At 41.8% G+C, this 133,238-nt stretch overlaps 1 protein-coding gene across 6 annotated transcripts; it reads right to left on the bottom strand.

Moving 5' to 3' along the window:
• Positions 1-24,327: 24,327 nt before the first annotated feature.
• On the bottom strand, positions 24,328-121,363 carry Ikzf1 (IKAROS family zinc finger 1). 6 transcript variants are annotated; one of them, XM_076836922.2, is made up of 9 exons: positions 121,327-121,363; positions 106,784-106,837; positions 99,981-100,100; positions 60,291-60,350; positions 52,568-52,828; positions 46,714-46,881; positions 42,228-42,353; positions 37,114-37,248; positions 24,328-27,792 (listed from the first exon to the last, which is right to left on the bottom strand). In XM_076836922.2, exons 2-9 carry the CDS (start codon positions 106,821-106,823, stop codon positions 27,083-27,085), a joined length of 1,620 nt encoding a protein of 539 aa, XP_076693037.1. In that variant the 5' UTR covers positions 106,824-106,837; positions 121,327-121,363; the 3' UTR covers positions 24,328-27,082. The 6 variants fall into 6 exon arrangements, with proteins under 6 accessions (XP_076693037.1, XP_076693033.1, XP_076693045.1 ...); XM_076836918.2 differs by lacking the exon at positions 121,327-121,363 and adding an exon at positions 120,504-120,727; XM_076836930.2 differs by lacking the exons at positions 37,114-37,248; positions 121,327-121,363 and adding an exon at positions 120,504-120,727.
• Between the last annotated feature and the right edge of the window lie 11,875 nt (positions 121,364-133,238).

The raw sequence follows: 133,238 nt of genomic DNA, 5'->3' as shown, positions 1-133,238 counted from the left end.
ATATATAATCAAAGGTTTAAAATTATAAAAATCATTTTTGTGGTTCATAGCCATTACACAAATTGAATATTATTCTATTCTGTTAATTATGTTTTGCATTTTCCTTGTAAACTTTGTAACTGTTGACTATTAGTGTTTTTGTTTCTGTTTTGGGGTACCGGGGATTGAACTCAGGGACATTTAAGCACAGAGTTACATCCTCAGCCCCATTTTGTATTTTATTTAGAGACAAGTTCTCACTGAGTTGCTTAACACCTCGCTTTGCAGAGCAAATATTTAGACATTCCTTCTAACAAAGGTAGAACTTGAGACCCTCCTGCCTCAGCCTCCAGAGCTGCTGGGATTATAGGTGTGTACCACCATGCATGGCTGCCTGTTAGTGTTTTGATAAACTTGATCTTATTTTCACTGATATGATTGTGAGTTACTGTCTTCATGGTTTTCAGAGACTGGCTGAAATACTAATTGCCTTTGTGCTAATTATATACAAAAAAAAGTAAGCTTCTTTATTGTTGTCTTAGCATGATCCCTGCCCTGTGTATGCCCTGTCCGGTCACCTACCACTGTGGACCTCTGAACTGTTCTGATGCTCAATACCCTAAACTGTCCATGCCCCATCTGATAGAGAACAAGGACTTTGGCCTACTTCCCCCAACTTCACTCTCTTTCAGCAGGAAGCAGTTTGGAGATGTCATTGCCTATTTTTTTCTGTAGAAATGGAATGTAGAAATTGACAGGAGGGAAATGTAAGAGTGGTCCACTTTATGCTTTGAATATAGCCCTTGCCCTTCTGCCACCATGTCTTATTTTTAAAATGGACACACTTCTTTCTCTTCCTCTCTCCCTGTTCCTCCCTTATCTCTCCTCCTTCTTAATCTCTGGGGAAACAGGATTATCTTTCTTTCTCATCTGAGGCAGATGGGAAAGTGTGTACTTAAAGTATACAATCACCATAGGAACAAAGTAACCCAGACTTTGGAGATGGTACCAGAAGATCTCAGAAATGACTGTCTCCCAAATTAACAAGTGAATTACAACTTCAATAGAGAATATGTGGAATGTAGTCTTTGAGTCATCTCTCTCTCTCTCTCTCTCTCTCTCTCTCTATATATATATATATATATATATATATATATATATATATACACACACACACACACACACACACACACACACACATACACACACACACACACACACACACACACAAACACACATGCCAGGCAAGTGCACTTCCACTGAGCCATAGCCCCAGCCCCTGAATCACCTCTTTAAAAGCCCCCGTTGCTGCTGAAGAGCAAAATCACAGCCTGTGGGATAGGAGTTTCCTGTGTTTCTCCCTTGCTAGAAAAGCAATAAGAGTTATTTTTCCTTAAAAAAAATAATGACAACAAACAAACAAATAAACAGTGCAGAGGGGGTTCAGAAGATGGTAGAGCAGGTTGAACATGTCCCACCTCCTCTGCAGTTCAGAATTGAAATAGCTACTTAGATTGGTAATAGGGAGTTCACTGAATTTCAACACTGGACTTTCAGAGACTTGGAAAGATTCTGAGACTCTTATTATTGGAATAGTGAGGAAGAGCTAATCAGGTTTGAATCTACAGCCAGGAGCAGGGCAGGGCAGAGATGAGGGGTCACATAAAGGTAGAGAAAGAGATGTATGACATAATTGTTGCAAAAACAGTGCAGAAGGGAAAGTCAGTGTGAATTTAGTTGGACCTGAAGCTGCATACTAAGCAGTTGCATAGTAAGTACTCAGCTTTTCTCAATTTATAAGGAGAGAACTATGGCAGAGAGCCATCTTGATGGGCTCCCTAAGTTTTATTCCCTAAGCATGCACCTTAGAGAAATAATCCCCTGCATCTTCATCTCTCCTAGAGATCAGCAGCAATTAGTACCATGGAAAAGTGAAATAGTAGCAGGCTATCTGAATAATTTATACAGTGAGATTGCAGTAATCCTAAATCCTGTGAAATCAGCCAGCCAGCAGAAGGAAGGGAACAAGGTCCACTCTGCTATCCAGGAGCACAAGCACTTCTCCCTGCACACCAATGATTCTAGAGAATATGTAAAGCACCCTGCCCATGTCCAAGTGGGCTTATTTGGCTGAGCAGGGGATGTCCTGGCCCCAGAGCTTCCATAATTTGAGTAGGTCCACAGGTTTTCTACCAGTCTGGAATTTTCAGAGCTACCTAGGTCCCACCAGAAGAGTGTAAGGTCTTCGTGATCAATTCTGGTCCATGGTGCCTCTCTCTGAGCACCAAGAAACTCTGAAGTGCACACAAAACTGCCACCTGCACGGGTGAAGACCCGGCATACCTAAAGTCAATGAAACCTGCTATCTGTCCTGCAGACAAAGGGTCCCACCCACTCCAGAGAGGGTTGGGTCTGCTGGGCAGGGGAATTTCCCTGCACCAGCCACTTGGTGAAAACATCCCCCACCGCCCCACTCCCCCACCCCCCACCCTAGCCCCAGGTACCTAGTCCATCTGTGGAGTCTCCAGAGCCACAGAAGAGAAGGACATGGAGAAGCCTTTGTGATTAACTCAGGCCCATAGTATTCCTTGCCTGCACCAAGGAGGGATCTGGCGACTGGACTGGAAGCAACACAGTCCCTAGGGGGAACACAGACCTACATCAGAATACCGAGAGCTGCCTGAGTTTGTGCCAGATCAGGAATAGTACTAGTGAAGACTGGGTGTGTAACTACAGTGGCTGGACTCTTCACAGCTTTTTGAAGCAAGAGCCTGATCTAAATTTGGAAAAAAACAAAAACACAACCCTCACCCTAATGCTGAACGGAGCAGTTTCATTGCTGCCCCCACACCCAGAGCCAGTCATGGAGGTCATGCAATCGAGGCTCAGACATTGGCCATGCTTCTGGTGACTGGTGATTTCAAAACTACAAGTACCTGAAAGAAGTCTCTATGTGTTAAACACCTTGGCAGAGAAAAAGTTGAGTCTTTTTCATATGTGTTTTTGATTTGACCTATGTTGGTATGTTTGGTTTCCTAATATTACTTGTTATTTCAAACTTTTATATGATTTTAAATATTTTTAATTTATTAATTGAATTTTTCTTTTTTCTTTTCTCTCATATGTATTACCTCCCTTTATGTTTTCCTTTTTATTTTCTATCCCTCTTCCCTCTCATCTTTGTTAATTTTTTTAAATTTGTTTTAATTAGTTACACATGACAGTATAATGCATTTATGCACTTTGATGTATCATACAGAGATGGGATATAACTTCTCATTTTTCTGAGGGCACATGTTGTAGAATCACATTGATCATGCAGTCACATATATACATAAGTAATAATGTCTGTTTTGTTCTATTATCCTTCTTATCCCCACATCCCCTCCTTTCCCCTCCCTTTACTTTCCTCTATCTAATCTAAGGTAACTCTTTTCTTCTCTAGTGCCCACCCACATTGTGAATTAGCATCCACATATTAGAGAAAAAACTTGGCCTTTGTTTTTTTGGGATTGGCTTATTCCACTTAGCATGATATTTTCTGACTCCAACCATTTATTGGCAAATGCCATAATTTCATTCTTCTTTAAAACTTAGTAATATTTCATTGTATATATATGCCACATTTTCTTTATTCATTTATCTATTGAAGAACATCTAGGTTATATCCATAGTTTAGCTATTGTGAATTGAGCTGCTATAAATATTGACGTGGCTGCATTACTGTAGTATGCTGATTTTAAGTCCTTTGGGTATAAACCGAGGTGTGGGATAGCCGAGTCAAATGGTGGTTCCATTCCAAGTTTTCTGAGGAATCTTCATACTGTTTTCCATAGTGGTTGTACCAATTCATAGTTCCACCTGCAATATAAGAGTGTATCTTTCCCCCCACATCCTCCTCAACATTTATTGTTGTCTCTATTCTTGATGATTCTGACTGGAATGAGATGAAATCTTAGTGTAGTTTTGATTTTCATTTCTCTAATTGCTAGAGATGTTGAACACTTTTTCATATATTTGTTGATTGATTGTATATTCTCTTTTGAGAAGTTTCTGTTCAGTTCCTTGGCCCATTTATTGATTGGGTTATTTGATTTTTTGGTGTTACGTTTTTCTGAGTTATTTATATGTCCTGGAGATTAATGCTTTATTGGAGGTGCATGTGGTAAAGATTTTTCCCCAATCTGTAGGCTCTCTCCTTACATTATTGATTGTTTCCTTTTCTGAGAAAAAGCTTTTCCTTTAAATCTATCCCATTTATTGATTCTTGATTTTACTTGTTGTGCTTTAGGGATGTTGTTAAGGAAGTCAGATCCTAGGCTGACCTGGTGAAGATTTGGGCCTACTTTTTCTTCTATTAGGCACAGTGTCTCTGTTCTAGTGCCTAAGTCTTTGATCCACTTTGAGTTGATTTTTGTGCAGGGTAAGAGGTAGAGGTTTAATTTCATTCACTTTTTTCTATTTCTCTCTTCTTCTCCTTCCATTTTTCCTCTATTTTCCATACAGGTTAATTTTACTTTCTCTATTATCTGATATTTTAGTCTATTCTATATAATCACTTTCCCTTTTTCTCTTTGGTTAGTGGAAGGTAAAGATAATTTTTCAATAAATTTTTATTGTATGTGGATATATGGTTTGATTTAAAGCTATAGCTCTTACTGATGCTTATTCACTCCTCTCAAAGTGGAGCTAGTGATTGAACATAGCACTTTGAACATGTTGAATGAATCTTTGAGACTAAGATGAATCCCTAGATCAGGGCATATTATAAAGAGACAGTAGCTTTCTAAAAAGACTCTCACATAACAGTGCTGGAGAGATCTACTGTAACAGGAGAACAAATTTCAACATACAACAAGAATAACATGACAAAACAAGGCAATGAGATGAGTTCAAATGTTCAAAACTCTCCGCCAATTAAATCCAGAGATACTAAAGTAGAAGAAATGCTGGACAAACAATTCAAAGAGTAGATTGTTCAAATGACCAGGGAATTAAAAGAAAATCTAAGCAATGAGCTGAGGATATGAAAGAGCATTTCAATAAAGAGAGAAATTCTGAAAATGAATCAGAAATCTTGGAAATGAAAAACTCAATCAAATAAAAACCTAGTGGAGAGTCTCACCAGCAGACTAGATCAAGCAGAAGGAAAAATATTAGGGCTAGAAGATAAGGTGCAGAAACTAATGCTCTGACAGTAATAAAGAAAATACCTAGAATCAGATGAAGATGGAAATAACAGTCTCTGGAATGCAGAAGGCAGTGGTAAAGGGGAGTTATAGAGAAGTGCCTACATTAAAAACCAGAGCAATTTCAAATAAATAACCTCCTCCTGCATCTTAACGTCTTAGAAAAACAAAAACAAACCTATCCTAAATCTAGTAGAAGTAAACAATGAAGACCTGAAATTAACAAAATAGAAAGTAAAAGAATAATATAAATAGACCAATTACAAGCAATGAGATTGATACAGTTCCAACAAAGGCTTCCAACAAAAATAAAAAGCCCAGAACTTGTTAGATCAATAGGTGAATTCTACCAGATCTTTAAACAGAGCTGATGTTAATACTCCTCAAATAATTCCATGAAATTGAAAAGTAAGGAATTCCTTCATACTCATTCTATGATGCCTTTATCCCCCTGATTCCAAAGACCCAAATATACTCCAAGAAAAGAAAAGTTCAGGCCAATACCATTGATGCAAAAATCTTTAATAAATTATTACAATCATCACCTGCCCCCCACCTTGGAACCTCTTTCCCCATGATGATGCAAAAGAGGTGATATTTGCTTTCAATTCTCCCTCTAATGCAGAGTCCTAGGTTTCTCTTGAAAGATGCCAAAACACAGCTAACACAGAGCTATAGTGTTAAGCAAGAATTTTCTGAAAATTTAGGAATAAATAGAAGTTAAAATACTTACAATGGAAAGCCTTAAATAATTTAGGAAATATTACTGTTTCTAGAATTCACTGACCACAAACTCCATAGAGGGCTCCCTTGGGCTACCCTTCTCCAATTGTTGCTTGCCTCCTTGGTGCAGAAGGGCCCTTTAGCCTTGTCTTTCACCCAAAACCCAGATCCAATAGCTTCAAGCCCCCCAAGAGCCCTTCACAAAGTTCTTCCTTTCTAGTTCTGGGGCAGTTGAAGAACAAATGGTCATTCCCTGTATGGATGTGAGCTGTTCCCCCAAAGCTCCTATTAATGAAAGAATGTTCAGAGGTAAAATGATTGATTTATGAAATATGTAATTAATTGGTCCATACAAATTTGAATGACTGACAGGATGGTAACTGTAGGCAGGTGGGTGTGTGCTGGAGGAAGTGCGTCACTGGGAGTATACTCTGGAAGGATTGCTATTCCAGTAGCCTGTCTCTCCCTCCCCAAACCCTGTCTCTCTTTCTCCTTCTCTTTCCTTCTCTCTCTCTCTGGTTTCTAATTTGTTCCTTTTAGATATTATGACAGTAGAGTGTATGCATACATGTATACGTACACGTATAGATACACATATACACACTTGTATACATAATGTATACATGTATATGTATCCATGCACACATGCATGCACACATGCACAATGCATACACACACATGCATACACACGCAGATACACACCCACATATATACACATGCATACACACATGTATACATGCATACACACATATATACATGCATACACACTTGTATACATGAACTTATTCTAATTAGGATCCCATCTTACAGTTTTTATTTGAAGTCACAGAAAGGAAAAATTCCACTGTATGCTGAATTTTCCTAAATGAGGGAATTTATAAGACTGGGGACATTTTCCAGGGAACTTAGAACTGTGTGTGTGTGTGTGTGTGTGTGTGTGTGTGTGTGTGTGCCCATATCTCATTTTCATCATGAGTTTTAATTTATATTATCCTTTATGCTGATTTTTAAAATTTTTAATATTTTCTTATAAAGGAGAGATATCAACTATTTTTCCAGTGTCCTTTTCTTCTCTCCCTGCTTATAACAGTAACTAAGTCTATAGGTTCTTCCTTGGGAAGGTGTTTAAGACAGGTTCCCTTGGCCTAATAAAGAGACTAGGGTGTGGGAAAAGAGGAGAGCTGAGGAAAATACAGAGGAGGGAAGTTGTCGTTCAGATAAAAGCAGTCCTTCTCTGGACTGGGGAAGGAGAGAGAAAAGGGGAAAGGCGGGGAGAAGAGAGAGATCCTTTGTGGTAGCTTTTTGGCAGTGTCATAGAACAGTGGAAAGATTTCAGAGTCCTGGTGCCCACCATACAACAGAAGGGGTGACGTCATCTCTGCAATGACTCCCTCACTCACCCTAACCTTAGAGCAAAAGAGCCAGCAAGGCCTGAGTGACCCAAGAGGAAGAAATCAGGGTGGACAGAAGGAGATGATGTTGGTGCCTCTCGGATTCATGCTATGGCGTGAGGCCTCAAGATAACTCAGACTGACTTTTCTGAGTAGACCTGGAGATAAAAATCAAAATGATTCATTTGATAAAGGGAAAAAATACAGAAAGAAATGTGCTTTCTTTATGCTCCTAATATTTAAAATCATCTCAAAGGATTTCTGAGCTGAAGTGATTAGTACATTGATTAGGCCAATAAAATTAAACATAAAAGCATACCCTAGATTTTCTCTGACCAGCACATCAATACCTGTAAGTTCATATCAGATATATAACCCAGGGCTTCACAATTGTATCATAACTTCTGAATATTCTCCTGAGATGTGGTGTCTTCTGTTTTCCTCTGCGATAACAGAATACCACACACAGGAATTTATAAAGAAAAGAAATTTTCTTCTGAAGGTTCTGAAGCCTGGGAAGTCCAAGATCAAAGGGCCACATCTGCTAAGGACTTCCCACAGTGGAAGACACACATGGCAAGGGATCCTGGGCAAAAGAGTGGACAAGGATCAGCAAGAGAGCCAAGGAGCTGGCAGATTTTATCACCAGCCATCTCCCCAGAATTCATCCATTCTTGAGGACAGAGCCTTCATGACCTAATACACTCTTAAAGATTTCACCTCCTAGTACCATCACAATGATGATTACATTGCAACATGAGTTTTGGAGGGAACATTCCAACTATAGCAGGGGGTGTTATGTAAATCATCTCTGAAGGTCTTCAAGGAATTCAGCAAGATTCTCAGAAAAGCCCTCAAAAATATGTTGCAGTTCCAAAACAACTGCAACCCAGATATCTTAATTTTTAAAATGGCAGCACAATTTGCATTAGCCAAACTAGCCTAGGTGTCCATCAATGGATGAATGGATAAAGGAATTGTGGTCTATATACACAATGGAGTTTTATTCAGCCATAAATAAAAATGAAAATATGGCATTTGCAGCCAAGTGGATAAGAACTCGAGAACATCATGTTAAGTGAAATAAGTCAAAAGGGTAAGTTAAAGGTCAGATCTTTTCTCTAATATGTGGAAGCTAGAGAAGAAAAAGAAAAACAAAGATGGGTGTGGATCTTTTAAAAATCAAAGGGAGCTGGGCATGGTGGCACACACCTGTAATCCCAGTGGCTTGGTAGGCTGAGACAGAAGAATCAATCACAAGTTCAAAGCCAGCCTCAGCAAAAAGCAAGGTGCTAAGCAACTCAGTTAGACTCTGTCTCTAAATAAAATACAAAGAATAGGGTTGGATGTGGCTCAGTGGTCAAGTTCCCCTGAGATAAATCCCTGGTACCCCTCCCCAACAAAAAAAATCAAAGGGAGCTAGGTAGAAGAAAGGGACCAAGGATTGAGAGGTGGGGAGAGAGGGGGAAAGTACTGGAGAATGATATTGGTCAAATTATATTGTTGCATGTACAAATATGCAACAGCAAATCCCATCATTATTTACAACTATAGTGTACCAATAAAATGAAAAAAAAATTTAAAAAGCAAGAAAAGATATAAGTGGAAAAATGTAGTTTTATTGTGATGGAATATAATAAACTGCACAATTTGATACTTTAATAAATGTACACACAGTTTAAATCAGGACCACTATCAAAATAAAGTACACATCATGACTCCAGAAGTGTCTTTGCATCCTTTTGTAATTCCCCCTTCCAAACTGTTGCTCCCCACCGCAACCCCCAAATTCAGACAACAACTTGCTACTCTTTTGACTTAGACATTAGTTTGCATTTATTATAATTTTATATAAATGGAATCTCACAATATTTGCTCCTCTAACTTATTCCATGGGAGGTAAGTATTCTGCAGTTCATTCACGTTGTTGCATGTATCAATTGTTTATTCCTTTTCCTTGGGGAATAGTATTTTCCATGGTGTGAATATGCCACAATTTTTCATCCATTCACATTGATCGATGTTAGAATCCTTTGGCTATTACCAATAAAATTGGTCTAAATGCTTCTGGGTGATTTGTATCAATTTAATTGCCTATTGAAAATTACAAGAAAGCCATCAAGAGGGAAATGAAGGCTTCTCACAGAACAACGCCTGTTTCATGAAGATATTATAGGAAATGGGTACAGTAGATGGGTTAGTACCATGTGCTCCAAGTGCATGCCTCCCTTCCCCACAACTCTGTCAGTCAGAAAGCTGAGACTCTCACTTCTAGCTTAATTTTGATAATTAGGTCACCGGTTCTAAATAATGTCAAGGTGTGGAAGAAAATGGGAGGCTAAGGAATGGGAGCTACCTTTCCCCAAGGGCCTTCCATGGGCCAGCACTATGATTTCCTATGTCACTGCATTCCATCTTCACAGCCACCTTCGAGACAGTGATTATTATCGTGCCAGTTTCACAGACAAATCAACAAAGTACTGCAGACAGTGAACAATGTGCTCTGGCTCACCTATGCTAACATTTGCAGACTTGGAATCTGAGTCCATATCTGTCATCATCTGGGGCTCATGTCATCCATACTCCACGGGGAGGCCTCTCCTGGGATGGTCAGTGGAGGTGACCAGCAGCAGCAGCAAGATGGGGGACCAGCTGTTGAAAAGTCTTTGTTCTGAGCTAGGCTATTATTGCAGGCAGGCTCTTTCTACCCTTCCTTCAGGCATGGGTGAGGTGCAACGGAGGTCAGGGTGAGTCCAGGCGAGTTGGACATGAGCATCTGGCAAGGTTTAGAAGTATTCTGATCTTGATGTTAACAGGGTTTATACAGGAATTGATTTTATAAGGAACACTAGTTGAATAACTGATTTTAAGGGAACTTTCAAAATCAAGCCACAAACAAGGAGACAGATAAAACTCATTCATCTGGGTGACAACTGGTAGTGTCCTAGGTACATTCCCTGCTGCCCCTGGGCTCAGCTTCTCCTTCTCCCCATGGGGAGATGAGCTTTGCTCCAGCTGTGGCATGGCATCTCCTGGGAACCTTTGGCTGTCAGCTACTCTGTTCCCTCCAGTCTTGCATCCCTTCACCACTAGGTGGAGAGCGTCTCTCAGGTTTCCCCAGGGCTCTGTGAACCACTACAGTGGTTGTGTCCCTCCTGGTATTTTGAGTATCGATGCCATTCTGAGGAATTCCAGCTCATGTTAGAATTATTCATTGGCTTGCTAAAAAGTTGAAATTTTATGTTTCTTTCATTCTTGTCTGTTTTAATATAGTGCACTTAGATTTTTAAAACATTTATACTTATTTAATTATACTTAATTCATTTTAATTAACTTATTTAATTTACTAGACTTAAAAATGCTCTGGCCTATATGAATTACTTGGGAGATTTCCAGAAGACTTTCTTTACAGATTTTTTTTTTAAGAGAGAGTGAGAGAGGAGAGAGAGAGAGAGAGAGAGAGAGAGAGAGAGAGAATTTTTTAATATTTATTTTTTAGTTATCGGCGGACACAACATCTTTGTTTGTACGTGGTGCTGAGAATCGAACGCGGGCCGCACGCATGCCAGGCGAGCGCGCTACCACTTGAGCCACATCCCCAGCCCCCAGATTTTTTTTTTTTATAACGGTGAAAAGTGCTTAGAATTCCTTTTAAGTGAATTGTTTTCTCCTGGATCAACAGAGGTAATGAGATGGTAGAGATTCAGGAGGGAGGTAGAGGCTAGCTCTTGTTCCTGATGTGCTTTTAAGAGTTCTGTTACCTGTATTCATAAGTCCTCAGCACAGATAAGACTGTGCTCATAATGGTGCTCAACAGTGAATTGATTGCCATGTTAGGCATTTTGCAAGTACTTCCTTCACGTCTTTGATCTCATTGATAGTAGGAAAGACCCTATTCCTCTAAGAATAAGAGGAAGAAGATGAAGCTATTACTAACTATTCAGGTCCTCTCTTGCTCCCCAACTTGCAAGATATCCAAGCACAGGTTAAGGTTAGGAAACACACTTGACTTCATGTGTCCTTGAGTGTAGGACTGGTCTGACTTTCTCAACTCCTGAATTCTGCAGCTGGGGCCCAGAGAAGCATTACCATTTCAGGTGGCTATATTGCCTTATATGGTGATGGCCAAGCTATGAGATCTCCAGCCCCCAGAAGGAACCTTCTAGAGCTGGGTCCTGCCCATCCCTAGGGTCCAATGGAGGTCAACTTTTGACACTGAAAGTATCCAATGATTTCAGCCAATCTGACTTGCGCAGGTGCATTGGTGTTTGTCTTCAAGTGGAGATGCACGGACAACTTAAACTACTGGGACAGAGGGAAGTTGGAAATGTAAATGCCTTCCAGAGCCCCAGAATTCACAGTGTGTGAATGTGTGGAAATAGTGGCTTTCACAAGGAACATTTCTTTAACTGCAAAGGAAATTAGGCAAGCAGTTTATTTAGGAGAAGCAGAAGCAAGAGGAAAGTGATTTGCCTTTTTTTCCTCTTTTCTCCCGAGAGGAGGATGATCCTGCAAGAATCAACCGGCAGGGTGTAGGGACTCCTTCCCTATTTGCTGGAAATCCCTCCCTCCTGATACTGCTCATCACAGTTTCTGTTTTGCAGGTTGCTAACTGTCGGGAGGCAGCTGCAGGTCACAGGATCCCACCAGGGCTCAGACCAACAGGGAGGTGGGGTCGAGTCTGAGCCATCCCAGGGGTACCTTGGCATGGAGGGAAGAGAGTTGGTACATCAGCAAGCACCTTGAGAGGGACCAGTGTGAACACTTTTTGTAAAGCACATGTCCTCAGGCAAATGCCATTTCCCTTTCAGGCAAAGTGAAGGGCCTGGTCACAGAGGGGGAAGTGAAACTTGCTGTAAACTTTGAGTACTGAAGACAGCCTTCAGGATTCAGCACCCCACAACAGGGCTTCACTGGGAAACATTTTGGGAAGGCATGGTTTACTTGGGGGAAAAACTCTTCTTTGTCAATCACCAGCCCCCATGCTAGAAATTGGGGAGATATGAGGATCAAGGCAGGCACCCATCAGGGTCCCCTCAGCACTTACCCTACAGAGCTTGCTACAATGATGGTGCTGTTCCATATCTGTGTGGTCAAATATGGCAGCCAGAGCCACAGTCACATCCAGTTTATGGAGCCTTTGGAGTGTTTACAACTGAGGAATGGAACTTCGTATTTTATTTAACTTTAATTTTAATAACTACATGTAGTTATGCCCAAGGCATAGCATTGTTCTACACAGATCCACCATTTGGGGAAGGAAATAACGGCACTGTATTTTAGATGCTGGCATCTCAATGTTACAAGTATAGAAGTAATGCTCCATTTTTTTTTTCCAAGCAAACAATCAAGACATAGGATTACTGTTTGCTTCTGTCAGGCATCCCTTTTCAATTACTCCCTATTTAATCTCTCCATGTATTAATCGCGGCCCAAATGGGATGTGTGTGTATCAGTAACGTGACCAAGAAATTCTTAGGATGAGAAAAATTTCCTCTTTTTTGGTTGTTCAATGTAATCCTGCTGTAGACGAGTCCCAGTTCACATTATTAGGAGTATGAGCTGCTCACTGAGCTCTTGAGGATGGTGAAAGGCACGAGCTCTCACTAGCTCGGGGACCTTACCTGAGGTCCCTGACAAGCTCAGTCTCTTTCTTCTCCCTGAAGGGTGAGAATAATTATTAACTCTTTTTGTTACAGCTTAGTTGTCAGGACTCCCCAGTGGTGTTGCTTTTTTTCTCTGTGTCTGGCCCCCAGAGATATTCATTCAGTAATTGGGGGGTCATTGTCTACTAAGAGGAGCTTCATTCAACTACACAAAGGGAGAGCTAGTTGTTCCCTGGGTCCAGAGGCCTTTGTAAGGAAGGCCCAGCAGTGAGAAATACTTTCCTTTGCAGTCAGTGTTGGAAAAGCTGGAGGAGGCTGACAGCTTCATTCAGGTCAACAGTTTCTTACTATCTTGGATATTAGGGCAGAATTAAAGCCTCACATTCATTACGACTTGGTCTGCAGCCATCATTTGTATTCAGGAGTATTTAGATCCATAGAAAAACTGATTTTAGGATGCAAAGTAAGAGGATTACAATCATTGCACAAATATTTAATAGCAAACCTACTATGTGCTAAGTTAGGTGTTATTCCTTATGGGTGCCAGGCAGAAAATTGGAAGGTTTTCAGCCACTTGTAGCTCTAAAAAGTTAAAGATATTTTTATATTTATTTGACACATAGTTATTGTACATATTAATGGGGGTGCAGCTTGTCATTTCAAAACATGTATACACCAGGTAATGATAAGATCACAGTAATTGGCATAGCCAACATCTGGACATTTGTTATCTCTTTCTGCTGACAATGTTCAAAAACACTCCCTACTAGCTCTTCTGAAATAGTCAACTTCACTTGCAGCTTTACAAATGGGCTTTTTACAATGTAGAGATCGCCATGAACAGGAGAGAATGAATTTTTTTTGAAAGGTTGAATAAGGATTTTGTGTAATATAAAGCAAGTTCTGTTGAGGAAATCCTTTTTGGATTTCTGAACCTCACTTCATCCAGGAAGATGGATTCTTGGCATCTCATGCTGTGTGTCTGTTTGGTACTTGGCTAAGACTTTGAAAATAATCATGACATACTGACAAATGCAGTTGAACCTTTTTTCTGTGCTTTTATTCCGCCCAAAATATCATTTCCACTACATCTGATTTTCCATCTGATGTAGCCTTTCTCAGCACTTTTCCACCTCTGTCATCAAAGAGCCTTGTTAAATTTTTTCACACACCACAGAGATACATTGTCACATTTCTTCACAGGTTGTCTAGTACCTTGTCAAACTTCTTTATCATATTTCTCTTTCCCTAAACCATCTTGTCCTCCACCCACTCTCCGCCCAGCAACTTCCTCACACACAGTATTGTAAGCAGATTTTACTCTACCCAGGTGAAACATGGGGAGATTCTTCCCCATGATTTGAAACTATTGACTCTACGCTGAAAAGCCTGAACACTATCAAGCATACACATTAATAATGACTAAAAGCATCAAGTTACAAGGAAATATATTTGGAAAGAAGGCAATTTATTAGCTTAAATGGTACATTTTCTTTTCTAATTTAAAAATGACATATTATATGTATATATTATTAATATCTTCTATCACCTCAACATTGGTATATTATACTTATTATGCTTTTGAAAATTGTATCATCCTAGTTGTCAAGTATGTGGATGTGTGGCTTTGGGAAAATTTCTTGTCCTGAGTTTAAGGATTCCATATTTGTAAATGGGTCCACTAAAACCTTGTGGAAATGTCTTCCTGCACAGTGCCTGGTGCTCCATAAAACTACTCAGCAAATGCTATTTCTCTTTCTTTTCTTATTTAATTCTGTAGTCATATCTAATGATATTTTTATCTAAGGCCTGAATTAGAAAACGTCTCTGGAAATAGTATGCTGGTATCAAACCAGATTCTTAGGACCTAACTCTGTTCTGAATTTTTCAGGCCCTAGGTCAGGTCCTCAGTTTTAATGTCAAGTCTAGACATGGGCTGAGGAAGTAAATGGCTCTGCCTCTTTGTTCCCTACCATGAGAATAAGCCTTGGTGCCTACTCGATGCCCCTAACCTCAGTTCTTGAAATGTTCTATATGTGGCACTGTGGGTAGCAGACAACGGGGCCCTGACTCTAAGCCAGTTTCACCCCCAGGAAAATACTGAGTTCTGGAAGTTAGGAGAGAGCTCACCGATGATGATCTTCCTGAAAGCCAGGGAACCAATGAGCCCACAGAGGGGACAGGTTCCCAGGCCACCTGGCCTCACTCCAACAATGGTCAAGTCCCCCTGTGAGCAAAGCCAGTGTTTTCACTCATCATCTAGGGCTTGGCACTACAAGAAGAGAATGACCATGTTCAGGATGTTAGTGTCCTGAAGACCAAGCCAGGCCAGGGTGGAGCCAGGGACAGGCTGATGCAGATCTGCCAGGGTTTGCTCATGGCTTTTCCTCTAGGACCCTGCTCCCTAAAGTGATATGCATGTGGAAGATAATAAAAAAGGATAATAAGGACTTTTGGAGCTAAATACATTTGTGGGAAACCGGATTAAATAAATCATATTCCATTCTTCTTGGGGGGGTTTCAAATGCTAAGAGATTTTGAATCTCCAGGAGGAGGCGAGAGTGTGTGGCTTTCTCTGAGCCACTTTGCACCATTCCCCTTTTTAAAATTATGCATAATATGCTTTAGGAAATATGGTTTAAGATGATCTCTGTGACATTGACCAAGGCCCTCTGTTTCCCTGGCCTTAGTTTCACTACCTGAAATTAGTGATCACACCCATTTCCACCCTTCCTCCAGAGGGTAATGGTGTCTATAACAACCCAGTAGCTATAGGGTAGAACAGGACTCATCCTTGGCCTCTTTCCTCAGCACCCTGCTTGGCTGTGATGCTGAGAGGGCTTTCTCCAGCTGAGTGGTGTATTCCTCCTCTGATCTCCCTCAGCACCACTGAGACTAACAGACTCACAAAGCACGCTCCTCTCGCTACCTCCAACACCCCAGCCTAACCCTACCCTCTGGCCTTCCTTCAACACAATAGTCCACATCCAAACCTCTGGGCCTATATCAATGCTGCCCAAAGTTTTCTTCTCTCTTCCCCCTCCCCCCAAATAACTTCAGTTCAACTACATCCTTCCTGATTTTCTACCTCCTGGGTCCATCCATTTCTGATCCAGAGCATAGGAGTAGGTTCATCCAGCTCTACTTGAAAATCTATCAGTTTGACTTTATGTATTTTGAAGCTCTGTGGTTAGGCACATGCATGTTAATGATTGTTATGTTTTCTTGGAGTATCAACCCCCTTATTCATTATACAATGCCTGTCTTTACTCTTGATAACCTTTTTTGCTCTGAAGTCTGTTCTGAAATTAATAATATACCTAGTCCTGCTTTTCTTTTACCAATGTTAGCATGCAACTTCTTCATATCATAACTTTTAATCTATATGTCTTTATATTTAAAGTGACAGTCAATCTATGGTAGGTCTTGTTTTTGGATCCACTCTGACAGTCTCTATCTTGTAATTGGTGTGTTTAGACCACTGACATTTAAAGTGATTATTGGTGCCATTAGATTAATATCTGTTACATCTATCAACGTTTCCTATTCTATTTGTTGCTCTTTTTCTTTATGTCTCCAATTCTTTTTGTTTTCTCTGGTTTTAATTGAGTATTTTGTATGATCACATTATCAGATTCTGCCATCTGGTTTTCAGAATTCCATTGAGATGTATTTGATCCTGTGAATCCTGATAGTACTCAGGATTCCACCTGTGGAGTATCAAGGAGCCTGGACTTAGTTCCAGACACTCTCACCCAACACTAGCTATTGGCTCATCTATGGCTCCTCCAGAGCATTGAATTGATGTTCTCCAACATCTCCATTCCCAACCTCCAGACCTAGAGTGGCAAATGCTGGCCTGATCAGTTCTGATGGGATGGAACTGAGCCACATTTTTAGGGTAGCAATATACAAACCTACATTGATAGGAGTAAAAATATGCCTAAATGAAAAATGAAAAGAGCCCAGAAGCATTCTTAAAGGACACTCCCTCTTCCCTACATTGACTGCTGCAGTAGTTGAGGTTTTCCCATGCCTTTGGAGGGGGAGTGCCTCACTGCTCCTTTGGTCACTTCTGTAGCCTCACCCCAAATCCACTGCCAGTCCCCAGGATGAGACCCTAGATGAGGACTTTGATACCCAGACAAGAACAGGACCCTCTGCAGAGAGCCCTAAGGATCACAGGCCATTGTTTCCAGCCCCTTTTCTCCAGAGAAGGGTTAATGCTGTCCCTGCAGCAAGTGGAAAGTCAGGGGAGGACTGCAGAAGGAAAAGTCATGGTCCTGGGTCCAGATCATCATCTGGGCAAGAGAAGCCATCAGGGAGCCAGGGAGCAGGGACAGAGGCCCCCCTGCCATCCACACAACGTTGTTTTGGAGGTTCTTGTATTCCTGAAACCAGTGTTCTCCCTCTCTGAGCTCACAGTCTAATGCAGGAGGCCAGCTCTTTACATAAACATGAGAAGAGCTCTAACACAGACTTACATAAAAGGCCTCTAGGAACACAGAAACCTGGCTTTCAGAAAACTCCCCAAACTAAGTGCCGTGAGTCCTTTATTACAAAAGGGTTTGGCAGCCAGCAGTGCTTAGAAGGACTCTCCAGGGCAAGCAGCACCCTGCAGTGTGAGCCTACTCAGGTATCAGGTATAATGTGAAGGTAGGAAGGAGCTGGAGAGATCATGTGGGGTCACATCTGCCATTCTGAAGCAAGTGGATTTGACCTGTAGACAAGCCCCCACACGTCTCAGGATCCCTGAGATCGCCAGGCCTCTCTGAACTCACATGAGAGTCAGTTTATTTTTGTATTGATAAATGGGTAATTCAGAGATGTCCTAATTAAATTATAGACCAGAGAATGGAGGGAGGTCATTTTAGCTCTGCTTCAAGTGAAAACAAAAAAGCAAAAAAAAAAAAAAAAAAAAAAAAGACTCCACTTCCTTTCCTATATGTGGAAGATTCCCCAGCAAGACCACATTGCATTCTGCTTCTGGAACTAACCACAGAGAAACATAACCTGCCATCCCAGGGCTTTGCCTGTGTCCTGTCCCTCTCTTTTACAGCTAATGTAGGTTCTGTGTAAACCATCTAGGTGTCTTCTCCCCAAAATCTCATTACAAAACACCCCAGTTCTTTAGGTCCAGTGGACAGTTTTTCAGCGGCCACCTGGCTGTGCTGATGGTGGCTTAGGAAATTTGTCCTAGAACTGGTCCTTTATCTTTTGGCTAGCATCAGTAATGGCTCAATAATTGCTTTATTTTCCAGAGAAACGTTAAGTCTCTAAAGTTTGATCTAAGAGCACCAAATGATACCAACACATAACTGTTTTCCTGTGAGGTAGTATAGAACCAATACTTAAAAAGGAAATTGTGAGGTAGGGAGTGGGTGTAGGCAAAGGGGATCCACAGAAGGCTTAAGGAAAGGCGGTACCCACTGTGGGTGGAGATGAGGGCCATGCCCAGAGGGGAGGAGGGCCCTGAAAGGGGAATCAAATTGAGGGGCCTTGAAACCACACACCCTCCTTGCACTGAGACTGGGCCCGCCCTCTGCCCGCAGAAAGCTGCAGGGATATTGGCAATGAGGAAGCTCAGGCAGGTGCAGGGGAAGCAGCAGAGTGAGATGGGCAATGGTGAGGATGTTGGCAGAGGCATACGGCGCCCAGGCCATCAGGGAACCTGGGATCCTGCATGTCCACCCAGGGAGAGAGAAGTCCTGGGGTGTTTTCCACTTGGCATGAACACATTGCAGGAGGGACCCTCGTGAGAGTGTGATCAGATCCCCTGTAGGCACTGGGGTGTGGCAGAGAGGAGAGAGAAGAGTCCTAGGCTGACTCATGAGGGGAGAGGAAAAAAAAAACCTTTGGACAATTCACATACTCAACGTCACATCTAGTTGGTTTGAGAAAACATGGGAAAGAAGAAGTGAAATTTGTGAACTGTACTGAGATCCATGCAGTTCGCTTCAGGGGACAGTTTTGGTACCAATTTATCCCTATTATGCAAATTTCCTCCCCCAGTGGAGGGTTCCCGGTTGTGCCTGGGGACCATAGTGGGCACATCTGCTTCCCCTTGTACCGATTCACCAAGTCTCCAGGGCCCCATCTGCTGGGCCTCAGGCCAGGCGCTTGCTACTGAGGAGGGGGGCGGGCTGGCAAGAGGTGGCTGCCACTTAAAGACCTGACTGACTCACTCTTGAGCTGGAAGGTGATGTGTCCTGCCATGAGCAGCCCTCACTACAGACATGGGAAAACAGAGATCAAGGGATATCCACCTTGAGGTGGACCATTCTTGGTCTCCTCAAAATGTGGAAAAAACCCCCAAATAAACAGGGAGCTTCTCAGTGAGGCTCTACCTTCCTGCTTAGGAAAATCTAGCCAAGAACTTGGCACTTCTAAAGCACCAGGCCCCAGTGGGGCTCCAAGGCTGTGGTATTGAGTCCTTTGCTATGTAAGTATCTCTCTCAGGTCTGGAGCCCCCCTCCACCAACAGGGCTCTTCTTACCACTCATCACCTGTCATAGTACTTGGAGTATCCTAGATGCCTGACCAAGGGCCTTTCTCAGCCACCTTCCATATTTGATCTGCTCTACTGGACTTGCATGGGAGCATCTCTTTTTGAATAAAGAAAACCCAAGATGCTATACTCCACTCATGTTCTTTCTTGAACAATCATTTTCCATTTCCTTTCTCAATTCCTTCTGTTTGTCTTCTCTTCCACATTCTCCATACAGCTTTCCCATTCCCAGAGAGCAGTCTCACATCCTGCTCACAGCTTCCATTACATTCAAGCATGTGCTGATTCCTCACAAATGCCCTAGCCATGTGCTGGAGTTACCCACAATTGTTTAGATTAAACAAGACTCAGCTCTTCAAATCCTCTCCCCATTTTCTCTTTTCTTCTAGATAGGATCTGAGACTGGGGGCCAACTCTGTATCTTTCCTTCAAAGCACACTAGATTTAATTAACACAAGTAGATGATGATGCAACAAATATTTATTTAGCACTTATAAGTTTCCAGAGAGTCTTATTAACACTGAGACCATGGCAGTAAATTAAAACAAAAAAACAAAGAACCAATCCTGCTTTTGTATATTGCATCCCAGAGATAGAAAGTCAAGTCTTCTTGTCTCAGCTTTGCTCTCCTTAGGCCTCTCTTCCCCACTCTCAGCTCCCTCTTCTCTGGTTAACCCTTCTCTTTTCTATGAATCACCTGCTCATTTCCCTGTTCAACCTTATCTCCTATTTTTTCTCCTTGAATATCTTTTCCAAGCCAAGTAGACCTATTACTATCAGACTTTTGAACCTGATACACAATGGATTTCCCCCCATGTTCATTCTATCTTAGAAACCCCTTCTTCCTACCCTTCCCCTTTGGATGCTAAAAAATCTGCCATTCTAGAAAGCTTGGGTCACATCAGAGTTTTTCCTGGGAGCTTCTCTAAGTGAGAAACCTTTCACTGATCCTTGCAAGCACTTTACCACTTTAAAACACTTTTGATTGCACCTTGTTTCAAATTATCTTCATGCAGGGTCACTTCTCATGGTAGTCACTGGAGGGCAGGCTCTGGAGCCAGACTCCTGAGGTCAAACACTGGCCCTGGCACTTTCAAGCTGTATGACCCCCAGGAGGTTGCTCAGCTTTTCCAGGTTTGGAAGTCCTCATCCCTAGAATGGGAGGTAACATTGGATCTTATCTGACAGGTGAATGTGGGGCACCTTGGGAACAAGGGGCTACTTGTAGCACAGAGCACCTGTGAGGCCCATGACCCATGTTGCAGGTGGATCTCCTCTAACCCCAGCTTGCAGCTTGGGCACTGAGGAGTTCTTTCTATCCAGAGATGCCAGGAGTGTGATCAAGAAGAAATCAATTGACTTTATTTTCAATTTTCCACTCTTCCCATTTTCAACTCAAATTCTCAACAAATTAATAAATTATCTCATGTCTTCATTGTTAACATTAGGAGCCAGGTTCAAGATGCACTGGGGATAGAGGGAATTCAGTCAAGTCAAATGTCAAATGGGGTCACTGAGGGTGGGGCAGGGGTGCAGCCGGCGTCACCTCATTGAAGGAATCGCTACTCTTGTCTGGGTCTTGAACTTATTAATCGTAAAATATATTCACCCTTGACTAGGTATCTCCTTAATCTTCTTGTGCTTTGTTTAGCTTCTGTTTCCAGTGTTCTAAAATTCCCCCCCTCTGCTTGGCTCACATTTCTCTTTCTGCTTCCCTACCATTTCATTTCTAGTTCAAATCCACCTTTCCGTCCATCATCCTATAGACTGGCCTTTCCCACAGGCTTGGCTTTCTCCTATGCTCTGTGGGGTTGGAGGGGAGCAGAGCTCTGCAGACCCAGCCCCACTTCCCTGCTCTGTGAATCAGGATCTGTGCCTGCTCAGCCATGCACCCTGGAGACTCCTCTGTATCCTACTTCTCTAGGCGAGTCTCAGGGTTAACAACCCTCACCTAGGGCAAGGCTGAGAAATTGACATGCGACTTTGTGGATGCATGTGGTGAGGACTGGGCCAAGGGAAGACTGCTTCGGAGGCAGGTTTTTATGTGTGTGTTTCTACCCTTTCCTTGTGGCTCAAACCCACATATCCCATGAGAAGTGGATCACCAAGATGGACTGGGAGCCAGCTGCAGAGGGTCCTGAACCAGGGCTTGGGATCACTTCTGCTCTGCCTTCTTGCTTTGGGACTTGGCTCCCAGGTGAGTCCTGCTCTTTCACTGTGCAATGGGAACAGGAGGAAGGTTCTAGAAACTATATATTGAACAGCCACTTAGGTGATTCTGGGCTTCATCTTAGAACCAAACCTTTGGGAGACTGTGGGAAGTTTGGATGCCCAGACAAGTCTAGAGCTGGCGAGGGAAGCCTATCACAGGACGGGGTTGGCTCAGGGCTGGTTCACAGTGGGAGAAGCCAAAGACAGTCTGGGCTGCTGAGGGCAGCACTATTCTCAGGGACAAAGGGAACCCTTTTCTGCCTACTTAGAGGTAAGGAGCAGTGGATGACTTGGGTAAAGACAACTAAAACAGATGCTGTGTGGCAACAGTGCTATACTAGCCCCAACTCTGCATGGGAGCGGTGCTAGCTGGTTGCTGCACTGGGCTTTGGTGCAGAGAAAGGGCCCTAAGTTTCCAGAATGATGGAGGAATGTGGAGTTCCTGCTTTGGTCATCTGAGAACTTCCCCTGAGTCTTTCACCAATTGCTCAATTCTCTGAATGTCTCTTTTGCTCCTTGCTCGGTGCTGGAGTTGAGAGGCTATAACAGAAAGACATGACCTTTGGAAAACAGCCAAAGGAACTACTTCGTGAGAATCTGAGTGCATTTGATGAGAACATATGAAGGATTCACCAAGGGGTCACAAAACCTCATGATGTTTTATTTTGATAGAAACTATGATAGATTCATTGGAAATGGGATCAGGGATCTTTGGCTTCCAGCCTCCAAGCCTAGTCTTTTAACTCCCAATCCTTAATTCCCACATTCACAATTAAAATACAGCTTGATGTTTAGATTGACACTACGCCTCAGAAGTGAAGTGAGCAGCTGTTTCCAGTTTTCTCTTCAGGCCAGAAGTAGGTAAATGAATGTAAATGGTCTACAGCATCAAAAGGTCACGCTGAGACTAATTCTCAGGACTACTTAAAATCAAAGATAGCGAAATGCAATTAATGAAGTATATCATTCTTTTTTTTAAGAGTTTTGGACCTTCTCCGTCGTGTCTTCACTGTGATGGTCTCCAGGCTGAGCTAGTCAGTGGCTCCTTTTGCAGGAGGCTTTCAATGCACATTAAAAAAATTTTTTTATTTGTTTTTTAAAAATTTAATTTCAATGCACATTCATTAAGCTTCCATGGAAACTGGGCTGCAAAGCTATATTCTATAGTTTTACAAATAGATCCACAGACAAGGTTCTCACTCTGTCAAACCCCCATCCTTTTGAATTACTTCTCCCCCTTTGTTTGATTCCAGGCTATTTAAAACAAATTTTTTTATAGTTGTAGATGGACAACATGCCTTTATTTTATTCATTTATTTATTTTATGTGGTGCTGAGGATCGAACCCAGTGCCTCACATATGCTAGGCAAGCAGAGCTCTGCCACTGAGCTACAGCCCCAGCCCAAGACCTGGCTATTTTTAAATAATGTAGATTTTCTTTTGACCTGTGACCACTGAGAATATACAAGGTGTAACATGAAGTAAATTTCTAAGTGGTGTCTAACCATGTTTATTTGTATTTGTGTGAACTACAAGCTTTTTCTGTGAGGAAACCTGAAAAGGCTGAAAATGACGCTGCCTTGTTTATGAAAGTCCTCCTTGGGTGCTGTTTTCAGGGCTTGATGTGATATCCAAATATTTTATTTATTTATTTCCTTTGAGTTTTACATTCCTTGGCTCTATGTCCTGCCCTGTAAACTTAATCACCTCCCCTTATTTTCTGGATCTGAACTCAGGTGATGCTTGGCTGTTCATCTGAAAGGGACAAAGGCTTGTGACCATAGTTCTACAGCAGAGCAAGGGCAAAGCTCATGACGTGGGCCCAGCCTAGGCATGGGAAAGCAGCTTTGCAGGTACTTACCCGCAGGGTACAGCCTCTGAGCTCACTCTGTCCTCTGAGCTCCCACCACTGTGGGCACATGCCACTCACGGCTGTACGGTGGTGTGCTATGGGGAGCACAGAAGTAGTGCTTGCTGTCCTCTACCTCTACCCACTCTCAAGACTGACTTGGTTTTCCTAAGCCCTGAAGTTACAGATGGGAAATCAGTGTGCAGAGCTGAATGGCTGTACCTGCTAGAAGATTCTACTTGTACTGCAACTGTCTCAAGCTTGTCTCTTCTTCTTCAAATCCTGTGATCTAACCGGGAAGGAGTCTAGAGAAGATTTCTACTTTGTTGGGCCTTTGCATATACTAGTGAGGACTTCACAGGATAGGGCAGACAGAGTATTTGTTGCATTTATTTGTTCTATCACTACAGAAAAAGCATTTCAAAATGTGTACAAAAGGATACTCTGTCCCTCCAGGGGTACATCCCTTGATCACAGCTAAACAGAGATAATTTAACATCATCATGGAGGCAGATTGGAAAGATGGCTGCGTTTTTTTCTCATTTAGAGTCCTGTGCATGTGTACCTGCCCGAAGGGAGGAGAAGAACTAAAGCTGTATTGGATACAAAGGATTTGACCTCAACAATCACCACACAGAATATTATAAAAAAAGTGTATTAGAAAGTATTAGAACAATATTGCATATTAATATCTGGTTACACTTGTTCACAGTGAGTGCTCCTGCACCAAAAGCATCTGTACTTTTTTTTTCTGATACCTGTACAGTTTAATTTTGGTTCATTTTAAAGTAAGAAACATTGAAATGGATACGCAATGAGGGAGATCTGGGTTTTAAATAGGGTTGACCCTTCATTATTGCTGGAATGGAAGAACTGAAGAATGAAGAAATACATTTGCATCATGATGTGTCTGTGTAAGTCTAGTTCAACTCGATTTTGTTTTGGCAAGAAGGGGATGTTATGAGAATCACACTGCAGTCCAAACAAAACAAAAGAAGATAAAAGCACAAAATAGAAAATAAAAAACCCATAAAACAAACCCACATCTCCATAACAGGTAGCTCTCTTTCTCAGTGAAGATTCTAAGATTTATTTATTATGACTGATTCTAAATTTGAAATGGAACATGCTGGTTTCTGAAGCAATTGGTGCTGGGAAATGCCCTTTGGTGATAATGCAATGATAATGCAATGGTATTTAGTGACTCTTTCACTAGGACAAGGACACACTCTAAAGTACAAATTACAGAGGGAACCTGGGATAGGGAGCGTAGTCCAGGCACTCCACAGGAAGCAGGGATGACAGGCAGGAGAAGGGAATGAGAACCAGCGCTAGCTGTCATCCACAGCTCAAGCTGCTACTGGTGGACCCTCCTACCTCTGGTATTTATTTGAAACACAATGGGAGAGCATGGAATGTAGGCACACTTCAGTACACAGCCGTACTTGAGACACACACTCATGCCATCATACAACAGAACAAACCACAGAAGAAAAAGTGTGAGGTCATGCAAAATCCTACTTTTACCAGCTAGAAGAAAAACTTCAGCAACTTTTGGTACAGAATATGGCCACCTTTCAAACATAATTTAATTACTCGTTGACATAATATGAAACCTTACTTTAAATACAATAGTTTCAAAAAATGCTGTTACAATATAAAACCACAACAAAAGGTGTGCAAATAGACATTTATATTGGCTATAAAAGGCAGTGAGAGGAAGGGGCAAAGCATTTTAGAAAAGAACTCCCGTGACCACTATTTACAGTTCTGGCTTAAGCCTTGCTTGAGTGCCATTAGAAAAAAAAAAAAAAACTCCCTTCAACCAATTGAATTTCTGGGATGCATCAAAATGGAGAGGGTAGGTGAAATCTGCCAGCAAACTGGAAAGCTAAGAAGGTTCTCAGCTTGAGTATATGAATTTGGATAAGGCGTGTCTGTCTCTGTAACTGCATATTGACCAAAGCCATCCATAGCCCTGGTTCTTCCATCTCTTCCTTCACTCAATGCATTGGTGTAGCAGAGACTAAATTATTACAATTACAATTTTGTTTATTTCCAGTTTCAAAATGCTATACTGTTCTGGAAGCAAAGAAATCCAAGACTGTAGAATGACATCTTTCTGAACTCTGTCCTTTCAATGAAACTCAAGTGCACATGAGGAAGTATATTTGTGAACACTGAAAGGGAATAACTCACGTATAGAATTTATAATCATTCTAAAGGAGCACAAGTCCAACTTGAGACTGCTGACTGGGAAAAGTCTTCAAAGTGCTTTTTATCTTTGGAAAGCTGCCCAGACCTTCGACTGGTTTAGAATTCATTTAGATCAGTGGTTCCCAATTAGAGGTGATTTTTTTCCCCCAGTGGAACATTTGGAAATGTCTGGAGGCATTTGTCAATGTCAGCTGTGGGTGCTGCAGGCATCTACTGGGCAGTGACCAGGGATGCTGCTAAATATTCTACAGTGTCCAGGACCAGTGCTTATCCAGCCTAAAATGTCAGTGGGGCTAAGCACTAAGAATCCCTAGATTAGACCAAATGTCGAGTTACTAACATACAATTTCCTCTCGGTTTCTACAAGTTTATGTGGACGTTGGACAGTTCTGGTGAAGACAAGTACTGTAAACATTTAAAACTGTATGCTATTTTTTTTTTTTTTTTTTTTGGCTGAGGTGGTAGAGAGTAATGACTTTAATGGTATGATTAATCTTGAGGAAGACCACAGAAATGAGTGTGGAAACTTGAAGAAAGCTTTGGTTTCTGGGAAGTTAAAAAAGAATTAAGGTCCAAATTTTAGGACAAGTATTTAAAAATGTAGTGATAGGGTTTGGGGCCATTACAAGTATGAAAAATGGCAAAGCAGAGGTTAGGGATCCCCAGATTTGCCCACAGGGACACTGAGCTCATCCCACCTGGCGCCAAGCCTCAAGAGATTCATCTGGGCAACATTTCCAACCTCAGAAGGTGAGAAGCAGTCTAAGGGCTCTTCAATCCTTCCCCTCTCCCTTTGCCTAGGGAAGCCCTCTGTACCACACCCTTTCCTGATTTATTTTCCTATGTAGAATATGACAATATTAACTTTTACAAAGTGCAGTCTTTCTGCTCTGGATGCTGGTGGCCCACGTCTTTGGTCTCACCATGGGTTGCTGGTCCTGCTGCTCACCGTTCAGTTTGCTGGGATGGCCACACCTCTCCGGTTCTACCCACTCTTCTGGGGACTTGGATTATACCTGGGTGCATGAACCCCGATGCTTAGCACAGGGACTGCCATGCTCCTTCCCATGCACTGGCTTGTTTTATTGAACTCTTTCTGAAAATCCAGACTAACTGGAGAAGGGGGGGGGATGCTAGGAAGCCACAGGTGAGGGAATTTTAGCTAGCAGTCTACAGGAACGTCTAGGAAGAGAACAGTTCTCAATGCTCCTGATGCAGTCCTGCCTCTAGCAATAAAAATCTCGTTTTCAAAAGCAAATCAGATCCCAATCAATCAAAAAAAAAAAAAAAAAAAAAGCCACCTAAAAATCCATACCCCAAATTACAGGGTCCGTGAGGCCCATGCTGCCAGCAGGAAGGTGGGTGAGGGAGGCAGTCCTTGTGCTTTCTGGGTGGGGTGGGCTGCAGCTTTAGCTCATGTGGAAACGGTGCTCCCCCCTCGTGATGTGGGAGGAGAACTCGTACCTGTCCTGGCTGTGGTAGCCGCACATGTTGCACTCGAAGGGGTCGCGAAAGCCGTGGCAGCCCATGTGGATGGTGTACATGACGTGATCCAGGAAGAGCACCCGGCAGTGTTCGCACTTGTACACCTTCACCTGCTCGCCGCTGGTGCTGACCACGCGGAAGGCATCCTGCGAGTTCTCGGAGGCCGCCCGCAACACCTCGTAGGCCCGCTGCTCCTCCTTGAGGGCCAGCCCGTTGCGGGCATGAGGGTTGATGTGGTTGGTCAGGTAGATGAGGCCGCCGCGCTGCTCCTCTGTGTTGCTCTCGGTGTCCGTCGAGTCTTGGCAGCTGTTGCTCGGGGAGGCCTCCCGCTCCGAGGAGGCCGACTTGGCCTTGGACAGCAGCAGCAAGTTCTCCACGGCACTGTCCTGAGCCGAGTGGTTAGACCTCGGGGGGCCCTCCGAGGGGGGCTTGTGCAGCTGGTACATGGGGCTGATGACGGGGACCACCTCAGAGCCCCCCGGAGGTGTCTGCACCAAGGGGCGCAGGGACTCGGCCCCCAGGTAGTTGATGGCGTTGTTGATGGCCTGGTCCATCACGTGGGACGTCATCATCTCGTTCTCCTTCTCGTAGCTGGTACTGCTGTCGTAGGGCATTTCTGACAGGCACTTTTCCCCTGTGGAAAGCAGGTGACAGTGAGCGAAAGCTACACCTGGAGTGTTGGAGGGGTGGACTACCTGCTCGGCCTGGCAGAACACACCATGACCAGAGGAGGGGAGGCTGAGTGAAGCATCTGACGTTGGACATCTCCCTCGGGGTCCTACCATAGTAGGCACTTAAAAAAAATCTGGCTGGATAAATCCATAAATGAATAAAGGACCCAAAGATTATCTGTGTCAATTTAAACTGCACATTTCAATAGACTAAACTAATACTTGTCTCTTTCATTAAACCTAAAATTAAACATTATGTTTAATTTAAAAATCAATCTTTTAAATGATGCGTCTTTAGTAGAGAATTCTAAGTAATTTATAATAACTTTATCATAAATGTGTTCAAAATACATAATAATTATGATTTATTCATCATATGCAATGATTATTTAAAATAGTATTATGCATATTAAATTCATAAGTTTAATAATCTAGAATAAAATGTAATCAAATATACAGCGATTGAATATTATTTATAATAAAGTCATACATGTCTTATAAATAACGCAAAGGAAAGTGGGCTCCAACCTGTGATGAGTAGAAAGGATACTTAAAGACTAATCATTCTGGGGCTGGGGTTGTAGCTCAGTGGTAGAGAGCTTGCCTCGCATGTGGAAGGCACATAAAAATAAAATAAAGATATTGTGTCCATCTACAACTATTAAAAAAAGACTAATCATTCTCTGCATCCTTCTTTCACAGGCAGCAGCAGTGAAACACTGTGCAGCAGAAACATGTGGTAGAAAGCAGGAGGTGAACTGAGGAAGTTGCAGGGGAGAATAGCATGTCTTTCATTTATTCTTTAAATATGTACCGAGCCCTCCTGATGTACAGGGAACCACTGCTGAGAACTCAGTGGTTATTGGGCCTTGATCTCTAGGAACTTATGATGTCATATCATTAGTTTGTAGGAGTAGATGAACTCTGCTATAGCTCTTGATCTTGAATGTCCCCAAAGGCCCATGTGTTAAAGGGTTAGTCCCCAGTATAGCATTATTGAAAGGTGGGTGCACCTTTAAGAGGTGGAGCCTAGCCTGGTCAGTGGTGCAAGCCTGTAATTCCAGTGGTTTGGATCTCCAGTTCAAAGCCAGCCTCAACAAAAGCAAGGCCTTAGGCAAGTCAATGAGACCCTGTATCTAAATAAAATAATAGGTCTGGGGTCGAGTACCCTTGAGTGCAATCCCTGGCGCTCCCCATCCCCCCACCACACAAAAAAGAGGTGGAGCCTAGTAGGAGAATCACAGACCACTGGGGTGGGTGAAAGGAATAGAGGGATCCAAGCCCTCTCCTCTCCTTTTACTTCCTGATCATGAGGTGAGTGGATTTTCTCTGCTAAGCGCTCCTATCTTGAACCTCTCCATAGACCCAAAGCAGAGGGGCCAATCAGTCTTGAAACAGAACCTCCAAAAACTGTGGGTCAAAATAAACCTTCTTTCTTTATAACTTGATTATCTCAAGAAATTTCATTATAATGATGGGGAACTGACTAAAGCAAGTTCACTTCCCCTGGTAATTGTGAAATCTGAGACTAGATTAAGCTTTATGTAATAAGCTTTGGAGTGTACAGTCTAATAATGAGATAAAATTAAAGACACACCTTTTCAATATATTGTTTTTTAAGTCCAGTACGAAATCATGGCTTAATTAGCCAATTCATTGATTAAAGCAACACTTTTGCACTTATTGCCAGGACCACTGACTTGGGTTACATCCAGTGATGGTAAATGAGTAAGTCAGATCACCTGAGGCCACCTATGGCAATGTCTGAGCTCTTTTCATTTTATTCTTCATTCTGTCTCCTTCCTTTCTTCAACGCATCTGAGTGCCCAGTAAGGATGAAAGGTGAGGAAGTGAAAATATTGCCTGTCCTCAGCAGTATACAGAGAGCAAGTGGCATACACATTAAAGCATGATGGTCCAAATAATTCATCCCTAAAGGAAGGCTTGTCATGGAAGTATAACTCATGACTCTTTTCCTTTTGTTTGGTACCAGGGATTGAACCTAGGGGCGTTTAACCACCGAGCCACATCCCCAGGCCTTTTTTTACTTTATTAGAGACAGGGTCTCGCTGAGTTGCTTAGGGCCTCACTAATTTGCTGAGGTTGGGTTTGAACGTGCAACCCTCCTGCTTCAGCTTCCTGAATTGCTGGGATTATAGCCATGCACCACGGTGTCTGACTCACTCAGAATTCTTATCTCATAAGAGGCAGCCAGCTGAGTGAGCTTTTGTGTCTTGGCACTGGGACAGCCAGAGGGAAGGGAGGAAAGAAGGGGCCTGGAGCTTTGATGAAACCCAGTGAAGGTCTGGGGGCCAGAGTCCTGGGTGCAGGCGTGGTATCAGAGTGGTAGGCAGGAGGGACAGGGTCTGCTAGATAAAGTAGAGACCATCCAAAGTAAAACAGAAGCCATTGAAGGGTTTGAAGGAAGAAGGAGACTTTCCAGTCACTATGGAGAGAACAGACTTCATAGATACAAGTGAGGTGGTGACCAGGACTCTCCTCAGCATCTGGGTTATGGGTGATGGTAGCTATTAAGGGTGGTGGCAGAGTAGGATCCCAATATGCCCCCCATTTTACCTGTAGTTCTCACCTTCACCTGAGCTACTACTTACTAGCTTGTAAATTTACAAATAGTTCTTTAAACAGTCTGTGACCATTAAGAAGTGACCAGGAATATAAGCCCTATCATACTAAGAAGTCTCCTTGGGTTGCATTCCTTATTCTTAATGGACATGCATCATGTAACAACTTGGTTTCATTTGTTACTCTCTATTGGTGGTCAGAAGTGGCACATGCCCTGATAACATACAATGTGATCCTACAGAAAGAAAACTTGATGTGGCCAGTGATACTCCCTCAGAAACTGGATAAAATGAAATTTTTTCGCAGTTAATGGTAGGGACCAAAGAAGTGGTATTTCCCTTCATCCAAGGTTAGACATAATTGTATAGCAGTCCTGAAACCGTGCACATTTCTTATTTTTTGTGTTGAGGTTCTATATGCCTTGTTCCACTAACTCCAGAATAGAATGAACTTACTCTGGTGTGTACCCAAGTCTATCCTCCTATCAAATATTGGCAAAGAGAGGAGGGGAGTGGGCTTGGTACTCAATTCTGCTAAATGTAAGTGTGTAGCCACAACAAAATTGGTGCTTTCTCACAGAAACATCTTGTTTCTCCCCAAAGTCGTGGTTCTCTGGTTACCTAAGTAATCATTGAAGTCTGTTGTTTTAAAGACTTGGTATCAACAACAAATGGGTATAGGAAAAAAACAAATCTATATTCCAGGTATCATGGCATATTGAAGTTACCCATGGAATTACTCTTCCTTAATATCCAACACAAGGAGAAAAATAAAAACCAGTGAAATTTACCAACAACCATCAGCTAAATAAAAACACATCCTGATGAGATATCTCTCTTTCTCTCCAAGGAAAGAAAAAAAAAATTCTTGCATGAGATAGAGGAAAAGCTCAGCTTCTTGGCTTCTTATCTCATTTCTGAAATGCTTAGATATCAATCAAACCACATGTTCAGCATTTTCCCTAATATCCTCATATTTACACAGAAACGATTCAAATAAGCATCTGTTTCCTCTTCTGATCAAGAACTGTTGAACCCTCTGTTAGCAAGAACCAGATGACACTGGAGAAGTAAAACAGATAGGCTGGTTCCCTTGGGCAGAAGGAAGACATTAATGATTTAGGCTGCTGGAGAAGATGGCCCAAAACCCCCAAAGTGTCCCCTGTGGAGACAGGAAGCACTATAGTGCTGCTGGTTTAGGGAATTTAACCAGATCTCAAAACAAGAGAGAGTGAGCCAAGGGAACATCTTCTAACAAAGGCAGCACTTTGCCTCACCTGAACTCCCCCAACCCCATCCTTGGCATTTTTTCAGGATTTAAAAATGTCGATAGCTCTCAAAGGAAAAAAAAAGTCTCAGATACAATGGGAAGAACGTTGAAACATCAATCAAGTTATATCAGACCAAGTAGAATAAGCGAGATGAAAAGGAATGTCAGGGTTACTATGAAAATATTTTCTAGCAATACAAGGGAAGAAAGAAAGTAAAACAAATCAAGTCCATCCTAGGGAACAAAAACCTAATTCAAGGAGATGAAATACCTCATAATTGCTTCATGACATGAAGTCAATGTTTAAAAATTGAGTTTTAACATTCAAAATGAACAGAATAAAAGGAAAAAGGGAAAGAATGGAAGGAAAAAGGGAAAAGAATGAATGGACTTCAGATTGGGACAGTGAAGTCCAAATCAGTATTATTATCCATTTAGTGGATGAATAAGAAACAGCAAGGTAATAAAACAAAATGTGCTAAAAATTGAATTATTGACTTAAAGGGAAAACACAAGGTAATAACAGTGAATAAATATTAAAGACAAAGAAATAAAAATAAAACTTAAGGATATGCTAACAGATATGGAAGACAAATTATTCAATATAAGGATAACTGGATCCCTAACTAGAGATCATAACAAATAAATATAAAAGATACATAAAAGTGTATTGCTAAGAAATAAAGAGAGAAAGAGGGAAACTTCAAATTAAAATGGTAGAAAATTTTTACTTGGATGCAAAACACCAGAATGCATCCCAGTTACGGCATGTGACTTTAGTAAAGAAAGAGCTCTCAAGACATTTAGGGAAAAATGAAAATTGCTATAAAGAAAAAAAAAAAGGACACTGGACTTAAGAGATCTCCATAGCAATATTCAACAAGTAATGTCAACATGGCATGGTCTAGAATTCTCAGAGAAAAGAGGAAGAGTTCCCCAAGTAAAAAAGGAAGCGCCACCAAGGTCCGTCAGGATGCTCTCCTGGTACAGGGCTGACAGGCGGACATTCTCATTCACAGTGATGGAGGGAACGGATTAGCTGTGGAACCTTTCCCAAAAGGTTGGTTGAATGTCAAGTCCACTCCATGAAGAGATTAACTGAAATAAAGTGAAAAAGTGGCAAAAGGACTGGGCCTGATTCTTGAATCTGTTTAAATATACAGATGGTAATAAATAGCTAAACTACTGTGTCAGTAATGATAATAAGAGCAGAACGTAAATATTTTGAGGTTGGACAATGTAAAAACAATAATATAACTGTGAACATTGGAAAGTGGAATAATACCCTTATTTCTCAGACAGAGAGAGCCCAAGTGCAGGACACACACACACACACACACACACACACACACACACAGAGAACTGGGGACTGAGCCTCATCTCCTGCCCTTTTCTATTTTTTTAATTTTGAGATGGGATCTTGCTAAGTTGCCCAGGCTGGTCTCAAACTTCTGATCCTCCTGCCTCAGCCTCCCAAGTTGCTGGAATTAGAGGTGTACACCCCTCTGCCCAGCCATAATAAATATTTAATCTTAGAGTAATCCTTTAAAAAAATGATATTCCCATCTGACTATTTAGTTGAAGATCAGCCAGTCCTCCAGTTTTATCTGGGTTCTTTATCATCTCTTAAATTTAAAATGTGTTTAACATGATAGAGTCTTTATGAAGGTATTTATTTCACATCTATCTTGATCCACCTATTCATCACCTTATTGACTCACATATAGGAGAGAGAAAAATATTTAATATTGGTAATTTATGGATGTTGGGTTTTGTGGTGATTTAAAGACATTAATCTTTGCATCATTTTTTTTTTACTGAAACCATGTATCATTTTAATAATACAACAGGGTGTCTTCTTCTTGTAAAAAAGAAAATATGCCAAGATAATTTATAAAGGTTAGCAGGAATATTGATCATCATTATTTTCCTCTTTGTGATTTTTGCATTTTAAAAACGTTCCCATCCCAATCACCATACAGACTTAAGAGAAAAAAAAAAAAAGAATGAGCACCACTATTTAATATAAACTCCTTTCCTCACTGGATTCACTGATCCTATTGACCATTTCAGATGATCTTAGAGGGTGGGATCTTTGATGGATAGAATAGTGAGGAATGTTGCTAGCAAAACAAATCCTTCTTCATACTCTGCCAAGATTTGATTTAAAATTTTTAGTCATAGCTCCTGTATCAATAATTTCAACTTTACCATTCTGAGCATTATTCAACATGAAGATAATACCATCTTAACTTTTTCAATGTGCTTTCTAGTGTTGAAAGCACTGCCACATGTAGTACCCCTGATGATCCTCAAAAAACTGCTCTGGGGAGGGGGAAGGGATGCAGACCCACCCCATTTCAGAGATGGTGACACCAAATTTAAGACTGCTCAAGACCAGCTTCCGGTCACCTGACGGGCACAGCTGGACCTGCACCCTGGAGCAACTGGACCAGAGCTCTTGCAACTGCACCATTGCTGGACCAGCAGGTAATAAATAGCTGGACTCCTACCCTCCTTCTCAGTTTACCTGAAGGATAAACAGCATTCTAGAGTTAAAGAAAGGGTCTTTGAGATCCATCTCCCTTTTCATTTTAGAGATGGAGAATCTGTGACCAGTCAGGAATAATTGATGGCAATGCGCGAGAAGCACAGTTTCAGACTTGAACTGCCAATCACCAAGTCCCAGGGAAACAGGAGAAGCCAGAGAAGCTGTGAGGCCTTCCTTCCAGACTCTGCTTCTGCTACCCTGGTCCAGCTGTTCCCATGATGCTTCTTCCTCCTGTGTTAACCTTTCCCCTGAAGCCTTCACTCTCATCTGAGCTTTGCTCCCTTAGAGTGCTTCCCCCCCCCCTTCTTCTTTTTGGTCTCATTTTGTTTTATCCTTTGAATAGAGAGGCATGTGAATAAGGACAACATCCACACTGGTCTCACTGGGGTGACTACGTTAGAATTTCTCAGATGTTCCAATTGATCTGATGTCTCCAAAAGCTAAAGCAGTTGTGCACTTATTAGATCACATGGCATTCTCCAGGTCCCTAAATTGAAAGAGGAAGTCATATCCTACTTCCCAGGGTCAGTAACTCTTCACAACCCTTGGACACACTTGCTGCTTCCTCTCTGCCCATCTTCCGGGTTGCTCCATCAAACCCTTGCTCACTGCCTACGTCAGGAGCCTCCCAGTGGTGCTTCCTGCCCAGGGAAGGAGCCGGGGACCCTGCACTTGGTGCTACAGAAATCTCATTCACTCTAACAGTTTAACCTCCTTCAGCCCAGCACCCTGCTCCTACTCTGCTCAAGAAATGAAGAATCTCCCTTGCTCTCACAGTCATACAGCTCACAATTACATCACCCCACAAGGTGTCTCCAGGTAGTATCTTTACTCATTTACTTATTTTTAAACTGAATATTTTCCTGCCCTGTTCTCTCAACCACCAATTTATGACAAACCTCTATTTAATCAACAGATCAAAATGGAATCCTAAGCAGGGTGTGGTGATGCACGCCTGTAATCTCAGCACCTTGGTAGGCTGAGGCAGGAGGATCTTGAATTCAAAGCCAGCCTCAGCAACAGCGAGGCACTAAGCAACTCGCTGAGACTCTATTTTAAATAAAAATACAAAATAGGGGATGTTGCTCAGGGTTGAGTTCAATCCCCAATACTCCTCCCAAATAAAATGGAACCCTATTTGAAGCTGCAAGAAGGAGGCTGATGCCCAAGAATTCGACCTCCCCTCCATCCTTTTCCCCTTCTTGCAGTGCCCTCTGGGGCCCCAGGCTTCATCAACTACTCTTCTAGCTCCATCCCCTCTCCCAGCAACAGTCTCTCGTGGGCCACTCACTGAACAAGGTCCTTGAAAACTAGCACATAAAACTAGAATTCCCTCTCATTCTAGCACCTGGATTTATCTTTTCTGCAAATGGTATACTACTCTACTCTAGACAGTGAAACCCACTGTTTCCTTCACCAAATCCCTGCCCTGACCCTCCGTTTCTCTTTCACCAAACCTCCCTCCTGTCTCTGTTGATGCCATCACTCCCTCACTTTCCTTTTTCCAATCCATTTCTGGTCCTTGCTGTCTCTCCTTCTCAAGCTCCTACTAAAAACACGTCTGTGCTTTTCCTGCCTTCTGAAAGAGGGCACATCTCTCACATTGGCATGCAAAGGCCGTTCATCACGTGGCCAGAGCCTGCTGGGACAACTTTACTTTCATTGCTTCCTGGGTACCTGAACTAAGGCAGAAACACGCCTGCTCCTCCATCATGACCCACGAACCCTACTCCTTCCCCCTCCACCACTGCCATTTCCTTATCTTTATCTGTCTGTCTAGAACCCTGCCCGGCTCTTCCAAATTCTATAACGTGCTGAAATCCTACTCCTCTCTCTCACATCCCTCTCAGCTTCATGAAGCTTCTACTGGTCATCTTTCCTGGACATGACTCTTTCCAGGATAATAGTTGAGAGGATTTCTAAACCTTCTCACATCCTTGGGGTCATGCTATGTGCACTATAACTCTGTGAGTCACATAAAAATAGAACCAAGGGGCTGGGGTTGTGGCTCAGTGGTAGAGCACTTGCCTAGCATGTGTGAGGCACTGGATTCGATACTTGGCACTGCACATAAACAAATGAATTAAATAAACGTTCACCAACATCTAAAAAAAATATTAAAAAAAAAAAAAGAACCAAGGCTTGGGGAGGCTGAGTCATTTTCTGAGGCCACAGGGTTAATGAGTGGCCCTGTACTGACCGTAGGCTGGTCTCTGATCCTAATGAATGCTACTGGGGCACCTGCCTCCATGTCCTCCTTGCCCTTCCAGCATCCAGCCTGGATGACAGGTATGGATGTATCTTTCTATCGTCTACACTAGGCAATAGCTTCTCAAGGAAGAGGAGCCTCACTCTGCATATTTCTTCCTCTTAAGGAATGAATGCTCAAAATAATAGTCCTAGCTGTATCTCCCTTTCACTAGGCACCTCTCAGGGGCCAGTTGCTGTGCGATTCCTCTTATTAACTCTCATGGTCCCCCCGCCAAGGGGAGCGCTATGGGCTTCTTGTGAAAAGTGAGAATCTGAAGCTCAAAGAGGGTGTTCAGGCATGAAGGGGTCTCACTGTGTGATGGGCCTCCAGGCTCTTGATCCTGGGCATACTAACCTGGCCACCCTCAGAGAGACAGTGACCCCAGGCAGATCACACCAAGGGCCCCAGATGCTTGCAAAATCACATCTGAGAAAAACTGGTGGGAGAGGGGGGTCAATATAAAGAAACTTATTGGAAAAAAATTCTAAGACATATTAAGCTGAACACTTTTTGCTTTTCAAAAACTAAGATTTTTTTCCCTTTCTTCTACCCTCAACTAATTTTCTCTTGAGTCTACAATACCCACATAGTTATTTTTTTTTAAGAGAGAGCAAAGATTTTAACTCTTACCAAGGAATTTTTGAGGCATAGAGCTCTTACGTCTGGCGACGTTACTTGCTAGTCTGTCCAGCACGAGGGATCTCTCTGATCCTATCTTGCACAGGTCTTCTGCCATCTCACTGTGATTAGTTTCTTCTTTAATGACTAAAGTCAAAGACAGTTAGAGAGGCCAGTTTAGAAAGGCTTAGATTTAAAGGAGTCTGTCGTGTCCAGTGTTACATCTGACATTTGTTAAGTGCCTGAGAGAGCCAGGACGTTCCTAATTATGATTATGACTAATCTTCCCAGTAACCCTGCCAGACAGACAGAGACTGGGTTATAACAATGTCAAAGACCAGCCACCTGCTCATGCTCCTTCCTATGACCACACTTCATCCCCAAGACCAAAAGAATAAGTACCACCACCATCACCCTGGGCTGGGCCTAGATTAGGTAACTGTGTCCCTCTGAAGAGTCCTTCTAACCTTTCAAAATACAAATCCACAACCTCAATCCATCCTAACAATAGCCCTCTGAGAATCAAAGAACTTTCAGATCTAGAAAAGACTTAGGACTCTGACTCCACTGACTGGCACAGAGAACTAAGATGCAGGAACATGGCCATTTGGGATCCTTTGGCACATCTTGGCAAGGTGAGGGCAGAACCCAGACCGCCTTATCCCTGAACACAGAGCAGACTCTTGGTAGTCAAATAACATCTGCATACTTTGAAGACAGAGATCCTGAAGGCAAATGCAAATTAAGGCTTTTTCTAGTCCATCTCTCTTTTTCTATATTACCTCTTTTCATAATTGAAGATACAGCTTTGCATCCTGCATAATAGCATCTATTGACTTCTAGTTTTTATGGCTGGAATTTTTGAAATATAACTCTTTCCTGTCCCTGAAATTTATCCCAATGTTTAAGGAAAATATAAACTGCCCACCTTCCACGTATCTAATCAATTCCCCAACACCCATTCTGCTTTATGCTCCTTCTCAGGTACTTTGTGTTGATTATCACAAGGTCTTTAGGTGTATTCATTTCTAATATTGATTTACCTGTATATTCTTCAAAGAGGTCTACACATTATAGCCACATTTTCATATAATGCTAGACTTGCCAATTCTCTCATTGATTTTTTTCCAGATTCATATGTGGTTACCTAATTCCAACAAGATTTACAAAGCAATTTTATATTAAAACCATGCCTTTATTTGGGAGGATGTCCATGGATTGTGTCCACACTGCTGTCCCTCTGCAATCTTCCACACTCTTTCTTGCCTTGTTGTGGTTTGGTCACTTTCTTTGCTACAAGGATTCTCAAGTATTTTATGTCTTTATTGGTATTATGAACACTACTTCAAAAACCCATGTTTTGGATGATATTGCTGATGTATTTATTTCATTTTCTAACAGTGGAAATCTGTGAATCAAATAAGTCAGGGTGTATAGCCCACACCCCAATTTACAGGAAGGATATACATAAATCCATAAAATCCAATGCTACCCATTTTATACTTCACCTATCTAATTAACATGCTCATTTAAATGATCCTCCTCTGTAAAACAGGCCCAGTGACCAGTCTGCAATGCCCTCACATCTCACATGGGATTTCTCCCCACCGTACCACAGGCTTTGACCCCCAGAGCTGACCGTAGTAAGGGAAACGTGAACCTAAAGCTCTAGAATCTCTAGCTACATCATCCTTACTTACTCCTCAATTTGTGTTCTTGATGTTCAAGAAACACTTATTTTTTTCCATAAAGATATTAGGAAATTGCAACAGGTGACCAAAAGCCTTTTACTAAGGAAAATTATAGTCAGAAAAATAAATCTTACTTTACATTCTTTAAACTAGGCATTGTATTTACTTAATGGACCCAGCTGAAAAGGGGCTGGGGAGCCAAGAGATTACTCAACAGTCCCTCTGAGCACTGATGAGGGCTGGTCTCTGAGGGATGTGGGGGACAAGAGAGGGGAGAAGCCAAAGAAGGTGCAGGTTCAACTGGCCCTGGCACAACCCAGCTGACATGACCAAGACCCAGGAACTCCCCTGCCCTCCCAGTCCTGCATGTAGTCTAGCATTTAACTTTCATGAAAGTTCTTTTGATGGATCCTCTCAATGCTGAAAGTTCCTTAAACTAGCACTTACTGTATGCCTGCAAGGGATAGGTGTCAACAATGGTAAAAATAAAGCTATCTTTGGCTGCCCAAAGGCACACTGTTAAAGGCTTAGTCCCCAGGGTGACACTGGTGGGAGGTATTAGAACTTTTGAGAGGTAGGGTTTTAAGTGAGCCTTAGGTCACTGGGGACATGCCCTCAAAGGGCACTGTGGGGCTCCAGACCCTTACTTCCCTGCTCCCTTGGCTCATGGTGATGTCATGATTTGCTACTTTGCCATAGGTCCCAAGCATGAGGCCAACCAATGACTAACTAAAAGACACAAAAATGCAAGACCCAAACTTTTGTCTTTGTACATTTATTACTTCTGACACTTTATTTGACATATCAAGATATTAGGAAATTGCAACAGGTGTCAGAAAGCTCATATACACACATACTGGCTAAAGGTATTTAAATCTTGCTGCACATCTTTAACAAAAGGCAGGAAAACCTCAATGTCATTAAATGCTAGCACAGCTATCTCTGTCTGTGGCCACATTGAGATCAGATGACTGCATCTTTCTAGAGGAGCCTTCACACCTACTGAGAATAGGGACATGAGGACATTACTGTATTGTTCCCCATTTACCTGACCACCAATGGGAACAGATTAACATTTTAGGCTAAAACTGATTCTCACCACATGAAAACATAAAATAACTCTCACTGGCACACCAGCTTAATGACAAAGACATCAATGGAGAATCAAGTTGGAGGTGTCCATCCATCAGAGACTTCAACTTCTCTGTTGAGATAAGTCTGGTATGGACATTAAGGCTGCTTGTTCTCATGTCTACATGTTCTCCTGTGCTTTTCTTGGGACACTGCTTTGAGGATGACCAGACAGGCACTATCGCTCACATTTAAAAGATGAGGCCTGGTGATGTGGTTTGGAATGTTTCCCAAAGGCTCATGTGTGGAAAGCTTGGTCCCCAGGTGAAACTATTGGGAGATGGTGGAAACTTTAAAAGTTAGGGCCTAGTTGGAGATAGCAGGTCACTAGGGATGGTGGGATATGCCTTTGAAGCCTGTATCTTGTCCCTAACTTCTTCCTCTATCTTCTAGTTCCCTGGTTGCTGTGAGGTGGGCAGCTCTGCTCTGTCCTGGGCTCTCTGCCATGATGTTCTGTCCTATCATGGGCCCAAAGCAATAGGGGAAAAATGACCATGGACTGAAACCTATGAAACAGCAAGCCAAAATAAATCTTTCCTCCTTTCAGCTGATTTTCTTAAGTGTTTTGTCACAGCAACGGAAAGTTGACTAACATATCCGGATTGCATTAAGAAACAGATTCAGCAATGAAACTCAATCCTGGGTCTCGTGAAATGACTGTTGTTTCTCTCCTGAAAAAAATAGCTCACAGGCTGCTATAGGTGACAGCTTGTTTCTTTAGCAATGAAAAGGGTGGAGGAAAGAGACAACACTATGCACTGGGTCTGTTTATTGCACTGGTTTTGTCTTAGATCTATGTCTACATCAGATTATTTCATTCAACAGAGCTTGGTATTGCAGTTAATAAATCCTCAGTAAATATTTGTTGAGTGTATAAAATGGCTTACTAAACATTAGTGTATAAATTACATCATTAGGACCACTTGTTTCCAGAACCCATTGATTAATATTTTTTACAGAAAAATAAAGTATCTGAGTATTCACATTTTTTTAAAAAAATTATATTCTCTTCCCCCATTCTTCTATCTTAGGGCTGGCCAAAAATATTGATAATTGTTAAATTACCATTAAATTATTATTATTTTTCCATTCACTGTCTCATTTTCCACTCACTCTCAATGCCTCTCCAACCTTGACCTTAGATTTTGAAGAAAGGTAAATGATAATGTCATAGAATTTTTCCATTTCACAGGTGAAAAGACTGAGACCCAGAGAAATCGTGGGCCTCAGGTCCACAGCAGCTCAATAAGAGGGACCACACTAGACCACACTATCTCTTGCCATGTGATAAGCTGATGCCAAGACTAATCTGAATAAGGACTTATGACCATTCTTTTCTCCTGCTCTCATCTGCCATTAATAATCTGAGTGTACTCTGATGAATTTTCCTTTATAAACTAATTGTCATAACATTGAGTGAGGCTTAGAAAATTTGTAACCATTAATTTGATTTCTACCCTATAATCTAATGATTACTAAATGAGTAAATCAGCCTCCTTCAGTACTTTCCTTACATCTTTCACTTTGCATTATCTAAAGACTTGAATCAAGTGCTATGTCGTTATGCAAGATACATAACACAGTTCAGGAGACTAATTCAACTTCCTCTACTTCCTTGATAGCCTCAATACTACCGACTGTCAGGGTCTTCCAATAAGCTTTGCCTTCACATTCCTGGCAGGTGTGGATACTCTGCCCTTGATCCGAACCTATGATGGAAATCATAGGTTGGAAGTGATATGATGGAAATCACAGTCTGGAAGTCCATATTTGATCAACTTAATAAAAAATAGATTTTAAACCAGATTTCATATCTTGTTCCAATTATTAAGTACAAAGAAACAATTATTACTCTCTAGACTTTTCTGTGCTTTCGTTTTTTTGCTGTGCTGAGGATCGACCCTAGGATCTCATGCATGCTAGGCAAGCACTTTATTATAGATCTATAGCCCCTGCCCACGACTCCAGATTTGAAAAAAAGAAGTCAAAACCACAAAAAAACAAAAACAAAAAAACCATAGCACCAATCAACACCTAAAAAACCAAAAATTTTCATGAGCCACTACTGTTTTAGGTGTTTCTACAGATTTGAACAGGGAGGGTGTTTTAAGACAAGCTCTATCTGGTCAGACCTGAGAAGTGGAGAAGAAGAACATGCTCCTAGTGAAATTGCAATGTTATTGGTCAAAAAGTTCCCTCTCAGCCATGGTGGGGAGCAGGCCCACAGCTCTGCTCCTAGGGCCGCACATGCACAGTGCTGGGAGGGAGAGAGATCACGTCCAGCCTCGGAGCTTCAGCGCTTACCTGGGTACAGCGTGCCTGGAAGGCCCATGCTTTCCAAGTAGTTGTGGCAGCGCTCTTTATGTTCCTCTAAAGAGCTTCGCTGTTTATAGCTTCGGCCACAATATCCACATTTGTGAGGCTTACCAACTGCAGAAAACACAATTGAGTTCAAGACCCCAATTAAATGCTGGCCTTCTGTGTCTTGGCAATGCATGCAATACAATTCTTACCAAAAAAAAAAGTAAAAAAAAAAAATCTACTCTTGAGAGCTAAAAGCATTATGGACTCAGTCAAAAATTACTGAACTTAAAAATGTTAATGTGCAGGGAAGTACTTGACTGTACCAAGAACTCATGTGACTCATGTTTCTTCTTAATTTGTCTATTGTATTCACTATCAAATTCTCTCCTCCACGAATCGCTGACACCTGTCTTTTAACTGGAAAAAAATCAAACCACTGGAATGTTATAATGTGGATGCCAAATAACTGGACAAAAAAAAAAATGAGGAAGGCTGGGTAATCTATGATTCACCCCCCAGACAAAGGCTTCCTGTCCCATTCTATGATGTAGGCCAGGTCTGGTGCAACATAGGGGCTACATCTAATGTGACTAGGGTGAATTTAATTCAGGAGGCTAAACTGGATAAATTTATGCTTCAATGAAATGATCATTATATTTCTAGATTGCATTTTATTACATAATGCAATATATTTTAACTTGCATTATCTATACAAAATATTTCATATAAGGATACACACAACACCTACTATATTTTACATGAACTGAGTTTACTGTTTTCTCACCATAGAGCATTAGGATAATGTAGGTTTGAGATCAGCCCTGTTTGATATATTCAGGATTATGGAAATGTTTTCTACATGGCTGTCAAAACATGGTAGCCATAGCCCATGTGGCTATTGAAGGTCTGAATTCTGGCTTGTGACACAGATGATAGAAGTTTAAATTTTGTTTAATTTTATATTGCTAAAATTAGAAGACTACTTATGGTTAATAGCTAGTATGTTGGGCAGTGATGTTATGAAATGAGTTTAGCCCTTCTTGGATTTTAGTGAGTGGCGTTCTGGGAAAAGAAGACTAGCAATGAAACTATATCATGCCTATTTAAAGACTTTTATAGAAACCATTTTTAAAGACAAAATAGCCAATATTTATTTAATCCTTAAGGAATATCAATTTCTACCCTAACACCAGGATAGGATCTTCTTTCTTGCGCTGTTTGATTTAACATATTTCAAAGTATTCAGGAATATTTGTTTGATAACTGGTTTAACCAATGTATATGTTAATTCAATCTTTTTCCTGGGTAAAACGATGCTATGATTAAAGAAGAGAAATATGAAAACCAAAATTTGACTTGGGGAACATTCAGTAGAGATAACAGGGATCTTTCTTTATCTATAGAAAGTGATGTGTCCCCCAACATTAGGAAATAATGATGAAATATGGAATGTTGCCTAAAAGGCAATTTTATTGAGTACTATCTTAGAAATTAATAGAATACAGATAATAAATCCATGTTCTTTCCTGGAAAATCTATACCATTGGTGAATTACATTATCAAAATTTCCTCCTGTATAAATGGCATGGTGTCTAGGTATCCATTTTTCTGAGTATATGAGTGATTTTTACACTGGAATATAAAAAATCATCACTGTAAGCAACTGAAATATATCAAAGAAAGTCTTTTAATAAAGCTTGCAACTTTCAAAGAAGGAGTGAAGAAGGGGACCGCACCCCTATCCCTCCTGATCCCCCAAACTTCTCTTCATATGAGCATGAGACGAATTCTACAGCTCTAAAAATTCTGTAACTAACATGTTGGCATCTGGAACTTCTGGTTACCACTGGTTGCTAGGGATAACTGTGTGGATGATTCTGGCTTTTAATAGAATGAGGGGCATAGACATTCTACAAGAGAATACAATGTGGCTACTTTTGAGTTTGAAAGGTAAAGTTTGTTCTGTGAAATCTTTTTGAAGAATCTAAAATCACTGCTTTTTTTTTTTTCCTTTCAAGAACTCTGTGCCAAAGTCACTTTCAGACAGTAGAATCACCAGTGTCACTGAATCTAGGACAGTTTTCTCCATTAACTCTTGATGGAATCATAACATAATTAAACGATCGAAAGCCTGCCACCTGTTATACATAATTACTCAGAGACTTCCTGAATGAAATAAGCAGGCATGGAGCCAGAATAACATACAATACTGCACTAGATTTTCCTCATTTCACAGGAGAGAAAAGAGAGAGTTATCATCTGAAGTTCTAAGGTCTGATATATGCGGGAGATATTTGTATTGCAAATGAGAGTGATCCCAAGATGCTGAGGATATGATTGGTATCATCCTCAGAATGAGTCTGTGGTTTCCACCAACTTGGGAAGGTGTGCCTCCTATAAACCTGAGGGCACTACTGCTGTCAACTGTGTCTGTGCCTGTATGACCCCTTGCAAATGATAGACGTGAAGTTGCTTTCTGCTAGGTCACAGCATGCAGTACTGTGGGATGTGCAGATGAACCCTACAGGGGCCTTATTTGTCAGTTTGTCCCTGGCACCATCTCACCTGCAGGAGGGTCCACACATGATCATCACATGTAAACACTTGTAAGTGCTCACTGCCATGGAGTCAGGTCCCTGTCTCAGGAGAGCCTTCTGTTCTCCCCATTCCCCTGCAACAAACTACTCCCCAGACTGAGAATGTTCTCTTCCAGGTGAGGAGGTAGCAGCCCTATTGGCACCCCCTCCTGACCAGCCCACTTTGTTAAGGAGAGCGACTCCTCTGCTAGAAACTGCTCCTTTCTTGGCAGGTTTCAAGAAGCTTACCCAAATCGTCATGATTTTCTGATTACAAGCTTTTTTGGGAACCTCCAGCATGCTCATTACCAGGAAGGAGGTGGGAACAGAGAGGAGATGGCTCCCAGCCTGGGATTCCTCACCTTTTTCTCCAGCTGACTCAGTGAATGCCCTTCCCACAGGGACTACTCACCAGAAGGACCAAGCTCTTGCCAATACTTGATAAAATGTGTAAACACTTTATTCTAGGATCACTGCAGAATCACACTCATTTAGAACTCCCCTAAAGAAATTCAGAAATGGGCCTTGGGCAGGTATTCAAGCCCTCCCCCTACTGGAATTCTCTCCCTCCTACCCAAACCTACTGTCCACCCTCTGCCTTCTGTTCCACTGGGCCCTCGTATGCTCTGCCATGTCCCCTGTGAGACATGGGTGTTTTACTTGTGTGTACCTGCGACCCCTTGGAGACTGAGCATCCTGAGGGGCTCAGTAAATGTGAGACAGAGATGGACAGAGGAGAGGTATCTAAAACCTGCACCATGAAATACACTTGACACATTTGGGAAGAGTTGGCCTTAACCCTGTAAGTCTTTTGCAAAGAACACATGTCCCCACCTTCTTTGAGGGAGGATCCTCCTTATCCTGCTACTTGGGACAGCAGGGAAAAGCTGTTCTAAGGCATTCCCCCATAGCACCTGCTCAGAGTGCTGCTGCACACGGCCTAAGAAGTGGTTGGTTGGGGCCAGACACTCCCAAAGGGAGGGACCATCAACCTCCAGTTCACAAAGTCTGTCTCACATATCCCTACTGGACAGTGTGGAAGAAACCCATGCATGTCATGTGGAGACACACTGTGGGCAAGCAACATACAACCTTTCTTTCTCTGATCTTTAAGAGGATAGAGCTACTGGATAACGAAACACACAGGAAGATTTCTCAGGAGGCAGATCTAACCTAACTAAAGACTTCCTGTGTGATATAGGTTAGGAGTATTTGGACAACTGCTAATCATGATTGACCTGAGACTCCCAATAATTTGGAATATACTTAAAAACAAATACTGCTATCTAAAATCTGGTGAAAGTCCCAAACTGCCCTCTCCTGGCTGAGGCCCTGACTGGTCACTGACATGAAGAATCACTCTTGGATTTGGGCGGGCATGTCCTTGGTTGGTGGGGTTATGTCCTAAGCCACTTTGATATGTCACCTCTGCAAAGAAAACTGTCCCTAGTGCTATTAAAAATACTCCATGTAAGACAGAAAAAAGTGTATTTGGAAACATCTAGGGCATGCAGTGCACCTGGTGAAGATACAGCTGGAAACATTCTTTGTAAAAATCTTACTTACCTGAAAAAATGGAATAAGGAGGCCTCTTCTGAAACATGCTACCTGAGGTGACATTTCCTGGGGTGTGCGTGTGTGTGTGTGTGTGTGTGTGTGTGTGTGTGCATGCATTTATGATTTTCGCTGCCCATTTCCTCTGCTTCAGTGGAAAGTGAGGTACTGAGGCCCATGCTGAAATCATGGCAGCCAGTAGCCATGGAGGACTGTGTACAGGGCCAGGCGGGAAGGCAGCCAGCTAGGACAACTCCCAAGTAAACGATGCATGACCTAGAGCCCCACACCACTGCAGTGGAGGCTCTCCTTGCCTGGGGTACCAGACATTCCTGGCCTGCGCCCAGGGGACCTACCGGAATGCGTCCTCAGGTGACCGGTGAGGGCATCCCTCCGGCGGCAGGCGTAGTTACAGAGGTGGCACTTGAAGGGCTTCTCCCCGGAGTGCAGCTTGATGTGCCGCAGCAGGTTGCCTTTCTGGGTGAAGGAGGCCCCACACTGGTTGCACTGGAAAGGCCGTTCCCCTGGGATGAGGAGAGGAGAGCCGGTGATTACAAAACTCAGTGTGGGGACAAGAGGACGACGATAGCAGCGAGAAAGTTGTTTCCCACGGGGAGCTCGGTGACTTCCACCGGCTGCAGGTTTGATAGAACATGAGGCTTTCAGACTAAACCTGCCAGCTCCTTAACGCTTCACTGGCTGGGTCAATTTGATCTGAAAATCTAATTTTTTTTCCCTAAATCAGAATGGCACATCACAATGCAAATTCAAACTCATTTAAATAAAGTGACTGCAACATTTTGTGATGAAGAGCCACTCTTCCTGATCAGCAGTTTTGGAATAAACCAATATCCAATTTTGCGTGTTGTGGCATTTGGTGGGGTTTTTTAATGTGGCTTTTTTCAAAGGGTCTTTAAAATATGCCACTGAAGCAGCAAAATAAAAAGGAAACTCATTAAAAATGCATTTCAGGATCACAAGTTCATTTCAGCGTTACATTCTTATATTTAAATGAAAGGCACTTCATTATAACAGTTATAATAACTTCTTTTCATTTACATTTTCCCTGTATTTTCCCTTTCAATTTCTCCTCCATTACCTGTCTGTCCCTAAGCAGGCAAATCAGGAGAGAGACAGACAGAGAAAGTGAGGGTGAGAGAGGAAGAGAGAGAGAAAAAAAAAGAGAGAGAAAGATTGAATAAAATGAGAAGTTAAGAAACAGTGAAGCAAGGACCCATTTTTCAAAGAAAAGTCCCAGATCCCCCTATGGCAGGGCATGAAGGTCAGAGTTTGTTGAGATTCCTTGTATTTTTCTTTCTTTACAACTTCTCAAGCCTTTTAAGCACTTATTTGTCTACATCCATAGATGACAAATCATATTTCAACTACAGACAATCTGAGAGATGCCATGTCGCTGTCACTGAGGGATTCTTCCAGGGTGGTACCACTGCATTTGTGACTAAGCACCTGAAACTTCTGCTTCGACTCAGGATCTGATGAAGGGAATGAACAGGTCTTGGCAAGAATGAAACAGGCTGTTGTCTTACTGGGGAGTCACAGATCTTGGAATCTAACTTGATGAACATTGCATCTGATTCCCACTGAAAGGAGTGATACATGTGTCTTGTTTAAGTAAGAAAATATTAACGTTCTTTTGAAAAATAGTTGAAAAAAAATAAATGCTTCATTTATAAGAAGGGAACTATGTGACCACAATTCCTGGTACTGAGATAACCACAAAAATGTATGTCCCAGGTAAAAAGTTTTTCACAGGAATAAAGAATGTGTTAAAATGTCTTTTCAATCGTGTTCCCAAATGATTGATCTGACTGTGATGAAGGAGACAGCACTTATCAAAAACAATTAAGTAAAGCATATCTGGTACTATTAAAATCCACACCAGATTAAATTTTAAAGTCTATATTGGCACTTGAATTTCCTGATGATCATCGCTCTTTTTCATTGTGCAGGAAAGATGTGCTACTATAAAAAGTTGAAACTAATTTGCAGTGCTATTCAACTATAGGTCAGTTGGAGGGACATGGCTCTCACTAGAATACATTCAATATTTCTCCCAAATTCCTGTCCCATTTGGACTTGGCAGAGCAGAGAGAAAGGGTTTCAAGTCAAGCAAGTTGGAAGGTAATAATAAAACGAACTCACTAACTACCTTCTTCCCTGAGTTCCAAGCCCACCCATGTAGCTGATATTGGAGGGGGATGTTGAAATAGCTGGGAGCCAGGTAGCCCTGCAGAGCCTCCCATGAAGAGGTCAGTTAATTATTGATTAGATATACTTCTAGGCCTTCATTGTACCTGTTCATGAATATGTGTGTTTAACTCCAAGTGGATAAAAAGAGAAAGAAGACTGACTACTGTGTGCAGAGAGATCCAGACCTGGTGAATCAGAATGTGCCTCCAACCACAGGGTATTCTTAATTGGAGGGGGGCACCCTCAGGCTGGATGGGAAAGACAGTGGGGAAAGTCCATGTCACAAAAATGTTCAGGGTGAGGATGTGGGGACAGATGCTCCTGGTGACATAAGTATGTTTGTGATATGACCCGAAGTGCCTAACATAGGAAGGACCCTTGCTGTGCTGGGGAAGTGGGGAAGTGTCAGGTCTCCCCAAGGTCTGAGCTACTACAGGGAAGAGCTACACTACACAGGTAGAGCCACTGCTCAGATGATTACAGGCACATCTCCCTTCTGCAGGGAAGCAAGGCAGTGTTTCTTGCAGAGTCAGACTTGTCTTCTGATTTGAGTCCACAGCCTTCGTGGGTCCTGCTGTGGCCAGCTCCACTGGAAATCTATTTGCTTCTGACTGCTTGTGTGGGTGCACGTGTAGCCCAGGGCCAGGGCAAGGGGTCTTGAAGATAGCGTTCCTCAAAGTGAACAGAGTGTTCCACTAAAGGAATCTTGCTCTTGGAGGTTTAAACCTAAGAGGGCACATCCGTGAAGCGGGGCTATATAACAGGGCCCAGGTTCTGTATTCTCCTTCTCTTGCCAGTGGCAGCTGCCTGCCCTTGGCACGTCAGCAGCTTGTTCCTGCATCTAAGTAAGATTAAGTTTCTCCAAACTTGCGTTTATATTTATTTAACTTGGATGAGGACTTTGATGATTGCAAACTCCAAGTTTAGTTTTTTATCCCAGAGACTTCTACACATTTTCCATTGTAGGGGCCCCTCTGTAAGAATTTTGGAGACCCTTTTAATAATTTAATTGGGTAAAAGAGCAAGTCTTTATGGATATATACCTCAAGAGATTTCTGAGGGTCTATCCAAAGAAGATGAATTGAAAAATGTTTGTATCCCAAGAAGGGACCTGGGCCTGTTCCTGTTGCCCCTGCACTAAGGAGCAGTATTGTGGTCAGGGATCATAGTGCATATGCTTTTTGACGTGACAGATTGGGACAGAGTCTATGCATGGCAATCTCCTTTTTTTTTTTTTTTAAATATGTTTGCTCTTTATCATTTATAATAATAAAGCTACACATGTGTGTGGAGGGTCTCCCCTCTGCATTTCCTGTTTCTTTCCTACCACTGTCCATCTGATTCTTACACCCTGAGATGCGGGCGGAGAAGGCATTGCTGTTACTCCTGAATCACAGATGTGAAATGGAGCAGCAAATAGAGGAACTGACGCCCAGCACCAATGACAATGGCACCAGTGCGACTGCACCAAAAGGGTGACACAGGCAGAGGCAAACGCCCTGTCCTGGAGATTGCTCTAAAATCCCCTGCTTATTAGGGGAGAGACTAGGAAACCCAGGAACCCCACTGACTGGGTCAGGGAGAGGGGGATGAACATGACACGGGGTCAGGATGCAAGTCCTAGCTTTCCATATGGGTCATGAATCTTAACTAAGCTCTCAAGTGAACAGATGTCTGAATGGCCTTGCTTACTGACTGCTCCTCAATGGCACGTCCCTGCCCCGTGTCTCCTAGGGGTTTGCTAGAAATGCCCACTGTTGCCTTCTCCCTGGAACTGAATCAGAGTCTGCATTTTCACAAGATCAGAGTAATTCATTGGCCCTTTCAAGTCTGCTGCTCTATAACTCCCCTGAATATAGGGAATGCAGACAGCATGCCTTTTCAGATGTATTCCACCCAGATCCCAGGAAAATGAAAACCTTTGTAGCCTGTGTAGTTGTTCAAACCTAGTTTAGCCAGACTAGGTAAACACTGATAGCTACCTATGACCATCTGTATTTATGCAAGTGGAAATGTACTGTGAAGAAAATCTCACTGTTTCAGGGGTTTCTTCTTATTGTTTGTTTAATAAAGTGTCAGGTAGGAACTGTAAAGTTTATGGTTATGTCCCTCTTTCTGGAAGTGATGTGCTCTGTAAGTGAAGGGCTCAGCACAAATTGGGGTGTATGTGACACTTAGTTATTATTTGTGGGGAGAAAGCAGCAAAGAGCAAGTGCCACTCTGCATATCAGTACTTGGCAGGTTTATTCATTAAATGTAATTATGCTTTTTATCAAAGGCTGCAGCCATTATAGTTTGGCAATTTAGTATGCCCGAATTTGATTCACTTATCAAATATTTATTTAAGAGAATTTTCACTATTCGATTGGGCTTTACATGAATTAGCAGAAAAGTAATTCATTTTTGAGGTTGATTCCTCATCAGGAATGTATCACCACAGGTCCTAGAATGCACTGTTAAGTGTCTGTCACAGGGTAGCCTCCTTCATGTTAATTTCCACCTCATTATAAAATGGGGATGGCAGGATTCCTCTCATGCAAGCTTTTCTTAGGGTTGGATGTGATGGGTCTATTTCACTGGGTTATTTGAAGATTAATGGCCCATTCAGAAAAGCAAATTTTGTTTAATTTTAGAAACTAAATTTTTATTAAATATGAATGTCTATTGGAAATCAACTTATCTGTGTTACAAATGGAATACTACATTTTGGAGACCACCTTGATTCACATATAAAAATTATAATCCCACAAATATCTGTACTTCCTGACTTGTTTTTCTCAGTACATTTTCTGAATCCCTGCTTACTTTTTTTGATTTTTATTTGGTTCCATGCAACGAGCACACCAGGCTATAATTTTCAAGTTCTCTTCCTCACTTTCTTGAGATATACAATCTGCTGTTTCCATAGCAGCTTTTCTCCTCCTGGATTATAGTGGTAGATGCTATTTTCTGATGACCTAAGGATGCCAGTTCACAGGCAGCAAGAGCTCAGGGTATCTACATTTTATGGCCAAACTTTCTGAGACTACTACAGCTGGTGAATGTAATGTGCTTTACCCACCTTTAAGGAGGCTTCCTAAGGAAAGAAGAATTTCTGTTCATTTCCAAAGAAACCTCATGCAAGATAAGTACCATTAACATTTTACTTCTAAGAGTCCATTACTGTCAGTGGTGGTGGTGTTACAGTTCTGTTCCTAAGTATGTGGCTGTTCAATAGACAGGAATCACTAAGACATGAGTGGACAGGGCCATCATGGCCAGCTGAGACTCATGCCCCCATGACAGGGCATCTTGTGACCCTGGGTACAGTTCTCAGATGCTGGATTCCCTGTGTTTTTTCATTTTTGAATACAGAATATTACATTATTTTCTACTTCCAAAGTCTCCAGGAAAACTTTCAGTATGACAGGTTTGGCATGAAATTCTTTACCAGTTGGAGATGAAAGCAAGTGGCGATATCACAGTCCTATTCAATGTCTCAGCCGTTACAGGGTGACCCATATGAAAACTGATTCAAACTCTTTCTGATAAACTACATTTTGGCACTAGTCCATCATTAACTGATTTTTCTGAACAAGTTCTATTACTTAGAGTGTAATGAAAACACATGGTTTCTAAGTGGAAAAACTGAAGACTCTGTTTTGGTTCATTCAGATCTTTCTGACTTGCTCTTAAGCATGGATCACTTAACATGGTAACCTAACAGTGTAGCTGAGACTAGCATGTATAATACGAGGCCCTTGATAGACTTCACATGTATATGCTGTTGACTTTTCCCTTCTTATTTAGAGGGTCAGTGGCATATGTTGAGAAATCATTTTAAATATTGTTCCATGATGATGCTATGGCATCAGTACAAGTTGGAGCCAATTACTTGCAACTGCTGTGCTGCCAGTCAATTTGCAATACGCTCAAAACACTCCACAAAGGATATTTTGCTCTTCACCACCCCATGGGACCTTCTCAGGCCACTAAAGGAAAAATTATGCCAGGCCTTACCAGTGTGGCTTCTTTTGTGAACCATGAGCACATTGGGCCCGATGCAAATGATCCCACAGATATCACACTTTAGTTTTCCGTTAGGAAGTCGAATGCCTCCAACTCCCGACAAAGCCGAGCTGCCTTGGTCCCTGTGAGAGCCATTCATTTTCTCTCCCGAGGCATCAAGCATTCGTAAATCCTCCGCACATTCTTCCCCATTCATTTCACAGGCACGCCCATTCTCTTCATCACTCTGAGTCTCTACTTTAACATTACTGGCTGAAAGAAACAATACAGGAAGCCACTCAGTGTCACTGAAAAAAACAAAACAAAACAACACAACACAGCAAAAAGACAATCAAACGGACGCAGAGAACAACTGGACAGAGTTCTTAGCATGTACCAAGTCGCAACTTTCCTTATGTTCAATCCACAGAGGGCTTGGATGGCAGCCCCTAGGATGCACCCAGGGCAGAGGGATATGGGAAGGACCTGCAGATCCCCTTCAGAGATCTAAATAGAGAGAACCTAAAAATGCATGAAAAACTACTTATAAAGTTTGCTCTTTAGGATTCAGCCCTTACTCTAAGCAGGTTAAGATCATCGGATCCACAATCTTGTGGACTCTCAGGAGGAATCTGGGGCTGAATTCTATGGACGCTTTGGCAGACAAGCACTTAGCATCCAGAAGGTGAATATGCAGTCACATGATCCAACTCCTTAGAATAAGTGAACTTGCTGGGAGAGTCCCTAAGAGGTGATTTATCAAGCCTGAAGAACTTTTCTTACACATAATGTTACCTTTCCTTGTTTCATGTAAATATTCATAATTTGGGGGAAAAACTCATGCTTGGAGTTATGACCCCAGATCCTTTCAAGTTTCTGAAAGATCATTTTGTTTCTCTGGTTCATGAGCATTCAACTCCCTTTTCATCTTACAGTGATGTAAATCCATCTGGAGTCCTAAAGTAGAGGTGGTCTCTTACAAATCTGTGTGTAAGAGATCAGGAAGAGTTATCCAAAGGCAAATATTTTTTGTGGGGCAATGAACTTCTGGAGTGAATGAATACCACAGCTACCACTAACTCTGCCTGACTATTTCGGTCACACAGGGGTAATTCTATCATTTGCATATTTTTCTTCCAAAAGAAAATATGAGACACTATTAGCATTCTTCTAAGACACTGATAGCACACTGATGGGTCCAGCACTGTAACAAAGAGAAACTGCAGTTACCCTGAAAGCCACCATGTTTCTCACAGTTTGCACAGACTCCTCAGAGTGGGTAAGTACATTTTGCTAAGTAAAACCATCAACGAGGCAGATGACAAGTATGATTACGTAATTTTGGACTGAGGTTTCCCATCAACAGTCATCAGAGTTGGGTCTTTGGAGATGTAGCCTCAGCATAAAATGCTACAAGGGCAGATGCCTGGGTCCCCCCAGACCTGCTAATTCAGAGACTTGGGTGGGCTCTGAAATCTGTGTTTTGATGAACCTTCCAGGGGACTCTAAGGTACACTCAAGACTGAGAACAACTGCTTTTAATAATCAACCTAGTTCATACCCCTCCATCTTTGGTCACCAAATTCCTTTTGATGTGGAGACTTAAGAGTCTGGACACTGAAAGCCAAAGACCTCGTCTGGGATCAAAGCTCCTCTGTTAAAAGCTCAGAGATCTTAGGCAAGTCATGTAATTTCTCCATGCCTTGATTTCTTCACCCATTGAAAATGGGAACTATCACAGCAATGAAGGGTAGCTGGAAGGATTAATTGAGCTAACTGCTGAGAGGTAGCTCAGGATGTGGACTGGAATATGGAAAGTAGAAGCATGCTCCCCTCAAAGAGCAAGGTCCACCTAACCCCAATAAAATTTACAGAACTTACCTGGCACTAGGCCCACAGTGTTTTTAGGTGCACTTGAGTATTTAACCCTGAGAAGAACTCCACAAGGGAGCTACTGTCATTATCCTATTTTAAAGTTGAAGAAGCTAAGGCACAGAAAGGTTGAACTTGCTAAGGTCACACAGCTAGTAAGTGGCAGAGCTGGGAGCTAACTGCAAGGGTATCTGGCTCTGGTGCCTACCTTTCTAACTACTCGACTGCCAAGGTTTCCTCATGAGCTCTTTGGAGAAAAGACCTACAGACAAGTTAGGGAGTGAAAGGAATGAACTAGAATAGGGGCCCTAGCAGCAGATTTGGAAGCCCCAGAAGTGATGATGTTCTCCTGCCCCTTACTATCAAACCTGGCATTGTGTAAGACCATCCTGAGATGGGCTTCTTCAAATGCTATTTCTTACAGAGGTCTAGAGATCAGAGACTTAGAGCACCTTGCATCTCAGCGGCCTCTTACTAACCCTTGTGCCAAAGACAAAAGACCAAATCCTACTAATGTGGTCACAAAGGGAGATGAAGCAGGCAAGTGCGGCCCGTCTGCCATCCAGGCAAAGATGTTTCCTGACTGCTGAGTTGTCCAGAATCAGTATTCTCCAGTATATGCTGGTATCTTTGGGGGCAGAAGCTAATTCACTAGACCCTTATCATTCAACACTGTCAGCATTAGTCTTGCCATGGTTTAAGTGTCCCCTAGAGTCCTATAGCTAAAAAGGCTTGGTTCCCAGGGTAATGGTGTTGGGAGATGGACCCTGCAAGAGGTGGTGGCAAGCACCACCCCTAGGTAATGGAGGCATGCCATAAGGGACTGTGAGGTTCCTGTCACTCACCACATCTTGGCTCATGATGTCAAGGTCTGCTCCAATGTCTACTCCCTGCTATTGCCATCTGGCACCCTCACCAGACAGTGTTCATGGACTAGAATCTCCAGAACCATGAGCTAAATAAAACTTTTGACTTCAGAAGTTAATTGTCTCTGGTATTTCATTTTAGTAATGCAAAGTTGACTAATACAGTCACTTCAAGAGGAAGAAAGACCTGAGCTAGCACACCTGCTCTGTCTTCCCATGCTGTAATACAACCATAATTCCCACACCAGATGCCAAGCAAATACTGGAGGTGTGCTCTTTAACTCCCCAGGCTTCAGAATTATGGGCCACACGAACCTTTATTTTTTTTATATATATATGTAATCTTGTTATAGCAACAGATAATGGACTGAGTCAAATGTGCATGAGAAAGACGATAAAGCTGTAAAGATCTATGTGATCCTTAAAATCTAGGATTATTTTTAATTATCTACGTTGTGGGCTTTTAAAAGTGAAACTGGAGCACTCTGGAGCCCAGTGGACCAAATGACAGTTAGTGTGACAAGTTCTTCCACCTTGAGAACTAAGACACAGGGCTATAGCAAAGCATGTGAGCTAGAAGCTCCCGTGGATGGAAAAGAAGAAGTGTGGGGGTTTTCTCATCCCCTATAGAAGAACATGGTGGTGGGATGATCCACTTAAGACGTTCCCCACTTGGCTTTATTTCATTAATTTTAGAGACAACGAGTTACAGAAAATTTCCTCTGGCTTTCCCAAGGGCCCATGTGCACATGTAGCACCTGAGCACCTTCCAGAAGTGACCCTTTTTGCATCAAAAAGAATGGTGAGCACCCGTGTAAGTCTCTGGGTGGTCTATGGCATGTGTCACTGAAGTTGTGTGGGCACTTTCTGCAGAGGAACAGGACAGCAGGAAAGTATCGGCAGTGACCCCTCTGGGTTTCTGGAAGCAGGAACGAAAGTTCTGCCATAGCAGGCTGCTTGCATAAGGAGGGAAAGCTAAATGTCAGGAAGGAAGCAGATGAAGAAGCGTGGGGGATAGCATACAATGGATATTGCCGTGAATACCACAGACATCCTCAATGCCTGGAGACTTGATATCAACCACTAATTTTGCTTAGGGCTCATTGAAGGCAGGACTGTCATTGCTAGGCTACACGACAGTGTAACAGACAGCTATAACAGAAGCCAAAGAGAGAGAGAGAGAGAGACTCAAAGGCATGAGAGTCTATCACAAATTATCCTGAGATCAATATGGATACCCAGATGGATTTGTGTGCAAATATATTTGTATATAAAGAGATCCCTTACACAGATCTTGTACAAACAGCAGTAAGAATTTTCAGCAATGAGAACAGGTATCTCTGAGAAGAGAATGAAAGCTGCTGAGATTTTCTTAGTCTCTGAGAAAAAGACAATATCCCAAGATCCTTGTGGGCAAGGCTAACAAATGCTAAGTAATGGAGATGTGGCAGAGGGCTTCCCGGCAGCAGACCGAACATAGTTTTACACAGGAGCTCGAGGGTAGCTGCCAGGAGTTCTAGAACAAAGGGTACCACAGCGGTGAGGACAAATTCTAGGCTACACTATGACTGAAAAAGTCCAAGAGGAAGGGGATGAGCGGGGCCAGGGGAATCTGTGAGAAGTGACCAGGTGACACTCAGCACAGGGCATGCCAGATCCAAGCAGTGTGGGGGTTTTCTCTAAACAGGTGGGGAAGGCCCTCACATCACTGTGTACAAATGTAAACAGCGCACTTGTCATGTAGAGGACATCAAGAGATTTCTGTTCACTCAAAGAGGCGTCCATGAAAGTGGGGGTCTCCATGTAGAACTGCTCAGGGTGGTACTGTTTTAAAGTACCACTCTCTCTGAATATAGGGAATATACTTATAAATATTTTGTAAACCCCAACACTACTCCACACTTAAGACATCAATTGAGCTGATTAAATATAGATCATGAAATAGGGACTTGTGCGTTGCTTTCCCTGAATGCTCTGGCTCAAGCCAGCTTGAGCTCTTCCATTGACTGAGGGATAATGGATACGGGTCCAATTTTATTATTCAACAAACATGGCTCATATTAAGAGTGTTTGCAAGCTCTTAGTCAAAAGCTATGTTGACCTCTCACATGCTATTTAAAATTAGGACAAATTAAAATCCTATTGCCATGTATTTTAGAGGTCTTCTATGCTATTGGTAACCCCATAGTTGTAAGAGAGGCTCCAAGCTCTGAACATGACATGGCCCTTAGCAGATAGCAAGTTGCATTGAGGAATCCGGAGACTCCAAGGAACTCTGAGGTCAACAGAAGCCAAGAGGCCTGGATTGGCTGCCAAGCATTATGTTCACTTGTGAATAATTAAACATTTTTAATGCATAGGCATAACGTACGCTGGCAGCCCCACCTCACAAAGAGGTTGTATTTCCTCTTCATTTTCCTTTCCTTTTTAGAACATGTCTTTATATTTACTGGAAAAGTGTATTTTTGGTATCAAGAATGCATTTTGACATTGAAAAAGTATCCTGAAAGCGTCACTACAATATAATCAGTTCAAGACAGTAAGCTTGAAATGCTCAATATTTTAAATAAAAAAATGGGAGATACAAATATCCTAGATACACTAGTGATTAGTAAGTAAAAATCAAATTGAATAAAAATATTTAAGATTTACCTTGAAATTATCTATGGTAACTGACTGAAATTTGAGATGAAGAATATACGCATTACCCAAAAAGATTTATGAAATTTAAAATATTTTAAAGGCTAATAGAATCAATTTATTATAACTTATCATTATTTAAAATGTAAAGTTTTTATCTTGCCAAGATGCATTATTTGAACTACTCTTCTTGATATTTTAAGCCTCTAAATAGAATAAAGTCAGAGAGAAAGACTGCCGAAAAAAGAGAGAACATTGGAAAAGAGTATAAAAAGAATGAGTTTCAAGGATATATATATATATATACACACACACACACACACACATATGTGTGTGTGTGTGTGTGTGTGTGTGTGTGTGTGTGTGTGTGTGTCTTACTCAAGTATCTAAGGACACAAATTGGAATAAAGATAGTGGAGGAGGTCAAAGAGATAGTATTTTAATTTCTTCAAGAAAGAAGGAATTAGGTGTTGAAGGACATGGGAGACAATTCTTCATCATGACCACAAGGTGGTGATATTGACCTAGAACAGTTTGGTTGCTGTAGGGTGGGGGCATCATCAAAGTTAACCAGCCAATGGTGCAAAGGAGGATATTTACAATTTGGAAATGTTAGGGGGAGAAGTGAGTTCATATAAATATGTTATGAACACATTTTTATAAATATGTAGACAGAAAGTATCATAAAAGCTCTGGGAATCATATGTATTCACATGCAGCAATTTTTGCATCCTGAAGGTTGCCAAAAGATCTGCTTGAATGTTACAATATTCTGGGGACTACCCCTTTCTCAAGACTTAATGGAAACATGTTACAATGTGGGTTTTTTTTTTTTTTAATTAAGAGATAGAGTCTCACTGAGTTGCTTAGGATCTTGCTAAGCTGCTGAGGCTGTTTTCCCGATTTTCCTGTCTCAGACTGCAGAACAGCTGGGATTACGGTGTGCGCCACTGTGCCCAGAATTATCTTATGCATGTGCTGTTTCAAACATTTTAACAATATTGTTCATCTCATATTAATATGACTTCCCTATCCTGACACCTTAATTTCCAATGTTTATATATGCACATACAGATATTCACATAAATAAACAGTTATATAGGAATACACATATATCTCACAGAAATAAATATGAAGCTACTATTCTGAAATTGAATCAAAGGGCTATCAGTTGAGAAAGACTTCTATAAACTTTTAAACCTTGTAAAAGTCATTAATCTAGTATAAAAGTCATTAATCTAGTATGTGAGCAAAAGTATCCTTGGATTGATAATGGTGTATCCTTTGGGTACCAAACAGATTTGTTAACTAGGGTGTCAGAAACCTTTCTTTAACTATTACTGACACCTCTTTTATATGAGACTATTTTTATAACTGTTACAGTATCAATGAGCTGGGCCTGGGGTGTAGCTCAGTGGCATAGTGCTTGCCCAGGACACTCAAGTCCCTGGGTTCAATCCTAAGCACTGAAAAATAAATCAAAAAACAAAACTCCAAACAATATTTACAAGCACAACCTGTTTTCTGATATTGTTATGTAATATTTAGTAACGGGGGATCCAAAGACTGAAGTCCTAAGGGAGTGACCAACTTGTAATACTTTCATATTCAGATCTCTGTGCATGTTTTTTTTTTTTTTTAAAAAAAACTACATTCTCTATTCTTTAAAGTACTCCTGTAAGGCATTGCCCAAATGTATTTTATCATTTATCAGAAAAGAAAAATGAAATTAACATCTGCTTCTGGTTTAACAGCTCTGACCAGAGAATGTCCCACCGCACCATGTGGAAACCCTGTGCTTGTTTACACCACGAGGCACCCTGGAGAATGGCCGGGGAGCCTATGATTTCTTCTCTCAGTTCTGAAATTAATACTCCAGAGCAAGAGGAAGACGGTATGTTTCTTTCTCCTGTCCTCCAAAATTGTAAAAATTATCTTGAAAACGTTTGATGGTGAAAGAAAAAGTATGGCCATTTTTTTTCACTGCACTTGATAAAAAGGAGATAATTAAAAAATAAACCAAAAAACTGTTCAACAGCATCAACGAACAACAGTTCCATCAGTACTACTCTTACCCTCTCTTTGCTTTTGCTCACTAGCATGCTCAACCAGCACATCTCTCAACTATCTAAACCCCACTGAGGCATTTCATTGTTTAAGAGATGAAATGTCCCGGATGGTAGATGTTTCATGGACAGGTCGGTCAACATTTAACAGATAAGTTAAATAAGATAACATTTTTTTCAAGTGCAAAGGAAAATGTGGATGATAGAACATGCAATTCACAGTACTGACATGATGGAAACTGAGTATGAAATGAGCATGTTTCCATTTCTAGAAGCAAAACATATACTTACGAGAGAAAGATTTGGGAATTATTGCATGAAAATCCCTAAAGCCATCAGCCCCATATGTAACTGCAATAAAAAACAAGGCAAAAAGAAGCTGGATTGTAATACCATTAGAGATACAGTGAGAGTCAAAGACAGCATTATTTTTTAAAAGCATCCTATTGCTCAAAATGACTGGGTACCTAATAATCTAGCAACAATTTTGGCTCTCTAGCAACAGAAAAGCATTGCTCAGACATTATTTCCTAAGAATTTGAATTCAGAGCATTACACCACAAAGGATAGTTGGAGCAAGCTCCAAGGACTTCAACATCTTAGAGGCAGTAACCCCAAACATTTCAGAACTGTGAGAAACCTTTCATTAGTGTTGGTCTAAGATCTCAGCCTCATCATAGTATCTTAAGTGAGGCCACGTACCTCTACAAAAGCAGTATGCTTTTTTTTATGGATGGAGCATATTGCAAATGTTCTTTATTCAGCTTTCTCTTAGAAATATAGAAAATGAAAAATTTTCCATGCAACACATTGGGTGGGGAAAAATTGTTTTCCCCTACTTCCAGAATGAGCTACCAATTTCTGTTGGTATTCCTTAGCAGCTGCTTTCATAAACAGTATCACCACCTCAAATGTTCAGGTTCTAACTGTTCCACAAGGCTTGATTCCAGGGACTTATTTCCTAAGACTTGGTAGATTCTGCAAATGGGCATGCAGGTGTGTGCACACATGTACAACCACACATGCACACACGTTTTTCTCTCCAAGAGTCATATTCCAGTGACTACAAGAGTTATGTGCACAATGCAGCTGCTAAATTAATCCTGTTGAATGAACTGCTGAATCAGTGGAGAGGATTCTGAAGCGACCTTAGGAAACAGACCTATTTATCAAACTCCACTGTATTCCAAACTTACCTGACCACAGACCTTTCCTTTTCCCCCATGAAAAACTTTGTAAAATATGGAGATCATGGGCAAATGCAGTTGGAGAGACACTTTCAAACCTGCTTCTCGGAGTGACTGGCTTAATTATTTCCTAATAAACCCTTGCTCATCATCCATTAATTTTGTTCCTGATAGCATAAATCCTATGGATGCGATGTGATTGATGTCTTCAAATAGAAAATAATATAATACCAATTTTATTATAACCTTTGCTGTTCTTGTCATCTTCACTGAGCTCCAAATGTTTATATAAACTCTTCAACTTCAGTTAGTCTGTGTCTGGGGAGCAGGGACATCTGCCATCTTAAATAATGGGAGAAAAGGCAAATGTGTTTTAAAGGGCATTATGTTTTAAGACAGGGATATTACAATAGGCAAAATGGTATAAAATTCTGATTAAATGACAGAACACAGAGATGCTTCTGGTAGTGATGATAGTGCAGATATGGTGCTTAAATATGACTTGATTTGGAAAGCTAACTTCCTAACCTAGCTCTCTGGCCACACAGCCACACCATAGCCACCTGCTGTATATTCACTGATAGTCATGGCAGTGGGGAGGTATTATACATGGTCACTGGTAAACTGAGAAGTAAGGGAGCAAAGAGATTAGAAGTGCATACAGTCTGTCCCGCACTGGCCTCACCATTAGAAATATAGACTTGTGCAGTGTTGGGTAAGCTATCCGTAAGCCTGGAAATACGCAATCTTGTCAGAATGCTTTCTATTGTGTGCATTACCATTTACTATAAAGACTATGACAGTGCATTACTAGACATTAAATGCTAATCACTTTCCAAAGCAATCAGATCTTTGCCTAGTGTAATTCAAATTAGCCTCATTTTTTGTCTTAAATATTTAATTCCTTAAAAATGACAAAAAGTTGAAAACTAAAAATGTAACTGTCAAGTTGTTCTACTTCTGCCCAATAAAGGTGAATTGAGAAGAATGCACTCTTGCTCATGCACCATTCACGTTCATGCATACAACCTTCTGTGTTCAGAAAAAGAAGTATGTGTTATTCTGTTTGGACAGGTAATGATATAAACAGCAAAACTCTAAGCTAACTCCAGTGTCTTGTGGTGGCCAATCAATCAGAGCTTTTCAAAAGTCAGTGCTTATAAAGCACTTTCCATAAACAACCTTGAATTGAACCTTAAGGCACCTTTGCGCCATAAGGGGATAGGCACCATCACTGTTTTGCTGGCAAGGAAATATGAGGTCAAAGTAAATTTCTGGAATTTTCCATCTTGGTGGTTAACATGTAAACATGCAAATCGAAGACCCTATCTAGTTAGTATCTGACAATCAGCATTCAGAACACATTTTCCCGTTCAATCTTTCCTTTGCTGGCACAGGCTTTTTGGAAGCCAGGTCTGTGGTGCTTGAGAGGCACTGGAAAGTATGTAGGTTACTGCAGTTGTGTAAACGTGAATACATACAGGTGTGCACACATGCTCATGTAGTTATACTCATCTGTACACGGGCACACAGGAGTAACAATGCACTTATCAACAGTCTCTCAAACAATGAAGGACTGCCAACCAATGATGTGAAGGGTGTGGCCAATATGACCTGCTCCACCCCTTGGGTGGACCTCAAAACGAAGCCTACATTCCTTACTGTCCATACAGGTAGGGGCCAGAACAAAGACTGAGAGTGCCTCATGCTCCATGAGCTGGCTGTAGTACCTGGCAATATTCCCACACTGCTGCTGGCAAGCTGGGAAACAGGCCATAAGAACCTCATCGCTCCTTTGAAGAGCTGTGCAGGTGCAGCGCTGCTCTGCTCCTACATCTAAGGCTTATCATACAGTTCAACCTTTTGCTCCTCTTAGAAGCAGTCATGGGGGGTGGGATCCTGGAAGTCATTTGGCGATTCACTCTCAGCCTGTTCCTCATTTCTTTAGTAATTTCTGCCCCGAATTTAAAGCCATAGTTTTATGAAAAGGCACAGATAACAAAATGCATTGAAGTCTTTTCCCAAGTTTTCTAAACTTCATGAAATACATTTTTCTTATCAAGAATTAAATTTAACTCATTTGGTGGGAATTTCTGTTTCCAAACGTGTTGTGAAATTTTTCATATAGAATGCTAGGAGCACCTTGGATTCTGAGTCCTATTCAGATTGCCAAATTGACGAACATTGCAGGGGGAAAAAAAAAGGCGGGGAGGGGGGCATGCCCACAAGAACACATTTCAGTTTGCATCTACTGTGTATACATTATAAACTTCTGCTGTTTCACCTGGGGGAGAGGCAAAACCTACTTGAGATTTTTGAAATCTTTCAAGTCTAAGGACAGTGACAGTTTTCTAGTGAAGGTAAATTATTTCGGTTTGTTTTTAGGAGAATTTAAAAATATGCTGTAGCTTGATGTTTATGGGTATGCCTTAAGTCATATTAATCTGTTAGTTACAATCAAGTCATTACTCTTTTTTTTAAACATTTATTTTTTAGAATACCTTTATTTTATTTGTTTATTTTTATGTGGTGCTGAGGATTGAACCCAGGGCCTCGCATGTACTAGAGGAGCGCTCTACTGCTGAGCCACAATCCCAGCCCCAAGTCATTACTCTTATGAACTTGCCTACATATAGTTTGCAATGACCTATAGGCTAGAGGCACAGCCTAACCCAGTGGCTCAGCTACCAAGAGAATCACAGGATTGGGGCAGCAAAGGAAAGGCAAGAGGAGGATCAGGTCCCCCACAGAAGACCTGGGCATGTTAATGCTTGAGTACTGGTCATATCCTGAGTAGAGGCCAAAGGCAGAGGCTATTAAAATTGTTCCATACCTAGACATCTCACAAATGGATGGGGTTTCTCCTGGGAAGTGAATGCTACATAGCTGGCATTCGCTATTGCTTGTTCAAGGAAGGTATTGCCATTTCAGTCTTTTCAGTCTTATGGAAGAGGCAGCTTACCTACAAACAACTCCAATGTCATAGCTTTTGAGACAAAGCTGTGGAGTATTGATGTGAGGTCTCACATCTATAATGACTGACCTTTCAGCCGCCCTTTCCACTACTCACCTAACTACAGGGCAGGAATGACTTTAACTACTGTCTCTTCTCCCTTTCCCTATCTACCAGCTCCTTCTGATCAGACTTAAAGGGTGTTCTGTCTGGGGGTCCTCTGCAGCCCTGTGTTCTGCATGTCCCCAACGAAGTACCTTTGAGCCAGAAGCATTCAAAAGTGTGAAACAGAAGGCAAGAAAATCTATGCCCAGGGGCTCTGATGGCAGAATCCACCTGGGTTTCATCTTGCTTACTGCTCTTTCATCCCTCCAGGCTCCAGAATGGCAACACCCCACTTTAAATGCATCCTCTTCCCGGACTCAGCTTCCTTCCTATGTCCTCACATGTGCTAGTGTGGTTGATCTGGATTCCATCCATTCTTACACATGTGGGTTTCACCTCTACCCTCACCTCCCGTAGCCATATTATCTCAGTTCTTCGCAGATGTCTCCCTTACTGTTCTCCAATCCCATCCCATCTCACATATCCACAAAGTCACTGGCATTGCTTACCCAAGGCTGCAGTCCATATCATCTCCTGTGTGTATTTCCTGCCCACCATTCAGTATTTGGCTGGTACATGTGTGCGTCATAGGGCCCTTGCTTTCAGGGTCTCTTGCCATCTATCCTGCCCAGTGGACTAGATAATCATCCTCAATGTACACTTATTGGGTCATATCTAACTTCCATTATTTATACTGTTAAGATGAAACAAAATCTCCAGTCCTGGGTCAAAATCTGTCTGTTCAGAAACTGGCCTCCTACGGCCCTGCTGTCTCCATTTGAACCTCTCTAGGAAGAATGCCCAGCTCTGGAATTTAGCTATCCCCAGCCTAATTCTGTGCCCAGATAATGGTCATGACAACAGTACATGGCATTTTCTCTTCCCACTTGCTCTCTGGAATAAGAAACAAATTTCTTACTATTACTTTCTTATGCTAACTATAGAAGTTGAACATTTTCAGAAATACATTGCAGAAAGTTTGGTTTCTCATGCTGGTAACTTGGTGCAGTTCCCAGGAAACATGGTGCCTTCAGACCAAGTTAGCAACAGGGGATAATCATTCTTGCCATTATTTGGTGTTGTCTGTTATTTCAGCCCACATGGACTGCTTTCTGTTTGAATGGGTCCTCTGGCTTCCTTTGGCCTGTGTCCACACATTCCTTCCATCTCTGAACCTGGATAGTCATAAGTTACCAGATTACATCAGTGGCCATCAACTCATTCATGGAAGGAAGAGGTGGCTGGGCAGTGGAACAAGCATGATTGTCAGGGCCAGAGGACAGCTTGACACTGAGTACTGCCTCCCACTAGCTTTGTGAACTTGGTTAAGTGTTAACTACTCAGAGACTCAGTTTCCTCATCAACCCAATGGGAATAAACATGTCTGGTTTGGCAGGTTTGTGGGAAGACTCATTGTAACACTCATAAGGTCCCTCCTTGCTCTTCAGCAGGCACCACAGGGACAACGGCACTGTCACTATCTGCTTAGTAGAAAGCCACGAAGAGATAACACCTTATCTTCTTCTCAGCAAAGTCTCCAGGTCCTATGGCATTAGCTACACCCAAGTAACATTCACCAAGTTTCTCAAGTGGGAACAACAGTAGGGAGCATGCTTTGTAGTCCACCAAAGGTGAAGGAGCAAAGACAGAGGACCTGGGGGAACACTCCATGTGTCCTTCAACCCTGAGCATGTGCAGCTGCCCCTTGAACTCCCATTGCTCCCAGTACTAACCAGCTCCATCTGGGATGTGGTCAAGGTGACCTTCCTAAGCACCTCATTTGCCCTCACGGTGTTTCAAGCTGACAGGTTGAAAGACCTCTGTGGTTGCTTCAAGAGGGACTTGCCAAAGATGGCCAAAATCACTTTGCTTAATTCCTAGATCCAGGTATCTGATCTGTCTTCCAGAGTAGACAGCATACAGAAGGTAATGGAAGATGGGAGAGACTGATGTCTGTCCGTCTCACTCTCAATGTGGCTCAACTGGTCCACCTGTCCTACTGTTGTTTACATTCAATTAACACAATATTAAGTTTCCCAGTACGCTAATTAGGCTAGAAAAAGCTCTGATTGATAAACACATGGCTTAGAAAGGGAAATGTGCACCAAGATTTTTCAACAGAGTACAAGGAAAGAACAGGTACAAAAATAATGGTTCCATTTATGGAATTATCTTTTAATAGTCATTTGGTCTGATCACCTTAGAATCATGATATGGTGGGGTACATCCAACAGGCTTAAAAGAAACCTTAGGGAAATTTCCTAATATTATATTCTTGCTTTTTTTCATCTTCTTTTTTAAAAGATCTATTACCTTTTTAATAAAAATCATATTTACTTGTTTTCATTTACTTGAAGAACACCAGCGAAGTTTCTAAACACCACTTCTAAGTTCTATGGTTTCAGGAGGATCATGTGAAAACGAGAAAAGGGGAGAAGAATAACAAAAACACTGAGGGAACTTAGGTCAAGCTCTAAAAACAGAGAAGGAAATGGGACGTTCAGGCTTACTCCTTATTTATCATAAAAAGACAATGAAAATGGGAGAGGAATAATCATAACACACCCCCCTGCCCCGCTCCCATGAGGGTGACAGTGAGGTCCCAGATTGAAGTAAAAAATTAAATTTTAGCTAATTCCTCATTTCAAATTTTACCCCAGTAAGGGACATTTCTACTGGTCACACACAGGACAACATGGTAAGGGAGGGAGATCCTAGTAAATAACAGTTGCACAACACAGCGCGGACTGTGGGGACTGGCAGCAAATACTGTAAGAATATTTCTGTGGCCAGCAGGACTCTATGCTTCTCTTTCCAATGGGTCCTAGAAGGTCAGACCAGAAACAGCAAAGGCCCCCTCTGCACCGCCAATGGATGGCAGTGTTCATGTGTGACATGGAGCCACAGGGGAAGAAGGGCACAAGGCAGGGACATGGGGTTGCAGAGCTCAGCTGTCAATCAGGGTACCCATGGTGTAGGTCACAAATCAAGAGGTTGATCCACTGCCTGGGATGTGCTTTGGCTGATGCATCTGCTCACAGGGGCTCTTAGTTTGGCAAAACCAAGAACTAAAGGCAGAAGGAAAAAAGTTGACTGCTAAACTTGACCTGACTTCCCGAAATATGGTCAACACAGCAATGAGTTATAGGATATATCACTCCGTGATCTAAAACGAGGGCACACATGCAAAGAGAAGGCTGAGGAATAAACCCAATTCTGTTGCCTTTGGCCCCTGAAGCAGTCAAGTGACGAGGACATCAAGCGGCTCGGCTCCTCTGAAGCCTCTGCCAACACTCACGGCTATTCCCTCCCATACCCAGCACTGGCTCTGTGTCAGCCTAAAGATTCCAGAAGCCCAGGCTCTGCTTCAGGGAGGCCAGAGATAAAGTAATCTCCCCCAGGACACACAGAGGGTGGATCCTCTGCTGTCCCTCCCTTCCAGAAGCCCAACGGGTCCCTGTCAGAATTCCAAGCAAAGGGTGACTCAGCAGAGGAGGAGGAGGGAGAGGAAGGATGTCTCAGGGCTGCATGGCCCATGCCCACAGGTGTGGTCCTGCACACTGTGGGTTTTCAGATGGTGCTGATCTTTAAGGAAAGAGTGTACTAGTGCATAAGGCATGCTCAGAAACCCTGGGGAGTCAGCAGGCCTTCAATGGATTTAACACACTGCAGGTGGCGATGAAGCCTCATTCTGGCCTTAGCCACTTCTTCCTGTGCTCCTCCCATGAAGCCTTTTTCTCAGGCTTCAACTGCGGTAGTGAGCCTCTGGGTAGTGTGGAGTGGAAAGTATAAGGCCGCTTGGCATGCCTGTGACTGAGCTGGTTATCTGTGGAAGGGAGCAAGTTTGGGAGATGTGGCTGAAACTGTTGCACGAGGGTTGGGGTGGATACATCTGGCCTGGTAAACTAGCACACACAGGCAGGTGTATAGGAGTGGTCACATGTGTTTCTGCAGGGTATACATGAGCTGGCATGTGGCACACCAAGATTGTTCTTCCTGCACATAGATTTACCAAGGCAGTTCAGTAAAGTAGTATCAGTGGATGGCCCAATATAGAGACCTTTCCATTAAGGAGGACAGCAATGCAGACAAGTTATATGACCGCTGATGTTCTGAGCCCCAGGTCAACTGCACATCACTGTGGGACACATTCCCACAAATCCTAGTTCTGGGAGCAGGAGGTTACAGGAAAATGCTCCGAAGTCAAACTGGGCCTCTATCTTATTAAGAAGATGCCGTAAAGTTCATGTTCCTTCCATTTCTGAACCAGGACACATTCCTGTGGAGGCTTCTGGCCAAGGGACTGTGACTTGGGGCAGAATTCTGTACTGTGAAGACCCAAGATAAGGGATGTGGAGACTTTAAGCCCTTCAGTCTCCAGTGTTAACTTACTGCTAACTTTGGTAAGATAAACCCCAAAGATTTCTTCTCCTAAGGAACGGTTTAAAGCTTTTCTCTTTTTTTCACTTTTTCTTCATTTCTTTTTCCTTTTCCTTCTCTCTTCTTTCACCTCTCCCCCCTCCCCCAATTATTTCTAACCTTTAACACTGCTTTATAAATGCTGAGCATATGTTCTTGCATTTGACCACGATCAAGCCTCCAGGTATCACCCATTAGCACTGGATTGTGGGGACTGCTCCAGCCACCCGCAGTGCTACTGAAATGGATTGGTTCCTGGCCCTTCCTCTGCCTCCCAGGGGCTCTCGGACCTGAGAGAGTCACATGACATCACCAAGCCTCAGCTTCCTCACATGTGAAACCCCATAAAAAGCCAGTCTCAGGACTCCGTACAACTATAGGGACACAAAGACATCAGCCTCTGCCACCCCTTCTCCTGACCAAGCCCCACCCACCACCTTCTTCTGAGCTCAGCTTATTACTCAGAAACCTATGGCTTCCTGGCACTTCTATCAAAATATCACATCGCTTGGGAAGAACCTTCAAATGCCACATTATTTTTCCTAGTAGATACCAGCTGTTTCTTAGGATTACAGTGTCTCAAAAAGCCCTGTCCTTCACACCAGTAACATTTCTTTGAAATGGGTAGTCCCTCCCTTTCTTTCCTATCTTTTTAGTTTCATAACTCAATAACACTTTATTGGGAAATGTATGGAAATGACCTATTTAGGTCATCTATTCTTCCCATTTTAAAATGGGAAGCATGAGGCATGTAATATCTAAGTCAAGGCTGCTAGCTCACCCAGCTGTCCCCATAGGAGCCTGTGAGCTTTCTGTGTAAAGGTCCTCTGTTAAATGTGCCCTTCACATTCTCTTTTTTAAATCCTTGAAGCATCCCTGTCGGGAAATATTCCTCCCACTTGGATAATTAGAGAAATGAGACTCACAGAGTCTCATTGAGCTGCCCAAGGTCACCAGGTAAGAAATGACAAGAAAGGATCAGAATCCAAGTTCACGGGGTTCCACAGCCCACTTCTTCTTCCTGCATTTATTCCCTCTCCGAAGTCCTGAACCAATTCTTACAAACCTTGCTCTCTTAGCAGCTCATACATTATGAAATGAAGACCTTTGAATAAGTCATTTAAGGTACTGCTGGAGGAGCCATGTCCACCTCAGGTATTCCACACGTGTGCACACCAAGCCCCAAGGGAGTCACCACAGAAATCATAAAGAGAGAACGTGGTCCCTCCACCAGGGAGTTTTCAGTCTAGGAGCACGAGGAGGAGAATGTACCAGAATATATGGGCCTGGATTCTTCAGAGGTCAATGTGGGAGAGGTGTTAGGAGTTTGGGTTTGGCTTCCCAGAAGGAGGACATTCAAAAAGCAGAGCAGGAAGAGGGCATTCCAACAAGCCATAATGCAGCCCAGGGCAGGTTAGCGGCAGGCATGGGGTGAGGCTAGGAGTGGTCCTCTGCCAGCTCGGAGAGTCTTGGGGACAGTGACCTGGGATGCAGGAAAGACGGCAGTCTGGGCCTGATTCTAGAGACTCTGGACTGTTTCATCCTTACATGATGTCCCCAGGTAAGGGGTACCATCTGAGGTGCCTGTCCAGTGATCACGTGGTCACTGTTAGGGATTAGTCTTAAGGATGGAGAAGTCTGAGGGAAGGGGAGACTCTGACCGGTGGTGACACCCCACAAGTAGAAAGGGGGAAGTTAGGAGCCAGCAAGTGGTTTGAGGGAAAAGCAGGATCATGAGGTGCTGAGAGAAGGGGCCCTGTCCCTGAAGGCAAAAGCACACGCCCCACCCACTCCAGGGTAACTCTGCTTCAGAGAAATGCCACCAGCCAGCAGGAGACCCTGAGCTTCCACAGCTCCACTTCTCTGTTCTGTCCCACCTCCCCACCTCTCCAGCCTCATCCAGATGCATTGTCCCCAGGAGGTAGGCCCACGGACAGCGATTGTGACACTGTGCCGTGTGTCATATTGTAACTGAGTTTCCACATCCTCCTGGCTGTATTGTAAGAGCCCAAGAAGAGGAACAAGGGCAGATAATGAAATATAGGAATGCAGGAAAAGAGGAAGCCGCCCAACACACCAGCTCAACTGAAATGTGAAGAATTATGGAGAAGTGACAGAAAGGGAAGTAAGAGCAAGGAATTGCATTCAGTGGCTCAGTAGAGTGCGCGCGCGCACACACACACACACACACACACACACACACAATGCACAGACATACATGGACACACCAAAACAGACACAGATATACACAGATACTCACAATCATACAGACACAAACACAGAGGCACAAGGAGAGACACATACAACCACCCAGACTTAAAGACAGACGTAAACACAAAGACACACATTTTCACTCATAAATACAGAGACATATACAGACACACAAAAACACAGATATATGCAAACACAGACACATACAAACAGACACAAGCATACGCAGATACACATATCTTCACTTATACTTCAAAGACACACACAAACATACTGAATTACACATGATACACTTTTGATACGCATAAACGAAACAGATACACACTAACACACATATACTCACACAGAGGCACACACATACTCAGCCATAGACTCACAAACACACACAGGAAGAGACACAAAGATATATGCACTCTTTCATACCACAATAAATGTGCCCTCACTCAGACATATGCAGATACAGAGACACACACTCACACGAACACATATAACTTTAATCAACCTTTAATCTGATATCTTTAATCAAACATTTCAGACTGAGCTCTTAGTTCTTAGCCTCAGAGGGAGAGTAGGCCTGGCCTGCCTTAATCCAGCTACCTAAGGGGTCTAACCTGAGAGTTCTCTAGACATAGGGTCTTAAATGGTAGTAGATCCTGGAAATCCCAAATTCCTAATGATTCTAATAGAGGCCTTTCTGGTTTTTCTTTTTTCTTCGCTTATATTTAAAGAAGTCAGAGTATAAACATAGAAAAACTTTCTTAATTTTATAATCAAAAAATCTAATTTTGAGCCTGAGATTTTAAAAAGGGGACTAATAGGACAGAAAGCTTAAGTATATTTAGATAGACAAAACACATTTAGGGACATCCAGATAGCATTTTTTTTTTTTTTTAAGGAAGGGAACAGAAAAGAGAGAAAAGACTGGAAAAATAAGAACAAAATAGCAAATTAACCCGTTTGTCTGTGGCATTTTCTGTTTGGGGAGATAACCGGCACTGAGCTCTGAGTCAAAGACATCCCCACCGGAGGAGCTTGGAGGTTGCTTAGAAAAAAAAATCCTTATCTAGTGTTTTCACAGGCACATGGCAGGAGTGGGCAGGGGCCCACCAAGGAGGCATGTAGCCTGTCCTGCTGTGGAGGCCCCTGGATATGGATGGAAAGTTCCCTTAGCAGCACAGGTTTTGAAGTTGAGGCACCGTTGTCCCCCCTCTTCCTTACTTCCCAACAGAAACAGGGGTTACCCCGAGGACTGCTACTGTTCTGATAAGAAACTACAGATGAGCTGTGGAGACTTAAAATGTAAGCAGTACTTTCTGAGGACCGTTTCTCTCCATTTGTTATATATTTTTTGCAAACCATCACTTTAAACTTTTCAATGAACTTAAGACCAAGAAGCTTGGACCATGGCCCCTTAGTTGGCCACCAATGTACACAGTGTTCAGTGGATGTCTGGGCCTGGAGTGGGGCATGCTTCTGGCAGGAGGGGACTCTCCTGTGTTCACTGGTGTCCTGACCACTCCTTACACAGGACACTCCCCTGCTGCACTCAACCCTTCCCCAGGTCACTGAGGATGTCACCATACAGGTTCCTGTCCCTGTGTGTGAGAAGGAGAGTCTAGATGTCTTAGTCCTTTGGCTGGAGGCTGGTTAAGATTTGCCTATGGAACCCGATGGAGTGGGCTGCCCAGAGGGAGGCCCAAACCCCAACTGCCTCACCTTTCTGGAAGATCCAGGCCCATCCTCCTCACACCAGATCACTCCTGATGGGAGCGCTCCTGGGACAATCACGCTGGATGCCATTTCTGCAAGGCACATATTGTTCTTACCTATCATAACACTTTTGACACTGAAGTGAAACACTGCAGCTGGCCATGAATGCCACTGAAATCCCAAACATCAATTTTCCCACTGAGATAAGTTTAAATGCACTCTGGAGGCACCTATTAAGCCCCGGGGGATGCTGACTCCATGCCAATTCCTAAGGAGTCTCTGCCCCCTCCCAGGGAGACACCCCTGTGACCACAGGATCTGCAAGCAAGAGCACTGCTGAGTTTTTCTTCAAATTCTTTACCAATACTAGTGGCAATGCTAGAGAGGGTAAGAAGGATCTGAATCTCTAAAATTTTGGCCTTCTCTTTTTTGCCTTCAGTTTTGGCCAATATGTTTCTCATCTTCAAACTCTGCTTTTTTGCTCTAGTTAAGAAGGATCCCTTATACAAAGACAGCTGCTGGGGTGTTGTGTCCCCAGCTTTTCTGGAACTTCTTAGCTTACATTCAGGAGAGGAGACCTGGTGCTCTCACCCAGATGTCATTTGCTTTCTGCCCTGAGGTCCTGAGGCTGCCAGGAGGGCTCTGTTCACACAGGTGCACTTCATCCCACTACCCTGACATCAAGGTGCCATGGTACTGTGCAGAGGTTCTGGTGGGACAGATGCCTGCTCACCGATAGCAGTGACCAATGGACACCCTTTGCACTGGCTCTCTCTTTATCCTCTTCCAATGTACCCCAGAATCACCATTCAAATAAACTAACTCTGCATGTGTCTCGGTAGGCTGGGAGAATGACTGTTTCCTACCATGCCAGGGAGAATTGCTAAAGATATACTACAAATATACAAAGGCAAATGTGGGTGTATTTTTTTTTTTTTTGCAAATGTGGGTTTTTAAAATCCTATGTTACTGATAAACACAACATAACCCACAAGTCAGTGCCTTCCAGGAAGATGCCAGGAAGATTCTGCTTTCTCTGCAGAATGGGTCTCTGCTCACTGGGTCTCCTTCCTGTCAACAGAGATGCTGGCAGGGGGGAGCTTTTGGGACAACAGGGTCTGCCCTGCAGAAACAGGCCTGAGGCTCTGGGAAATGTAATACTCTTGGGCAAAAATATGTAAGAGGGTTGTTGATAAATTTAGAGATTCATGGAAAAGGGGTTCCTTTAAATAAAAACAAAATAGTTAAAAATTTACCTTGGAGCAAAAGCTTTAGCATGCCCCTCACAGTCTCCAGGAGTCCAAGAGACCTCCTGAGCTCACCTGGGAGCTAACTCTTGTAGCATAAATGCTCTTCCCTCTGTCACCTGGATGTCCTCACCTGTGTCACCTGTATCACCTAAATGTTTTTTTTCCTATGTCACCAAGATATCCTCATATGCATCATCTGTGTCACTTGGATGTCCTTGCCTATATCATATGGAGACCCTTACCTTTATCACCTGTCTTCTGGGTGGTCTCACCTGTCATGTGGGTCTCCTTACCTGTAACACTTGTAACCCAGATGGTAATGTCACAGAGATCATATAACTAGGGTCACCTATGTCACTTGGTACTGGCCTAGATGGTCAGTCCTTCAGTGTGCTAACATCAGAGCACCCCTGATGTCATGCTGGAGATGAGACAAGAAGGAAAAGGGACACTCCTTTTTCTGCACTCCCTCAGGGCCAACTGGTTCTCTGCAGGAAAAAAAAAGAAAGTAGGGGCCAGCAGACATCTGAAGGTTCCAGATGCCAGGCCTGTTTGGGGAGATATGGTGGCCTGGGAAGGCTAAAATAGCTCATTATGAAAAGAGAACTGGCTGAAAGAACTGAGGCAAGAGAGGGGCACATCTCTCTTTTTCTCTCTCACTCTCCTTTAAATGCACAGGGTCCTGAAAACCTTGAAAACATGGAAATGTCAATGCTTTAATGCAGGAGTGCATGTTCTCAACGTGTCCTTTGCCTGGGCTTTGGGCGCTGCCTCCTGACTGAGCACCCTACAGCCTCAGGAGCTTCTAGCCCTTTCCTTGAAGTGACTCTACCACAAAAACTAAGCCTTAACCATGTGGGAAGTCAAAATCTTGCTTATGAGCAATATTTCATTTTCAGGCAACAAAATATAAAAACATTTAAAAATATGCAAGAAGGGAAAATATATATTACATGTAGCTCACAGAAAGTTTTGCTCTCTGCAGTTGCAGAATATTCAAATCTAGGTTACTTATTAGGTCAACATATGTTAGGTAGAGGACCAAGCAAAATAAAAATCGTAAAAAATAATAAAAGCATATTTGTACTTTAGCTGAGAAAACATTCATATTCTATTTCAATTCAGAGACTTCAGGTTTAAGTGACTGAAGTACAACAAAAGCTTAAACTGGAAAAATCTGCATAAAGACCAAAGATATTGAGGAAGTCAGTCCTTTGGCCTCCTTTTAAATTGCTACATTTAAGTATATATACTTGAAAAGATCAACATTGTCACGAGCTGATGTCATCCCCTCCCACTGACATTATTCTTACTCAGAAGTTAAAAACCTCCATCTGTATCCACCAGTGACAACAGGCCCAGAATGAGAAAGAAAGTAAAACTGACCTCTGAGCCAAGGCCCAAAGGAGAAGTAAAAAAAACCCTGAACTACAATTCACACGCTTACTCATGGGTGAGTCCCTGAGACCCTCATTCCCAGTTTGTATTCCCTTATTTTATGAAAAGACAACTAAAGGATTCTCATTTTAATTTTCACCAGGTGAGAAGCTGCAACTCAGAAAGCAGAGGAAGAGACCAAAAGTGCCATTCAAACAGATAAGAGAACTCAAAGCCAGCAACGTTCAGGGTACAGTCATCTCTACAGGCAAAATGACTTTTTCTTTCTGAAGCTCAGAACCTTTGGGTTAACAAACACAAGTATATTCTGGCCTCAGAAACATTTTAGATCTGGACTGCTGTGGAAAATCCAAAATCAACAGCCTTACGACATGGGAGGCAAGAGAAAGGAACCAATAAATGAATAATGAAGGCTGGGAGTGGCAGAGCACTTGCATAGCATGTGGGAGGTCCTGGGTTGAATCCCAGGACTACCACCCTCTGCCACTAAAAGAGTAGGTGCCTACAAATAATCTCCCTATAACACTGAAGTTAGTATCCATAATAGCACACTTGAGTTAAGAAGAAAAGGCTAAAGTATTTTTAAGGCAGTTTTTAAAGGGTTGAGTGTGTAGTTCCCTAGTAGAGCGCTTACTGAGCATACACAGGGCCCTGCATTCAATCCCTATTACCATCACACACATATACAGTTATACAAAATAAATATATACACTTATACTTTAAAAAAAATCTTGGGTAGGGAAGATTTCCTATTCAAAAGAGTTACAGTATACTGGAAACAAAGAAGACAAAGCAGGGTAGGCTTCAGTAGTTTAGAAACTTTAGGCTTAAAAAATTCTCCCTGCCTCCAAAGTGCTAGATTAAAGAGGTACTGGCTGAGGTGGCCTGCAAGCAAGGGGACTTGTATGTCAGACCTGGCACAGCCCCAAGCATGACAGCGGCTCCAGAGGCTTCTGCTGCAAATGAAGCGCTCGCCAGTCACTGGCTGAGTGATTTCACACGATTGGGACAATGGGTTTTGCCTAGTAGATCCATTTTGGTGCAAATATATTGTAGATGCGATTGCAACTATCTGCCAAGTGCCTAAATCTCAGGTAGGGGCAAAAGGGTTTGGTGTCAATCGCTTCCAGGGTTCTGTTGCCGGGAAAGCAGGCATGGAGGAAATACAGAACATTCTGAGATTAAAAACAGGAAATGGGTGAATTCAGTGCCCCTTCTGGGAAATGATGAAATGAAATGTGTTTCAACCTTAAGGTGTAATCATGCAAAACTTAGTTTATCGAGGTTATTAAGACATATGACTTCTCATCAAGATAAATTACTTTTTAAATTTAAAAACCCAATTAAGATAAAGCCTACCCCTCTGGTATCATAAATGTCTAGTGATCATGTCTGCAACCCAGTCTTCATATCATAAAAACTACATAAAACGGAGCAGTATCTAATGTCCTGTGATATGATAAATGTTTCAGTGACCTCAAGCTAAAACTTACAAAGTTCATAATTAGTTGGTTTCCACAATTTTATTCAGAGATGGAATGCACAGAATTGAGTGAAACTAGAATTACTGTGTTAAAGCATAAATCCCTTATGCTAGAAAGCACAGCTCATGTTTTCAAAGCAGGTTTGAAACTGGTAAATATGTCAAATAAAAGTACACTTTAGTGTGCTCCTTGGAACTAGTATGTATGCCTGTGTCACCACCTGTGGCTCAGTCACTGACACCCAGCATGCAAGAATGAGGGGCGCCAAGAACCCAGCCCGCACAGTGATCCTTGTTCACAGATTGACACCTGGGGCAGTTGTATAAATCATACCAAAGATCTACATTTATGAGTAACCAATGCAAATGAGAGGGAATGAAAGAACAGAAATGATGGGAAACCTAACAGCATAAATATTTTCACACTTCAATGACACATTTCTAACGGTCAGGAGCGAGGCAGAGTTATCTGTGTGCAAGGTTAGCGTCTCTCAGCATAATGAGTTATCAGCACCCAATTTACCCTCCCCCGCCTGCCTCTGCATCCTGCCTAAGTATTCCCCAGGCAGCTGCAAGCCCCCCCCCACCCCCAGGCACACTCTCTTTCAGAATTGGGGGTGAGGGGTAGGAGTTGCTGGTGGTTCCGAGGTGCTACTTGTTCAGTGCACTACATTCCCACATGAGCCTTGCAAACCAAACCTGGCATCTGCACCATCAAAGCAGAAGGTGGGTGGGAAAGGGTAGGAAGTAAGGAGAGAAGGTATGCACTTATTCTCGAGAAACAGAGTTAGGGACCAGGCTCAACAGCTGGCCTGCTCCTCAAAGGGGCAATGCATAGAACTTCTGGGTACTCCACCTGGATGTGTATCCCAGAATTTACAACAGTCCTCCACAATGGGTGCCATCGGCATGTAGCTGCTTGGAGAGGAGGAAGCTACTCAAAGCCGCATGGTGACCAAGGCCGACATGGGATTCACCCATATCCAGAGCCCATTTCAGGCCTAGCCCACTTTCCTTCTCACTGCCCTTATTTTGCTGCTCTGCTGAAACCCCTTTCCAAAGTTGGGGATCATTTCATGTTTCTCACCTAATTTCTCATAGTTAACTTTGGTAAGTTCATCCCTACAGATTTCTAAGTAAATTTATAAAATAAGACAGATGAGCTGTCTTGTTTCCAGAGCTTTGACTGGAACTATGCATGGAGGGTCGATATATGTCCCAAACTTATTTCTCACGGATCCTTTAACATAGTTGTTTTTGTTGTTGTTATTGTTTTTATTTGTTTCTGACCTGCATTTTTTGTAGTACTAGGTAATGAATCCAGGGCCTTGGAGCATGCTAAGCATGTACTCTACACTGAGCGATTCTTCCAGCCCCTGTAACATGTTTTAAAATGTTATGAATTAATGCTCTCAGTGCAACAGGGTTTTAATTAGGGTGAGAGGTGCTGTAAGCTTTCTTGGTAATAGGCAATAATGGAAGAAATGATGTGAACTAGGAAATATTTGGGGGTAGAAAAGCCATCCACAATGACTCCCCATCACCTCCACTTCTGGCCCAGCTTACTCATGCCTTCAGAGCAAGTTTATGGGGGCCTACCTCGGGTGTCAGCCCTCCTCCTAGGGTCTACTCCTCTGCCTACACAAACCACACCTGGTAGGCAAAGCACTAAAGTACACCTGAAATCCCTATTCTCAGCCATCACCTTCTTCCATCAATCTGTTTTAAAATTCTAGTCATTCTTGAAGATTCAGAATATAACTCATCTTTTAAAATGCCTACAAAGGGTCTCATCAAAACTGATTTCTGTCCTTGCTTATTTTGTGGGTTTTTATACCTTCACTGCACTTTGCATATTCTGCCCCCTTCAAAAACCTCAGGACATATCTCATTCATCATCTTTATTTTGCACTATATGCTCAACAAATATTTTATGAATGGAACTAGACTGGATCATAGAAACCATGGCCAAATTTTCCTATAGGTTTACTAATAATATTTAGAACACAATACTAATATGTCTCAATATGTAATTCAGCCAATTCAGTTCTTTTGATGGTAACAGAGGTCATAAACACATGGGCTTAAACTTTAAAAAATGGTAACAACTAAGGAGTCCCATGAGCCCAAAATTTAGAATCAGAAAACTTGGGTTAGTACAAGTAGGATGATTTAAAGATGACTTAATTAAACCTCTTTAGTTTTATAAATTGACCAAGCAGTGGCCAAGCAGGAAGCCTGGCAATGCTAAGAAGTGAATGCCATTTCTAGGCCAAGCCAGGGCCTTGGGCATATGCTGGGAAAGGGCCTCATCTGTGCAGCAGGAAGAGAGAAGTAGGGAGGACTAAGTTCACAAGCCATGGCCAGCACACTTCTCTTCCTCCAGTTGTATATTATTCAAGGGCCGCACCTCTGAGCATCTTCTACACATGCTTCTGGTGCCTTTTATTAAATGTCTGGGTGCTGTTACTACACAATGTAACAAAATCACTTATTGGATTTGTTTCCTCCTATCTCAAGTCCTATCTGGTTCGTTTTTCTCCATGTCTGTCTTTAGGAGTGTGGTGGACTGTGTCCACTCCAGGTCCAGTGCCCCCAGTTGGTTCATTCATAAACCAAAATGGAGGCTCGTTTTATTTGTCTAGGGGTCAGGGCCTCTGTGCTGCTGTGGATGATGTCCACGGTCTCAAAACCACTGTGTTCTCGTTCTAATCTTGGCACCATAACAATAAGGAAGCAGCACCTTAAAGAGGTGTTTTACCTCAAGGGATGTGCCAAAAATAACTGTTTCTTGATGTACACATCCTACTTATTTTTCTTTTTGAGGTGAGAATTTTTCAAATGGTCCATTTGTGGAGCATCTCATAAAATCACTAATCGGCAAACCTTCTTTTCCTTCTCCTTTGGCTTGAACTCAAAGGGATTCTGAAAAATGTTGGATGTGCTGTTTCAAGAGGCAGCCATTTAAGACTTCAAAAATGTTACTATTCTGACAAACTTTCTATCACTATTTAACAAATGTGAAGCTATGGCTTACTGATAGGAAATTAAATAAGGGAATCCTCTTAGAAATGCCCCTGGCTTATTTAGCAGAAACTCAGGTGTGTTTTTTTTTTTTGTTGTTGTTGTTATTTCTTTTTTTAAAATTTAAAATTTATTTATTCTATTTTTATACATGACAGCAGAATGCATTTTAATTCATAGTACACACATAGAGTACAATTTTTCATGTCTCTGGTTGTACACAAAGTAGAGTCACACCCTTTATGTCTTCATACATGTACTTGGGGTAATGATGTCCATCTCATTCCATTGTCTTTCCTACCCCCATGCCCCCTCCCTTCCCTTTGCCCTGTCTAAAGTCCCTCCATTCCTCCCGTGCTCCCCCTGGTCCCCAATATAGATATTTTATTATTATTTCTAAATAAAGAAAAGTACATACATTATACTCTGAGTATAGTAACATGTCCCTCCTCTCTGCCAGGCCTCTATTTCTTTATGGGCCTTGGAATATGAGCCTTCCAGGCCCCAAAGAGTCAGGGGAACGAGAAAGGTACTCCATCAGTAGGCCCATGACATGGGAGGATGGCGCAAACACTGAAAAGGATCTATCCACATAGAGTACTCTGAAGCTCAGCTTCTACCTCATTCCCCTTTTACTTGAACTTTCTAAGAAATCTTTCGTGTCCATGGCATGCATACCACTTGCCCTTGAATGGTTCAATGACTGCACCCCAGAAATTCTAGCTCTTAGGAGAAGATGAATTATCTTAAAGATAATATTTTCATCCACCAAGATAAAAATTAAAATCAATTAAAAATCTGATAGAGTTAACTATAAGACTTGTTTCACTGGAATAAGGAGTATTGAAGGAGTATTTCCATGGGGACAGTGGCAAGTTTTTCTTCTCTTGCTTAGGCACATAGTGTGATTTTTTTTTTTTTTTTTTTTTTTTGCTCCTTTAAAGCACTTGCAAAAACTTAATTTTCAATGATTTCTTTAAAAAAGCTTGGCTTTGAACTTAAGCTTGATTCCCTGAAATATGATCAAGAACTACTTCCTCCTGGAGGTGTTTGTGCTGGTGGGGAAGCTGGGGATCAGAGCAGAGTTCTTAGAAGGTCCGGAATGCTAATTTCATCATCATCATCAATTTTAAAAAAATACTGTTTTAGATGTTAATGAACCTTTATTTCATTCATTTATTTATATGCGGTGCTGAGAATTGAACCTCGTGCCTCACACACGCTAGGCAGCGCTCTACCACTGAGCCACAACCCCAGCCCTCATCATCAGTTTTAACAGAGCCATCATCATCATTATCAATTTTAGCCGATGATCAGACTGTTAAAAAGAAGCTGTTTTCAGCCAGGCCTCCTATGAAGTTTTAGAAATGAGTCTATCAAAGGCAGGAATTCTCTCTAACATTTCCATGAGATTTTTATGGACTGAAATGACACATACTGAATCCAATGAGACAATAAGAATTGGAAGATCCTGTTCTTCCATCCAAATATGAAAGGCTTTAATACAAGGTGACGGTGGTTTCCCAGAGCTCTTCCTGAGAAATTGACTCATGAGCTCTTGGTTCACAGGTAACACGGGATGTGGCTGAAAACCTCTCACACAATCTTGTGGGCATACATGTGCGGCCTCAGGAGGAGCAAAGGAAGTCTGCTCCTTCAGAACTGAACATAATATAAATTTGGAAAGTACTGAAGATGTGCTTAAGATCCCACATGTTTAGCAGTAGTGAGACCCATGGAATTTCACAGCTTGAGTCAATGTGCTCTCTTCTAGCACACCCTGAGGGTGCAGGCAGATGTGGACACAGAGCTCCTTGCCAGGCAGGGGCTGTGCTTTCTCTTTCATTCTGCATTCCTTGCCAAGACCGCTAAGGTTATATGGGTGCCGTGTTCTAGGAGGGACTTGGACACACTGAAGAATGCCAAGATAGAGCAAGAACAGGGAGAAAAAGCAAGACCCCTGATATTGTGGTAGATATTTCAGTATCCTGAGGAAACTAGTAAACATTAGCTAGGAAAAGAAAATATTTACATGGCCTGCTATAGCTGTTTGCAACAATCAGAAGGGGGCTCTAATATTTGGGAGAAGAGAAAATAACTGTGTTGCAGAGGGATGCAAGGATGGCTGCAGATGGGCAGATATTTCAGTGTCTAATCTTCAGAGTTTTCCTCAGTCTACAGCAGGCTGCCTCTTTTATTATGCATTTATTTGTTGTTTTTAGATATATATGACATTAGGGTGTATTTGGACCTATTATACATACATGCAGTGTAACCCATTCCAACTTTGATCCCATTCTTGATTTATACATGATTTGGCATTACATGATGGTGTATTCATATATGAGCACAAAAAAAATTATGTCTGACATTCTGTCTTTCCTATTCCCATCCCAGCAGGCTGCCTCTTGATATGTGCCAACAGGTGGGTGACCACCTGTTAAGAATACTAAAGAAGAATTTATGCAAATGCCTAATGATTTCTCAATGACTTTTATCTAATATGTTTCATGGGAATAGGGTCTTTCTACACAGCAACAACATACAAAGCTCAAAATGTACATATTGCCAGCTTTACGGGCACTGGAGGTGGCAGGAAGGTGTCAGTGTTAAAGGCCCTTTGGTATTTCTGTTTCATTCATGTGAAGACAGAAGCTACTATAGTCATACGCATGTCACTAACAATGGGGATATGTTCCAAAAAATGCATCATTAAATGATTTGGTCTTGTGCAAACATCACAGAGTAGGCTTAACAGACTAAGATGGCTAGGACATTACCAGGCAAATAATCTTTTGGGATCACCGTCATGTGTGCAATCTCTTGTTGACTAAAATGACATTACATAGTGCATGACTTTCTACCAGAATAGCCAAACTACAATCGGCGCATTCAATAAAAGTTCAAAAGTTATGAACTTCAGTGCGTCAGGCTAAATATTTAATTAAATATCTTAATTGAAGCAGATGTTCAAAACCAAGCAGAATGGTTGTTGGAATAAGGAGATAGCTTATTCTCTTATTCTGCTTATTCCATATTTTATTTCTAGCTTTTTTTTTTTTTTTTTTGTATTGGGGATTGAACCCAGGGGTACTCAATCACTGAGCCACATCCTCACCTGTTTTTATTTTTTTTTTAATGTTATTTAGAAACAAGATCTCACTGAGTGGCTTAGGGTCTGGCTAAGTTGCTGAATCTGGCTTTGAATTCGTGATCCTCCTGCCTCAGCTTCCTGAGCTGCTGGGATTGCAGGCATGCGCCACTGCACACAGCTATTTCTAGCTTTTCTTTTTAACATTTTTCCTCGCTATCTGCCCAGTTGTATTCTTCCTCTCTCTCAACAGAAGGTAAACTCTTTGACCCCATGTACCTATCTTCCTTGTTGACCCCTGTGCCTAGTAGGGTGCATGGGACAGCAAAGGTGCCTAAGCATCTGTCTCATTAACTGATATGGCAAAGAGGCTCACCAACCTTTTGCTTGGTCCCTTGCATTCTGGAATTCTGACACAACTCAAAACCTGTTCCTCATTTACCTCCAAATCTAGAGTGAAGTGTGATAAAAGGCTCCTTTTTAGGTCTCCACAGTTTATTGGACTTCTTGAAGGAATGAATTCTAATATATCTTTGATTTTCCATAACATTTAGTATAATGGCTTGCAATGGATTTAGTGATTATGTTGGAGAACCATATGGGTTTGAGAAATTTGTCAGTAATTCAGGTCTCCTTTCAGTTTTCAGGATTAATACAATAAAATAAATTATAGTATATAACTACGAACATTTTAATAAGATGGTAAACAATGGAGGACAATACAAATCATTTCTGAGATCCCAGAATGCTATCAATTTGGATTTATTTGTATCCATAAGGGCTGGGAGAAGGCCAGAGGGTGTCGCCTTCACAGACTCCAAACTGCAAAGTAATTTCTCATTATATAGCAAAACTTAAAATAGTCATTGCTCTTATTTTTTTTCCCACCTATATTTAATTCAAAAAATTTTAGATGACTCATTTTATTTTTTTCCCAATTGTTTCAGCACGGCTGTCTTCCCTTTTGATTTAAATATTTTCATCCTAATGGTTAAAATGTTGAATTCTGACTTTCAATTCCTTACAAAGATGGCTTTCTATTTCAACAGCCAATCTCATGGGGCCTATGAAAAGGATTTCCACAATACATTGAACTTCATGTCTCTACATGTCAACATGTTCATGCCATTTATACTTTTTTACCCCAAGCTGTGTTATGTGGCTGAGAAACAATACAAGGTGCTCAACCGCCTGGAAGGATCTTGTCATCCACCTGCACTTAAGGTACAAAGTAAGTGGGGTACAACCAATAGTAGCTCATATCCAGATGACAGGCTGTGGGCTTCACCAACCTCTTCTTCTACGCTATTTGTGCTTTCAGCATTGGGACAAAGCAGTGCGAGAGTTGTAGAATGTGCTCAGATGGACTCAGGCAAACAGTCTGAAAGTTGTAAAATCTGTTTTCAAAAATGTCAAGGATATAAAGGTGAGATGTGGACAATGGCCCAAAGAGTGGGTGATGTTTGGAGAAAAGGATCTTAAGAATTCTGCTGGCCAAATCAAAAGAGATTCTTTGGGAAGGACAGAGAAATGAAGGCGGAGGCCAGCAGAGGATGTGGCCTGGGCACCCACGAAGAGGAAAATGTGTGCAGCGAGCACAGTCAAAAGGGTCATCCTTTCTAACCCAGTTATGCAAACCAACACATTTTTGAAATATCACTTTACACATCATATGAAAAAAAATGATTTCATTCAATGGATTTTCAAGCAAAGAAAAAGGGGCTCTTAGGCAGGATTGCCCCACACATCACAACTCTAGAGGGGTGGAGAGCTGAAAGTGAATGCCAGAATTTCTTCAAAATCAGCTACAGTAAACTGGGCTCATCTTCTAAAGTTTAACATTTTTTTTTGTTTTAAGGATGAATTTATATCATTCCAGAACATAACTCTTACTACTTCATGACTAAATCTTGTTTTTGCATAAAAAAGCCATATCCCCCAGTTTAATTCAACATTTATTCAAAGGTATAGATTCTAGGAGAACTTTTTACTATTTCTAAAAGAAAAAGAACACCCAGCCTAGAATATTCACAAGCATGTGCCTGAGTCTCTGAGGGCCATCGTAGGAGGGAGTTGCAAAATAAGCGAGAGCAATAAAAAATTTCGATCCCCCAAGGTCAAGTCCACTGGGCATGTGTCCATGCCTGCTCACAATATCAACCTCTTGGTATTCTCAGCTAAGATGTGTATGATTTCATAGCTAGATTCAGTAACTTTTAAACCACAAAAGTTTTTTTTTTTTTTTCCATTGTCAATAAACCCTGAACCAGGTAATCCCCGACTAACTCATTTAACAAGCAGTAAAAAGTAAAAGCTAGTGAATGGGAGACTTGTGTGGCTTTGATTCTTCCAATTGCTGCCAGCTACACCACTAGTTTATGATACTTATCCCACAGGGAGCTGTACCTGACTATCTTGGGCAGCCTGTTCTCTATGACTTGAGGAGAAAAACGTTTACTGCTGGGCAAAGCAGTTCCGTCACTGGTCCTTACATCCACATACCAGAAATTTGATGAGAATGGAAACATGATCAACTTATTGGAAGGAAGCAGGCAGTGGGTAAAATAAAGGAGGGTAAGAGAAAAGAAGGAAGGAGAGAAGGAGAGAAAGTAGAGAGGAAGGGAGAGAGGGAGGAAGGATAAAAGAAGAAAGAAAGGAGACACAAGGGAAGGAAGGAAGGAGAGAATGAAGGAAGTAGAGAGGAAGGGAAGGAGGGAGAGAGGGTGTGACAAAGGGAAGTAAGTAGAGAGGAAGAAAGGAAGGGAAGAAAGGAGGAGGAAGGAGAAAGAGAGAAAAAGGAAGGGGGAAAAGGAGGAAGAGAAAGAAAGAGAGAGGGAGGAGAGAGACAGAAAGATCAAAAGACAATAACAGCACAATCAAAGCCACAATGAGTCTCAGTGTTTTCTGGATCATGGTGTGCTCAGGAAACCCAGCAGCCACAAGAGCAGGAGCAGAGAGCACACCCTGTCTCCTGATCTGCAAAAAGAGCCCCAGTGACAGCGGAAGGCGTCCCTTTCACAGGAAGGCTGGGGTCTGTACCAGTAAGTGGGGCCAAATGCCAGTGTCACCCTTGCATGTGCTGTCAGGACATGGGTGCTGGGGTGAAACAGCAGGCTGGTGAGTTCTCCCTTGAAAAGTAGCCTTTCCTTCACGCTGCTCCTTCGCTCCAATAGCTTGCAGCAACATTTTTTTTTAGGAAGCTAGAGGCTCCAGTCGCAGCCATCTTGGCAAAAACAATTTCACAGATGTGATGGTATCTGTTTTTGAAGCTTAGTTTACCTGGGAGACTCCCCAGCATGCTCATGCGCATGGAGCAATTACCTTGTTTCAAGAAAACTTAATGGAAGAAACGAAATACCTCAACACAGAAAAGTGACCACATATCACACAACTAGAAATGAAGTGATAAAAAGAAAACTAAAAGTCATTTTTTTTTTAAATTTAATTCAGCTCCTACGCTTTGGGAAATTGATTGGTTTTACATGCTTCCATTTTGCTATATTCTTATTACTTTATACTTAAGCAAATGCCAACGAAATCTATAGCTGAAGTTAATTTTAACTGAAGTTAAAATTGGATCGGATATAGACTTTTTATAAACCAAACGTGGGTAAAAAAATAGATGAACTAAAAAGCAAAATTTCACATGCACTTATGATACCCATTGAGAAAACATTTTAAAAAGTAAATTGATTTAAAACTAATTTTTAAGAGTTGATAAATGACTAGTCTCTGTGTAAAATTCCACAAAGATTAACCTTAAAAAGTTTTCTAGGGCTGGGGATGTGGCTTAAGCGGTAGTGCGCTTGCCTGGCATGAGCCGGGCGCTGGGTTCGATCCTCAGCACCACATAAAAATAAAAAAATAAAGATGTTGTGTCCACCAAAAACTAAAAAATAAATATTAAAAAATTCTCTCTCGCTCGCTCGCTCTTTAAAAAAAAAACCACAGTTTTCTATAATGTAACAATACACTTTTCTCAGGAGCTCTTGAGATTTGTCCCATCCAAAAGGTAATGTCATTTGGCTTATTAGACCCCTGAGCATATAAAATGTGGTCAATCCAAACTGAGATATGCTTCAACCATAAAATACACACTGGATTTCAAAGACTTTGTACAATAAAAAAGTAAAATCTGTCTGTAACAACTGTTTACCTTGAGCATATGTTCAAAATATCAGTATTTTGGGTATACTGAGTTAAGTAAAATATGTTAAAATTAATTTCACATGTGTCACTTTTCTTTTCTTTTTTTTCCTTTTTGTTTGAAAATTGAGAAAGTACTTATGCAGGTCCCATTATATTTCCACTAGAGAGTGCTTCCCTAGAATATGTGATTCACCTATTATACAAATATATTCCAGAAATGCTGGTTACCACTCGTCCAGGAAGCCTCAGTTTCCCATACAAGGACTGTCCTGGTAGCTGCATTTCATAAGACAAGCTGAGGCTGTCTGCCTGGGATCTGATTAGAAAGACCCCCTACCTAACCGTTAGCCCCTGTGTGCATGAGTATGTGGAGCCTACGCACAGAACAGGCTGATTTTAAGGAAAGGTCTTACGGAGATACCCCATCAATAAAAGTATTTTTAAAAAATTTAAAAAGTAGTTATAGAAATAGAAAAAAATAACAAACACAAACCTTAACATAAATTCTCACACCCACAACTATAAAGTCAAATATAAAAACCAATGTGGAGACCATATATGAGAAGTAATATTCCTTTAAAATCATGAGTAAATGTGGCCTTTAGAATGACAAAAATAACTCCATTGTCCTCTTAGGATTAAAGCCTCTTCACTAACCCTCACCTTCTCTATTAAACACTAATTTCACTAAAGACTGTTTCAACCATAGTGTTAAGATTAAATAAGTAGTAGCTACACCAGGTAATATTTAATTGTCATTATTTAACATTATGGTAGAAACAGAAGCCTAGAGAAGTGCTCTGGGGTCACTGGAAGATTCTTATTTTTATTGCAACCAAGTTCAACTGGAGAGCATAGAGATATTGCGAAAGCAGTCAACATTCTGCCAGGTTCCAAGAATAATAATAAAAATAATCATATGGCTGCCTGCAGGGCTATAATAAAAGTCCTTTTCTCATTTCAGCAGGATTTCACTTCTAAGGTAACTGTCTTTCATTCTGAAAAAAGAGAATGCCCATTGCAACTGGTTTGGAGGCCTTCCATCTATCACACCCTGCCTGCTGGGGAGAGACACCGGATGTTCAGGGCTTCACCGGAATCATTGCCCAGTGACTTCAGTGGAAATTGACAGCCTGCAGCCACATCCCCTGTAGGGGAAGTACTCTCCTGGCAGCTGGTCTTGCAGAGACACACCCCAGACCTGCCGCCAAAGATGCCTGCCCTGAACTCACTCCTGAAAGTAGGGCATAAACAGCTCTTCAGTTAATGGAATGAGTTCCAGCAAGTGTCAGGTGCATCTGAGCCCAGATGTGCCAAGAGTGTCTCCAGGCCTTCCGCAGCAGGTTTAGTTTTTTGATTATCCCCCTAGACATTTGCATATTGCTAAGCCCTTACTGAGAAAGTGTCCTCAGGGTGCCACTACAGATATAAGAACAATTGAAGCGGTCACCTCTCAGATCTGTGTACACACTTCAAGGTTGCATTTTATTGATGGGAGGCACCAAAAATTCTCTGGAAAGGATCAAATGAATCCCATGGTTTGAAGAATACTGTGAGGCTGAGAATTTTCTAGAAAAATCATTGTAATTTAGTAACATGCTAATGCAATTTAGACTAGGTCTTGATTTGCATTTTAAAGTTCTTCAAACTAATACGACAGCTATAGTAATACGGATAGCTCATAATAAGACACAAAATTCTTTTCTAATCATTCCCCCAGCAACCAAATTAAATGCTACAGAAGTATTCTACGTATTAATATGAAGAATCCAGCTGCTTCAGTATTTCCAATTTGTGATATCAACAACAAAGAGTCAGTGGCAACCAATTCTTGTTGGAAAAATTTTATTTTCCCATTACTACCCCACAGCCCTACCCAAAGTCCTGACTTTCATCATACTCCCTCTACAGAACACACAGATACACAGCTGTCCACAAAACAAGTCCTTCTTTCAAATTTCATTGTAGCTGTGAAGATATTAAAATTGTATTAAGCCAGTACAGATATAGCAACTCTCAAAGCCAAAACCAAACCAAATCAAAAGAGCCCCAGTTTATAGCATCTGCTGGAGTATGTGGTGTAAATGCTTCTAACCAAGGTTGACTTCAACAGTTTAAACAACAGCTTATCTGGTATGATGGATCCCTGCAAACTGCAGCATGCTTTTTCAATACCCTATATGTTTCTGTTACCCCACACATCCTAACAGGTAAAGGACTTAAAATTGGGAGCAGATCTGTGGTAATTTGTGATATGTAGTTCCCGTTAAGACTGAAGAAAACTGGGGCTTATCTGGTGGGGTACAGTAGCCAGACTCAACCCATGCACTACTGGCCAGACAAGGCAAAGAGAAGGTGGCTTCCTGCGTGACCCACTGCCCCAGAGCATCCAGCATTTCATTCAACTGCTTCTGCATAATCTTTACAGGGCAATGGTTAGGGCTCTGCTTTGTGTCTGTTTAAACCTTTTTACTTTTGCATAAAAGGAGGGGAAGCTTTTTTTTTTTCTTTTTCTTTCTGGGTTATATTTATACTTCCCAAATCAGAAAATGTCCTAACCAGATAGGAGGACAGTGGCAACCGGCAACCACAGCTCAAAACCTTTTCTTTTCTTTTCTTTTTTTTTCCATTTCTTTCTGAAACCCCATGTAGAAGGAAAGTTAACGAAATGTCGGTTGGTCGTTTTATACACAGAGCTATCACGTCTTACAACACAAGAGAGAACAAAGAAGAAAATAAAATTGGGACAAAAAGCCGGAAACAGACAATGGCATTTATTCTCTGATAGCACTTTTAATCTTGGGATCTTATTTATTTCTCCAAGTGATGCAATGAAGTACAAGGTGATCCAGAATTTGAGTTGTTAGAATAAAATGAAGATAAGATTAGTATTGGTTTTGTTAATTAAAAAAACACTTTCTATAGTTATGGTCCTATAGACACAAAATGAAAACGGAAGGCATGGTTTAAAAATGAGAGGATGGTATTTTTTTTAACCTCTTCTGGTCTAATCTTCTATAGGTATTCCTTTTTAGGGACATTGACAATAGTAAAAATATATATAGACGTGTGTGTGTGTGTGTGTGTGTGTGTGTGTGTGTGTGTATCAGCCAAAAAAGATTGCCCCTCTGCATTTGTAACTTTCATGCATGGGAGGTGCCAAGGGAAGTGAAGATAAACATGTGCAGGCTGAAGGGTGGCATTTAAATCAGCTGCTCACCTGGGAGATATGTAGAACTATCTAGTCTCAAATGGCCTGGGTGAGGTAGCTAGCACCATTGGGGATGTGCGTTGTTGAATACCCTGCAACGGGAGGAACAGTCTCACCAAAAAGAGAAGCCCCTCTTTTCCCAACACTAGCTGTGCCTATGGAGAAACAGTGACCTGAAATAACCAAGATGATGGACATGAGATACCAGCCCCAAGCCTCCTCCCTCTCCATTTGGAGTTCTCTGGCCCACCCTCTGCTCTCCTTTTACCATTCTCTCTTTGAGGAAGCAACACAACACCATTCCATCTCTTCCCTCACTGCACGTTTATCAGACACCTCCCTACTCTAGAGGATGCCAGGTGCCTAGGACACCATATAGAGCAGGTCACAGCCACATCCTTCATCTGGAAGTGAGGATATGTGCCTTCATCTGGAAGTGAGGATGGTGTAAGTCTAGAAGTGACAAGACTGCTCTCGGATCATGTGGCCCAGAAGAATGATGTTTCTTATGTGGGGCTCCTCAATCAAGACTTGAATGAAGAGAGGAGGGTACCGCAGGAGCCCAGGAAAACATGGTGGACCAGGATGCCATCATTTCTAGCTCTTAGGTGACAAATTTCTGCTTGACTCCAGGCTCCTCCTGGGCTCTTAAGACACTGATCTTGTCTTCTCTGTTAGTTCTTTCCTATTGAGCTTCAAATATATTTAAATATTTTCCCTCTAAAAACATCAACCTATAAATCCCACCTCCCCAGTCCTTCAATGTCCTCTATCCTGAAATTCCCTACAATCTTCTTTCTCTTCCTCCCTCGGTATGTCTTCTCTTCATCCCCCACAGATGTTGTCCTCCCATCCCTTACCCACCCACCTCTCCACTCTCCTTGGCAGTTTGGCTTCCGTCTGCACCCTGCTGAGCTACTTTTGGGAAATGCACCAGTGACCTCCACCCAAGGCTCCTTGGAGGACACCTCCTGCTCACCCTTTGATTCTTCTCACCTTCATTGAAATCTCTTTCCTGTGGGTTCTGTGCCATATTCCTTTCTAGAAAATTATCCTGAATCAAATAACTTATTCTCTGTCTCCTCCTTTGCTTTCTCTTCTAGACAGTTAAAGATGAACCTTCCCTGAGGCCTTTGGTGTTCCTGACGGTACCTCCCACTGTCCCTCCTCAATAGCTAGTTTCACTATTACTTCCCTGAATTCCACACAGTTCCTTGGCTAAGAACCATCGTTGGATCTCACCTTCATTTCCACTCCATGATTACTACCCATTTTGCTCAATAGAACCACTGCTGCCCCAATCAACAAGATAGAAGCTACAGCCACTCCACCTGTGGACCTACATTCAGTGAGTGGACAAACACATGCTGAGAGGTGACAGCTCTACCTGCCCCCTCTCTCTCTGGTGCAGGACCGAAGGCCTCACTGGTCTCAACTCTTGCCTATTACAAGAGGGATCTTTCCAACACACAGATCTGCTGGGGCTATTTCCCACATCAAAACATTTGGAGGGTCCCCTTCTGAACTCCATTCTTCTCATCCCAGCACAAGCTACAGAAGCCTTTTGCACCTCTACTCCTTTGTCGACTTTGGTTCCTTCCACCTTTTCCCCACCTTTCCTAAAGTCAAAATATAATTCACTTTCATGCCACTGTTCAAAATTCAGTCTTCTCCAATCCTTCACCCCACATTCCTGCCCACCTTCCAGCCCACATTCCTGAAGAAAACACTGTTAAATTCTTATGAGTTTGTGCCGCAAGGAAATTGTCATACCTACTTGGCTAATGGCTCTCAGCTCTAGGTCAGTTTGGTTTTGCATTAGCCATTCTCCAGTCTTTAACTGCAGGTCTAAAGGGCAGGTGCATCCACCTGGCACAGCAAAGGGCTCAGAAAATAATGCTGTGATTGGTAGGAATTCACTCATTTCTGGAGGGTCAGAGAAAATTAAAATTCAAACAAAACACAAAGCTGACCCACGTGGTGGTATTTCCATAATCCTAAAGTGAATTCAGCAGGGAAGGGGGTGGAAGGGGGCAGGGCAGCACCTCACTCAGTAGGAACTCTGCTTTGGGTCAAACACTGGAGAACTTTTAGGGCTTTGTGGCCACTAAATTTAACACAAGGAAGTGGGGACACGGTTGGCTTTTATGTGCAGGAAGCGACTAGCTCAAAGTGTGAGCCTGTGTTCTTTGCATGTCCCTCCATCAGCACACTCGCTCTCCCTCCTTCCCCGCCAGGGCCAGGAGGGGCCTGGTTCGACTCTTTGTGTCTCAGTGGTTCCAGGTGCAGATCCAGACGTGAAGCTTGCTGGTTTTTTTCAGGGACCCTCTAGGTCTGCCCAGCCTGAGCTGTGTTGCCCTCTGTGTCCTATGACTAGGAACCATGTGTCTCACATTGGGCTCAATGTGCCAGTACTTTCATCCCGAGTCACCTGCTAAGAGGGTCCCTCGGGGCCGGGTCTATACAGTCCCAAAGACATGGAGCCCACCATGTTGAAAACAGGGACAAGATCAACATTGGCAGTCGGATGACCATCTATGTTGTGCTACTCCCCAGGGCATACCTTACGCACCTCACAGCCAGGGTTGAGGTGACTCCCCAGCTCTCACAGGTGCGAAAAGGACACAAAGTCACTGCCAGGACTAATGAACTAAGACACACAGAGCCAGGGGCCCTGACTATCTGCAAAGCTCCCGGGCAGAGAGTGAACAAGAGAAGAGCTATGGTCTTTTCACAAGTACAACATACACCCCACACTCCCACATCCCCACCCATACACCACACAAACATATATATATATAAATACTACACCCCATATAAATACACACCCCACACACCATACACACATACACACCACATGTATATATATCACACACACATATATATGCCACATATACATACACATTACACACACATACATAAATACCCACCACACAAACATACATATGCCACACCTTCCTCATATACATACACACCACACATACCACACACATATACATGCCACACACCCCCATATATACACATGACACTACACATACCACACATTAACATACACACCACCCACACCACAACACACCACAAACACACTACACACCACATACACACATATACCACATGCACACACCCCCCAAACACTACCCACATATACATATCACATTCACGCACAACACATGTATACCACACACAGACCACAACACACCACATATGCATACCCCATATACACGTATATATACAACACATGAACCCCATGCACACCTTAATATAAATACACACGGAGACATACACAAGTCACTTTCAGTTTTCGCCAAGGAACATTCTTAAACCTCTGCTGCCTGGTCTCACCTATCTACACCAAAACCTAGCACAAGATGGTAACTGACACAACATAAAATCTAAATATTCGTGTCCTCACCACTCCCAAACCTTTTGCGCTCACTGACAAATCAGAGGTATAAAAAACAGAAAGGCAATGCAGAAAGTTTGTAATTTTAAGTTTATTTTGATGTGGGAAGGAATCACCTGTCACAGAATAGCCTCTCTGGTCAGATAAGGAAAGAGGGTGGGAGGATAATTTTTCTATTGCTGTTATTGAACATTTGGGGCAATTTACAAATGAGAAAGACTTGCCACCTGGGTAGAAATGTCCATGGTAACAATACTGATGTCTTCATGAGGCAGGCCCAAGATAGAGGCAGTAAACTGCAAGCTGAATAATACAGATTTTTAAATTTGCCCCATCAAAACCACCACACAATCATTCAACTCTGAAGAGGGGCAAGGAACCAACACAAGGAAGGTGAATGGGCATCCAAATGACATGCTTTTAGTTTTCCTCAAAGAAAGGAAAACAACTGCAACCAAACAGCCACCTGGGGTGGGCAAACAGTCCCCGACTTGCGACTTGTTTCACATTTGAACATGCTTGAGCTCCACTGCAGCTACTGCTCAGATTCTGCTAGATAATATTTCTCCCCAGCTAAAATTGGGTTTATCGGTTCAGAAGAGATGCATTTCACAGATAAAAACAACTTCCTCTAGCTGCCGATTAGATAAGCAGGCTCACATCCGTACTCAAAACCCTGCTGCCCAATCTCCAGCAAGACCGGAGCCCGCTGCTCTCTTCCCAGGGTGAAAACCTGTCTCCAGCCTCTCTTCCCTCCACAGGCCTGGAGAGGACTGTCCCCCACTCCCACCCCCCAGCACTGCTCTGGTTTCCTGCCTAACACTTTAAGATGAAGGACAGATATGGCACCAGGACGACTAATTAAACTATATACAAATCCAACAATTCCCACGTCAGACCTAAAATTCATGGCTGAGTTGAGGGGTTTTGACTTCAACAGAGATTTTTTTTTTTTTTAAGGAAGATTTATGATTTCACACACACTCATTTTTTTTTTCCTGGATTCTGGGGATGGAGTGAGGTGGATTTGGATTTTTTTTTCCTATCTTTTTTTGTTTGTTTTTCAATTTTGCTAGGATGAATCAAACAAACCCTGGTCAGAGTATTCAACATGGTGGACCAAAGTTGTGCTGATGCAGTTTCTCTCTCAGAGCCATGTGCCTCTGAATATCCACTGGGAGATGTGAGCTACAGGGCAAAGAACCTGTCCTACAATGAACCACTGAGGAAACAAGGGCCAACTCCTCACAATGGTGGGAGGCCATTCAGGTGCACCGAACCAAAGGAGCACATTCTAGAATGTGATAGGAATATGTAGAAATGCTTTCTCTCTCCACATCCAGACTCACAGTTCCTTCTACCTTGGAGCAAGTCCTGCACAAGACTGTCGAGATGACCAGTCCATGTGCCAAGTTGTACTGAAGCCATATTGTCTCAATTCTTTGTCTGAGCTAGCTCCGTGCCCACCCCCCTTAAATCATGGTTCCAATTCATCTCTAGATCAGTCCTGTGCTGCTGCCCCTAAATTCTTCCTTGAATTCAACTCTAAACCCTAAATCTGCATGGCATCCTCCTCAGGAGTGGTCATCCTGTTTTTAGCCTCCAATCTCTGTCCTCTGGCCCTTCATGTTCCTTGTGCTGTAGCCTACCAAAACTCCTGCCCCTGGTCTGCACTCAGGTGCAGGCAAGAGGCGGGGTGGGGCCGGGGGTCCTCCTCCCACACGGCCAATCCTGTGGCACAGTTCCCAGCTCTCCCAGTCAGAAGGGCATCATGGGTACTTGTCAAAGAGAATCCAAGGACATGGAAACATGGAAGGAAGGAAAAGGCAAGAATTCAGGCTGTAAAGAAGAAGGTATGGAACTATGGTTGAGTAAACGAAGAAAATCACGTCTTTAGTTTTATTAAATACAAGACACCCATCTGCTCTCTAGATATTAATCCTGACATAATTCCTAAGGGAAAGTTTCTTAAGAGCTCCTGGTCAAGAGCTCTCAGAGTAAATCTCCATCGATTTTTCACTTCTTTAATATTGGTGCTCTGGCTGCTTGAATAAATTTGGGGTTGCCTTAAGAGGTCACTGAGTGCTTTCTCGGCTTCAAACTGTTTCAGACACAACCACTTCAGAGAGCTGAGAGTTTTCTCCTTTTTAAAGAGACCACTTCAGAAGAAAAAGCTACAGTCTCATTAAGGAGATGTTCTGATGACTAAATCTCTCCTTGCCAGAAAGTTCTTCTTTGACTCTAACTGAAAATTCTTCAAGTTGCTCTTTAAATCCATTATTTCCTCTTATTCAGACCTGGAAGAAAATGGTGGCCAACTATGGGCTCGCATCTTGCTCTGACTTAAGGCCATCACCTGGTTTCCCATATTTATATGTGGACCTAGAGTGTCCCTGCAACGCTGGATGAAGCAATGAGGCGTGGCACTGTTATTCTTCTTGTCCTGGGACCAACCAGTATAACCTCCACCTCCTCAGCAGGAGGTTGATTTCTACCATTTCCCACCAATTCCTTGTTCTGGTCTGTTCTTGTTAATGATTGGATTCTTCTAAAACTGAATGAATGGGGCTGGGAATGTGGCTCAAGTGGTAGCGCGCTCGCCTGGCATGCATGCGGCCCGGGTTCGATCCTCAGCACCACATACAAACAACGATGTTGTGTCCGCCCAAAACTAAAAACTAAATATCAAAACTCTCTCTCTCTCTTTAAAAAAAAAAAAAAAAAAAACTGAATGAAGCCTCTGGCAATAAAGACTCATAGCTTTTCAAAAGCATGCCTTGCCTCTTTCTAGAAAAGACACCCTTGCCATCCATTATGACCAAGCGTTTTCCCATCTTTGACCATCTCATTGATCCTCCCTGACTGTATCCTGGATCTCACGGCCAGTACTCTTCATCTCTTCCATACTCCTTCCTTCTAACTCCTTCCTCTCTTCTCTTCACTTTGCATATTTTACGGATTAGTTTTCTAAACTAATAAATTTCTCTTCTATCCTTGGGGCCACAAAGTTATCAGTTCTCTTTCCCTTTTCTCAACTGAAGCTTACAGGGAGCTCCCTCCACCCTTCTTATTAATCTGTAAGACTTCTGCTCTGCACAAGCTGCATCTTTTCTGGTCTTTTTTTCTTCTTCTAACTTTATGTCTTTGCTATACTGTTTTCAACAAAGCAAGTCCACAGAGTTTCCATGGAACCTACAAAGTCACTCTGGGACACAAGTTTAGTTGCTACTGCTCCTTAAAATGAGGAACTGAGCTGGGAGTAGTGGCAAGTGCCTGTAATCCAAGCATCTCAGGAGGCTGAGGCAGGAGGATTTCAAGTTCCAAGTCAGCCTCAGCAACTTAGTGAGACCCTGTCTCAAAAAAAAAAAAAATATCTATCTATCTATATATATATATGAAAAGGGCAAAGAATGCAGCTCAGTGGTCTAGAGTCCCTGGGTTCAATCCCTGGAACCAAAAAAAAAAAAAAAAAAAAAAAAAAAAACCCTGAGGCTCAGAGAGGAAAACCTGCCCTGAGTCACAAGAAGGGTTCTGGCTTGTCCCCTCTAAGACACATTCTCTGCCAGGCCACCACTCCTTTTATATACCCTTTCCTACTGCCTACCTTACACTTTTGTCTCAGTGAGGGAATTCGTCTAGTTTCCTGGGTCTGTTTTTTATATACCTTTGTTCTATTGACCCACTTCCATTGAATAATTTGATGAAATATAGCTTCAAATGTATTTCCTTTAATCTGTGAATTTCCCCTAACTTTTCATATTGTTTCCTACATACTCCTTTTATTTAATGCTACACACTACAAATTACCTGACAAACAACTTATGATCACATACTAACGCTAGCTCATTTCCTTAAAGAATCACAGAGGACAGTCTCTAAATGTGGTCGCCTTGTAGCCTGGTTTCTCCTGACATCTGTTTCTATGGGTGGGTCTTCTGGGTCCTCTCACTCCTACTTCCTGTCCCCACACCTCTCCTGTCTAGTGTTTGATGACTTCTGGGCTTTTTCAGCCTTTGCTTCCTGGCTCTGAAGAATCACTCCTTGGCCTCCAGTAGCCCACAAGGACCTCTACGCTGCAGGTACCCCTGGGCCCACATCAAACAGCTCTTCCTGCCTGTGCACAGAGGGAGGTCAACTGCTACTCTCTAACCCAGCAAAGAGGTTTTCCAGGGTCTTTCAACCTGTCAACTCTGAAATTCCTGCTTTCTAAACTTCATCCTGAAAGGAAAACTGGCCTAAAAATCAAGTCACACATGACAAGGGGCACTGAGATGAGCCCCCAAGAAGTGACGAGCCCCCTGGAAGTGACCAGCCCACCCCAACTCCAGGCAAATGCTTGCACTAGTTAAATCTGGGACTGAGCACTGGACTCTGAATGAAGGGAACACCACCCTGGCAGCCAGCCAGCAGTTCCAACTGAGGCTGGGAGATCCTCACCCAGAGGCAATTCCCCTCGGTGCAAAGTTCCTAAGGGAGACAGCACCAGGCTATTTTGTAGGTATTTATAATAATGATTTATTTATCTATCCCAAGCGAATTGCATGCTTGTCTCTACTCTCCAGGAACCAGCCTGACTTTCAGTTCCCCAAAGGATGCCCACACTGCGAGGGCTCTGAGGGCATCGTGGAGGCTCCACAATAGCTACAGAGATCTCAGGGTTGAGTCTACCGGGTTTCTCCATAAGGACCCAGAGCCAGCTCCTAACTCAGATGACGGGGTTCACAGTATATTGCGTGGTCAATGGATAATTTTGGTTCCTGGTCCATAAGCCCCTTGTTTGGCTATATGAGCATCTCAGGCATGAGCGTTTTGGTTTATGCTCAGAGTAAGTGGGAAGAATACTACTCCCATTGCACTGGGTGCTTCAGGGACTAAACCAATGAGGAAACCCTGGGGCAACCCCACATTAGTTATTCATATGTCACTATTGCAAATATTTACTGTGTGTATGTACCATCAGTGTCTTAATGTTTTTATTTAAATTAACCTTTCAACTTACATAAATGTGTTTTGAAAGTCTATGGGAACACCAATATCACTTACAGTAAATCAAAGGTAATCTTAAAAATAAGAACATCCATTAAAAAACTGTGTGATCATCTGGGTCTCAACTTGGGGAAATTCTGAAATGATGTATGTGGCTGTCTTTGCAGAACAGAGGGATGATGGACAGGTGTTAAATTTCTCTTCCCATCTACCTTCCCACACAAGAGTAGCCATTTACTAAAAGGGAGAAAAGAATTTATAAATGTACTCATTCTCTGCATTCATCTACACCATATGATTTTAGCCACTATCCTTATTTACTTGAGCCAAAAGGTACAGCTAAATTAAAAGACAGTCATTATACCCAAAGTAAACTTTGTTTCTAGGACACATGAAAACATACAGGAAGTTTCTCAGTTGTTGTATCTGGATGTCCTATAGAAAGACATGCAGTGAGGGCTTATGGAGCTAAGATACATCCATCCAGCCTCCCTGACTTCTGTACCATTATACCTTTATGACATGATTTTGTATAAGTAGGTGCTCTTATATCACAGATTTATCTTTTTTCAAAAAAGAAAAATTACTATTCCAGGGAACTAATGACTCATTAGCTCATGAGAACATGGTAGAGTAGAGTGAAAACTAATCTTTGAGTCAGACAATGAGTTTAATTCTGACTCCACCATTTGACGTTGGTGAGTTCACTGAACTTCTCTGGGCCTCCGTCTTCTTGTAATAAGAAAAGAAGGACAAAGCTTTCTAAACATGAACAGTAGCATATATAAGTTAACTAGTGAAGTGATTTCAGAAGGTTCCATACCCATCCCTTTAGGGAAAATGTATGTAAATGTTTGCTAACTTAGATAATCTAGATTTTTTCCTTTAACATTAAAAAAAATTCCCATCTGTCACTTCCTATTTCCAGTTAAATATGCCACATAAGAACTAGAGATTAGAAGGATAAAATAAAATGGCCAGATGAGACTCCTTCTAATCCAAAGCTCCAGAGAAAATAGCCCTATGGTTATAACACATAAAATATGTAATTTTCACTATCTACAACCAATAAAATTTAATATTCCTGAAAGTGCATCAAGAACAGAGGAGCGTGATGGAGACATATCCCACGGCAAGGTGGGTGACCCTCACCTCTGCTATTTTGCTGACATGTGGGTCTTACGGCCATACTGGCTTGTAAGGGTTCATCCTCCTTCATACCAAAGGACCCCATCCTGCCAATCTCTGCACCACTTTTCCTTAACATGATGGCTGAGGGAAAACAGTAAAGAAAAAGACTCATGTCTCTTAATCATTGTCTTGGAAGGATATAGAGAGATGGAGGTTTCACAGAAACAGAGCAGGTGACAGCCTGCAGGATACCAGGACGACCCGACTTACCCACTCCTCTTTCACTCTTGGAATTCTGTTGTCCTCCAGAGGTAGTGGAAAGGTCTTCAGGGACAGGCATGGGCTCGTCACCATCATCCGGAGTGTCACTTACTGGGGGACTCTCCTTCCCTGAGGAGACAAGTAGGAGCTTGAGTTTCTGGCTGTGGCTGTTACCAGCAGGGTGCCTGGGCTTCCCCTTGGTGGCTTGAGAGGGTGGCATAAGGACGTAGTAACTGGATTGAGTGTTTCCCTATAAAACAATTTTTTCTTTCTAAAAAAGAATATCATTTTGTCCCCTCAACCCAAACACAAAACAAACGTGTAAACAAAGATGCAAAAAGGAAAAACAAAAATAGAATCACGAGATTGGTATGTATGCACACATACATACATAATACGGGGTGATATATTTTGTTTCTTCAAAATGAACTAGCTCTTAGACATTCTTATGCACATAATTCCATACCAGGGGCCACACCTCTACGGTTTTGTATATAATGGGTACTTCAGGATCTATTTAAATCCTTTTTCTAACTTTGAACTTATATTGCTTCCCATCCTTTTTGATTATGAAACAACACCTATGAACACCTACTAGCTAGTCTTTGTACAGATCCCTAATAATTACCACTGTGTAAATCTCCAGAAGTTTTCTGACTGGGTCCAAAGGCATCTACATTTTTAAAGTTCTTCACATGTTTCCGTGAAGCTTTCCCCAATAAAGTGGTTCCCTTTCATTCCCCACAAGCCTGCCCCACCCACCCTCATGCTAGGATCCTGCTCAGACCCATGCATCCTGGGTTTGTTTACTTTCTTTTCAAGAGCCATGAACTCTTTTGACAGCTGCCCAACTTAACCTGGTAGGCAGAAGATGCCTGGAGAGGGATGGAAGGGCTACGTGCCTACTGGAGCAACAAGTCCCTCCCTGCATGCAAAAAAAAAGTCTATCAATGAAACTTCACTTTGAAATAGGAATAAAATATAATTCATGAAAACACAAAGATTCTTCACACTTCACTAAGTATGATTTGCCAAATGAAATTGGGCTTTATAGGATATCATGTTTATTTTGATTAGAATTAAGTTTAGCCAAACCCTCTAGGAATGGGGAACTCTTTCCCCTTCTGAGGAATCCAATATTGGAAAGGCATAACCAGTTTAAAAAATGCTCTCTTCCCATGGAGATTGAAACTCCTATAGTTTCTACCCTTTCAGAGCTAACTTAAACTCCAGTTATAAGGCATAGATTATACCCAAGACATGGCAGAGAAGGACCAAAGCAGATGCAAACTAACCTATCACAGCTGCTTGCAGAAGATCAGTTTGGGTGAATATTCTAAAGGAAGTCCAATAGAACAACAACAGATTGGGGTTGTGTGCTTGCTGAGCTGGCCACCAGGTTTTACAGGCAATGTGAGCTTCCCACATAGAAAACCCAGACTTTTACAAAAGCATGTAAATGACAAATCAAATGTTAAAATTTCTAGAAAACATGACTAGATATGGTGTAAAATTTCCTTGTAGGTTTGAGTAAACAACCTCCTACAAGAATTAATTTTAGGGGACTGGCAAGACCAGTAAAATCATTCCCAATATATGAAACAACCTTTACTGGAATCTTTAAAATAGAACCTGCACAGGCACCAAGGATATACTTTGGGGAATAATACTGCATTCTCTAGGAAACAGACATCACAATTTAATATTCCAGCTTAGCTGTAATTAGTGCAATTGGCATATTTTCAGAAAGAGCATTATTGGGTATATTTGGATAGCCAATACAAGATGAATAGTTAAAGATGGGGTAGGAGTAGAAGAATTTCCCAAAGAAAAACAAAAGGCCAGAGATAAATTGATTGAAAGTGCTCAGGTTACGCAAAAGCCTTGGACATGTGCACTAAGTCAGTACTATTTTCTTTGCCCTAAACAGAAGGCCTTAAAAGTAACCATAGTTAGATGTCTTAGTGTTGGTTTCTTCACCTCTTTCATAAATGAGAAAAAAACTCTGAATAGGAGATTGTAGGAGGGATATGAACCCTCTGACTACTTTTACTTTCCTAAGATGGTGACCTAGAATAATGGTTTTTCAAACTCTAAGGACTTTAGGAAGGTGGTAAAAGGAATTTTATTTATTTATTTTTTTGGTAAGAATAGCACCATAATCTCATACAGAACTTTAATATATAAAATAGGTCTATATAAGTATGGACATTTCAGGGTGGGGCAGATGGACCCTCAGGGGCCCCAGCTTTCCATTTCAAAGACCCACTAAAGGATCAGACAGTGGAGTCTCTGGCCCATGATTTAAAGTGTACAAGGCCAGCCAGGCATACACTTTCATCTCTGGGATTAATCAGGTGTCATCATTGTGGAATCGGGGTGGAGGCTAAGAAACAACCTTTTGGACTTATCTTTTTATATGATCTTCCCTATAAATTTGGTGTCTTTTATGACCCTCTGGGCCCATGTAGGTGCTAGAGCACCCAAGAGCCAAAGGACAATGATAAAGAATTGTGACTTACCCAATGAAGGAATGTCATACTTTTTGTCCAATTCATGCTAAAATGCATCTAAAAAAAAACTCTCTAATATTACTCTTTTAAAAATTTAATGGATCTACCTGTTAGGGAACAATACCAACTACAGCTTGTGGAGGATGTTCATAATAAAAAATGTGCTTCTTAAAACTTACATCTGTCTTAAGTTTCTGCACTGAAATGCCAGCTCTCCAGTGTCCCTGACCTTGTTATCTTAGTACTTTTATTTTTTCCTGCATGGGGGCAAAAAAGAGTAATGAAAACAGTAGGGATCATGATTCTAAAATACCGTGATTTAGAATGATCAATAGGAACTCCCTATGCAGAAGAAACCACATGGAGAAAAGGGAGGATAAAAAACCTGTCTCAGTGTGCCAGGGGCATCATGCAAAAAGGCAGAACCAGAAGGAGCAAAGTTGGATATATTCACATGCCCTCCAAGAGCTTGGTCTTAATTCAGCCTTGCCTCCACTTAACTCAGGGATGGTTTTTAAGAGATCATCTGATTTGCCTAAAAGCTCCCCAGTGTGAGTCACCGTTGCGGAGACATTAATCCCTCAGGTAAGCCTCTGTACCCAGGAACCCTTGGATTCTTTTACCGCTGGAAGATCTCCAGGAGAAAAATTTACGGCTTCATGAAAACTTTCATGATGGCAAATTCGTTTTACATGTTGACTTTCAACACATTTGCCCAGTTAACCATTCAAATACAAGACCTTATAAAGATGACAAAAGATTTAGAAAATGATGTGTTAAATCAAGTCAACACATCCCCAAATATGAATACAGGGTGATAAGGAGACTGTGGACCTGGAATACAGTTCTGGTTTCACCAGTCTGGAAGACTGATGGGAACATGAGATGGGTCACACCTTAAAAATTCTTACCCTAAGTGTAAAAGGAAGCTAAAAACATGATTTTGGCCTAATTCATAGGGTTGTAGTGAAGACGAAAATAAAAATGATGAATATGAAGTCTAATATTTGGTAACCTGTAACATACTGCAGAAACACACAACAGGTATAATAATCAGCTCCCCTCTTTTCCTGCAGTGCATGCACACTGACAGGCTACCTCAAAGATGCAGCCAGCAAGACAGCAAGTATTAACAGTCATGATAATTTAGAAACAGTGATAAAACTTCACTTGGAAAAATGAAAGAAACTTCTAGCTAAATTATCAATATATGGACTTATATCTAATTTATGTACTGCTTATGTGTCAAATGAAGCATTGCCTATGAGAAGTTTTTGTGGGCCAATTAGATGAGAAATTGTATCATTTGCTTATCAGCTGAAAGCAATGATTTCTCAAATTATAATTTACCCAGCAAAATTCTGCTCCCAAACGCACAAGTTTTTTTTTTTAAATATTTTTTTAGTTGTCAATGAACCTTTATTTATTTATATATGGTGCTGAGAATTGAACCCAATGCCTCACACATGCTAAGCAAGCACTTTGCCACTGAGCCACAATCCCAGCCCCACAAGTTTTTAAAGTATATAATTACATGATAGAATATAAACCCTGGGGTAAATAAAAGCTCAGAACATAGAAACCCAGCTCCATAGATGAGTAGAGGCGTTTGCGCTCTGGGGCTCAGGTGAGGCTCATGCCCCTGAGTCATTACCCCATAGGGATATTGGGTTTTCTTGTCAGTCATTTAAACTCTCTGAGTCTCAGCTACCTATAATTTGGAGATGTTAACTGTATCTCTTTCAGTAGGTCCTGGTAAGATAAAATGAGGAATCTCTTAGGACAGTGTTTGATTAATGTAAGATGTTTAATCAATGTGATTTACTACGATTAACTGGATAAATATTTCCATTTCTATTTCAATATATATAAGCTTCCTTTCCCTAATCAGATTCTGTATATTTACAGGGCGTGTTTATGTCCATGTTTCAACAAACACATTAAAAAGATCTTTAAGGATATATCCAATACAGGGCCTGGGGTTGTGGCTCAGCGGTAGAGCGCTTGCCTCGCATGTGTGAGGAACTGGGTTCAATCTTCAGCAACACATAAAAATAAATAAATAAAATAAAGGTATCGTGTCCATCTACAACTAAAAAAAAATTCTTTAAAAGAAAAGAATATATTCAATGCATAGTTAGGGTTATAATAATCTGGGGAACTTTAAAGACCAACTGTTACAGATTTACTGTTACTGTTTCCTTCTTTCCTGTTACAGATGCTACAGTGATCCAGGAGGCAAAGCCTTGGGTACCACAGCTGGAGCCAGAGATGCATGCTAGGATAGGTCTCTCAACATCCTTCACTCTTCCAGACTGACTCTTTCTTCAGAAACCAAATGAAAAACATAATGCATATGCTACTAAATATTTGGAAAGAATTCTGAGAAAGAACAAGACAACAAAAATGTTACCCAAAGACTTAGTAAGATGTACCCTAAAGGAAAGGAAAGCTTGCTTTAGGCATACTCTCCTCCAAGCCTACCAATAACATTTTCCTAATTTACATGGATTCAAGTCAGTAAACATTTATTGAGCACCTACTATCTGCAAGATACTGAGGACATGGTCTACAATTTTAGGATATAGCCAAAAAAAAAAAAAAAAAGGAAGCAAGTGGTTTTAAAAAAGGCAGATAGTTAAGTATTTTGTTATTTTTCAACTATTCAGGTGGAATCCTAAGAAATCCTGCTGACATCTGACTTTTTATGAAAAAGGGGATGATTCAGTAACATGTCAACTTCTGTTTGGCTAAGTATGTATACTTATACCATAACTAACTCACCCCTTTCCTTCCAACACCCATCTTCTAAGAGGGAGTCCAACTTAATAAATACCACTCCAGAATTTTCATAAACATATATGTAAGCATATAGAAAAAGTGTGTATGTGTGTAAAATTTGTGGTTTTTGTAGATAATGGGATCATAGTTCACATGCCTTTTCATTTTCATAATATTTTCAGACTTCTTTCTATACATGTATATTCATATCCTCCTCATTTTTAAGAGCTATTATGTAAGAGTGCATGGATACGCCACAGATTTTAAGTATTTATAACAATGCTACAACAACACATGCTTAAATATTCTTTATACTTGTGAGACTCTATTCCCAAAGTAAATTTCTTAAAGAGAAGTTGCTAAATTGTAGAATACATAAAATTTTAGCTTGTGCAGATAATGATGCACTTGTAGACCAATTTTTACTTGTTCCAGTTGTATACAAAGCATCTAAAGGCCACATTTTAAAAGTTGGCTTTTTTTTTTTTTTTTTGCATCTTGGGGAGTTTATGTCCAAAATGTTACAAGGGAAAAGGTGGAGATGGCAGAGTAGAGGAGGGAGGGAGACACCTGTGACTTGCCATAATTCTGTCTCCAGTTTGACGGCATCTGAATATCTTCTGCACATTCTCCAGTAAGCAGTCATGGGACAGGGAGGCACCTTGTAGATGTCCGTTACAAACACTGACTTAGACTAAAATTCAAAATTCAATAAAAACTTCAAAACCGGAGGGGGCAGTTTAGCCAAGGACCCCATGGCATTGACTGACCAGTGTGACATGAAGGCCTGTTTTCCTGGATTGGTAATAAGCCTGTGAAGTTCTAAAACATAAAATACTGAAAACTCCAAAGTCCAGGAAGCTTCTACTACTTCCTGGTACTGTCCAGGTACAGTGCCAGACAAATGGACTTCCTGTGGTATCCATTTGGGAGCTGTGCAGGTCTTGCTACGCTGGCTAGTGGCCCATCCTCAGTGGTGCTGAACAGGAGTCTGTGACCCACCCTTAAGGTCTCCATTAGTGACTTCTCCACTTTCTGGGCTTCCTAAGATGACAAGAGCTATGCCCAGAATGTTTTGAAAAGATATAATTTAAAATGAATCCATGTTATTTCTATACTTACCAAATATTCAAATAATCTGAACTGGACTGCACTATTAGGTTTTTCAAGTTATTTTCTCCTCTTTTCTGTCTCCCCTCTCGCCCCCTTTATTTTAAATACTATCTTTGGCATGTCCTTAGGTTCCAGGGTGGACCCATATGCAACTGCTTCTCCTAGAATTGCAACATATATTTAATTATTTCCAACTTACTATAGATTTAACACTTAAATTAATTATGTTATGGGTTTTTTTTTTTCCCTGTTCAGGTTCTCAAACTGGGATCATTTGTTAAAGTTGAAGTAAACAGACACAAATTCCAGCTTGGTCTTATCTTTTGCAGAACAGCCCCTCTGCCTCCCCATGAGCATTGCAGATGTCTTGATTCCTGGCTATACAGGTATCCCATAAGGTCTCACCTGAAACTTGGGACATGTCTTGACCCTCATCAGCATCCATTGTCTTCAGGTTATCTGAGAAAGAGAGGAAGGGATTTTTTAGTTTAAAGCAAAAATACTAATATGTGTGTGTGAGAGAGAAACAGAAAGAAAAAGAGACGGGGAGAGAAAGATAAAGAACCCTTATGCCATTTAACAACAAGGTTATCTAGCAAGAATAATGCATTTTCCTCCTCACATACTTGCTGGAGTATCTGACTGGCACAGACCTTGATCCTTTTAAAAACAGCATTACAAAGATTTATAAAAATATCATTACAAGCACAGGAGGACCAAATTTGTTATTTATTGTTAATTTCCTACTGCATAATAACCCAAAATGCAAACTGACTGCAACAAAATTAAGCAGAAAATTAAATGGCCCTGGGTCATTGTAGGCACAGAATTCATTCTCTTGGCTGATCCATAGTTATGTTCTTTCTAATTTACTGAGCATGCATCGATGAACCTTGAGTCAGCTTGGTGACACGCGTACAATCAGCAATCAAAAAACGAAGCAATTTGCTGAAGAATGTCTCATTTACCCAGGCAAGGCTGCATATCTGAGCAGCAACTGCACTACCTCCATCAATAATGAATACACCTCCAGCCTGGCAGATGGGCAACGCAGGCACTGCTGTCCTTGTCCCTCACTCTTCCTCAGACCTGGCCCTCAAACTCTACCAGCAAGCACTCTTATTCAGGGAGAAGTGACGGCAGTGCAAGCCAGGAGAGGGCCCAAACCTTCCTGTTTTGCTGACAGGGGGCTGGCTTCTCAGATCCGTTTAAATTTACAAATACAAACAGGAGAGATGCTGCCCTATAGTGGCCACAGGGAATGTACCACAGGCTGCACTGTGAGGCACTACAAATGGGAAGGGACCCAATATCAGTGGGGTAGAAGTTAGGGGAGTGCTGTGCTTTGTACTTGGGCTCCTGGCCTGCAACTCTCTGGCACCCATAATATATGACATCTGGCAGCTCTGTAGATAAGAAATCTGTGGCCAGCAGAAAGTGACCTCAACAAAGTCTGCTCATTATGCTCTCTGCTTAGAAAGCCTTTGGAAGAGACCCCTCACTAACTAGCAAACTGAAGCTATTTGTTGACTCTAAACCAGCCCCCACCCCCGTTTTTTCTTTGCTATCTCTGTCTCTTGGGTTCAGATGTGTGGATGTGAGCTGAAGCCTGTTTTCAGCAGAGATCTGGAAACTGATGGAAGATTCAGGGTCCTTACCCTCTCTCTGTTAGGCTGAATAGTGTGTGGGAAGATAATTAAAATTTTACGTATTATAGTTACATGTGTTATACATATAACCTTATATAGCTTTACATCTTTAAAATCTTTAATGGTACATGTGGAATATGTATTCTCAATTTCAGGAATACCAGTATTAGTCACGAAGAGGACATAAATGACAGTTCCTTTTTCTGTATGGGGAAAGGTTTTGTCTATTTTTGAAAGGCACTGAACTGGTCTGAGTGTGCTGTGAACTTTCAAGGCAGGTGCATGGCTTAGGAGAACTGCCTGAGCCAGAGAAGAGAAAAAGACCCTATATCTCACGTGTGCTCCAGTCCCAGAGTGAGGGTCACCAGCAACTGATACAAGACAAAGCAGACCCAGAGCCAACCACAGAAAAGCCATGTGCCTAGCATTGCCTGCACTTCTATTGTAAAAAAAAAAAAAAAAAAAAAAAAGCAGTATCCTAGGATTCTTCTGAAACAGTCCAAACATTATCATAATAAAGAAATGAGACTCAACTAAGAACAATCTTAGTATTTTCTGTATAGCACTCACATGAGAACTAAGGACTTAATTATGGTGGTATGTAACAAACCCCTTCCTAACTGTCCCAGCATTGCTGAGTGAAGCTTACAAAAGTCAAGTCTTATTGGAACAATGACTTGAACACAAAATTTCTGGAATGCCTACTTTGAATTTTTTGCTACATGACAGACAGAGGTTTTGACAACTTAAAAAAAGAAAAAAAAATACAACGGAGACAATGCTTTTAATTCCCACCACTTAAAACTAATAATTTTTTTTCCATGTGTTTCTGTGCTCTTTTAAAAAGAAAGGACATTTGTATTCCAAATGTACTATTTCAAAATATTTTTCATTTAATACACATCTTTTTATTTAACCAATATGCATCATTGTCATCATTATTTTTAAGGGCTATGGCCACTCAATTGGTTTATTTAACAATTGATTAAAACCTATTATTGTACTCAAGCTAGTTCTCATTAAAAGATGAAAATTTTTTCAAAGGCCTGGCTAAAGGCTGCCCCACCCAAGCACCAAAGGAGAAAACACCTGCCAAGAGATGGTGGATGACCCTCTAGATGTGCTGTCTGGGGCAGAATTGCTGGACACTGTGTTCCACTGGACACATTGGCCTGATCGTTCAGGTGGCAAGATGTGTGAATATATTACAAGCCAGAATCTCCACCATCTGCCCTGTGGCTGGTCCCCAGTCAGACCCTGCCCTGTGGTAACCCCTACTCCAGACAGTCATGACACAAAGAGAATGCAGATGTCTCTTGGAGGGAACTGGGGGGAGAGGGGAAGGTGAAGCTGCAGAGAACACCACCTAGAGCGAATTTAGTGAGAACCCTGGGGACAGTGGTGCATGTGAGGAACCTGAAGCTCTACCTCTGTGCTTTGTCATTAAAGCTCTAGAACCACTTCCCACCCTGGTAATGTGGACCTTTGTGATGCAATCCAGCACACTTCAATTTTCATGCACACTTTCAGCCAAACCTTCTCTGGCATTGGCGACTTCATGAACTTGTGACCAGTGCAGTTACTCAGGGGCCCATGCTCAGAGGGTCCCTTGGTGTAATGTCTGTTCATGCCCTGTGTAGAAATTCTTAATAATTTCTGAGCTGGGGCCCAGGAGCCAGTCTGTATAGGGCCAGTGACTTCTGTGGTTGACATGTCTCACTTCACAGTATTGACTTAACAAGCTTCTCCAAACTCCCCTCACTCTAAATGTGCATCACTTAGGATGATAAAAACAGTGACTTGAAGGGTACTTAAATCCCAACCCGTCCCCTCGTAACCATGAGTCCCACCTAGGCTTTGCATCCAGTTTATGAAGCACCAAATTAGCCCCTCTGATCCCACATGGAAGGAATGCAAGTGTCAAACAGAAAATGGGATTGGTCTCAACTAAAAAGGAGCTGATTTAGTGAATGGAGTTAATCACAAAAAAAAATTTTGGGTGTGTTTTCACAAAGTTTCACCAAAACGAAAAATCAAGACCATTAGGTCTATAAAGGGAGATGCCAGAAGGAATTATTTCACAAAAACATTCTGTGATTTTCTACTTTGCATGGGCAACCCAAACAATTCCAGGCAAAAGCTAACCAAATCAATAGAAAACACAGCAATATCAGTACACTAACTTTTTTACCTGTGCAATTCGTATAACCATGAATGCTTTTATTGTTTCTTTGGAGCAAGCAGTTCTGAATCTTGCACAAGGGGAAATAGATGCAGAGATAAGTTTAGGCCAATGTGACAGAGGCTGTTCAGGGCTGACCCTATAGGGGAACTGACAGTGAAGCTTCTGTTAGAATCCACCATCTCTCCAAATCTCTTTGCCTTTCCTGTGTCTCCTTCATCTCCTTCTCCTCCCATCTCTCCCTCTCTCTGTCTCCCACTTACTCTCTCCCCCCCCCCCCCGCACCTCTTTTTTCCTTCCTCTGTCTCTCTCCTTCTGATCAAACAGGGACAAAAAAATCTTACTTTCCTGTTTCATTCAAAGGAGTCAATGTATCACCAACTTTAGAGAACAGGAGCAAAAGAAGTAAGAATGGACTCCAGGCAGGGAAGTGCAGACTCACTGTCTCTGCAGACACATGTGCGACCAGGAGCCTTTCCTGAAACCACCTCCTGCACCTTGCCTTTCCTCCTTCCACACAGAGGCTGGGCTGGAACCTGGCTGGCTACCGGAGAGAAGCATCCAACAGCCCTGGGCAGTTGCTGCTTCCAGGTGAGGAGATGGGCTTGTCTTCCTTGGAGTGGCCCCATTTCCAACCCAAGCAGCCCAGAGAAGGACACAACCAGAGTCCCCTAAGCATGCAAGCTTGTAGGGCCACTGGGGAGCAGCTTCCAAATGTCCTTCAGCTTCCTCCAGTGAGCACCTCCCTCCCCAGGCTTGCTATGAAACACAGGGCCTGTTGCAGAATTCTCATATGCTGAGTCTGGATTAATGAATTTAGAAGGAAAATACAGACCCCTGTGAAGATTACAACTTTCTTACTTTTCAAGCTATTAAAGAACTACCAAGGGGGCTGGGGATGTGGCTCAAGCGGTAGCGTGCTCGCCTGGCATGCATGCGGCTCGGGTTCGATCTTCAGCACCACATACAAACAAAGATGTTGTGCCTGCCGAAAAACTAAAAAATAAATATTAAAAAATCTCTCTCTCTCTCTCTCTCTCTCTCTCCACTCTCTCTTTAAAAAAAAAAAAAAAAAAAAAAAAGAACTACCAAGTATGGGTCATGCCAAACTTCCTGAAGGAAATACTGAGGGTCGGTCAAAATTAGCCCATTCGCTGGTAGCATGCAGTACTTATCACATGCCTTAAAAAACGCTCTCTGAGATTTAAACAATCTCCTTGTGCTTTTTTGTTTGTTTTCTAAGCAAATGCCTCCTTCTCATCCCTGATGCCGTACAGGTAATTCTTGCACAGTGATGTTTCATTACATTTCTTGCCTTGTGTATGACAGAATAAAGCAGAAATGGATGCTAGTGCTATCTAGCTTTGTTCAGGCAATGTATTAAATGTCTTGCATTGAGAGGCAAACTGTTAAGCCTCACATGAAAATCCTCTGTCTTGCCTACCATTCTACTGGGAAGCCCTGACCCAGTGTCCAACTTAGAGCTCGGATTCCTATTTGTTAAATGTGTCTTTAACATTCACAATCAATCCCAAAGGATCCCATATCATTTCCATTTTACAGAAGAGAAAACTGAGGTAAAACAGGTTATCTGTCTAATAAAAAACAGAGCTGAGGTTGGAACCTGTGGACATGTGATGGAGATGTCTTCCCTCTAGCACTTCTGCTCACTAAGAACTTTGACCCGTGCAGTGGTCAAAACATTCAAATATCTGATAGATGAGGAATGGATGCTACTTATATTTTACCAGAAAATAAACATATTGCATGTAATACTTTGAAATCAAGCCAAACTTTACCTTGGAATTTCTACTGTATTAGTTAAGTTCTAGTTATTCAGTCCAATATCTGCTCCTAGTTTTTCTTACTCCCCAACAAATAAAAGCTGCACTAGAGTAACTTTGCGGGGTTATTTCCTTAAACACTTAATGATGCTTATTTTGAAGGGAGAGGGATGGGACAGGGTGGACAGGACAAGACTATAATCTATTTAAAATGCCTAGGTCACAGACCTCTTTAATAAAATGCATTATTCCTGCTTAGAGACAAGTTCTTTCATCTTCAGACTGGAAGATTTTATTTTTGCAAATCTATCATATCACCATGAATTACACTGTATCTTAAAAAAGGAAATGTTCCAAGAGAAAGCTAAGGCAATATGTAAAGTCTTTGTATCTAGTAAAGAGACCTTCTTGGTTTGCCTAACAATTTGACAAAACAGGTTGGGAGAATATAAAAACTTCTGAGCATTCTTATTTCATTTCTGATTCTTTTCATTAAAAAAAAAAATTAGCTGCCAATCTGCACATTTTCACGATTATTCCACAGAGCATTGCTGGTACAAATAACAATGAAAAACAAGATTTAAACAGGAAAGCAGGAATCCAATTTGGCGTTCACACGGCCCCTCCCCCCACATTAAACTGAACCACAGAAAACTCCAACAATTTGTTCTTCTGTGAACATTCTTCTTGAGGGCAAATTAGCTCAGATATGCAGTTCTGTCCTTGCATTTCCCCCCCTATGGGTAGGAACTGGTATGTAAAAGGGGATGGGTCAAAGGGAACTGAGGAAGACTTAAAACTAGATCCCAAAACCATGATGTTTGAAAGCCTTTTTAGTCAAGACATATTCCAGACTGAAGGGAAACTACACACATGCACACATGTACACACACGAGTATTTTAAAATAGATATTGCATTAGAAAAACTGTTTTAAAACAGGGAAAGTAGAGTGGGAGACATTTCTCTGTGCTTATATATTTGCTATTGTCACAGGACCAGAGCTGGATGTCCAGTGGCCCATGAATGTCCTTATGTTATATCACATTGTATTGTTTTTATTCTCGCATAGTGCACCCTGTTTATATAAAGAAGAGGGGTTTCCCTTCTATACTCTTGCACCATCTGATCTCAAACTACTCACAGACAGTATGGGAGAGACAATAAAGTCAAAGCTGACATATTTTTTAATAGAGTTTCTCCTGACCATAAACATTGGCCACCTCTTACATAGTTTCCTCAAATATAAATGGCTCTTATGTTTTATCACTTAAATTAAAAAAAAAAAAAAAGTTTAGGGCTGGGGTTGTAGCTCAGTAGCAGAGTGCTTAAAACTTAAGTTTAGGGCTGAGGTTGTGACTCAGTGGCAGAGCGCTTGCTTAGCACATGTGAGACCCTGGGTTCTATCCTCAGCACCACATAAAAATAAATAAATTAAATAAAGGCATTAAAAAAAACTTAAGTTTAGAATGATCTTCTTCTCACTGATTTTGGAAGACCTTCATGCATGGCTAGGAACTGTGCAAAAAAAAAAAAAAATGAAGTGCAATGAAAATAAGATCTATATCTTTAAAAAAATATAGCAACTGCTCCCAAAGTAATGCTTTACAGTCTCTCTCCAAAGCGCTGATGGCTTGTGATTTATTATTGTAAATTAAGGAGACAGAGGAACCCAGGAATAGATTATGTGTTCCTATTATTTCTAGATTGTTTTTCATTTTTTAAAGAAATAAATGTGAATTTAAAATATTAGCTAAATTCTTTTACTTAGCAAGGATTTGTGGTGGCACAAAGAATACAGAATCTTTTTTAGCCCCTCTAGCTTTGAATTTAACTTAATATACCAGTGAATTATTTCACGTGGACATTTTAAAACTCAAAATTTAAAACCATAGCTGGTAGAAAAATCCACTTGCACACCCATAACATTTCCAAACAATGCACCCTACTGCAATATTGATATTTCTACAAGGCCATTCTACTTCAATTGCATGAACATATTTGGCAAAAGTTATGTTTTATTTAGACCCAAAGAAGTAGGATCATCCAGATCGCCACAGGAACATCCTGCTCTCTGCAAACCCATACATATACTATGTATTAAAATTTGAAAAGTCATTATTAATTGAGTTGCCTTCTGAAGATACTTTCCCAGGTACTACAAACTTGTCATTTTACTTAGAGTAAAATCTAGCTGGTGGTGAGTCAAGATCTACAAATCTAGATATAAACACAGAAAAAATGTTTCAGGTCAAATAGTTTATGGGATTCACATACGTATCTATTTATTCTTATTCTTTCCAAAAGGAAAGGCCACTTTGATCCCACCTATTTATAATAAGGCTATTCAGCCACTGCTTTAGGGAAGAGGAAGAAGGATAGATATGTTACTTGCTGCCTCCAAGTTAGGATAGGCCTCATGCAAAAGGTGGAAACTTTCCCTAAAGCACTAGAATTGTGAGCTCAGTTCCACTTACAATACCCACAAAAATCATCAACTATCATCAATTACAATGAGATGACCTTTTCATAAAAACTATACATAATAAAAACCTATGCTCATAGTACACAGAACAAGGATTCAAAAATTAGGTTCCTGAAATCATGGCTTGGTCTCTTAATGGCTTTAGTACTTTGAAAATTCACCCCAACTTCCAGTGGTTTCAGCTGAAGTCAGAGCAAGCTGTGTCTAAGAAGGGTAAAAGGACCAATAAATGTATCAATTAAATAATCACTGCCATGGACCAAAACCAAAGAACTGAAAAAAACATCCATCAATCATTTGCACTGGTTCTTCAATTGGATAATGTTAACACAAAAGGTCTAGATTTTTATTTTATTCTGTGATAGAGAGCTTGGCACTTGCATCCTCTGACCCAAACCTGGAATCATCCTCAAGATGTTCATAGCCAGCAGCATGAACTATGCAACAAAATCCATGTGAAACGTGGGTGCCGGGTCCAAATCAGGATTGTTTGGGCTGATTCTGTAATCCTTCACCTTCAGCCTACAATGTCCTCATGCAAATCCAGGGAGGACAGGGTCATTGGTACAACCACACAGAACCTTTCTACTTCCTCATTTGTATGTCCACAAAAATCATCATATCTTTATTTATAATCTGGAAGAAAATGCTCATGCCATCAGAGAGTTAAATACAAGAAAGCTGATTTTAGTCATATTTTCGGCAGCCCTTAAGTAAATTCAAATAATATATTTTCAACGTTTTATATTAAGTATTCTTTTTTAGCAAATTTTATTACTTTTACAAAAACCCTGCCTGTTCTTAATGGAAAATTCTTTAAATGCAGGCAAACATATACAACCTTCATCGTATAGCAGGAACACACTCATAGCAGAAAACGACAAGAAATTTCCAAACCAATTTTTAAATGGTAATTAACCACCTTGTATATAAGGACCTGAGATAATGAGCAGTTGGTTTTATTTTAATGAAGTGAGATAAACAATCTGTCAATATGTTTTTAGAATGAATCTCTTTGAATATCACTTTAATTTTCTGCCCTACGCAAAATTCAGCACAAACAAGAAGGAAAAAGGTCACTTTTTCAGGCTAAAAGTGGGGCTCGCAGTAGGGGGTCGATGGCTTTCTCTAGTTTCCATTAAAAGCACTGGAACACATTTCAGAGTGCCTCAGAAGTAAGCTAAAGGTCAATTCCTCATTTTCATGTCTTCAAAAGATTCAAAATTAAACATTTTCCCTATTAGGTCCAGGGAGGTATCTTTTGTGGAATTTTATTTGTCCCAGTGAAAATGTGATGATATAACAAATTTAAAAAATATCAAAAACTATCAAAAAATTAGTAGTCATCATAGAATCCCTAGCTTTGGAAAAAGACTCTAACTCAGAGCATATTGTTCATTTTCAAACAGTTTCAAATTAACAGAAAATGGTGTAAAGTGTAGATTTTTGTGTGTGATCTCAAAAATGGAGCACAAAAATCTACTTCAATATAGACCATGCCTTACAAACACTTCCTGCAGTTCTTAGTTATTTAAGTGTGTCCCCAAACCACACATATGTCATAAAGAAAGAAAAGAAGGCAGGAGAAAGAGGGAAAGAAAGAAAGACAGACAAGGCAGACAGGACACGAGAGTGGTGGATTCCCCCTTCACAATGCACTGCTGTCCATAATATGTAACCATCCATCCATTATCATTAACTTCTGGTGAGAAAATGGCGGGAAGAGTCAGATTTTCTGTAGCAGTGAGCTGCTTGCTGAAGAAAAATGAATCACTGCACACTTGAATGAGAAAATATGAAGAAAACACTTTGGCACTAATTAGTGCCCACTTTAAGCAATTCGTTAAGCCATGGCCCTGCGCCACAAGCCATCAGGAGGTGGAGCATGGGGCCAACCAGAAAGCAGAACGTGCAGATGGAGCATAATGATGCTCTCCATCACCCCAAGACAGTGAGCCCAGACAGGGTGCCAGGGTGCCACTCTGAGAGCAGGCCACCTACCACAAAAAACAAAAAACAACAACAAAAAAAAAAAACAGAGAAACAGAGGACCACACTGGCTGTTCCAATCCATATAAGCACAGCAAAGACACTCAGTGACACTCACCAACCAACTTGCCTCCTCACGGCCAAGCAAATCCAGACTTTGAGACCCTGCTTCTCAGAGTCCCTCTCTGACCCAGCCACCTGGAAGGATCCTGGTGCCTGGTGGTAGGGCCTCAGCTCCCTCCCTGTCTTCCTCAAAGGTCCTACTACCCGTCTTGACACTCCACTGGGGCACAGAGAAAGGTGGGACCAGTTGCCAAATATGCAAAAAAGGAGGGAAGCTAGTTTTCTCTCAGGAAAGCACACACAGGAAGGGAGCCTGGGCTTCCTGTCCTAACCAAAAACGAGTTCAGAAATTATTTGAACGTCTGATTTGTCAGGCTTGTGGTGGAAAAGGGTGTTCTTTTAGTCAACAGGAATTGTGAGTTCCCCAAAGGCACAAAATGGCCAAGGAAGAAAAGAAAAAGGGTCAGGCCTCAGAAGGAGAAGACAAATGGGTTCCACACCTGTGACTTGGGGTTTTTTCAGCATTTTTAACAGTTTTTCACCAGGTGGCTGGCTGAAGACACCTCTTGCATCCACCTATTTATCACAGGCAACCATGAGAAAGAGAAAATGTCAACTGAAACGATGTGCCAACTGTCTACAGATTAGGCCTCAGTTGCTCTCCCTATGGGCCTTTTTCAGGAGTAACCACCAGCACACAACAAAATAGGGGTAGGCAGCCACACCCCCACTTTGAAACCTTTTGCAAACCTTCTTTTAGTGGCTGTTGTATTTCATCTGTAATGTGCAGCACTACATCCTTAGTGTTTCATTATGTCTTAAAAATATTTGTTAGAATATTTAAGAACAGTTAAGAGCTATGTCAAAAGCTATTAAAGCAATGGCACTAGAAATCTAAAAACTGGAACATATATTCCAAGGAGATGGAGGTATGAAGGCACTTATTAAGATGAAAATAAAAATACAATGAAGCCATAGTTGACATGAAGAACTCAGCACCAGAGTTCAAGACAGTTTTATTGCTATTTATGTAGTTTGGTTTGGGGTGTCCTAAGACCCTAACAAAATCCCAGTTCTCCTTAGCACCTTATCTGAATTTTAAGAGAAAGAGTGTGTCTGTGTGTCTCTGTGTGTGAGATAGAAAGAGTGACTTTAAAGCTGACCCAGATCAAAAATGTACTTGTGCCCTTTTTTTTTTTGAACCAAATAAACTGACTTCTTTCAAGACGTGAAGTGGATTCATATTTTTGCTTCTATGCTTTAAGAATGGGTCACTTGTTGCTTTTGCAACTCATCTTTCTTCCCATAAAGTGGAAAGATTATACCATGCATATAAGAAATGAAATAGTTCTGAGTTCTATGTAAATACAAATACATAAGGATACTGGACAGGGAGTGGTGTTCACAGTCAGAGAAGGAGCTTCAGCAACTCTGTGGTGAAAAGTAGGAGCCCCAAATGCTTGTCAGTCTTAAAAATAGGCAGCAAAAGTCAAGGTTTCCAGAGAACCTCAGAGGGCTCTACGTTTGCTTTCTACGAGCTGGATCCACTTACAAGACTCTTCCTTAGAATACAGCACAAGAACCAGTACTTATTTCATAGTGAAACTGCTATGTAATTTCAAAGATTAGAGAAGGAGAAAAATAACATTGAACAGTGCTATTCTTTATGAATCCTCAGCTAACTGCAGTTACATGAGATGAAAATACAAAATTAGGCAAACAATCAAAATACTATTATCATTTACATTGAAACTCACCATTTTAAATAGAGAAATTCATTTTGTTTTTGTAAAAGGTAAAAAAAAATAGTAGCTATATTACTCATGTTAGGTCTGTATGATTTACAACTCTTCCACACTGCGTGCATGCCTCACTCCACACTGTGTGCATGCTATATGTGTGTGTGTGTGTGTGTGTGTGTATGCATGTACATATGTAATTTACTTTCTGTATGTATTAGTATACATAATCTTGATATAAAAGACATGTAATTCTCTTAGGTTTTAAAGGTTTAACATTATACTGATAATATGCTACTGCATTAAGCAAATCTGATGCTCACCAATACAAATCAAGAGAAAATATTCCCCAAACCAAAGAACCACCATTCTCACTTTAAGTCTTCGGCCAAGTAAAGAAAATACAGTGGCCTACAACTCTGCTGGGCTTTAGACCTCTTGGTCAATAAATTCACTGTGATATTAACTTTTGAACAAAGGAATCATCTCCAAGGATGGCCACAGTTTACCTTTTGTTTAGGAGACTGTGCACAAACTTCTCAAAAGAGTCAAACACAGTACACTTTTATTTGTAGCCACTGTGGTCTCCTGTGAGACCACAATGGTGGGCTATTATTGCTAAAATGCTCCTAAATTTGGGGAGGAAGATGTAGTTTTCTCAGATGAAGAACTCTAATTAAGGCACTGATGAATTAAACAAACAAGCACTGTGCTGTTTCTAAACTCCAGCCTTCAACTATCACCAGGATACAAAAGGGGAAGAAAATAGGACCATTTAACTCAAAATATTTTTGTCACCAGCTCTGGTGGGTTGCAAGACTGAGAAGCTCACTTTTTTCCCCCCATGTAAAAAGGTATGTTCATGGGAAAATGTGAAATTAAAAATATTCTATCAAATGAGATGGTACAGTTTTTAAAATGTGAAATCATAGTTATTACTGTAACATGTTCTGCATGTTACAGGATGCCACTGTAAGCAGGTGAATCTTCCTATCATGAATATTTGTCCCTGTTTAAATTTTAAGCCGTATACCAAATAATCCAATGTGTCACTGAAGCAATTCAGAGACATTCTAATATAAATGATGCTTAACCTGTTATTTTTTAAAATCCCATATAAAAGATGATCCAATTAACCTCACTGAACAAACACCTTCAAACAAAGAAATTCAAGAGGGCGCAGGCATTTTCTTGAAGGTGTCACTCCCCCCTCAACTGATAACCCTACCAGAATGAACCACTCTTAAAAGCATTTGAATTTCCATTAAAGTTAAAAATATTATACATATTAAGTATTTTCAACTTTTATAAATTTTCCTTTCTTACCAGAAACTGATTTCACTAGTAAGAAGATATTTCTTTAACATCATTTTGTCTCTGGAAGTTTAAAACAAGGTACTTCAAAGATGAAATACACTCTGCAGCAGGGTGGGAAATCATGCGTGGGTAACGTGAGAAAAGCCCCGAGTTAAAATTCACTCTGGGTGGGTTACAGCCCCCAAAGGGAAGGGAAACTGCATGTGAAGCCTGTGCAGCTTCAGACCTTATGGAATCGTTAGTTTTTTGGCCACTGGATGCGATATTGTATGCCTCCAAATTACAAGGAAAAACAGTCATCCGCTTCTGAGATTCCTGAGGAATCACCAATGATGCTTGACAGATTTAAAAAATACATTTCAAATAAACCTCAAGTGATCTGATGTTTTACTATTATTGAGAGTTTTCCTGAGAAGGTTTTCTGACCCACAGGGAGCAAAAGTACCAAGTTTTCAAAACCGGGATAATTCTGTTTTGCAGAAAGCAAGCTCAGGCTAAATAGAAGCAAAATGCTTTTACCTCAAAAATAAGAAAAGTTTTTAATTAATTTTTTTACAAATGACTTTATAAATGATTTTATAAAGGTTGAATTCTGTGATCCCACTATATGTGTATATATGAATTTAAATATGAGCAGGAGCTAGAACATCTTCCTGGTGACAGCGGAGCTGTTCAGAAGTGTCCCGTGTTGGCCTGATCCTGCACCTACAGTCACAGCCTAAAGCGGCAGAGGCTTTGACAAAACTCATCGCTCTCGCTGTCCTCAGAATGGAGAGGCAGACATGAGCAACACCGACACCAGGGATTACGAATGTTACCGCCTAGTCTGTCCTTTCCAGCTCTCAGGGAAAAAAAAAAAAAAAAAAAAATCAAATTCACCAGTTACCCAAGTTTTCCTACTGAAATTGAAAACACTCACGTGGATTTGTGCGTCGCACTTTGGGGGCCAAGACTGATCCTCCGCGTGAAGAGCGACCTTGGAGCCGGGCTCCCTCTGCCCTGTGGGTCTCGACCGGGTCACCCGCCCTGCCGCGGTCCCGCGTCCCGCCCGGGCTGTACTACGCTGGCTGCTCAGGGGCCCAGAGCTGTCCCCGCGTCGCCACTTTGGGCGCGGGCCGCGCAGGCACTTGTTAGAGTGCCCTGCTAACTTGGCCGCGGAGCTCTTCCCAGCTTTCTTTCACAATGACTTCCTGAAGTTGCTCACTCGCATTGTTCCCCATTTCTCCGCCACACTCCCCGCCCCCCGCCGGCTCCGACCCGGCTTCGAGCTCCCTGCCGACCGGCTGCCCCGCGCGCACAGCGCCGCCCGCGGGTAGCGCACTTCGTTCCCTCCGCCGCGGCCGCCCCCGTCGCGCCCGCGCGTCTCCACCTGCGGCCGCCCAGAACGGCGGTGGCCCGAGCGCGCGCGCCCCCGCCTAGCGCTCCGAAAACTTTGGGGTGGCGCACACTGCCAGTGTCCAGCTTGATTTGCCCTCAGTCCGCCCGGCCCAGCGCGCGCCTTGGCCGCCTCTGGGTGCGCTGCTCCGGTACACGGACCGAAGAGCGGAGCTGAAAACAGAACGGGACGCGGAGAGGTGCGCGCCGTCCCGTCTCAGTCCCCACCGCTGGATCCCAGCTTGCCGGACGCCCGTCCCAACAGCAACTCTGGGGCCTGCCGTGGCGCGCGCACAAACTTTGTAGCGGCGTCGGACTGGGGCCAAGATCCCCAAATCTGCCTGGGCGGCGGCGGGCACGGGCCGTACCTGCTGGCGCCGCCGCCGGCTGCAGCCCGTTCGCCCGCGCCGGGCCCGCTCGGCGCGCCGCCGCCACCCCCGCGCGCAGCGCGCCCGGGCCCTCCCCTTGCAGCCAAGCTTCCTCATTCCAGCGCAGCATCGCGCCGCGGCCCGGCACGGGATGCCGCGGCCGGCGCTTTGCCCGCGGGCCAGGCAGCCCAGCTCAGCCACGATGCTGCAGGACCCGCGCGTAACCCGAGGTGGAGGGGGGGCGGGCGGCGAGGGCTACAAGTGCGGGCCCGCCAAGAAGGGGAGGGGTTCGCGCGCTGCTTGGCCGGCAACCCTGTGCGCCAAGCCAACTGGTCGGTTTCAATACCAGCTCATTTGCCCCACAGGAGATTTAAGGGGCTCGGGACGCTGTAAAACACTTTTCTCAGGGTCTACCAGCGTTTGCTGCCCTCCCAGCTCCAAGACCCTGGAACTGTAACCCATTGGATCCCAGATACGGGCTGTGGCCCCAAGATGCTAGTGCCCAACCAAAGGGGTGGGAAAAGTTGATCTTCCGCGAGTGAGGGGAAGGTGCAATTCATTTTCCCAGACAAGACAACCAATGGAATACCTCTCGTGTCTCTTCCCTCCCACCTGCGCAAGGCAGAAGTTAGGATGGCGCCTTCCATCTTGGCCTGTATTCACACGCAAGTGTGGAAGGGGATCTGTGGGCGGAGGTGACAGCAAAGGCAGTTCTGCAGTCCCGCTCGACGGCGCTTTGCACCATAGACCTCTCTGTGGCGTGTAAGATACCAGGTGCCTGGGTGGAAATAGGAATGCCACCTCTGACAGCGCACCCCTTCAAGGAACCTCTCATTCTGATTAGCTGGGCCCCACCCGAGCGGGGACCAAACATGTGTTTTCAGCCTTAACAGAAGAGGAGGAATGACTAATTCCACAAACAAAGCCAGGTCCCCGCCGGGTGGCAGGGGAGGGTACTCAGAGGGGAGAGATTGGTCCCTTGTCTTTCCAGGCTTGCTGGAGCCCTCAACAAAGCACAAAATGAAGATGGAGCTGTCCTGTGAGGGCTGCAGACAGTTACAGGGTGCCTGCTGGGGCATGGTAGCTCCAGGAAGGCTCGTGTTAAGATGTGCAGGGGTAGATGAAGGCACAGTCCTTCCAGGTAGAACAGCTGGGCAGCCAGAAAATACAGAAAATGTCACTTAAGGGTAATTGAGAGTGACTGGGATCACAGCTGTCCACCTGAAGCATATCCTGGGGGTGTGGCCTGGCTGAGAAGACTGGTGTGGTAGGGCCCCCAGCACACACCTCAGAGATCAGTTTTGCCTCTGCATTCCCTGGGAGAAGTCCCCACTATCCACTAGGAACCCCAACACCACCTGAGCAAAAGTTTTGCTGCACCACTTAAATAACATCTACTACTCAGTTTGTCCTGGCAGACATTCAACTGTGCAGAGCCCAAGCAAGTTAACTTGGTGATAAAGCCCAGACTAGTGAAAGTTCTATTTCTAGTCCTCCCCTTCACTTTGTGACCTTGGGTAAGTTCTTGAAACTCCTGAGCTTCATCTTCTGTATTTGTAGAAGAAATGCATGTTATTAACCATAGAGAGTCCTTATCAGGATTCCATGAGGCAATAACTACAGGGTATAAGACCCAAAGGAGGCCAATGATGTAGGAAAGGGGTCATGGGACATCTCTGGTTCTTCGATATGGAACAGGCATTGCTCTTTAAATATGTGCATTAGTCCCCAGGAATAGATTCAGATATGGTCTCCCACCAAGGCATATGAGGCTCTCAACCCAGATAATTTGGGCTGTATAATATTGTTGGAAATCCTTAACCGTTCTAACCTGTCTCCCCATTTATAAATTGGTGGCAGTCTTTCTTCTGGGATTGTTTGTGAGTTAAATAGATCATATATGGAAAATCTTGTTATGTGCCTAACCAAAGAGGACTCTGTATATAGTGATACTTATGTATTCACCCCACTAACTACCAATGTCCTATTGAGATGGGAAGAGTGCTGCAGAGTTAGACTCCACATTTTACTCGTTACTCCCCCCACCCACCCCCAAGCAAGTAGAATTGAAGTAACTGTGTTTGTAACCTGGGTCTTGAGGAGAGACACCACGAGACCAGAGAGTTCAGTGAAATCAAATGCTGAAGCCCTAAGACACAGCAATTAAAGTATGTTGGAGGGGAAAACATAATTTGGGAAACTGAAATGTGAGATTTTTAAAAAATGTTATTTCTATACTCATTTTGTTTTGTTTATACATTAGTTGTATGTATTGTCATTTTTGTAATGTTCTAGTGTAGTTTAATTTATTCAGGAATAATAGCTAAATTACTGGTTCTTCTTTTGAGAGTGTATTGTCAAAAGAATAAAGACTACCTATGGAATTAATCAAAGACTCCTTATTCAGAGCTCAGCACCGTAAGGAAGTCAGCTAGGCACCTTTGTTCTGGCAGAGACTGGAAGAGATTTTAAAGGAGAGTGAATTTTATAAAGTAAAAGAATGATTGAGGAGATCTGATATGGTTAATAGCTTTGTTTCTTACTGAGTTTTCAGCAAGTTACTAAACCTCCATAGGCTTCAGTTTCTCAGCTGCAGAACATACCTATTTCACAACAGTTTTGATAGAATTAGGTGAAATTAAATGAAATAACATCTGTAAGTAGTCGTTACAACTATAGTTTCCTTCAATTAAAAAAACACTGTTAAAAAGTGCTATAATGCATCCTCATTTTTCCTCCAATGGTTGGGAAACAGCATGAATAAATATTTTTTAAATAACAAAAAAAGATTTTTTATAGTTAAGAAGAACTGATTATCTTTCTATAGTTTTAATCTGAGAGAATGTAAATAGTCCCATCTGAAAAGTAACATGAGAAGTAAAACCCAGGACTTGGATGGAACAGTTGCAACAAAGTTTCTTTTTCCAATTTTCATGTTCTGCAGCTTCTGCTTCTGTGTTTTTGAGAACTAATGGTTCCTGGCTTGGGGCAAGGTCCTTAATCCTTTTTCTTGGGCTCCCACCTTGGTTTGGTTCTTCCTGAGCACAGAGCATTGGGTCCCACTTTATTGCTAGAGGATTTCGAGAAGAGGGCAGGCTCTCTCACTGTCAGTGTCTAGGAAAGAAGCACCTGGAGAGACATCCCTCTGGGCACTCAGTTTGCAACAGCTTGAAGGCCCTCTCTGGCACACTGGTGCCTCCAGCTTCTAAAATGCACAGGAATTTATTAGTGCTGCTGACCATTCACATCAAAGGCTTCAATCACTTTCACATCCCAGGTATACTACAGCTGACAACCAAATTCATCCCACTTCTCAATAGTTCTTTCCCTTTGTTCCTATTGGTATTTGTAAGAGAAATGCACTTAGATTCTCTAAAATAATATCATTTATCGATATCATTGAGCAAAAGAGAGTAGAAGCCAAACTGAATCAGATACAGTGATTTGAAGAAGTAAGAGTTACACAAAATACTTTCAGATGGAAAGTTTTTGAAAATGTTTTGGGTGAATAAAGGAAAAGTAGATATTCCTCTGACCTGATAGATTAGAATAAAAACAGAGAGCTTGTGTCACCCCTGTTGATTTCACTGGATAGGAATGAGATTGGAACACTCCATCTGAAGGTGCAATGTCTTCATTCATTTATTAAATGGGCATGATGCATTTATTTATTACTTCGTGTTTGAGGCAGGACGGTCACAGTACTGCATAAGATACAGTCTTGTCTCTTAAGAGGCTCAAAATCTATTGAAATAATTGGACAACTAAATAGCTTTATTTTGGTGTAAAATGAGTCTGATAATCCTTTTAGAACACACAGGGTGGCATTTAATGGCTGTTGGATTCGGGGAAGGCTTCATGGGCACAGTGAAGGTGGAGGGAGGACTGAACACAGAGAAGTGTAAGGAGATGCTTTCTTCTAAAGGATCCAGGTAGGAGCTGTTCAAAATTTCCCCTCTCAAAGAGCAGACTAAGAGTGATATTTTATTAACCACCCTGACTTTGGTCCTGCTGTCTTATGGACATTGTCACATATTATCTCCCATCTGACAATTGAGCAAAGCTAGGATCACATGATATTAAAATCTCAGAGAGGGACTCTTACCTTGGGTTGATAGAAAGCCCAGAGCCTGGCAATTAAGTGAACAAACTAATTAAAGTCAAATTATTTTTTAGGTCAATTGCTTTGCAGTTATTAGGTTTCCCCAGGTTTCAGTTTCCTCTTCTGTAAAATGGGAATAAGAATACTAACTTTCATTGTTACAACAATAGCAATAACAAACATTCCTCAGGAATGTTTGAGGTCTAAATGGGTTAGTACATGCTAAACACCGGTTAGGTGATTGATGTTTTGAGGAATTCAGTTTCTAAGTGGTTGGGCTGGGATACAAATCTTGGTCTGTTCTTTTAACCATGACTCTGCCTGTTCTTTGCAAATGGCCTTTCAAACCATGCCAGCTCCTCCTATGGCTCCATCCTCATTCTCTGATCATCTCTGCCTCACACTCTCACCAGATGGTTTTCCCTCTACCAACCGTCTATGTCCTGCGTATGTCCCATTTCCCAGTGGAGAACTGAGATCTCTCTAAGGACGGATTTCTTCTAAGACAGCCCTCACCAATTGCTGGAAAATATTTTCCTCCAGTTACCCTTACATTTTTTATTTCCCCTAAGATCAAATTTTCAATCTTGATAGTGCCAGTCTTGGTAAGGATTTCAGATGGACATTTTTGGGAAAGATTAAGAATTTTAAATAGGCTTTCCAACAGGTAAATACATAGAAAATTAGTCCTATTATTTCTGTATTATTGCAGTATTTTTTACTCTTTGGTGTTTATGAATATTTGTTATCTAGTCTTTAAAGAAAATAGAATAATTTTTGGAAAATTATTTTGGACATGCCTCATGCATCTCTCTATGGTCAGTACCTTGAAAACCTCTCCAGAATGAGATATCAATGTTGTCTTTATACTGATGACTCTAAATATTTACATCTGCAGTTCGGATCTCCTGAAACCCAGAGCTGTGGACTTTTCAGTGGAAAGGATCCTATAAATTTTGGTGTCTATCCCATCCCCCATATAAGGGCACTGTCTGAATTTGGTTGAGTTACTTAACTTTTGTGAGAATCACATTTTCATCTCTCCAAAAGGGAAAATAATCCTACTTCATGAAGTTGTTTAAAGAATTGAAATAAGAGCATGGATATGAATCCTCAATGATAATACCTCTTTATCAACATTACCTATCTCTCCTCTCCTTTTCCCTGCTTGGAGATGTTTTTGAAGATTATTAGAAGATGCCATCTACCAAAGAGTGGTAGAGTTTCTGAGATGTGTTCCCAGATCCTCAGATGGGGCTAACCTGAACCCAATTGCAAGTTGATCCTTTCTTTTTATGAAAAGAGCTGGAAGAATGATCTTTTGTGGGTGGAGCAAAGTTTAGCTGGTCCCAAGAGTAGCAAGTGAGAATTTATAGTAGCACATGCTACATTTGAAAGTTTATTTTAAAAATCTTTGGGCTGGGGATGTGGCTCGAGAGGTAGCACGCTTGCCTGGCATGTGTGAGGCATTGGGTTTGATCCTCAGCACCACATAAAAATAAAAGATGTTGTGTTTACCGAAAACTAAAAAATAAATATTAAAAAAAATTCTCTCTCTCTCTCTCTCTCTTTAAAAAATAAATCTTCCACAAATATTTCCTTCAGCCCAATGCTGGTGAGTTAGATATGGAGGACAATACATTTGTCTGCTATTTCTCCTATGCCAGTCATTGGCTACTCCTTCTTAGTCTCCTTCTCAAAACACTTCCCAAAACTCTCCAGATGAGGCCCTGGACATGCCTCATGCCTCTCTCTAGGGTCAGTACTTTGAAGACCTCTCCAGAATGAGATATCGGTGTTATCTCTATACTGATGACCCTAAATATTTACATCTGCAGTTCAGATCCCCTTCTGAAACCCAGACTGTGTATCCTACTGCCTCTCTGGAACCTTTCCTTGAGGGCTAATGGGAATCTTATATTTACCATGTCCTAATTTGATCCCTGATCTTCCCCTTTGAATCTACTACACCACAGCCTTCTTCATTTCAGTGAATGGCAACTAGCAGTTGCTGAGGCCAAAACCTTGGGATTATTCCTGATACCTCTCTTTCTCTTGCCATGCAGTAAACCAGGAGGGGGCTAGGATGTAGCTCAATGGTACATCACTTGTCTAGCATGTATGAGGTTCAATCTGCAGGAAAACAAAAAACAAATAAACCCCAACAATAAACCCCCGCAAACCCACAACACCAACAAAAAGCAACCAATCCATCAGGAGTTCTTATTGATTCTTTCCCTAACAGAGATGTTTAGCCCAGCCTCCTCTCATCCCTTTGCAGACACAAGTTGTCTCTCATCTGCAGTGGCAGTGACCGCCTAAGTGAGCTCTCTACTTCTGCTCCTGCTCCACACACACATCAAAGAAACCTGATAAAAAACTGAATCTGGTTGTGGTGATTCTTTGCTGAATGGAAGACCACTGCTCCCAAAGCAAATCCCAAGTCCCTGGAGGATCTCTGACTTTCCCTCTCCCTACCTCTTCTCTCCTGACCACTCCTGTCCAGCTACTCTTCCCCTTGCTTACCCTATATTTTGCTCTGGTCTGCATTCTTTGAACACTGCAGACAAGCTTGCTGCCTTTGCCCTTACTGTTTTATCTTCTAGAATGTTCTGCGCTGGATATCTGCCTGCCTGTCCACTTACCTGCTTCAAGTCTTTGCTCAGTTGTCATAGTGACATTGAAACTGTCACTGCCTGCTCTATGAAACAATGTAGCAACGCTTACCCAACTTGAACCTTACCTTTCTTTCTCTTTTCTCTGTTGTCCACAGCATTTCCATTTAGCATTTTCTGATGTGCTCTCTAATTAGAATTCATTTTGTTTGTTCTCCATGAAAAGCAGAGCTTTGGCTTTTTGTCTGTTTTGTTTCCTTAGTTCCTTAATCCATGACCAGAACATTTAACAGATATTTCTGTATAATGGCACTATTTTGAAGGGTTTATCTGACTTTTATCACTCAGGAAAACAGTTTTATCACGGCAAGGAGTTGGCATGTAGGTTTCCAAATGTGTATAGGACCTGTGTTTGCCTAGTCTTATAGCTGGAAGGAGCTTCTTTCTCTTCTGACCTTTCTGTCCTGTCTGGGCTCCAAGGTTATGTGCATCACAGTATTTCTTCTTGACTTATTGAGTTCTCTCTTAGCAGTAAAGTCTTCTGCATAGAATGTTCTGAAATTCTTTCCTTCTTGGGTTCACAGAAAATTTGGTGATTTAATTTACACAGTCCTTATCTATGTGCTATTTTGTTCATGTTGATTTTCCAAAGAGGAAGCAAAGAGTAATTTCCAAACACAGCATTTTAATATAATGAACTTTCCCTAATTATGTTCTGGTTCTATGAGGCAAGTACCCTATGTGAGCTGATACCTCTATCTCTCTAGGAAAGAATACAGATCAAGAGTAGAGTTTTCTCTATATCACTGATTCAGAGATTATTTACAGATATCATATAGTCTATAGCTATAAACAGCCCAATGGCAATGTATTCTTTTAATATTTGCTTGTAATAGTCTTATTACTTGCAGATATGTTTTTCTAATGAAGAAAAAGAACTCATTTTCTGTGATATGTATCTCAGAAAGTGGCAACTTTATTTCCACTTCAGAGCTCAAATTCACAATTTTCTTTAGCTTACACAGTGTTTTGCAATTAAACTGAAGGGTTGACTTCTCATTATAATATCCCTTTATTTTCTATGATTATATCTCATAAATATTTTTCTACAAGACAAGTTGTTTCCAATAAGTTGTATTGAATGACCCCATGTTTTGGAAGAAGGAACAGTGCTGTCTTGGTTTATAGATGATAGAAAAGGCTACTTTTGAAACCAGTTTATGCAGACTGAAGATCCCTTTTTTTTTTTTTTTTTTTGGTACAGATTGATAAAAGGGACGTATGTATGTTCATAGGATTGTTGACTACAGTTGGGGAAACATTGCATGTCCATCATAAGATGACAAACCAAGTGACTACTAATTCAGAGAAGAAAGAAGGTATTTGACTCCATCATTTCATCTGCAGAGTGCAGATGTGCATAAATTGATCATCTAATGGTCAGAACCTCTATGCCACTTTAATTATGTTGTTATAATACTATTTATTATTGGCCAACCAAAAGTCAATTTCAACTTTCTTGCACCACTCCAGCCTTTGAAGAGCCCTACAGTTCACAACAGAGGGCAGCTTTTGGCCCTTTGGATTCCAAGGCCATTAAGCCTGAAAGACATAGAGTGTTGTGCCAAATGATTGATGTCCTTTGAGCTGGACTACCTGATGTAGCAGAGTTCTCACAGCAAGTCCAAATGCAGCGGTCGATAATCATACACTTAGCCATTGCCCCTCCACTACAACAGTGTGCTTCAATAATCACCATCAAAATGCTCTGGACCATCTCTCCCAGTACATATTTCTTCTCCATTCCTGGAGCTCCTGTTGATTTCAGTGAAAGCTCCCGGCGCCTAGGGTAGCAGTGTAGCAGCATGTATAGCACTATATGATTTATATTTGCAAGGCTTTTGAGCTAATCAGCAAAAAGCACTCATCAATCTTCTCCTCCCCAGGAAGTTGGACCATGTTATTATTGTTATTTTGTGGATGAGGAAACTGAGGGAAAGGAACATCCCCAAGTGAAGAGATTTCTTTTGCATAAGGAAATACAACTGCTTCTTGATGACCCCAACTAATGTTTGACAAGAGACATTCTCACAGGCAGGATTGAGCATTTTGCTTACTAGGCAGATATGGCATTGTATAGAGATACTCAGGCCAGTGGAAAATGCTGCCAGTCCACTATGACAATTCCATTTTTTTCTATAAACCTTATTTTTTTTTAATTTTTGTTATATTTTTAGTTAAGCTGATTGATGTAGAAAGGCAAATGGGACCTTCCTCCCCTCCCCCCTTTTTTTCTGTGCTTTACTTGATCAAAGTGAATAGAGAAGAGCTCCATGGTCATTGCCCTTGGCCTCTGCACACTCATAGTAGGTACCAACAATACATACCAAAGGGTATACTGCATGCTTTGCTGCTTTGCTTCTTTTGGGATAGGTTTGCACTAGAATCATTTCCTAGGTATAATAAATTTAGGAGCCTCCCACAGTGGAACTGACAGCAAAGGCAAAAACTGTCAACCCACCTCCCCCCGCGATGGGAAACTTCTCAAGGTTTTCCCAGCAGTGCATTAGGCAGCGCTGTAAGAACCCACTGTTGTGCGCGTTTTGAGACTTCACGTCTTCCATTAACCAATTCTCAGACAGAAGACCAGTGTCTTCATTTCCCATGTTGTTGAAGTACTTTACATAGACTTTAACCCAGTTGCTAAATTGCTTGAATTTGTTAAATGTACAAAAGGGCCTCCTCCCCGTTGATGGAGTAAAAGTAGATGTTTGATTAAGTAGATAGCTAGATGTGCTTTTTTCCCCCCATCTGGATGTGTTAAGGGGGTATGTTTGAAACTTAGCACTCAGTTCATGCCTTTCAGAAGGGGAGGGAAGAGGGTATTTAACAAGGTTAATAATGACAGAAAGAGGAATTGACACCACAAAAGAAAAAGAATCATTCTAGCATTTCATGACAGTTCAAAGACAGATGTCGTTGGCTAAGTGAGAATCTCGTAGACATGGGGGTAATATACACCTTATATGCATATGGATTAGTGAAAGCAGACTGTCAAGTCAGGAAGGGTAAGATTGTCAAATATGAGACATAGCTGCAGAAATCCTAGAGAACTACTTACTATTTATTTCTTCACTTAAAGACCCAATCTGTTGTCTTTTCACAGACAAAAGACCAACTACTTTCAGAATGGAGGCAGGTCAAAGGTGGAATGGGACAGAGCTCTGTATGGGGACTCTTGAGGACATGAAAGTAGAGGGTCTATTCTGTTTTAAAGTTTATTTTTCATTTTAGCCCTATGCTCACTATAGTCTTCTGTTAGCTCATTTAACAGGGCCATGTCTAGTTCCATCTTCCCAATGTCCACCATGGGGTATATCAGAATTGCAATTTTGATATGAACTCAGATTGAGCAAGTTATATTTGAAATTCCTTGGAATTAATGTAATAATGTCAGTCCACCATGCTGAGTTGACTTTGGCCTCTGCAATAACATGCAATGCCTTGGAGAGGCAACACTGGCCTTTTGCACTTGGCTAGAAGATGTGGTAGCTGAAGAGTGCCACAAGCCAGAGATGTTTAGGCTTAGTTTGGTAGATGAAAGACCTAAGTTTGGTCATGACTCTGTCTCCAACCTTGAGCAAACCATTCAGCTCACCCTTCCAAGTTTTGGTTTCTCCATCTACAGGATGATAGTGGTAGACAAGATGTTCACTATGAATCCTCCCAACTGATATTCCAAGACTCTGTTTTGCCCTTGCAATATATTTCCATAAGCCTGGCATGGAACTGGAAACAACTTTGGGGGTAAAGTTTTACTATATTCCAAGACTCTGTTTTGCCCTTGCAATATATTTCCATAAGCCTGGCATGGAACTGAAAACAGCTTTGGGGGTAAAGCTTTACTAGTACTTGCCCTATTATCTCTAAGCATATCATACCTCTCTGTCTTTCAGTGGAATACTACACCAGGGCCTCAAACTCTGAGGGCAGTCAGAACTCATTATACTCTCAAACACACACGGCCATGACCACTAAGTCTGTCACTTACTAACCTATAGTGACTGAAGCCCTTTGGCCAATCCTGGAGATTTTGACTTGAGGATATTGTGTGAATTTTCCTGAAGAAGTCGTAAATTCTCCTAACCTGAAGCACAGGCATTCTAGAGACAGAGATCCAACTGACTAGTGCAGCATCATTCTGGAGAAGTTTCACGTGTCTTGCTGATGGTATGATTTTCCTGGGAAAGTCCTCCTGAGTAAAAGGAGAGACACCTGGTGAAGACCAGCATTCTGGGAAAGGCTGCCTGCTGCAAAAACAGAGGGAGATTTATTAAAGATGAGTTAATATGGGACTAAAGTCACTGTATTGATCTGGGGGAAATCCTACACTCTGCATTGAGTTGGGCTGTTGTGGTAAGTGGGAAATGCTTTGGGGAAAACCCATAACTTCCCCAAATGCCTATGTAAATGCCTACAACATGGAAAATTAGCAGGAAGAGCTTGCACCATCATTTAAATTGGAAATGTTGAGCCGCTACTGAGGAGAGGCAGTGAAAATAAAAATTGCAACTGACTTCAGGTTCAAAAGCCTAACATCACTAATGTGCAAAAAAGAGTATGTGAAAAATTTGTGGAGAACACATTAATGAAGGGGGAAAAAACGCAAACAAAAAACGAACCTTTGTGGAAAAAGCGAATCTGATAAACAGAAATGTGTTGAGAAATCTATGAAGAGTAAAATGGATGAATTGTCCAGGAGAAGGACAATGGGTAGAGGTGAGGAATCTTGAACTGGACATATATCATCCAAAAGACTTTTACTTGTGTAGATGACTTTTTTCTTAATATCAGAGGTGGATATATGGGGAAAATGGTATGTGGTTATGTTTCAAAATTTCCTCATTAATAGAGATGCATACCAAGGGATTTGTGGGTGAAATGAGCTTTGCTTACAATCATAGATAGAAGAGCATTTGAGAGTTGGAAACAGTTTGGTAATATCTTTGTAATTGCTGAAGATGGGAGATAATGTGTTTTAGTCAGCTTTTTTATCTCCGAAACCAAAAGACCTGATAAGAACAATTGGAGGAGGAAAAATTTACTTTTGAGCTCACAGTTTCAGTGGTCTCAGTCTTTAGATGGCCTGAGATGAAGCGGGACATCATGGTGGAAGATTATGGGAGAGGAAAAAA

This window comes from Callospermophilus lateralis, chromosome 1, assembly GCF_048772815.1.
Source record: "Callospermophilus lateralis isolate mCalLat2 chromosome 1, mCalLat2.hap1, whole genome shotgun sequence".
Lineage (NCBI taxonomy): Eukaryota > Metazoa > Chordata > Mammalia > Rodentia > Sciuridae > Callospermophilus > Callospermophilus lateralis.
The sequence above is the reverse complement of the archived record's forward strand: the minus strand, read 5'-3'. Positions and strand labels throughout refer to the sequence as shown.

Excerpts from the sequence above, each read along its gene's own strand:
- Ikzf1 (XM_076836922.2), bottom strand. The coding sequence starts at position 106,823 with ATGGATGCTGATGAGGGTCAAGACATGTCCCAAGTTTCAG. Across the intron at positions 60,351-99,980 it reads CAAGAGTGAAAGAGGAGTGG|TTACATATGGGGCTGATGGC; the intron begins GTAAGTCGGGTC and ends TTTTTATTGCAG. Across the intron at positions 52,829-60,290 it reads AATTCCCAAATCTTTCTCTC|CCAGTAATGTTAAAGTAGAG; the intron begins GTAAGTATATGT and ends TGTTTCTTTCAG.